The sequence below is a fragment of the Thunnus albacares genome, chromosome 8 (genome assembly GCF_914725855.1).
Source record: "Thunnus albacares chromosome 8, fThuAlb1.1, whole genome shotgun sequence".
Lineage (NCBI taxonomy): Eukaryota > Metazoa > Chordata > Actinopteri > Scombriformes > Scombridae > Thunnus > Thunnus albacares.
This window is the reverse complement of record NC_058113.1, coordinates 501,297-644,929: the sequence shown is the minus strand read 5'-3', so window position 1 is coordinate 644,929 and position 143,633 is coordinate 501,297. Positions and strand designations below refer to the sequence as shown.

At 36.7% G+C, this 143,633-nt stretch overlaps 2 protein-coding genes and 1 long non-coding RNA gene across 3 annotated transcripts in view; 2 read left to right on the top strand and 1 right to left on the bottom strand.

Moving 5' to 3' along the window:
* LOC122987793 overlaps positions 1-1,189 on the top strand; it is a 1,598-nt gene extending 409 nt beyond the window's left edge. The window contains exons 2-3 of the long non-coding RNA XR_006404607.1: positions 62-117; positions 386-1,189. This is a non-coding gene — a long non-coding RNA (uncharacterized LOC122987793). The remainder of the gene's footprint in view (positions 1-61; positions 118-385) is intronic.
* Positions 1,190-27,523: 26,334 nt separating this feature from the next.
* On the top strand, positions 27,524-53,988 carry LOC122987973 (sodium- and chloride-dependent transporter XTRP3-like). Its single transcript, XM_044360031.1, has 11 exons — positions 27,524-27,773; positions 41,788-41,928; positions 42,935-43,026; positions 43,147-43,374; positions 46,986-47,096; positions 48,120-48,361; positions 48,567-48,729; positions 50,693-50,894; positions 51,961-52,120; positions 52,290-52,455; positions 53,604-53,988. The coding sequence occupies exons 1-11, from the start codon at positions 27,650-27,652 to the stop codon at positions 53,769-53,771; spliced, it is 1,797 nt and encodes a 598-aa protein (XP_044215966.1). The 5' UTR covers positions 27,524-27,649; the 3' UTR covers positions 53,772-53,988.
* Positions 53,989-61,901: 7,913 nt separating this feature from the next.
* Positions 61,902-85,846, bottom strand: LOC122987184 (phosphatidylinositol-3-phosphatase SAC1-B). The gene is made up of 20 exons (XM_044358923.1): positions 85,614-85,846; positions 85,000-85,097; positions 83,449-83,523; positions 83,168-83,295; positions 78,112-78,261; positions 77,842-77,901; positions 74,030-74,063; positions 73,371-73,472; positions 72,643-72,728; positions 72,165-72,251; positions 72,008-72,076; positions 71,326-71,405; positions 71,143-71,241; positions 70,920-71,058; positions 67,986-68,055; positions 67,759-67,831; positions 66,944-67,037; positions 65,318-65,410; positions 65,176-65,233; positions 61,902-64,993 (listed from the first exon to the last, which is right to left on the bottom strand). Exons 1-20 carry the CDS (start codon positions 85,640-85,642, stop codon positions 64,857-64,859), a joined length of 1,761 nt encoding a protein of 586 aa, XP_044214858.1. The 5' UTR covers positions 85,643-85,846; the 3' UTR covers positions 61,902-64,856.
* Positions 85,847-143,633: the final 57,787 nt, after the last annotated feature.

The following is a 143,633-nucleotide window of genomic DNA, read 5'->3' as shown; positions in this document are numbered from 1 at the left end:
TTATCTTTTGAGTATTGTGATTTCATTTTAAAGAAGTGCAATAAATTATTCTTTTAATCAGGTGACGGTGAAAGGATGCCATGGCCTGTCACTATACGATGCCTATATGCTGAGAAAGTAAGAGAACATGTTCCACATTGTTTTGGTCTTAAACTGGCCCCAGCTGTCCCCTTCTTTGGGGGTGAATGTCTGAAAGGCCACTATAGTGCAGAGAAGCTGTTCTGGTTTATTGAAACAGGACATAGTATTGACCTCCCTGAGAGTTGGGCCCTTTAAAATTCTGTGTCTGTTGACAAAACATGTCCCATCAGCCCCCCTCTGCCAGCCAGGCTGTTCTACACCATCCCTCTCTAGAAATGCTCTCCTCACAGATTTTTTTTTCCAGGCCTCTTATCCACCCAAGCAGAGCTGTGACGAAATCCCAAATAAACACAGCATCGGAGACAGGGGGATGTATCTAGGACGGAAAGCTGTCCTGTCTGTGGGGAACAAGGCAAAACAGATTCTTCTCTGCTGTGCAGCTGCAGATCGCATTCATAGCATCACATGGTCTCCAACAGTGCAGAGCAGAAGGCTAAACATTGAAGACAGTTTCCTGCCACACAGACCAGCAATACAGTGCAGTCAAATGTTCATTTAGAATTAGAAGTTTCCTATCTGTCATTTGATTATAATTATTTCAATAACTGCCATGAGAGGCAGCCAAACTCAGGTGAAGGGAGATCAGTGCTTCTTTTCCAGTCCCATCTAGACCACTGATATACTTGCTTTTAATTACACATTCATATGTACATAATGGCTATCCCTACTATCCTGCATATCTTTTCAGTGTTGACTATGCACATCCTCAAGAATGATCTCAACAAGTCTGCGAAATGCAATTAAGCACATGAACAGTGGGCAAATTATATCAGGATGAGAAATAAGTTCACCAGCAGACTGTAAATAACAAGATCAATGACATTACTGACTAGCACCCCACTCCTGACCATAAAACCCCTACAACGTGGACCCTCGTGGCAGCCCAGTTTATGCAGCAAGCATAAACTGGGCTATCCTTCTCCTGCCTGGTCCTTTCAGCAGCCTTCAATAAACATCCCTTTGTCTCCTTGATGTTTATTCACATCCTTAAAGTTAGGTGACTTTTGCCATCATGGCTACAATAATTAGGGGGGCAATAATTAGAAAAATGAAACAAGCAGTGGTCTCCTCTGGCAAAGTCCACTTTTGGGTTAATGCCTCCATCCACCCCTCCTCCTCTGAATGAGGAAAATTGTCGACATACAGTGCTGCTTGAAAGTTTGTGAACCCTTTAGAATTTTCTCTATTTCTGCATAATTATGACCTAAAACATGATCAGATATTTACACAAGTCCTAAAACTAGACAAAGTGAACCCAATTAAACAAATGAGACAAAAAAAATAATTTTTTTCATCTTTTTATTTATTGAGGAAAATTATCCAATCTGACACATTTATGGGAGGCAAAAGTACGTGAACCCTTGCTTTCAGTAACTGGTGTGACCCCCTTTTGCAGCAATAACCTCAACCAAACGTTTCCAGTAACTGTTTATCAGCTCTGCACATCAGCTTGGAGGAATTTTAGCCCATTCCTCCTTACAGAACAGTCTCAACTCAGAGATGTTGTGGGCTTCTTTGCATGAACTTCCTGCTTCAGGTCCTTCCACAGCATTTCTTTAGGATTAAGGTCAGGACTTTGACTCAGCCATTCCAAAACATTATCTTTCTTCTGCTTTAACCATTCTTTGGTAGAACGACTTGTCAGTTAGTGTTGTTGTCTTACCTCATGACCCACTTTCTGTTGAGCTTCAGTTCACAGACAGATACCTTGACATTTTCCTGTAGAATTTGCTGGTACGACTCAGAACTCATAGCTTCATCAATGATTGCAAGCTGTCCTGGTTCAGAGCAGCAAAGCAGCCCAAACCATGATACTACCACCACCTTGTTTCAAAGATAGGATAAGGTTCTTATGCTGGAATGCAGTGTTTGCTCATCGCCAAACAGAATGCTTCTCATTCAAGCCAAAAAGTTCAATTTTGGTTTCATCCATCCACAGAACATTGTTCCAATCACCTTCTGGCTTATCCATGTGGTCTTGAGCGAACCATAGACGGCAGCAATGTGCTGTTTGGAGAGAAGTGGCTTTTTTCCTTGCAACTCTGCCATGCACACCATTGATGTTCAATGTTCTCCTGATGGTGGACTCATTAACATTGACTGTGGCCACTGCAAGAGACACCTTTAGTTTCCTAGATGTTACCCTGGGGTCCGTTGTGGCCTCCTGGACTATTACACACCCTGCTCTTGGTTTGATTTTTGTTGTTCAACCACTCCTGGGGAGGGCAACAATGGTGTTGGATGTCTTCAATTTGTATATGATCTGCCTGACAGCCGACTGCTGGAGTCCAAACTCTGCAGAAATGGTCTTGTAACCCTTTCCAGCTTGGTGAGCATCAACAACTCTTCTTCTAAGGTCCTCAGAAATCTCCTTTGTTTGAGCCATGACACACTTCCACAAACCTGTGTTGTGAAGCTCAGAGTTTGACAGTGAAGACCCAGATTTCTCTTCTTTAAATAAGGCAGGGTCTCCCAGACTCACACTTGATTGTCATCCCATTGATTGAAACACCCAACTCTAATTTCCCCTTCAAATGATTGATAATCTTAGGGGTTCACATACTTTTGCCACGCACAAATATGTAAAATTGGATCATTTTCCACAATAAATAAATGAACAAGTGTAAAGTTTTTGTCTCATTTGTATTGATTTGATTTATTTATTTATTGACTGGGACAGATTGCAGTTTGAAACATTGAAGATGCACTGCACCAGAGTTAGCTTGAAGCTAGTTTGCATCTGTAGTCCCCAACAAAAAACAACAGCACAACAACAAACAGTACAAAGCAAAAAAAAATAAAATAAAAAAAAAAAAGAAACAGAACACACCATACAAAATACAAAACTACACACAGCACATCACATACACCCACAATGTCAATTAGAACTTGTCAAATTTAAATCAAGACCATAGTTGGAGGTTAGACTCAAGTTTATTTGTTTAACTGATGTCTCTTTATCTAGTTTAAGGACTTGAGTGGAAATCTGATCATGTTTTAGGTCATATTTATGCAGAAATAGAGCAAATTCTAAAGGGTTCACATACTTCCAAGCAGCACTGTATGTACATATACTAGCCGCTAGATGGCATCTGTCACTCAACATAACTATAGGCCGTTTTTGAGCAACTGGCATCACGACTTATTGTGTTGGTTTTTTTTGTGAGGACGGTCTCAGTGATTTAGGTGTGTCCTAATGCAGCAACTTATTTTCAGCATTGCTGTTGGAAAAATAGCACACAGTAAAACCACAATCACTTCTGATAGCAGAATGAAGAGACTTTATCAACAGCCTTTATTGTTGAGCCCCTATTGACCCACCACCAAACCAAACACAAGCCTGGTTATCCAGCCTTGTAAATACAGTAGGTGATCTAATTTACATACATTTTACATTCGTTTTCCTACATTTGTGATACTTAGTGGACACACAAAGTTAAGTGCCTACATCTTAAAATGTTTTTAAAAATCAAAAAAATAATTTAAACCTGCAATAAGCAATATTTTTGTATTTACAGTGAATCAAATGACTCTGTCTAATGTGAATGGTTGCTAATAGTGTTGAACCAACTGAGAACATCACCCAACTCTGCAGCTTTACACAGCTTTAAGCCCTGCAGCCCTGTTGGGATATTTGTGAAAGTTCCTGTTAAATCTCTGCTTTGAGTTCTGAAAGCTGCCACCCAGTCATAATTTGACAATGTTGAACTGTCAAGATATGTTTGTCTGAACTGGAATCAAACAGCGGGAGAAAAGTCTTCATTCTGCATGAAGAGTCTGTCAAGAGCGATTACTGAAACCCAGATAATTGAATTCTTTTAGGGCTTGCTCTGTATGTGTCTATTCAGTGGATAAAACTCTGCCTTCAACCTATTGAACCCTGATTTCCCCCTTAAATTTTGAATGATGGTGTTAAGTACAGGGTTTTCATCCACACTGTATGGCTATATTGTGTTTGGCCCATGGGGGGCCAATAGGCAAACATGGTCTCTCGTGTGGGCTGGACTCAACAACAGTTAAGTGGGACACAGCAAGAAACCACACATAGGCCATTACACAACCAGCTGCATCACCATCCGAGAGTCATGGTGACCTGTGTGGAAGAGAGTCACACAGTTTTCATTGGAACTATTTCTCCAGTAGAGAGAAGCTCTAATGAAAACAATTCATAGTGAGGTCCGTGGATTATCCAGAGCACCATAGACGTTGTTTCCAAAAAGGAATTTTGCTTTTGAGCTTTTCAAGAAAAAATAAATGGATAGATACCAGTGGTGCACTGGCCATTGGGCATACTGGGACAAATCCATCAGTTGGCCGGTGGACTGTCAGAAAATCTGTTTTACTGGCCCTGTCTGTGTCTTCACCAGCCCTTTCTGTATGCTGTGTGCTGCATGCTGCGTGGGTGTGCATCACTGGCCAATCACAGCCCCACCCCACCCACCCCCACCCTCCTTATGTTTATTTGTTGTGTGCTCCCCCTCCCCTGCTCCCCACACTGCTAGATTTTGACAATTTATTGTGGTGCTAATTTGTATTTTAAAGTTTGGAGACCTGCTTGTCATTTTAAAAAAGAATATTACTAATAAAATTTATATCTGTTTTTTTGAATCACGTATCAGTCCAGTGTTTGTCGAGCATGTGTGACCTTTCTTTTTTTGAGTCCCAAAGTGGTTAAGACTCAAGAATTTCCTTGAGGTGAAATTCCCTGAGGTGGCGTAGTTGACACTGTAAAAATAACTCTCCCTACTCTTGCCACATTCTTGCCCCTTCCCACCCCTGGGCAGATAAGTCCAGGGCTGAATTTCTTTCTCAGTACACACCCCTGATAGATACCAACAGAGGGAAATTAGAAGACTTGGGTTTTTTTTGTTTTTTTGTTTTTATGAATGACTCTTTGAAAAGGTAATTTCATCCAAAAAAAAAAAAATCTTCTGATGGTATCTCTCCTTGCAGATAGTTTTGGCTTTATTTGTCCAGGTTTTGAGATATCTGACTCTGAAATCTCTGCCTCCACAACAATACACTGGAGGTGAATATAATTTCCAGAAACATCAAATGATCATCATGCTGACACAGATATGATAGTAACTTGTGTGTACTCACGAATAAAGAACTCTTGTTGGATTCATCAGTATTTTCTTTCTACAAAATGTTTGTAGATAAGAATAACATTAATGAGCGGTAAGGACCACTGTCATGGCTTGTGGCAAGTTCTAGGCCATGAAATGCCAGCAAATGAAACACAAATGATGATGGGAGGAAGTCACTATCTAAAAGTGAAGTAGTTCAAGTATCTAAGAGTTTTATTCGCGAGTCAGAGTAAAATGGAACACAGGTGTCAACAGTAATGCATACAGTGTACCAGATTGTCAAGGTGAAGAGGGTGCTGTGCCTGAAGCTCTCAATTTACCATGGAATACCACTGGGAAGACAGTGTTCTCCATCACCATCATCAAAACATCAAATGAGGGAATATTTTCTGGTTCTACACACTTCAAATCTATGACAAGACGCACTGAAATTGTTCTGGAGGCTGGTGGTAGAATAACAGCTTACCTACACACTTTATCTACAGTAGAATGTGCAAGCATATCTCTTTGATGAAGAGAGGGGTTGGGAGGGGGTCATGGGAGGAAAGGGGGAGGATGAAGTCAGATTTATTGTTTTTGACAAATTACTAAATCAAAAGTGTATAAAACAGATGGTTGGGATAGGGTCAAGCCAGCAGGTGGAGGTGGATTCTTTTGTCAGTGTTGATAAAAGGGTCCAGTGTGTTTTCAGGCAGAGAGAAGGCTCCCAGACAGGAGCTCACACACATTATTCATATCCTGGTTTATGTTCAACCTGTTGTTTGTTATTTTTGAAGACGACTGCCAAGTCATCATCTTTGATTTGAAGAGGGTGTTGTCAAGAAAAATTAACTCATTAATTAATGGTTAACCAAAAGGAGCAAACCTTGACTTATGGATGTGTGGCTCTGTTCTACTCTACAGGCGCTGTGAGCAACAACCTAGATTAGTTTACACTCAATAGTAATAGTATCTATACTGTATACTTCTGATGTTTATTGAGTGGGTGACTATACTTTCTGAAAGAACAGACTCTTTTATGGGGGACATATAATGCACATTTCCAGGTCTATATTTATATTCTGATTTATTCTTTACTGGTTTATCTTTGCATTTATTTTATATTGGCCCTTTACGCTGCTCCTCAGTTCAGCCTCTGTCTGAAACAGGCTGTTTTAGCTCCTGTCTCTTTAAAGCCCCTCTCCCAGTAAGCCCGCTCTGTTCTGCTTGGCCAGCTCTCAGAGGCTGCCACCATGTTTTGGAACTTTGACTGTGTTAACATAGATATGCGACATATAACAGTATATTAATAACAGAAAACCACAGAAAGCATAATATGTCCCCTCTGAGTGTGTGTTTGGCCATACTTATGTTGGAAAATCTGCGCCCCCTGCTGTGCATTTAGCAGAGGTGTTTCTGGTTGACAACTATGGCTGCCCACAGTAATGATCCCTGTTTAGTGGGTAATTAATTTAAATCCTTAATTTATAATAATTCCACCTGCAGGTGGATCACAGACTTCCTGTCCGACAGGAAGCAGCATGTGAAGCTGGGGAAGCATGTCTCCCATGACTCCGTGACCATCAGCAAATCAAGGCTGCATCCTTTTTCAACATCTCTTCTCCCTGTACACCAATAGCTGCACCTTCAGTCATCAGTCTGTCAAGCTTCTGAAGATGGCACCATCCTCATTGGGCTCATTGAGATGAGACCGCCTACAGATGGGAGGTTGACTATCTGGTGACTTGGCGGAGACAAAACAGCTTGGAGCTCAGTGCTCTAAAGACAGTGGAGATAGTTGTGGATTTCAGAAGGAACACAGCCCCAGCCGCCCCCATCACCCTGTGTGACTTCTCAGTCGATACTGTGGAGTTCTTACACTTCCTGGGAACCATCATCACCCAGGACCTCAAGTGGGAGCTTAACATCAGCAACCTCACCAAGAAGGCTCAGCAGAGAATGTACTTCCTGCAGCAGCTGAAGAAGTTCAATCTGCCAAAGTAAAATGGTGCACTTCTACACCACCATCACTTAGTCCATCCTCATCTCCTCTATTGCTATCTGGTATGCTGCTGCAATTGCTAAGGATAAGGGCAGACAGCAGTGTATCATCCACTGTGCTGAGAAGGTGATCAGCTCCAAACTGCCATCCCTCCAGGACCTGCACACCTCCAGGACACTGAAGCAAGCAGGTAAGATCATGGCTGACCCCTCCCATCCTGGACATAAATCTTTTGAAACATTCCCCTCCAGCAAGAGGTTGAGCTCTGTCAAGACCAAAACCTCACACCACAAAAACAGTTTCTTCCTGTCTGCAGCTGGCCTCATCAACAAGGCCTGGGACCCCCACTGACATGGACTCTATCCCTCCCATGGATATTACACTTTATACTTTACACTTTATGTCCTTGGGCAAGATCATGAACCCAAAATTGGTCCCCAAAGGCTGTGCCACCAGTGTGTGAGTGTGTGTGTGAATGCGCATTAGAAACTCCTCCTTGCATGGCAGCCTCTGTCATCAGTGTATGAATGTGTGAATGTTGGCATGTATTGTAAAGTGCATTGAGTGGTCGGAAGACTAGAAAGGCGCTATATAAATGCGGTCCATTTACCATTTACAGTTGTTACTAATTTCTGATGTGCATAGACTAATAAATGGTAAATGGACTTTACTTGTATAGCGCCTTTCTAGTCTTCCAACCACTCAAAGCGCTTTTACACTCCGAATCACATTCACCCATATTCATACACTGAATGGGTACAGGTGCTACCATGCAAGGTCCCAACCTGCCTGTCAGAGGAAATCCAATCATTCGCACGCATTCACACACTGATGGCACAGCCATCAAGAGCAATTTGGGGTTAAGAATCTTGCCCAAGGACACATCAACATAGGGACTGGAGGAGCCGGGAATCAAACCACCAATCTTCCGATTGGTGGCCGACCTGCTCTACCTCCTGAGCCACAGTTGCCCCAAAATACTGGTAGAGTTAACATTTTGAGTTCCACAACAATCCTGTTTTAATGTGTTATGTATCTTATATACATGTGTTATGCAATTCATTGTTCTTCAAATAGGCTAGTTGTCTTTTTCTTAAAAAGACAAATATACAGCTTTAATTTGAAGGATTACATTGATTGTAACAAGCAAAACATTTACTGGGAACAAGCTGGCTCAACAGAGGCCTCCAATTATTTTAAATACAGCTTTATTTGAGTGTTGCTGTTTCTTTTTGTAAATGAAAATATTATATTATATACGTCTAAAAATGAAAAACAAAACAAAAAAAGTATTATCATGGACAATGTACATTTTACTGTAGCCTACTCACAACCTATTCATACCCCTGCTTTATTAGGCTACATTCTTTTCAATACAACTTTATTTACCTGTTACTCTGTCTTTTGGCAAACACATCCACAAAATCATCAAGATTTATGGCCCTAGCCCTTATTGACTCTACACTTAACAGCCCAAATTACTCAATTGCTGGTCACTCATTGTATTTCTCAAGACAGTCTTGACTAACTTTAGCACAGATAAATGGCACTCACATGCTGCAGTGCTCACAGGTAATGCAAGTTTAATTTTGCAAAGTTTAAACATCTCATGGAACATCTTCCTATATGGCTTAAGGAAGACTGTGAGCTCTTTTAAACAGGTTGGTGTTTCCAAGCCACTAGTTTGCTTCCTATCGAGAAATTGCTTAAGCTGAGAGATCTCATATTCTAGATCCTCAGTGCTGCAGTTGTATTGTGAGGCAAATGGAAAGACAACATTTTCTCACAAAATGTGGGACTGCAGGGATTCAAGGCTTTTATTCCTTCCAATCACCTCAGAGAGAAGCACATCAACAATTGGAATGAATGAACCCACTCGAAATGACTCCATATCTGTTTTGACCTGTCTTTGAACTATTAAAGTGAAAATGTAATACCCTTCAAGCCTAGAGCTTGGTGTGACCTGATGCCCTGGATGGCCTGGAGGTGCAACACTGATGTTTTCTTTCACATGAGCTATTATGAAAAATAAACATTATAAATTTAAATGAATAGTACCTAATGTAAAGTATCAGATAGAAGCATATTGTGCATACTTGGAGGCCTGATGACCAAAACTTTGCTCTGCGCACCATATGAGTAGTTAACATTATGGATATGATTTGGATTGTAACATAAAAAGATAAGCTAATATTAAATGGATCATGATCCTGTCATAATATTGTTGCACAAAGCACAGATACTCTGACTTACACTTTAAAAGGGGAACCGTGGTTTGAATAGAGGGGACACTGGGCTATTAAATAGGATTTTTTTTAAAAAATCAAATGTTTATTCATGTAACTCTATTGCTTCCATAAGTCCATATTAACAGTCTGATTATTTCAAAGGGCCATCAGACACTGAGCCATGCTCAAGTTGATCATTCAAAATCTTCAGTTCTAATTAAAAACATCATTAATAATATTCTAAACAGAAAATACATTATTTTAAAAAATGCAATAAATGTACTATTGCTACTACTAATAATGATAATGATAAGAGGAAGAAGAAGAATGTTATTATTATTGAGAAGGATATCATGGACATCATTGCCAATATGAGAGATTCGGCAGCTGGTCATGGTGAGATCTGGTCATGTTTGGTCATTAAAATTAGCTCCTCAATTATCAAGCCATTTGACCTATATATTTACCAAATCTCAAGGAACTGGAATAATACCTAAAGACCTTAAACTTACTGAAGTAGTTCCTGTGTTTAAATCTGGAGACTGAAGTTCATTTAACAGTTACCGCCCTATTTCTGTCCTTCCATGCTTTTCAAAGATTTTGAAAGTTGGTTTACAACAGAATGATGAAACATTCGCAGGAGTGGAACATCCAGTATGAACACCAATATGGATTTAGGAGAAATTATTCTACAGAAATGGCTGTGCTTCAACTGGTTGACAAAATTCATACTGCTTTGAATAACAATGAATATGCTTTAGGAATATTTCTTGACTTACCTAAAGCTTTTGACACTGTTAATCATGACATCTTACTCCAAAAACAGTTACACTATGGTTTTACTGGAATCACTTATAAATGGTTTTACAATTATATTCATAATTGACAACTGTTTGTTATCATGAATGGTCATCGGATAGTGCCATTTTAACATGTGGGGTCCCACAGGGATCGATTCTAGGACCATTCCTATTTCTTATTTATATTAATGACCTGGCTGCAGCATTGTCCTTGTTCGCAGTACTTTTTGCCAATGATGCTAATTTATTTCTCTCACATACTAATTTCTCCGTACTTATGGCCAAAGCAAATTCTGATTTAGGAAATATTTCCAAATGGTTCAAATTAAACAAATTATCTATCAATGTCAAAACATCCAATTTTATCATATTTACATCAAAAAATAAAAAATATTGTAAATCTAATTATTGTCTCTCCATTGGAAATAACTCAATTACCCAGGTCTCATCCACAAGTTTCCTTGGAAATGACTTTTGTATTTGCTTATAATGTGTAATGAGGTGAGATTACTACCATAAACCTCTAGGGGTTTTCTAAATCTCATCTGCACAATTTGTTTTTCTTTTGTTGTTGTGTTTATGGTACTTTGTTTTTACTGTGCAATAAAATTAAAAAAATAAATAAATAAATAAAAATTGAGTGAAGTTGTGATGGGAAAAAGTTGTGTAAACATAAGTTTAAACATGGGTTTACTGTGTTCTTATTGAATTGTTGCCTGTCATTTTGTCTGCATATGTTTGGTAATTGCAGTGTTTGGTTGATATTCTAGTGTCAGCCACTTGGTGGCGCTGTTCAGACAGCAGGTGGTTTTGTGGAGTTGAGAATACGTAGAGACAGAAAAACAGAGAGAGAGGAGAGAATTTGGGGATCAAAAGAAATGTAATGGCAGCATATTGCGTTCTGTGTTCGGACTTTGCTAAAAAGTTATGAGGAAAACTCAAAACATATTGAAATGTTTTATTCCCTCTCATACACCTGCATCACTTACATTATTATTGTTGTTGTTGTTGTTGTTGTTGTTGTTGTTGTTTTAAAGGTAATAAAAAATGTACAGTAAAGGTGTGTTTATTCACCCATAAATAGTTCACAATAATCAAATTCAGACAACAATAAGTAACTTTATAACTCAAGTTATAACTGCAAAACACACTTAAAATGGACAATGGCACATTTAAATTGAGAGATCAATGCTTAAAATTAAAATGCTTAAATTCCTAAACTCCAGTGAAAGCAACTTGCGCAAGTCCTATTTAGACAAATGAAATGCTCAGGCTGTGGCACAAAGCCTACTGAAATATACCACCAAATAAATCCCCCAAATAATTTCATTAAACAAACTTATTGTAAAAGCTACAAAAATGCAAAAAAAAAAAATTAAAAAAGGTTTTGAAAAAATATTGTTTTAAAAAAACAATAACGATTTGATTCCACTGGGCCAGAGCTGATCACAGCCACTCTAGACAACGCTTGTGATTTCACCAGACACGCCACAGCACATTTCAGAAGCATCCCAAAAGTGGCTCTCCTATCTATTTTTGATGTCAAGCTGCACAGAGCAGAGCAGGAACAGGGCAGGAAGTCACAGAAACAGCATAGAGCATCCGGTCAATTCAGAATAAAACACCCTCTGCAGACTACCAATCATACATCAACAATAAACACAATTAAGACAGACAAATAAAGAAACCATTTAACTGTGCAGCCTACTTACCCATAGTTGGGGCGGCTGTGGCTCAGGAGGTAGAGCAGGTCGTCCACTAATTGGAAGATCAGCGGTTCGATTCCTGGCTCGTCCAGTCCACATGTCGATGTGTCCTTGGGCAAGACACTTAACCCCGAATTGCTCCTGATGGCTGTGCCATCAGTGTATGGATGTGTATGAATGATTAGATTTCCACTGATGGGCAGGTTGGGACCTTGCATGGTAGCCCCTGTACCATTCAGCGTATGAATATGAGTGAATGTGATTTGTAGTGTAAAAGTGCTTTGAGTGGTCGGAAGACTAGAAAGGCGCTATACAAGTACAGTCCATTTACAAAAGTCAAGGAAAAATGACCAAATCAACTAAATCTGAGCAAGTCAACAAAATCAGGCAGTTCAGTTGCACTGCTACTGTAGTAACTACATTAGCTTAAAGGTATTTGTTCAGCTTTGCCTTTAGGCTACTGTAATTACTGTAGTAGCAGCACATCTGGATTTAAAAGGCAGCTAGCTTGTCTGCAGCCAAAACACTCCACTTCTGAGGTGCTCCTGGTGGGAAATTAAGCTGTCCGGAGGATAGAACAAAAGCGCGTCGCAGCCGGAACGCATCAGCATTGGAATGTGACGTAGCAGAAGGAGCTGGAAAGAGAGGGGTGGGGTTTTACCAAGTCACCACTGCACTCCCTGTTGACACCCTCTCTCAATGGAAAAACCAAACCAGAACAGAGCTAATAAGGTCAGTTAATGTGCTGGGGCGAACCCTGAAAGTGGAACTGCAGAGCAGTGTACACATACCTGTGCCCCCGACACCCCCACCTCTGTCCACGTTGGGATGACCACAGTCATCCTATCTGCCTCCACTGCGGCCAGCTTGGACATTTTTGTAGAGAGTGCCCTCAGTGCCAACCAAGTCAGCTTCTGTTAAACTGCCAAACCTGGCCACTGTAGGGGAAGTGGAAGGGGAACCAGCAACTGAAGTAACACAAAAGCCCTCCTTTGTTGTAAATTGTCCAGCTGTGGAAGTGATAGCTGGAGGAGTGACCATTCCCTGCCCATTAGATGCTAGATCGCAAGTGACTATTTTTAGAGAAGCTTTTCTAAAGAATCTTTTTAAAATTCACCATACTGAAGAAAGGCCAATATAAGCTGGCTAAAACTAAAAGCAGCCAATGCTCTGCATATCCCTCATGTTCGTTCTGTGATGTTGGATTTTGAAGTTGGGGGGATCAAGGTTCCCCAGGGGGAGTTCCTAATTGTGTCTGATGACTGCATGGGGGTCACACGAGGGGCTGCTGGGAATGAATGTCACTAGGCCTGTGTGGAAGAATGTTACTGGTGGTGGACATCCAGGTCTACAGGCTTTCAAGTCCATCATCTATAAGGACTCACATAAGGAATGGGAGAGAGCGTTTGCTTGCTGTCAGAGGGTCATGACCACAGGATCCTCAGAGGATCAACCCATCGCTGCCCAGCTGACCAAACAGCAGCCTGTGATAGTGTCCTCGCAGAGTGAGATGATGCTGTGGACACAGGTTCTTGGGGATTTGGGTAAAGCAAAATTTACTACTTTGGTGGAGTGAATGGACACAGAAACCGAGTGAAAGTAGCCCATATGGTGGTCGAGGTTACTGAAAATAGGGTAAGGGTGCAGTTGGGAATCCCCCATCACCAGTCATTAGCTAAGGTGTGTCAGAAATGACCTGAGCAAATCCATGCAAATGAACTTGTGTTGCAGGAGCTGTCAGATGGGGAGCTGGAGATGGTGGAGCTGGAAGTCCAGGTACTAGCAGAGGACAACACTGCAGGAGGCCATCCTCAGTGTGACAACCTCACTAAAACACAACAGGAGAGAGCAGCCCAGCTTCTGGCTAAATGAAGATGTGTCTTCTCCCAAGATGAAGATTTTGGTTGCACCACTGCTGTGTTACATCAGATACCCACAGGTAATGCCCAACCTTCTAGAGAAAGATATTGGCCTGTTCCACCTAGTCTTTACCAAGAGATGAGATCAAGACACATACAGAGTATGCTAGAAAAAGGGGTAATTAGGGAGAACAGCAGTCCATGGGCAGCCCCAGTTGTATTGGTTAGGAAGAAATGTGGGTTCTGGAGAGCGGAGTGGTATTCAACCTTAGACCTTGGCAAGTGGAGATGGACCCTGCAGACAAGAAAAAGGGGTGCATTTACCAGCCCCTTAAGGGCTCCATGAGTTCAAGAGGATGTCTGTTTGGACTCTGTAATGCCCCAGCAACCTTCCAGAGATTGATGAAGTGCTGCCTTGGATCTCAGGTAAATGGCTGATATCATCGTATATTCTGAAAGTTTTTACATGCATCTGATTCACCTGGAGAGTGTTTAAGAAACTTCGTGAACATGGACTGAAGCTTCATCCCAGCTCCCCTACATGCCCTCATCCATTGGCACTAAGCAGTTGAGCTGCAAGAACCAGCCAGCCAATTGACTGGGACTCAAGTTGCCAAGAAGCCTTGGAGAGACTAAAAAATGTTGGTGAGTGCCCCAGTCTTGGCCTATATTGACTTTAGATTACCATTCAGGCTTTACTGATGCCTGTTTTGAAAGTCTTGGTGCAGTTCTTCCTCAGGTGCAGGGTAGTGAGGAGTGTAATGACAAGAACTATGGCTCCCTTAAATTAGAACTTGCTTTGAAATGGGAACAGTAATGAGAACAGTAATGCTGACGCTATGTCACAGAGACCACTGGAAGAGCCCCTGTCTGGAGTGATGGTTGCCACAGAAGATGTAAAGGACCAAGAGGAGGCCTGAAGATTGGGCACACACAAACACGAGGATTCCACATTAAGATTTGCAATGATTATGGTACGACAGGGTAAACAAACATGATATACACAGGGGCATGGGACAAAACTGTTGAAGCTTTATGCTAGATGTTGGGCCCAGCTATGTGTAAAGAGGAATCTCCTCTTGAGAATATGGGAAAAAAGAGGTTAAATTAACTGTTTGAATAGATTGTGGTACCACCTGGATGGAGGAAGCTGGTCTGGAAGAAATATCAAGAGGCTGCTGGCTATCTAGCAGGAGCAAAAACTGTTTGCTGCAGCAAAGATTCTATTGGTCAGGACAGGCAATGATATCCATCAATAGTCTACCAACTGCTGTTATTTTCTGTCCCAACAGTCACGTTTCCTCTAGAACTAGTGGCAGTGGATTACTTGTCCCTGGGGAAGCATACAGACACACACTCCTATGTCTTGGTTGCTGTAGATTTATTCTCCAGGTTTGCATGGGCTGTCCCTACAAAAGACCAAATGGCTACATCAACCTCTAAAATGCTGTGGCAAAATGTGTCAAGTGGCAACTAAGCAGGTGAACCCAAGTGCGAACAATGACAGGCCAGAGACAGGATTGGAATGAAAGTGTTTATTTTCAGAATGGCAGGGCTAGTTAGCCAGGTGAGGCCCAGGGAATGGTTCACAGCAGAGCCAGGTGGAGATCCCAAGGTGAAGAATGGAGCTTGGTGGGTCCAGGTTAGGAGAATGAGGCAGACAAGATGAGGCAAGGTCCAGGAGACAGGGGCCAGAGGGTGGAGCAGATGGAACTGCAGGGAAGAGGGAATAAGATTCAGATTGTATATAAGCAACAAACAACTATCAAATAAGCTTAGGCACAAACAGCTGAGAGCACAGTACTGAGTCAGTACTGTGAGTGAGTGGATGTGGAAGACATGGAAGTAGATGTGTACGGAGTGTCAGGGGAGACAGTAGGCGCAGATGTAACACCATGTGATACAGCCTTTTGGTTGCACAGAGAGAGAACATTCTGATCATGGAGATGCGTTTGAATATGCTGTTGTTTCAGAATTGTGTCACCTGTTTGGAACCTGAGAGAGCCATACTACCCCTTATCATATCCAGGGTAATGGCTCAATGGAGATGTTTAACCATACCTTGTTGACCATTTTGAGACCCTTTGTTATGCACATTTGAGCTAATGAGACAGTGGCAAGGCACACCCAGATGGTCCTCATTAGAAACTTTTGTTGGAGGGCCCAAGGGAAGTTAGTGCCCAGGTGGGTCAGGAAACCATTTGTTGTAATTTCTACTTCTTTTTCTTGACAGCCCTGACAACCTGAGACCTTATCCATATTCCTCTGGACAATAAACACAAGAGGTAGAACCTCCACAGCCTTGCACAGAGGTGAGTGGGTATTCCACTGACACTCTCTATTAGGCCCCTAGGGATCCCAGTGCAGCCACAGCCAACAGTGGATCCATCAATTACAGGTCCTGGAGAGTCACCTCATTTGTTGTACCACCTGAACCTGGTGAGTCATCCCAGGAAGCTGTATCAGCCATTGCCTGTGCCCCAGCTCCTGATCAAAGTCTTAAAAATCAGTCCATTCCACAAATCAACTTGTGTGAACTTTGGGGTCAAGCCTGCCCGGTATTGTATTGAATAGAAAATGTTGTCTGGACAACAACTGATAAAGTTAGGGGGAGTGTCACAAAGTGCAATAGAGACTTTTATTATGTTTATTATATTTGATCTTTTTGGCTTGGTTTGCTTCTATTTTATCTGTTTTAGGTTGCTGTGTTCTTCTCTTTAGGCAGCACGTACATTCCTTCACTGAAGGGCACTGATTGATCCACACCTGTAGATAGTTTCAATCAGTGTGCTCCACCCAAAAGAGCGGATTGAGCAGTAAAGTAAGCAGGCAAAAGCTGACACAGTGGAGAGTGGACATAAGGGACTGAAGAGCTGACAAGGGGACTACAGCGGGGCAGTGGGCATGGAGTCCAAACCAGAGAGAGCAAAGGAGACAACGGCACCAGACAGCCAAGACATTGAGAAAGGTGCTAGCCCACAGGGCTACAAGGCAAATGCAGCTTCCACTTCACATGCCATATACTACACATGCCACACTGGGGTCCGTCTGACTGAGACAGTGTAGGAGGAGGCATCGACGCTATGGACAGATGCAGTGCCAATTGTGAGAGAAAGCCATATTAATAGAGTGACACATACTGAAAACAGTCAGTTTTAGATTTTTCTTTGCTCAATGCATTGTCGATTGCCACATTCAAATTGTGGCCAAAGCACTTGAGCCGTGGCCAGTATAGGTCTGATAACAGTGTCTGCAGTGATGTTGGCCTTGTTGTCTGTCGGATGCTTTTTTTTCTCCTCTATTCCCAAGGCTTGCAGTCCCTCTTGGAGCACTCCAGCAAGTACGTCAGCAGTGTGACTCTCCAGGGCAAAAGTGGTCCCAAGGCATTTGGAATTTGATGTGCGTCCTCAGAAACATAGTGAGCTGTTATGGGCATATAGGGAGACATATTAATGCTGGACCACATGTCTGTAGTCAGAGCAATGAAGTGGGTCTCTTTTAAGTCACTGGCAATATCCACTGTCAGCTTGTTGTAGAGATCAGGGATGGCGGTGTTTGAGAAGTATTTTCATGCTGGCAGCTTGTACTGCCTGTTCAACAAAAAAAAAATGTTTGTTTCAACACCTCAAAGTCTCTAGCACTCTGGTACTCAATTACCTATTTCCCGTGACTCAATATCTGGTTGGTTTGAACTGAGTTTTAATTGTTTTATCGTTTTAATGAGCTTTTGCTTATTTTAACCAGTTTTCATTTTGAAAACAAAGACCTAAACACTAATGACATAACAAGACGGCACTCTCTAAGTCAGTGTCAGACAGCCTGCTGACAGCTTGGCAATCACCACTCCAGCAGTAACACAGAGACTTGTCACTGGAGTTTGGACAGCAGGATTTACTATTATTCCAAGAAGCTGACTCAGGCTGAAACTTACCAGAACTGATACATCCGCAGCAGGCCAGTACTAGGCCCTCAATGGTAAGTTTCTCTTCCCGGATTGGAAATCCACCATTTCACTGCTGCAGGCCACTACGGAGCTCACATGAGTACGTTTTCTCACTGCTCCTCTGGTGTACTTACTGCAGTTGAAAGTTTCGCGTGGCTCTCTGTCTGTCCCTGTTGTTTGCTGGCTATGGTCTCTTTTACAGCTCAAACAGGGTGTGAAGCACACACATCCAAAAAACTTTCACAGATCAAAAATCACACTAAAGGCAAGAATCAAACAAAAAATCGGCACACTGTACTAGTAGCTCCCAGCAATTTTAATTGAGCAGCATTTCAATCTACCAGAGATCTTCATCAGGCATTGTCAAATCAGCATCATAAAGCAAGACAAGCAATATGTCAAATTTTTAAAAATGAGACAAATTTTTTTTTCGTTTATTTATTGAGGAAAATTAGCCAGTCACATATTTGTATGAGGCAAAAGTATGTGAACCCCTGCTTTTAAGTAATTGTTGTGACCCCCTTTTGCAGCGATAACCTCCTCCAAACATTTCCAGTAACTGCTTATCAGCCATGCATATCAGCTTGGAGGAATTTTAGCCCATTCCTCCTTACAGAACAGTCTCAACTCAGGGATGTTAGTGGGCTTCTTTGCATGAACTTCCTGCTTCAGGTCCTTCCACAGCATTTCTGTAGGATTAAGGTCAGGACTTTAACATGGCCATTCCAAAACATTAACTTTCTTTTGCTTTAACCATTCTTTCGTAGAGCAACTTGTGTGTTAAGGCTCGTTTTACTGCATTATCCACTTTCTGTTGAGCTTCAGTTCACAAATGGATACCTCAAAATTTTCCTGTAGAATTTGCTGGTACAATTCAGAACTCATAGCTCCATCAATGATTATAAGCCGTCCTGGTCCAGAGGCAGCAAAGCAGGCCCAAACCATGATAATGCCACCACCATGTTTCACTGATGGGATAAGGTTTTTATGCTGGAATGCAGTGTTTGCTCATCACCAAACATAACGGTTCTCATTCAAACCAAAAAGTTTGATTTTGGTCTCATCCATCCACAGAACATTTTTCCAATTTCCTTCTGGCTTATCCACATGGTCTTGAGCAAACCGTAGATGGCAGCAATGTTCTTTTTGGAGAGATGTGGCTTTTTTCCTTGCAACCCTGCCATGCACACCACTGATGTTCAATGTTCTCCTGATGGTGGACTCATGAACATTGACTGTAGCCACTGCAAAAGAGGCCTTTAGTTTATGTTACCCTTGGGTCCCCTGTGGCCTCCTCCCCCTTGTGGACTATTACACACCTTGCTCTTGGTGTGATCTTCGTTGTTCGACCACTCCTGGGGAGGGTAACAATGGTGTTGGATATCTTCCATTTCTACATGATCTGCCTACAGTCGACTGGTTGAGTCCAACCTCTTTAGAAATGGTTTTGTAACCCTTTCCAGCCTGGTGAGTATCAGCAATTCTTCTTCTAAGGTGCTCAGAAATCTCCTTTGTCCGAGCAATGACACACTTCCACAAACCTGTATTGTGAGAGTTCTTGTATCACTAGAACCATAAGGTCAAAAGAGCACTTGTTGGTGATTTCACACCACTTGTCACAGAATGTGGGATTAGTCAGACCAGCATTCAGGGACTTCTGAATCCGGAGGCCACAGGAGATCCTTTTTTGTCACAAATAGTCACTTAATGTGACTGCATGTAGAAAAGTCTTGTTTCACAGTTGTATAGGTTCTTCAAGATCTTCTTTGCATCTTCTTTGTCCATGAGGATGTAGTTGTATCCTCAGAGAGAGACTCTTTGAAGATAATTTTCTCATAGTCTCTCATAAATTCAAGTGTTGCTTTGCAATGGCATATTCAATACTAATAAGGGACTATGCAGTATTTATGAGAAGGAGGAGGGTGGTGCAAAACGGGGAGGCACGTCAAATTATTTTTTAAGCCCTGGGCAGGGACATATGTTTTTTATTTTGGCTTAGGGGAATGACATACAACTTTAAATGGCTGCATTTTGTATTTATTTTAAATGCGTTTTTCTTTTCAAAATAGTGTGGAAAAAAAGTGTCTTACTGCTGTACGGTGATGGGACTCAGAAAACATTTCCAAGGAAATAAACCATTTAAACCTGCCTATTCAGCTTATGTTGGAATGTGAGGGGTTAAATGAAAGACGCCCCTTTTGTCAGCCTATCAGAATTTTGCACCTCCACAGTTACCGGGAAGAAAATGCTGCTTTCAGTTCTGTTATTGGTGGTCCAGCTATAAATTTACAGAGGGCCAAGTAATTCAAATGACAGTTGAATTGACCAATCATAACCATATCTTCCCTTCAAATGGGTGGGCTTTGTTGTCACTATTTTATGACAAGTTCAGCCTGCTGTGTAAATGGGTCCACACCATTACCATACTGGTACATTTGTGGTGCACCGAGTAGGCAGAGTCTGCACACCATTGGACAGTTATTGTACTCGGCAGATACGCCAGATCTGCCACCAAATTTCAGTGGCGAGAGTGATGTTCATGTCACCACAACTACATGGCCCATACAAACACAAAAAATCAAGGGAGACTGATAAGACAGGGAACTGATTAATGTCATTTAGGCTTACATAAAATCATATTGTGAATGTTACTGTCCATGCTGGCAATTATTTGTCAGCTAGGAAAGCTACCATGGCTTTTGCCCTGTAGACCTACATTGTTGTTTGTTTTGTCAGCTGATATTTACGTGGTTGCTACCGCTGGATGACAGATTACACTCCATTTGAACACATAGTTTAAACAGTTTTCCTGGCCTTCACCATTATGTGTTGAGCAGTGCACCAGCACACTGAAATGGAGTGGACACAATCACAAACGGTAGAGTGGGTTGTGCACTAATCCGAAGATCGGCTGTATGATTCCCGGTTCCTCCAGTCCGCATGTCGAAGTGTCCTTGGCAAGATACTGAACCCCAAATTGCTCCTGATGGCTGTGCCATCTGTGTGTGAATGGTTAGTTCCCTCTGATGGACAGGTTGGGACCTTGCATGGTAGCACCTGTACCCATTCAGCGTATGAATGTGTGTGAATGGGTGAATGTGATTTGTAGTGTAAAAGCGCTTTGAGTGGTTGGAAGACTAGAAAGGCGCTATACAAGTAAAGTCCATTTACCATTTATTAGTCTATGCACATCAGATAATTAGTAACAACTGTAAATGGTAAATGGACCGCATTTATATAGCGCCTTTCTAGTCTTCCGACCACTCAATGCACTTTACAATATATGCCAACATTCACCCATTCACACGTACATTCATACACTGATGACAGAGGCTGCCATGCAAGGAGGAGTTTCTAATGCGCATTCATTCATTTAGTGTAAAGAAGCTTTGAGTGGTCAGAAGACTAGAAAGGTGCTATACAAGTACAGTTCATTTACCATTTAATAATGACAAACCAGGGGGAAAAAAACAGATAAACAAGCCGGGAGTAACCATGGCTATTGAGGATTATCCATGTCTTTTTCAAGATTAACTTTTATGAAAAATTGTTAATCGGCAAAGGAAGACCTACACCAGAGATAATTTGGTGCAGAAAACCAAGACTTTCTTCAACTCCAGGATTTTGTTTTCAAGTAACTTCCGGTAATGCGATCATCAAAGGGTACGTTTTTAAAGTCTAATAATGGCCGCCGTGCCAACTGATATTTTTCTGGCCGCTGCTATTTATTTATTTATTACGGTTAATTTGGGAAAACGGTCATTAATATGCACATGTTGCTAATGTTGGCTGTGTGCACACTGTGATGTATGTGTGTGTGTATAGGCTTATTAAATTTTGTTAGTTTTGTTTGGTAGGAGGGGTGGCTGTGATGCACCCATATTCTGGTGAAGTGCACACACAGCTTGTGTGATGATACGATTATTTGTAAGGAGGATTTGCATTTTGCTTAAAAAATTAGCTGTGCGTTTTGGTGATAACTCTCACTCCCTCCATTTGCTCATTCCATTGGTGTCCTATTTTTGTGTCAGAGCTGGAATTGTCATGGGTAACTTTTGCAGTGCTATAGGAGAGGCCACAGTAAGTTGGGCTGGTAGTCTGCTTTTTTTCTGACGAGGGAATAGGTGTCAGAGGGCCATGGTTTAAGAGTCATGGTTTGCTATTAAACATACCCTCATACCTTTTGTATGAATATAATAAAATATGGTTATTTATAGTGGAAGGAGGGGTCTGCATTTCCCCCCAGTCACTCACTTGTTTTCTGCTGGCCGCCCAAAAGCAGCAGCCCCAGAGCTCACTGCTAACCCATGCCCAGCAGCAACACTTCATTACCAGCCCATGGCCTGGAAGTAGCCGCCCCACGCCCCAGCAATAGCAGCAGCAGCCTGGCACCCAGCTTGCAGCCCTGTAGTGGCCAGCCTGTGGCACAGTAACAGCAGCTTCAAGGCCAGTTTGCGAGTTGTTTGCTGTTTATTCAATACCAAAGACAAACACCACGGTCAGCATAATGGTGTCAGCCACTGAGCTCATCCATATCAAATCTGAGTTGTAATAAATAAAAATTTTGATTGATGAACTCCCTCAACGTAAGGCTCAGCTGTGCTCCACATTAGCTGACATCCAAATAGACTTAACTGAGGAACCAGTGAGACCGGTATGATGGCCCTGGACCTTCTCACAGCCTTACAATATGGTCCTCAGTGGTAAAGGGAGAGAGAAGACTCTCCATCCCCCTTTTCGACCCTGAGACTGAACTCCCCCTGAGAAACACATTCACTCCTCTGGCTGAGCTTGATAGCTCATTTCCTCCACTTGCAGCTAGTAGTGCTAGTAACCAATTCATATCATCTATGAGGAAATGTCCTGCCTCCCCTCCTTCATCCAGTGGTACAGGCTCTCCACCTGACCCATGGCCTGAGGCCAAGCGTCCCCAGGTAGATCATCCTGCCCGTAAGCCCAGCATAACACCTCCACATAGCTCTCCTGCACCTCTGTCTTCCCAGCCTGCATCTGCCCTATTACCATCTACTGTAGAGGATGTGGGACCTGATACAGCTGCTAATGCTGTGACAGTTCTTGTAAATCATCCTAGCAACCTAGTCATCTATGGTGGGGGATGTCTCAACGGTCAGCCTGAGATCTTTTTGATCGGCAATTCTATCATCAGGTTTGTCAAACTTCCTGGTAGCATTACCTACTGTTTCTCTGGATTTAAAGTATATGTGCACGTTGGAGCTAATGATGTAATGTTTAGACAATTGACCAAACTTCAGTCTGACTTTGAGTCTCTGACAATAACTATAGAGAGCCTTGGGAAAACTGTATCCTGTCTGGCCCCATCCCATCCTTAGGAAAGGGTTCAGGGCATTTTAGACACTTTTTTAGCCTGCATTGCTGGTTACAGAACTTCTGTATTGCTACAGGATATTGTTTCATAAGTGACTTCGATTTGTCCTGGCCCAGGGAGGACCTGTACAAAAAGGATGGTATTCATCCAAATGGACTGAGGGTAAAACAACTGACTTTCAGGGTGTATTAATTCTATAACATCACTGGCCTGACAATTACCTACTTCTGAAAACAGTTTGTCAAATCGTCATTGCCCTGTCTTTGATCCCCTTATATAACTGAATCTGTGCCTGCTGACTTTCTGAGCCTTAATTCTGTTGTCATTCCCTGTAATTCTGATCCTTCTCTGACAGACTGAAGCCTACCCCAGTACCAGAAACTTGATCATGTGAATTTATTAGTCTCTCAAGCAGACTCTCTTTCAGAGACACGGCTTAAGAATGGCATTAGTATTTGTGAGGTAGCCTTAGATGATTATAATCTTTTTAGAATTGGAAGAAGTGGCGGGGTGGCCATTTATGTCAAATCTTGTTTTTCTGTGTCTATTCTACATGCTGTTACCATGCACAAATGTTTTGAATTCATTGCCCTAAACACAAATAGTATGTCTAATAATTCAATTGTTGTAATTCGGATTTATAGACCTCCTTCAGCTTATGCGAGGTCTATTGATTATCTGAGTTACTCTCTCAGTATACCAACTGAGAAATGATAGTTCTGGGAAATTTTAATATTGATTGGTTGAGTGTTGCTTCTTAACTTAAACATGGTTAAAGCAAGACTATGTTGTGCTGGTAGTTACAGGACACTGGCACATTCAACTCTGTTTATATCTAACTACTGATACTTCCAAAGAGAGGGAAACGCAGTTTGATTGGGAGTGGACTATGATACAAGAACAGGACAGAGAGGGACAGAAACATGTCCTCAGAAAGTGTGAAATATTCAGCCCCTTATTAATGATTCATAATCATTTATAACTGCAGGACTGATGACTTACCAATGACTGTGACTATTAAGTAATTATTAACTATTTACAACACCCAATATCTTACAACTAAATCTACTTTTGAGTGAAGCTAGAAGACAAAAAGGCAAAATAGCACATTGAATGTTTTCAGTTAGCTAAAGTAAAACATCTGTAATAGTACCGATCTAGTATTACCACAACAACAATTATAAATAGTTTTTTTTAACAGGGTGCAAAATGCTGAGACTGCATTCACAGTTCCTGTGCAAATGACCAAATGGACCATCATAACTGATTATGAATCATTTAATAAACGTGTTCTAAATTATCAGGCTTACAGTTACTTATTAATTTAATAAGCCAGTAATGAAAATAATTAGTCTGCATTTATAACTGGTCATAAACTGTTAATAAATATATCTTTATCTGAATGCCCTGCAGCCCTTTCTTTCTTCTTTGTGCAAGAGCAGCAAGAATTTCATTGTATGACATTCCAAGGTGAAAATAAAATTTGATAAGCTGAGTTCTCTTCAATATATGGTGGCTGTGTGTATCTGAAGTTGGCAGACTGTATGTTAGATAAGCATATGAATTTTATTGTAAATTATTATGTTCACACAAGATCCATAACTTGTTTGCACAACATAATAACTTGTTCAAACAAGATGAAAAGGTATCACCTTTCAGGACTTTATAGGCCTCTGTAGATAACTTTGTTGCATGTCAGTATGGTATGGAGATGCCACTGGAGTATGCCACCAGAAAAAAGTACTGATTATCACAGTGATGTGTGGTACAAACCTAAATTACGAACATATTGTCTCATACTCTGCAGTGTAGAGCATGTGATACAGAGTTTAACAAAAAGTCAAAGATTTCAGTTACGTTCGGGTACATCATTAGCTATCTGTTGCACATAGGCAATACTACATAAGTGAAATATTAATTTGATTTGATTTATTGAACAGGACAGTATGCAGTATTAAACATAAATGATGCACTGCACTGGAGTTAGCTCGAAGCTAATTTGCATCCGTAGTCCATTATAATCAAAACATAAGCAAAACAAACAAACCACAACAACAAAAAACCCCACAAAGAACACACCATACAAAATACAAAGCTACACACAACAGCACATCACATACACCCACAATGTCAATTAAAAATGAATAATGTAAACTAGTCTCAGTGGTCACACAGCTGATTCGTCCTTAGTTGATTTTTTTATTTGGCCTTGAATGCATTGATAGAACTGCAGTTCTTCATATCATCAGGTAGGGCATTCCACTGAGTGGTGGCTTTCACACAGAAAGCTGAATGCCCAAATGCAGTGTGACGAAATGGTATGGTACAATCTTGTATAGAGGATATTCTGGAGGATCTAATAGAACTTACTGAGTGAGTGTACACAAAGTCACATAGTGGAGGAGGGGCCAAACCATTTAAAATTTTATAAACTAGGCACAAATTGAGAATAATCTAAAATTGTCAAAGCTCAGTAAATTGTATTTCTCCAGTACCCTACAGTGATGGAAATGCACTGGCTTTTTGTCCAGAGTTTTTAGAGTTTGTTTGTATAAGGACTCAAGAGGTTTTATGGCTGTTTCTCCAGCCTGCCCCCAACATGTGATACAATAAGACATATGGGAAAGAATGCAGCAATACATTTACCAGAGGGCAACTGAAATGGATATATATTTTCATGAATATTGGACATTGCTTGTAGGAGATAACTATCACTTCCTGTGTCCACTATTTGGCGCTAGAGGACACCCACTAATTATATGTCATATTGCTGTATATCATGTGTAGTCCACACCATCTAAATTTTATGTGAATCGAATTATGTTTGTCACATAAGGCTGATTTCCTGTTGCCAGTAGGTGGAGCAGTGACTATGACTCAATATTGACACGTAGATGTGTTCAGGCCTGAACTCTCATCAAGCATGAGAAATGTGGGGCAGATTGCAGTGTTACAACAACTTCCTGTTCAATGCCCCAAACATGTTTTGGGCAAAATTAATGGCACATCACGCTGAGTGGGTTCCTTGAAAACTAAAAAGCTTCATAATTTAGCATTGCAAAGGTCTTTCGATATCACCTTGCAAATTTGAAGTTGCTAAAAGTCGCTAAAGTCGTCAAATTTTCTAGGAGGAGTTCCTTAAAGTACAACACCTTTAAATTACTTCACTTTCCAAAAAAAATGCAAAGTAGATTCAAAATGGCTGACTTCCTGTTGGACTTTGGGTATAGCTCCAAGAAGCTTTTTTTAAAGTCGATTTTTAAAGAGATGTTATATCTGCCTACCAAATTCCATACATCTATGTCAAATTTAAAGGTGGGGGCTTTGACTTTGAAATTTTCTAGGGGGCGCCCTTGAGCCATTTTACCACACTCAAACCCAAGACCCACATCATATATCAAGTTACGCCACTTCTGATGCATGTGCAAAGTTTCATGAGTTTTCGAGCACCCCTGGAATTTGAAAAATGCTAAAAGTAATTAGGGGACGCTATGGGGCCGAAATGCTATGCCCAAGCCCAATTGTGACACTAATTGATACTAATTGATTTAGCGCATCCTAAAGGTCTCAAACGTGTTTGTAAAATGAAAATTGACACAGGAAAGCCAAAATGGCTGGCTTCCTGTTGGGCAAAAAAAAAGAAAAAATATGTATTATGTCAAAAATGATGAGAGCTATGAACCCACCGAATTTCATGAATATCAAAGAAACTTTGTTTCTTTGTTTGAGTTTTCAAGCATCCCAAGCCCCTCAAAAATGCAATGGCGTGGGGGTATATTAGTAATAATAATAATAATAATAATAATAATAATAATAATAATAATAATAATAATAATAATCTTTACAAAAGCAGTAGGTTCCTTGCATTTTCAGTGCTTTTGTGTTCAGGCTCTAAAAAAGTCTGCTTCAGCATCAAAGCTGTAGAGAGGTGGGTTAGTTAATGAAAAAGTCTCTTTTTTTGTCAGCTCAGGCTCTGGTGCAGACAAGGGTAAACTGGGACTTTCCACAGAAGACGGAGTGCTGTTGCGCTGTGCAATTAAACATTCACCTGGATTATCTCGCCATGTCCCACCCACCTCAGGGTCACTGTGACTGGCAACACGCTCCGTCTTAAAGTGGAGTTATTTTTGCAAAGAGAAATAAATCCATAAGCATAAATGTAAAATGTGGTACTGAGACATTATCTCCATATCAAAGCTAAACACGTCTCTGCAAACATATTTACAATGAATACTAGGATATGTACTGTAGCCTTCTTGACAGTGATTTTTGAATAGCTTTTCATTTGAACAGATATATCAATAGGGACTACACGTCCCAAGAAGCTTTGACAGCGCTCTTAAGTAACAGACTCATGGGCGGTGTAGTTATTTGGAAATACAGAAAATAATCATTTTCCTGTTGGAAGACCCTCCTCCAGCGAGTGACCACGTTACAATCACGGTGAGCTTATAAAAGGCTGACAGGACGCACGGTAACACACTGCGCACTGACTCCACGACGTTATTGTTTTATTGACTCGTTGAGAAACAATCTGGAAACGTTCACGCAGACATGGAAAAAGATGCAAGGCCCAACTGGGACAACCCCATGCAGTTTATGCTGGCATGTGTATCATATGCAGTCGGACTGGGAAACGTGTGGCGGTTTCCATATCTCTGTCAAATGCACGGTGGAGGTAAGTCACTCTAGACCACTTACATAACGGTCGTTTTTAACCAGATCTGTGCCTTCAAATAGCGTGCTTGTGAGGCGCCAACAGATATAGCCTACACAAAGTCCATTTTAAATAGGGAGACTATTTCATCATGGTTGATTCTGTTAGACAGCTGGACCTGCATTACAAGCATTTTCCATTCACTTTTATATTCCACGCATTTAGGGTTATCTTATTATACGGGTGCATTGTATTGTATTGTGTCAGTGTAAATAATGTAGTATTATCCTCGGGTAGTTTCTGCTTTTACATGAAAAAATTCTTTTTCCAAAGCGCTATTTACATGATAAAATAGAATATATAGAATACTGTTTATTGACTTGTTTCCTATATCATACAGATCATACAGATGGGCTGTAAATTTCCAAACGAACCTTATCAGACTGAATGAGTTATTGTTAAACAGTCAGTTGACTCAAAGTTGAAACTGGCAATAAACTAATTGCAGGTCATAAACCAGAATGAATGAGTAGAGAGTTATACAGTCTGTAGCCTCTGTACAGGCTTTACACTTACTGCTCCTAAAACACCATGTAGTAGAGTGAAGTGATAAGAGACAATACACACTTGTAACACAATAACAAAATATCATTAAAGGCAACACAAACATGACAAGAGAAAAATTATGTACGAAAAATAAAACTGAAAAAGGAAAATGATAGTCTGTGATTAGAATTCTGGTTTTCTGGAGATTCAGCAGTAAATTTGGTCTGGAAAAGATTATCTGCTTGTACACCTCAAGGATGGCAGCTTTGTTTATTAATTAAAACACAATATTTTTAATACAATATTTGTATTGTAATATAGTCACCTGCTATATTGAACTATAATATTATACTATATTAAACTATAAAGTTTAATTATTTCTCCACAAGGAGGAATACATTAAACTAAACTTGTTGCACAATTGTTCACCACAAAGATGTTCATTGCTATTTACACAATGAGAGTTGATGATATTATTGTCCTATGTTCTAACCACTTCTTTGAAAATTTGATTTTGTTTCTTTAAAGCACTATTTGTTCCAAATTACACTCATAGTACAATACTGGTATTTTACTTTTTATCCAAAAAAAAGTACAAAAGGTGCCAAAGTAATATTTTGTTAGTTCTGCTCTCAGTACATGTGTACCAAGAAGGATAACACAAGTAAATACAGCTGATAAAGGGCAGATATGCTGTACCTGTTGATCACAAAAAAATAATATTTTATATAAATGACAATGAAGTTCTTTTATACTTTTTCCTCCCCATTCCTTCGTGGCAGAACCATAAAGATAAAAACAGTAAGATAAACGGGGGCTTTGGCAGAGATCTTGATGAAACAAATCATAAAATTGTACAAAGTAGATATAATGTGGGTCGATGGGAGAATTGTTATGTCTTTATTTTTCCTATGTACAGATCACTTAACAATGAGCACACATCTACTGTGATTACTGTCCTGCAGGGCTGGACTGGGACAAAAATTCAGGCCGGGAATCTCACACCTACCCAGGCCACCTCATAGACTAGGGTTACTCAATGGGCAGACTCTGGTCCGGATCCGGACCCAAACACAAATAATCCCGACCGAGACATAAACCTGCATGATTATTATTAACCTTCCACATATGTAGGCTACTTTTTAAATTAGCATACACAGTTAAGTTTCCACACTGCTAAATCTTCAAAGTGGATCATGAAAGTGCTCTTTTTTCATCTCCCAGTTACAACAGCAACATCACAACTACAAAATTAAAATGACTGACATCATCATATTAAGCTACATGCAGAATAATACTTGAGTCAGCAACACAGCAAGAGCAGGCATAAAAAAAATAAATTTTGATGTTATTTGAACAAAAAGTATGCATTTTCATATCATTTTACAATAATATTATTACTATATATTTTATTTTATATTATATTTTATATAGTTTTGTTTTGTTTTGTTTTTATGGTGCACTGTGTGCCTGACACCTATAGAGTAGGGATGGGTATAGTTAGAATTTTATCTTTATCTTTTATCTTTATCAATACTTTTAATGGTTCTTTTTAATCACTAAAGATTTTTTTAAATTATCATTTTTTAAAAATAATACATTCAGAACAGGATTACAAGTGATTTATATTTTAAATAAAACTAGATATTCTTTCTAGAGCAGCAACAGTAATGTTTACAACAATATCTCACTGGAAACAAATCTAACATGTCAGCAAACAAAAAATATTCCTGACATCAAAATACTGAGTGAACTTTAGAAAGGATGAAGAACACAGACATCAGTCAGTATCAGTCTTTCCTCCTGTCCTCTGTCTTCCTCCCTCTGCTGTTGATGTGATTCGCTGCTGCAGGTACCGCTGGTAGAGAGAGGAGAGGTGCCGTCTCTGCCAGTAGCTAAGTTTACAAGAATTTGACAAATTTTAATATAACACCACATTACAAACTAAACTTAACAGCTAGACTATATACAGACAGTTTTCGTTTTAGCTTGTTCATAACAATTAGCTATGAGCATGACCAGCTTACTTTGGTTGTATAAAACATACTGGCAGTGGGTGGGACACTGCGGGCAAAACAGTTGAAAATATCATGTTTCTATATATTTATGCTTGTTGAGCAGGTGGTTTGATTAATTACATATTGGCTTCTTACTTGTGATGGTTTTATTGTGCTTACAGTAATAAGCGTAACTGTCGTCAACTCAAGTAAAATGTGATCTTCACTTCACTGTGTTTGTGTGTGTGTGTGTGTGTGTGAGCCCCACCCTCGGTCAAACACAGAGAGCAGAGGAGAGGACAGAGAAGCTAGTGTAACCATAACTTACACCAGAACGTGGTAGAGAATTCTCAGCATAGTTTTTGTGCGTTCATTTGGCTTAGGTACTGGAAAAAAACACTTAGGTGCTGTGCCAAAGTGTTATAATACTAGGAAAAACCCTGCATCACTGTGTTCTGTGCACAGACTGGAAAGTTTGCAGTCGATGATGTTGTTGATGCAGGAGGATACGTGCGTTGGACCAATCATGTGTCACAATATGCATGGATCTTACCATCAGGTCAAAAGAGATGAAAGGGAGGGGGGACTGCATGCCTACAGATGTGAATGAATGTGGTTGTCTTGTGTTGTTTTTGCTATGATTTACCTTATTAATTTTGTGTTTTGACACTGGCCTGACACCCCAGGCCAATCAGCAGACGAATCAGGCAGGCCATCGAAAATTGTCCCGATGCTTCCAATGGTCAGCCCAGGCCTGCTGTCCTGGATGTGTAACTTTCAAGCAGGAAGGCAGTGACAACATGTGACAGCCTGCTCTCACAGTTGGATGGGGACAACTAAACAAACAAAAAGTCAAATCATTTTGTGCACAGAAACAGCAAGTGAAAAATACTGTAATATGACAAGCTATATTCAGCAATTGCTCACATGAGGCTTTGACAGTGGCTGGGGTTCATGGAAAATACTACAACAAAATAATGATCATTTTAAACTGTTGAGGTTTTCAAATTTTACTGACCAATGATAAAATATGTTCACAATACCATAGAGCTCCAAGGGAAATGTTTTTAATTATAAAGCGCATATTAACGATGTTCACCTCCAGTTATTGAAGGTAAAACACCTAAATTTGTTGCTGGGTAATAATTAGTCAGCAGCCCAAATAAAAAGAAAAAAATCAATGTTCAGCAGTAGTCTAATACTTTATTTTACGGGTCTGTAATTTGCTAGTCATTTCCGGTGACATTTCCTGTAAAAATCTATGTAACTTCTACATTTAAACCCAAGTAAATATTCAGCCATCATTCATTTACTATTGGAATTTTCCATATACTGTATATATGTATGCACTGTACTGAACTATGTGCTGCCTGTTGAAATGATCACATTTTTCATGTTGACCTGACCTGCTTTGTACTGACTAAAAGGCTAGCATTTAGTTGAATGAATGGAATTAATTAATTGGAGGTGTGTTCATTGAATATTGTCTCCATTTTCTCTATGCAAACTACCAAATTACAGAAAATGTCCAGGAAGTCTCTTGACAGTTATTTGGAAATTACAGACTGGTAAAAAAAAAGTGTCCCTATCACTGGATATCGAAAACTATTGTACTGACTATAGTATATGTAGTAAAGGTGGCACCGAATGTGTGGTCAGATCAGCTAGTTCCTGATTTAAATAATAATTTTTCAGATTTTAGACCACCTTAAATTTAGACAAAGTCCTTGTATATATTGTTTTCTACTGTTTAGCATTTCTTCTAAAACAAGTGATCAGTATTGATCAAATGTTACATTTTATCAATTTCAGTTATATCATTTCTTTTTCTTCTTCTTCCTCTAGTTTTCCGCATACTACACTTTTTAATGCCATTAGTATTATCTTTCAGTATTATGCAAAATGAGATTAAACATCCTGAGTGTAGATTAGGGTAAACACACATGCCAGTTCAGGAAGGGAATGGCATTCGCACAGGGTGTCGATCAGAAAGCAAAATAATCCACGCATTGGATAGGGTCAGTGTCTTTTATTTTCAATGAGGATTATGTTTCTGAAACATATAATAAACAATAACATAATACATTCAACTCTTTTTTTCCTTAATTCCATTAATATATAATAACCAATGTTAAATACTATTGCTCAGAAAATACTCGCATTTATACACAATATGACTGATAGCAAGTGCAAATAAACATATTTATTACAATTCTCAGAACAGAACAGAACATCTGATTAACTAAATACTGCATATTATGAACCATATAGGTCATCTCCACTCCACACAAACCAGATGAAACAGTCTTTTGCAGTCCTATGTTGCCACCTAGTTGTTAAAGGAAACACAACATTCTGCATGGTCCTCCATGTTAGAATTAAAACATAAAAAAGAAATCTCAGCATTTATGCTGGTCAATTGATTCCTAACCAGAAAGACTCAATATCCTGTCCCAACTTCCAGTAGGTCTGTGTACGCCTCAGCCAAATAGAACCCAGAACTCTTAACAAGCCATCAACTCAACCAGCCAAACTGTCCTCCAATGTAACAACTGTAATACACGTTGGGGGCCTTTTCTACACTCAGTGTGGCAATAGTTTACTTTGCTTTAGGTTTTATGGAGGTATCTTTGAATGCTGTATGAACATACAATGCAAAATGTATGAGACATGCTCTTTGTTAATCAAGTCATGTGATTAACAGTGTAGTATAGTATTTTCATTACATGTTTTACTTGCATGGGATTTAATGTCTATGTATAAGTACCACATGTTTGTACAGATGGGTGACAAATCAAAGGAAAAACCAACATAAAGTGTCTTAGTAAGGTGTTAGGTTACTTCATGCCACCAGGACAGCTTCAGTGCACCTTGGCATTGATTCTGCAAGTCTCTGGAACTCCTCTGGAGGGATGAAACACCATTCTTGCAAAAGATATTCCCTCATTTGGTGTTTTGATGATGGCGGTACAGAGCAATGTTGTAGTCTAGTCACTAAGTCTCGAGTCCAAGTCGAGTCCGAGCTGAGTCCCCATTACCTGAGTCCGAGTCCGAGTCATTAAGGTTGAGTCTGAGTCGAGTTCCAAGATGGGCTTTCTGTGCGCTGTGTGCGCGACTGCATGTTGTGTGTGTGTGGCTACAATGTCTGCGCCGCAGCTGCTGCTGTGTGTGTGACATGAACCAAAGTGTGGCTATGTGAAAATTTGACCAGCAAAAAATCGGATATATATTACTTCTTTATCAATTAACAAGTCTCGTCCTCGTCTTCAACTTCCGAGTCCGAATGCAGTCAATGCTCAAGTGTCATCAGTGCGCAAGTCTGAGTCATCAGTGTGCGAGCCCAAGTCAAGTCACGAGTCCTGGAAATCAGGACTTGGTCCGCTAGTGGAAACAGTCTTTTGCAGTCCTATGTTGCCATCTAGTTGCCAAAGGAAATGCAACATTCTGCATGGTCCTCCATGTTAGAATTAAAACATAAAAAAGAAATCTCAGCACTTATGCTGGTCAGTTGATTCATAACCACAAAGAACTCAATATCCAGTCCCAACTTCCAGTAGGTCTGTGCATGCCTCAGCCAAACAGAACCCAGAACTCTTAACAAGCCATCAACTAAGCCAGCCAAACTTAGTTCACACTTAATAGATCTTTAGTTAAGGAATGTTAATTCACAGTTACTTCATACATTAATTGATGCGACCAAATTACCTGGATTCCTCTTACTAAAAGTTTATTTGAGGACCATGCATATGCTAAGCCTCTCTGATAAAAAAAAAAAACATAGCTCCATATTTCTATGAGAATAGATCCAATGGTATTTTTCACACATTTATAACATAGTTATTGGGTTTTTTTTATTATTACTATTATTATATTTGTGTTGTTGTTGAAAGTAGTGGAGTGCAGCACGGTAGAGAAAGATGCACTAAAACCAAAATCATTTAGCAGGTAAATTGACAATTGACAAATTAGAGGAGAATGATCAGACATGTTTAAGTTCAACAGAAGTGCCTCAGACCTACCCAATAAATTGACAACTGAGTGTAAAAGACACGTGAAATGTTCCTCATTACTTAATCATTACACCATACATGAGGTCACCATTACTTACCTGACTTGTCTCCCCCCAAATAAAGTCATGTTGTGATTCTCATTTGTAAATGGTAACATTCACTAAAAGGAAGTTTTTGTTTTAAAATTTTCACATATTAATTCTTGATTCATCATTAAGTCTATTATTTCATCATTTGTTCACTAATTTGTATTCCTTTGAAAACTGAATATTCAACAAAAGAAATCAAATGTCAACCAAATAAAACACATTTTTTTCAAAATGATGCATTTTATTAACAAATAGCTAGTGGCCTGTTCTATTTATCAACATAAAGACAAAAAATCACTTACACTTTACTGTACTGTATGTACTGTAAGGTAAGGCCAGAAACAAAATGCCAGCAATCGCATATTGCTGGCATTATGCGATGAAAAAAAAAAAATTATGTACATTATATCAAAAAGAAAATCCTTCTTTTTTTGATCCTCATTGAGGCTTGTCTCGGGTTCCCCAACACAAAAAGAGTAGCAAAGCTTAGCAAAAGAAGCAAGACTGTTATGGACGGCTATGTCTCAGGAGGAAGAGCAAGTCATCCACTAATCGGAAGATTGGTGGTTTGATGGTCTGCATGTAGAAGTTCCTTGAAGTCCTTGGGCAAGATACTGAACCCCAAATGGCTCCTGATGGCTGTGCTATCAGTGTGTGAATGATTAGATTCCCTCTGATTGGCAGGTTGGGACCTTGCATGTTAGCCCCTACCATCAGCGTATGAATGTGTGTGAATGGGTAAATGTGACTTATAGCTCTTTGAGTGGTCGGAAGACTAGAAAGGCGCTATACAAGTACAGTCCATTTACCATTCTTGTTTAGTGTTTTTCTTATATCATATTCTTATATCTTATATAATTTTTCTCTGGGTTTACAGCAGCAAGTTCTGCAATAGGTGCTTGATTCACTATGGTGTTACAGTCGACATGCATGATCCAGTTAAATGGACTGTACTTTTATAGCTTCCGACCACTCAAAGCGCTTTTACACTACAAATCACATTCACCCATTCATACACTGATGGCACAGCCATCAGGAGCAATTGGGTTAAGTATCTTGCCCAAGGACACATCCGCATGTGGACTGGAGGAGCCAGGAATCGAACCACCGATCTTCCGATTAGTGGACGACCCACTCTACCTCCTGAGCCACAGCCGCCCCACAAGTTAGCCTCTGTCTTGCTTTTACCTGATCTAACAAGATTCACCACCTTCTGGTACTGAGTGATTTACTCGTTTTTCACTGTGAAAGACACACCTGTAAGGTCACTATGTGTACTTGTTGCCTTGTCCTCATGCTTCTGAATTATTAGGCACTAATAAATGTATAAATACATTTAAAAGGTTTTGTATAATTTTGTATGCACATGAACCTTTAGAACTGCCAAAATCACTAAAATAATTTAAACTTTTCTGCTTTAAAGGGGACTATTAGGTTTTTCCTTATTTTCAGTCATATATATAATGATACAATGTCGGATATTCATATTAAACGCAGCCAAAGTGTCAAATAATGAGGTAAAAGTATGTAGAAGTAATCTCTGTGAGCAAGAAGCACCAGCTTTAGACTGCTCTGAACGCTGAGTTTCCAACAATCCAACAAGCTGACATCAACTTGTGATGGATTTCCTTATATGGTCATCTGCTCCACACACAGTACGCAAGTTCACTGCTCTGTGCTAACATTATGGCATTTTTCCATTGTTTTCTGAGTAGTCACACAGAGCCATGACATGAGTGGAGCTGGCACGCTGTGAGTTTTTCCATTACAATGCACGGCAAAGTAAAGTAAGTAATTAACCTGTTGGAGGTGTGCTGGTCATCTCCAGCTCTTCATCAAACACCTCACTGTGGCTGTTTCTGCTTGTACTATACCCCCCCTTTCTAACTTTCTAACCGCTAAACAAATAGCTCCAAATATCTCCATATCTCCTTGTTCCAACTGGTGTTTAGCACCACTAACAAAGCTCTGTGAATTTAGTGAGGAGCATGTTTCATTTCCTGTAAATTCTTCACAGTAAAAGTCTCCCATTATTTAGTCATTTAAAAGCTTTTAATATGAAACAGGAACCCAGGAAATGTTATGTTATCATCAGCAGTAACTTAACATGACTCTGATACGACTGCCCCTCAGTAGGCTTCTGAAAAGCTGGCCAATTAGTATCATACCAGAGGCTTAAAATTATCGTATTTTGAGGAAAATTATTGTACACAAGTCATAATCAAAAGAACAAATAGGTGTAAATGTGTAATTTCAGAAAACATGTATTTATTTAGACAAATTACTTTTTGACACTACCTATAAATCTAGCCACATTGTTTTAATAAAAAATTTAAATTGCTGACATAGTTATGTGATGCGTGGAGGGGGGTAGTCTTTCAGGACTCATTCAAATAAAAATGTTCCAACATTGAAATCAAAAGCATAGCTCGTGCAAACTCTCTTCAAATAAGCAAGTCAGCCAATCATGCTTGTTGTGATGATGAACAAGCATGTTAGAAGAGATGCATAAACACAGATGTAGGATCCATATTTTACTATCCTGATGTGTTGGGAAATGAATTAAAATGAGATAGCCTAGACTGATTACAACTACTACGACTAAGTGTCACAAAATGATCAAATTATGGTACATTATGGGACTTTTGGCATCATTGATCGTACATTATACAGAGGGAAAAATAATCATACAAATATGATAATTATTTCACATCTGGCAACACTGTGGTCAATCAGAACAGATTGGGCTCATCAGGAGGGGGGCCTTAAAGAGACAGGAGCTAAGACTGCCTATTAAGAGACAGAGACTGAACTGAGGTGCTGCATAAAGATAAAAAAAGAGTTTTTTAAACTGCGAATGATGCAGCGATACTCTAGTAGACTCCCAGAATAAAAATACAGAACTGGAAGTGAGCAAAATAGGCCCCCTTTAAGTTTAATGATTACTTCTGATAAAAACAACAGAAATAAAAAGTAAAATAAAATCATTTGAAAATTAGGAGGTCAAAAGGTACATGTATGACACAAATGTTTTTTTTTCCTTCCCCTCTATTATGTAAATGAGAGGTCAGTCAGTAAAAGGCATGATACAATTTGGACTAGTCTAGCTCAAATTGTACCACTGTAGTTGAGGTCATTATACAATTATAATGGTCTCATGACATTATAATGGTCTCAATGGTCTTTTGACAGTCAATGTCAAAACCAACCACATATGACAGTTTAATGTCATATGTTAAAGCTATGATATGTAACTACTCTGCCTTAAAATGTCTAAAAACAACTAGACCTATGTTATATATTTTGTTGACCTATGTACTCAAATTATCCCAAATGTTTCTAACAATTTTCAAACCCAGAGAAATCTGTAATTTTAATCAAGGTAACAGTCTGTTTCATTTGGTTGCCTGTAAATGGCATCATACCCCCTCTACCAAAGAGTATTTGTGCACAAGATGCATGCATTGGCGTTGTGTCTGTTCACCACAATTGCGTCTACCAAAGAGAATACACCCATAAGATAATACATCAGCTTTGTGGCTGTTTGCCACAATGGCGTCTACCAAAGATCATACACCTACATACACGTCTAGGGAGAGACAGACATAGTGGAAACACATATTACTGATCATCTACATGTGAAAAAAATGCAATCTCAAGCACACATCAAGAATTGAAAATTGAAATGGGTTAGCTATTTCTGTCTCAACATTTAGAGCAGGGGTCACTCTTTGCAGAGGCTACACTAATATTAGCAATTAAGCTAACACTAACTGCAGATATGAACCACAGGTAAACACATACGTGGTTGTGTTGATCACTCTGGCACAAACAGCACGCCCAAGCTGAGTGTTCGATGGGGTTGAGGTCAGGACTGCTGGCAGGCCATTCCATCCTCTCCACTCCCAAATTCTGGAGGTAGTCTCTGATAAACCCCGCTCTGTGGGGGTGAGCGTTGTCATCTTGGAGGATAGAGTTCGGTCCCAGACTGTGGAGATATGGGATTGCCAATGGTTGCAGAATCTCTGCATTGAGATTGCCTCCAATGATGACATGCCTCATTTTTCCAGTGAGGGAGATGCCGCCCCACACCATCACACTGCCTCCACCAAAGGATGTTACTCTATCGGTGCAGCAATCAGCATAGTGTTCTCCGTGTCTTTGCCACACTTTGACCCTATGATCCAACTGCCATAGGCAGAATCTGGACTCATTGCTGAGCATAATGTTCCTCCACATGTTCAGGTTCCAGTGCACGTGTTGCCGAGACCAGCGCAAACGGGCCTGACGGTGAAGGGCAGTCATGGCAGGCCTCCTGGTAGCCCTATCATGACCAGAGATTGGCTGCGTGCAGTCTGTTCCAGATTGTCTGGGCAGAGAGCTGTCAGCAATATCGTCCTGCAAACCTTGACTGCAAACCTGTAGAAGACAGCCCATGGTACCTAAGTGCTGACAGGGCGAGGAAATGGTCTTCTTGGGGTGTCGTCTTCTTGGGATGCCCACTTCGCGGCCAATCTCTGACATTCCCCGATATATGGAACTTGGCCTTCACTTTGGAGATGGTACTAGGGCTCACTCCAAATAATGCCGCAACTTGGTTTTGCAGAACACCAGCTTGAAGTTGCCCTATCGCATGGGCCCTATCCAGATCAGTGGCATGCAATTCTTGGAGCAGACACCTACTGACCACTGTAGCAGGTGCTGCCAATCAGGCACCTGATTTGCAGCTCAATACAAGAGCCAATAGCAACAGCAAAATAAGCTGTTTGGCATTGACAGAGAAGATTTGGCAAATTTTTCATGGGTGCAACCCACATACTCAGCTCTGCTGCTCATCCCACAAATGCATGTTCCTTACAAATGTGGTACCATTTAAAAGGGAAATAAACAGGCTTTCCAACTGCATAAGATTTATTGCCAAGAAGCATTGTTACAACAAAGAAATAATCTACCAAACACAAATTTCCTTACTTTTTGTGCTAAGTTTAGTTCAACAATGAGATTATACTGGATGTCATACTAACACCAAAATATAACAGCCAAGAGTTAATTAAATATATACAGATTGTGACGACCCCTCCATTAGTAAATTGTAGTGTCTACCGATAGCCTGCATCTCAGGCGTCTAGGGAGCATCAGTAAATTGTAGTGTCTACCAATAGTCTGCATGAGAGGCATTTAGGGGACAGGCACTTTTCTCTCTAGGTATTGAGAAATTGGCCCGTTCCAAACAAGCATGTTTTGAATGGGCACTGCACTAGTCTCTCTATATAAAGCAAGGAATCTCTGTCTCTGTCTTTATGTATGTATGTATGTATGTTTGTGTGTTGTTTATGTTTTATGTTCATCCGATCTACTTCACACTTGGTGGGTGTATTGTTGGGGACACAAGGGAGTGCAATTTGGTGCAACTTGAACATATGACACATTTAATATTAATAAGCTTGGAATAAACAAGCGATCAGTGAGCCGCTTTGCTTTGCTTTGTCAGGATCACAACTGGACAACCCTGCCATGAGAGATCTGAGAGGAGGACATCTCTCTTTGTTTGATAATGTTAAATGTTAGTCTTTGTTGTGGGTTTACCAACTCATTTTAAAAAAGACGAGAAAAAGAGAGAGAGAGGGCGAGAAAGCTGAGAGGATGAGGGAGCGACAGAGAGACAGGCTGGTGAGGAGGGACAGCGGTGGAAAACTTTCTCAGAGAGAGAAATCCTGATAATGACAGAAATACGTTATTTTCTGATTGTTTCATGGCGGTTATGCTCTGAAGCACAAACAAACAAATATCAAACACTCAACATGGCAATATACTGTGGAGACAGACGCTCTTTTGCTGCAATTTGGACATGTGACACATTTAAAATTAATAAACTTTGAATAAACAAGCAAACAGCAAGCCACTCAGCTGTGTCTGTGTCTGTGTGTTGATAAACATTTGTTGTTAATAAATCATGCATCATTGCATCATTTTTAAAAAAAGTACTTTATTTGGATGACAGGCTTTTGCTGAATATTCAGTTTTCAAGGGGATACAAATTAGTGAACAGATAATGAAGTAATTTCTATGTGAAGAATTTAAAGAAGCAAAAACTTAGAACATTAGTGAATGTTCGTTAAGTAACCATTTAAAAATGAGAATCACAACATGACTTTACTTGTGGGGACATAAGTCAAGTAAGTAATGGTGACCTCATGTGAAGTAATGATTAAGTAATGATTAACACTTAATGTGTCTTTCTCACTGAGTTTATTGGGTGGGCCCACAGCACTTCTGTTGAGCTTAAACATGTCTGATCATTCCCCTCTAATTTGCCAATATACCTGCTAGATGATTTTGGTTTTAGCGCCTCTTTCTCTACCGTGCTACACTCCACAAACACAACACAAATACAATAAAAAAATATATATAAAAAAAACAAACCCAACTGTGGCTTTGGCTCAGAAGGTAGAGTGGGTCGTCCACTAAAGATCAGTGGTTCGATTACTGGCTCCTCCAATCTGCACGTCGAAGTGTCCTTTGGCAAGATACTGAACCCCAAATGGCCCCTGATGGCTTTGCCATCTGTGTATGAATGTGTTTAAATGGTTAGTTCCCTCTGATGGGCAGGTTGGGACCATGTATGGTAGCCCCTGTACTCATTCAGCGGAATGTGTGAATGGGTGAATGTGACAGGTAGTGTAAAAAGCTCTTTGAGTGGTTCGAAGACTAGAAAGGCGCTATACAAGTACAGTCCATTTACCATTTACCAACTCATGTTCCATCCACTATGTTGTAAATGTGTCAGAAATATGATTGGGTCTATTCTCATAGAAATATAAAGCTGAACAAATGTATGGTCCAGAAATAAACTTTTATATAAGAGAAATCCAGCTAATTTGGTCACATATCAATTAATGTATGAAGTGCATTAACATTCCTTAACTAATGATCTATTAAGTGTGAACTAATCACATAAAGTCGGTGACTTGATCATTTGTTAATGGTGAGCAACAGGTATTCATGAGACATCCTGCATTAATTCATGCATTAAATTATCATGAGTCAAGCATTAGTTAAGCATTACTTATAGTATATAATTTGTACCCTTATTATAAAGTGTTACCGGTTTAGCTAATGAATTGGTAACTCATTGTATAATACATGTGATTTACTGAGTCTTTTAGAGAACCTGTGGGAGCTGGATACAAAATGCATTCTTTGCTCCTAAATATTTTACCCCCCATATAGAGACTAGACAAATGCTGAGGCTAGCTTCTTGGTGTAGGGCAATACTCCAGACTGCATCTTTGAGCATCTTGAAAAGCATTCTATAAATAAAAGGTATTGTTATTATTGTTATACTTGAAACTCAGAGGTTTTGATTTATTTGTGTTTTTATTTCCACCTTCAGGGGGGTTCTTGATTCCATATTTTATCATGCTGTTTCTGGAGGGGGTGCCCTTATTCTACATGGAGCTTGCCATTGGTCAGAAGATGCGTCTGGGTAGCATCAGGGCCTGGACTGCCATCAGTCCTTATTTGGGTGGTGTGGGTAAGTGCTGACTCAATGAGTGTTCAACGATCACCCGTGGCAGTTACGAAATAAATTCAAGGGGTTGTACCTCCAAGGTTGGAAACCATTTGCTTACCTTGCCAGAGATGCCAGAGTTTTAAGGTTTGTCCAAAAGTGGTAGAAAGTAATGTAAAATATTTAACCAGATAGGAAAGAACATACACACAAGATTATATTTACTTTTTGAGACTTTAATCATTGCTGTTTTTATTGTTATTCACTGAATTTGCCCTCTAAAAACTCCAACATCAGTTCAAATCTTGTTTGAACTGGTCACCAAAAAACATGATGTTGAGTCTGCTGTAGCATACAGTCATATGTATTACACCATTTGTGGTTCAGAGTGAAAATTGTATTGACTTCAGTGATCAGCCCTTTCCTCTTTCACCACCAGCAGGTTAAAGTTTTCACGTACTCAGTGATGCATCTCAACATCTGTGGATTGGCACAAAATTTGTACAGACATTAATGGTTCCCAGGCGATGATTTCCAAAGACTTGGTTATATTGTTTTTTTTTATATTATTATTTGATAGAGTTGATGGACTCTACAAACAATTGGATAAATTGCCATGGCATTTGCAACAGATATAATGACTTTGATGATCCCTTGACTTTTCATCAAGGACCAGTACTTGTCCAGTACTAGTTTTATAACTAAATACCTGCGAATTAATTAAATTACCATCAGCCTCAGCTGCAATTAGTGTTTAGTGCCAATTAGTCAATGTTAGCATGCTAACATATTAAACTTTGCTAATGCTAATCAATTAAACATTGTTGCCTTCATCTGGAATCTTTCTCTTTTTACTTGAATTTTTTGGACTAACTCAAAAAAATGGGACTTGATTTCTAGGTCATAGAGCTTTGACTCACATATGACTTGGCAGCATTACAGATTAAAAGGTGAATGTAGGATATGTAAAATGGGAAACACATTTCGTAATGCTTTTTAATGTATTTTTTGTATAATCCTCTTGTTTTAGGTCTTGCTAGTGTTGTGACATCCCTCTATCTGTGTCTCTATTACAACATCATCAATGCATGGAGTTTCTGGTACCTCTTTCATTCATTTCAAGTGAGCTGCTTATTAACAAATTACTGGAATTTTTTCAAAAGCAGATACATATACACAAAATATTGGACCTCATTTGAACACTAAGATGACAAACCTATACTGTATTGTGTTCATTTTTAGTCAGTCCTTCCCTGGGCAGAGTGCCCGATCAATTCCAACCGGACAGCACCTATAGAGGAGTGTCAAAGGGCTACACCCACTCAGTACTTCTTCTACAGGGAAACACTGGACATCTCCTCTTCTATTGAAGAGAATGGAGGCATTCATACAGGCCAGGCATTGTGCCTCCTGCTTGCCTGGGTGATTACCTACCTGTTCATTGTCCGAGGAGTGAAGTCAACTGGTAAGGTAAGAGAGGGAAAAATTAAAGGGGGCAATATATAATTAAATATATAAATCAGAACAAACTTTTGATATGATAACAGATATATTTTATCAATATTTTCTGGAATGTAAATATCATGGATGCCGGGTTATGTTTTAAAATGGGGGAGCAAACTTGGAAAGATACATAATTGGCAGAGGGGTCTGGGGGTCCTCCCCCAGAAAAAATAATAAATACAATTTCCTGAATTTCTACTAGGGGTGTGCCCGAATCCAAATATTTTATTCAGCAAAGTACAAATAGTGGATTTTTTATGAACATTTATTTTGTACAAATATTTCAAAAATGATGTGTTTTCAGGAAGAAAAATAAAATATGTCAAATACCAGCGTGCAGGTCGGTTACATCGCTATCTCAGGCTCTCTTATCTGCTCCGCTGTTAGGTGTATCAGAAGGTCTCAACAAGGGGAGTCACATCCACCTGCTACATGACACACATTTCCTTTGGACATCACTCCCGGAGTTGGGGGTGTTCCCCAGAGATAAAGCTGAGCTACTGACACAAGCAAAGTGCTCTCATGGGACTACCCATAAGCTGTTGTTCCCCTTCTCCTGTGAGGGTGTAAAAAATAGGCAGTAAATGGAAAGTGTAAAGCAAGAATCGCCTTCGAAGTTCTTCTCTACACATTACACGCTGTGCTGTCTCTGTGTTATAAGTGTATAAATAAGTAGAGGTCTGTCTGCATGTTGGTAATGCATTCAGTTTAACTCAGTAGTCAGCGCAGTGATCTATGATCTTGGAGACTCAAGTTCGAGACCCGGAGACTTCATAAGCTAGTGTATTCATAAACACTTTTTTAAACACTTTAATATCCTAAAATTAAAAGAGTAATAAAAGCACCTATTACATTACACCTATTTCCACTTTTAATCAAATACAAATACATATATAAATAATTTTGCTGCCTCAACAAATATAGATACAAATACAAATACTGGACTCTGTGCACATCCCTAATTTCTACACCACCTAACCTCTTGGATTAAGTCAAGAAACAGCCTCCTGCACTAGTCTAGATTAGTTAGATTGAAGGTGCTAAAATGCATTAAGAACAGTATATAATTGGGTGGATCAGGACAGGAAGAATGGCTATTTCATATTTAAAATTATATTTATAAAAACATTATTTATCTTAAAATGTCTATTGCAAGAAAGTTTCAGAGCAACAGAGACACAGAGCTTCTCCGTAACCATAGTAATTTACTCTCACTCCTGCCTGCATTTACATGGTGCAAGAGGAGGGAGAGATGCTGTGTTGCCGACTGAGATTACTCTGAGCAGCATGCATGTGAATAAATTACAACATAAGAGATTTGTGTATATTTCTCACTTTCCCCCTGATGGTCTGAATATCTTGCTGCTGCATAGTGCTGCTGTTGCGCTGTGCTGCTCTGTCTTCTCTGCCCGTGCCCTGTCAATGACCTCTTTTCCTTCTCTCTGTCTTTGACAATTTGTTTTTTACTGTGTGAGAAAATGGATGTGTGCATGACGCCTTGTGAAGTGTCAATTGCATGAGTCTCATGGTCAGTGCATGAGAGTTAGCAGTCATGTTAAGAGCCACGTGTAGTGTTTAGTACTATGTAGTACTGAATTGTGGAGTTAGACCATTAATCTGTTTTTCATCATTTCTGTGTTCAGAGTTTTTTGGGCGTGTCTAAAATGAGGGGTGATTATCATGCCCCCCCCCCCCAAACACTATATAAGAACTAGAGCACCTTGGCATCGGCTGTTTGTCTAGTCTGTTGTTCATTAGTGGCAGCATGCAATACTTCCATTGCAAGCTTAACGTTAGCATCCTTATGTATGCTCCAGTCACAACAGTACATGTAAACTCTCTGGAAAGATAGAAAGGTCTACACTTAACTATGAGATATTCAAGGTTAGCAGAGCAGTGCCTCTCATTAACGGCATTGTCCGAGCACCAAGCTTTGTTAATATAAATGCACAGTTCCCCACACCCCTATGGTTTTACCGGAGTCATTAGCTGTTGTATCTGCCCTGAGGATGTAGCAGCCCAGTAGCTCAATGGCACTATCAGGCACGCTGGTGTTAAGCCATGTTTCCGTAAAAATCATGAGGTTGCAGCCCATAATCATAATGATAGATGCTGGTGTAGTGTTAGCTGTTACTTGTGAATGGGGCCATTTTCGGTCAACAGGAGTTCAAGGAGTTATTTCAAACCCAGCTGAAGCGTCCCTTGACGGGTAGAGTCGGTGTTAAAGCTCCAGTCCACCAAAAAGATATTATTCATCACCCGCTGCTCATGTGGCACTGCTGTTGGAGTTGTGCCTGTGTAGGCCCTCTGCCTCTCTGTCCAGTCTCACCCTTGCTGTCTCAGGCTGCGTTGCGGATGCTACTCCGGTGCCTTTGCCGTCACTACAGACATACTCCTGCGGCTGCTATATCTTGCCCTTCGCCATCACTTTTACAAAGAAGTGAGTAATGTTGTAACCAAATTTCACTGATAAAAACAACATTTTAACATAACTATCATTGGTGATGGATTGCTTGTTAACTACTCATTTAAGTCACATTTTTACTGAAATAAGTCCACATTTACCAACAAAACAGGTGCCAAATTAAACACTGGCTCCTAGCGTTACTTTATTTTTATCCATGTTGATTGTCTTAAACCCACAAACAAGGCCTATTTTAAATTGTATATTTTTAAGGGAGTTCAGCCTGAGTGTAGTTAAGTTCAGAGGCTTTGACTGTTCAGTTGGGGGCGCAGTTTCAGCATGTTCAGCGGACATGCTCCCAGCGTTTCAGAGCTCAGCTGCTAGCAAAGTTAGCTTAGTTAAGAGTTAGATTGATGTTCAATCGGTTCGGCATTTCGGCGACAGTACAATCCTACTTTTAGCTGATTTAAAGTTTGGCTGGAGTCAGTGGGAGTCAAGCAGGTTCATTCAGTACATGCTAGCCTATCTTTTCCTATGTTTATTTTCAGTCAGTGATCACAGTTAAGCTAAATGGCATGTTTCTAACCTTTGTAAATAGTCAGACTCCTGTGTGGATCGACAACCAAAGCATGCAGTGGCAATGATCAGTGACAGGGTGGTTCAAAAATGTGTGATTTGTTATTACTTATTTTTGTCAGTTGCTGAAAATAGTAAAATGATCATTGATATTGGCTGTTTAAATATAATTATCTGATTGCAGGGGCTTTTCTTTTCTTTTTTTTTTTCAAGTGGGGTATCAAAACCACAACTTTGCTCCCCTTAAATTAATAATGGGGGTGCATTTGCTCCACTTGCTTCATTGCTGAGGCACCTATGGTTAATATAACATATATATTTGTTAATCATATAAAAGGTCTTTGGTCATACAATCATGTACAAACTAATTGTTTACATATTTCATGAACCTGAACACCCTGAACATCCAACCAGCTAACTGAAAATGGACATTTAAAAAATTGTGTATCATGCAGGTGTTTTTCTTTTGTCCAGATTAGAGGGCGAATTGTGGGGATATGACTGGTTGATGAAGTTGTCCAACAAACCACTCCATCATCACGAATTCACTCTTATATTTGAACTTTGACCATAACATGCTGTTTTGCTCCATCTGTAGGTGGTGTATTTCACAGCCACATTTCCCTATGTGGTCCTCTTTATCTACCTGATCCGGGGTGTCACTCTTCATGGTGCCATCAATGGTGTCAAATACATGTTCACACCCAAGGTAAGGTTGAGTTGATTTGGCAATAGCCATATGGGTGCCTAGTATTACAGCCTAGGGTTTACCTTACAAACTCCTGACTCTCTGTATTGTGTATTAATAGTAGAAGTATAAGATACTTGCCGTATGTGGTTTATGCCATGGCAAGGACCACGACTGCAGCTGGCCTCATCAACAAGACACCTACTGACATGGACTTTATCCTGCCCATGGACACTACACATTACATTGACGTAAAAATAGCATTATCTGCACATCTGTGAACCCACTACATCTAGCATGGTGGATTATATTAATGCAATACCGTATTTGTTAGTATTTGCATATACTATTTATACTATAAACATTTTCCATTCTCTTCATTTCAAACTCTGCAGCTCTTTTCAGTTTTAAATTTATTTTACATATTCTTATTGTAAAGTTCTGTTTACTTCATTTATGAGTTTTTGACTTGTGGTACTTGTTTTTTTTCTTACTTTGTATAGGTATTTACCTTGTAGATTGTTATGCACCACAACACCAAGGCAAGTTCCTTGTATGCGCAAACTTACCTGGCAATAACCCTTATTCTGATTCTGATGCTTGATTCTGGCCATACATTATTTTTAGGCTTCTTGTGATGTCTGCACAGTGGAGTTTGTTGACATTTTCCAACATAAAGTTTCTATTTAAATAGTGTTCTGCTCCAAAGCACTAGTAAATTATTTTTCAAAACGTGGCAAGAGCCCATTTTACAAGTAGAATAATCCACTGAGTGTTTGCAGTTTCTGTCTTAAATAACATACAGGCTATGAACCCTAACAGCGCATGAATCACCTTATTATGCTTATGTATGTATGCCTTACTATGACATCCAGCAGGTGCTTTTCACCTGAAAAGCCTCTGCAGAATTGTTTTGGGCTTACATGTGCCGTGTGTGTGTGTGTGTGTGTGTGTGTGTGTGTGTGTGTGTGTGTGTGTGTGTGTGTGTGTGTGTGTGTGTGTGTACCTGTGCCCATATGTGCATGTGCCTTTTTCTGATTTTAGATGGAACAGCTTGCTGACCCAACTACATGGATCAATGCAGCCACTCAGATCTTTTTCTCTCTGGGTTTGGGTTTCGGGTCACTCATAGCTTTTGCCAGCTACAACCAGTACAACAACAACTTTGAGCGCCAGGCCATCGTTGTTTCCCTTATCAACAGCGGAACCTCCATCTTTGCCAGCATTGTCACCTTTGCCATCTATGGGTTCAAGGCCACCGTCAACTACGAGGACTGCCTAGAAAGGTGCGTGCGTTTTGTGCTCATGTGAATAAATGAGTGCACACTAAATGCAGAGTAGCAGGACACAGGGTTAAGGTTAGATACTGATGTGGTACTGAACTATACTCAGGAAGTAGTAAAGTAATTGCAAGTGTTTAATGTTATGGGTGAAAGTCAGGGTTAATATAGTGTACTCTTCATGTAACAGTCATTTTATTTCCTCTTCCAGGACGCGCTTGCTGCTGCTGAATGCCTTTAGTCTAGCAGAGGATAGCATCACTTTGGACAATGTCTTTGAGTGGATTGAGAAACTAAACACAACATACCCGCAGCAGTTTGCTGAACTCGCCAACAAACTGGAAAACTGTGACCTAGAGAGTGAATTGGACACTGTATGTATAAAACAATACAATAAACACACACACACACACACACACACACACACACACACACATATATATATATATATATATATATATATATATATATTGTCATAGAGTGAGTTTTCATTGATTTATGTAAGAAAAGCACTGGAAGAAGCAAGAAGTGTAAAGCACTGTGTTAAGGAAATTCATTGTTAGAAGGCAATACAACCTAACTAGGAATTAGGTGGTTTAAGGACAAACTTCTTTTGTTGTATTTTTTGTCTGAATAAGAATTCATTTGGCATGACATGAAACAGAACAGACATGTGGGATAATGTGCAACAAATATGTTGAGTGGACTCAATAACAGCTTGTGGTCAGTGCCTTAAACCCAAACACCACCAGGGCGCCCCTTCATTTGGTTTTAATGAAACTCGAGGTTAAAATAATAACACTGGCTCAGACAGAAGAATTAAGAGATGGTGAGTGCACATATTTATCCACAAATGGCCAACGCAAACAAGAGTGGTGGCTCCTTTATTATTAAGACTTTTTGTCCACCCAAGATTTTTTTAATTTATTTTTTATTGAGACAAATAATGTAACAAAATGGATGAAAGTTCTGGATCAGTCAAAAACATATAAAAAACATAATACAGTTTTAAAAAAATGGGAAACAAATTATATATACATACAACATACCATGCACATATGCATATACAATGGGCTAGAAACCACCCCCACCCTTCGTACACGCTACTCCCCATGTAAAATGGACCAAAGCCACACACACTATGAGTTATTGTGTGTAGACTGTCGGCAAAAAAGCAAATCCAACCCACCTTGACAAAAACCATAACAAAATGTAAAAAAATAATTAAAAATGCATGCAGGCAAATACCTCCTACATGCACACATATACAACATGCACAGGTATGTACTACTTACACATACATATATACATGCATAGATGACAGAGACATGTACAATATTTATTTATTATCCATAGAACATATACAAACAGTACAAACATGTATACCCACTCACTCAGCTTAGGTGAACAAGGCCAAAAATAATGAAGACATCAATGTATTAAGGTCTTGGCCAGGCCAGACCAGGACCCCTGGGCAAAGAACCAGCACTGTGGCATGGGGAACGTAGACGGGCACTAATAGTGAGGTCTTAGAACTGAATAAGGATACTGTGCAGCTTTGTTAATTATTATTTTTTGAAAATGCCAGTATTGGGTGTTTAGTATCTGTCCAGAATGCATTGAGTTGGTTGAGGTTGGTTACTCTAGCTGAAGCTGCTGCTGGGCCAACTACAAAAGTGGCACACTCACTCTTCTAGTTTCATTTAATGGGCTGCTCAAGCGACCCACATAGTGATTGGGGATTTCTCCCAGTGTGCCATTGGCCAGTCCGACTCTGAATTTAAGGAGGGCTTAGCCTTCTCTAGCCCGCATTACCCACCACCCTGCACCCCACTGTAAAGTGAAACTTGTGATAGTATCTCAGTCGATGTGGTGGTAGCCAAAGTATATAGAGCATACCTTTAAGTGTCTGAATCCCCATTTCTGTAGAGTTGTGAATAATAGTTTTCTGTTGAGAGCTACAATAAGTGGAATAATTTATGAGTATTGGTGAATGAAGAATGAATTAACACTCATTCTTGTTTGTCAGAGCCTTACCACTAACAATGGGCCTTATGCAAGAAACAGCTGTTACAGCTGTTAACACAGCCCTCTAGAAAAATTATATTAAACATTATGACATTAAATTACCACCAATTTAACTTATTTGTCCCTTGACAGTAGTCCCGGAATGTGGTTTGAGTGATGTGTGCTAACTCTTGCCATTTGTCACCTTTACTTTGTAGTAAAAGCCATCTGAATGCAGTAAACTCATGCAACAAATAGATCAGAGTCATAATCCCTTGTATGAATGAACTCTCTCTGTCTGTGTTTCTTCCTTTGTCTCATCTGTTTCAGGCAGTAGAGGGGACAGGTCTGGCCTTCATAGTGTACAGTGAAGCCATTAAGAACATGCCGTTGTCTCAGCTGTGGTCAGTGCTGTACTTCTTCATGCTTCTGCTGCTGGGAATGGGCAGCATGTTGGGCAATATCACTGCCATCATCACCCCGCTACGAGACTTCAAGGTCATATCCCGCATGAGCAATGAGATGTTCAACGGTAAGATCCAGGATGATGTTGATTGAACATTTTGCCATCATCATCCTTGTGGACATCAGCCTGTCCCAGAGGATTATATAGGCCTTTTAAACTATAGCCATATTGGTGCTATTCATACTGGTTCTGGTTACAAACAAAATCTGATTATGTGTCCTGTTTACACACTCCACATTAAAGATCAGCACCAAATCTAACTATCCTCAATTGGAAAACTATTGAATATGAGCTTTGCTGTAATATCAGTTTCATCAGAATATAATACTAGTAAAGTTATTGAATTTATATGAGCTTTGTCTTTCCTTAACTTGTAAAGATCACCTGGTCAAAGATGGGAAACTATGGAGGACTGACATGTCTCTCTAGAGGAATATTTATGACTTCACTCAACTGAGTTAGCTTGTACAAAAACAGAAAGTAATAGTAATAATAATAGAATATTTACTTTACAGATTTTATCTTGTGACCAGATTAAGTTTTCAACCCCCACTTTCAAATTGAAAGGAATTTCTGTCAGAATGATTCAATTTATTCTGAACGTGCCCTTATTTGGATCGTTAGCGGAATGCATTCAAAGTTGGTACTTGGGATTCCCTAGTGGGGAAAAATGTGCAATGACTCTACACCCGCCAGGGGTCCCTGCTAGAACTCACTAGCATTTACTTTTCGAAAAGTTGCTTACAGAATCCAAAAATCTATAAAGAGGTTCTGTGTTTATCAGGGGGAATTGCTTGCATTTGTGTCTGGATTTATGAGATGCTCCTTTTGGCAGAACAGGTGAATTTATCGGTTTTCTCCCATCACTGAGCCAAATTTGTGATATGTGATATTGGACTATATTAATAAAATTGATTTGACTTGACTTGTGCAGCCAGACACTAAACTGTTTACGTTCATGAGTTTTACTAGCATTTGATTAAGGTGAGAATTCCTTATGATATCGGTCAGACGGCAGGGTTTGTCTGCAGGTCACTGCCACATAGTACGTGTTGCTATGTAGTGAATGTTAAAGGTTACTAATTGAATGAATGAATGGGTATTGTGACTGAGTACTGTGTTTTGCTTGCAGGTTTAGTGTGTTTGTTCTGTTTGCTGCTTGGCCTGGGCTTCACCACCACATCAGGGAATTACTGGTTTACCATGTTCAACGACTATGGAGCCACTTTCTCCCTGCTCTTCATCGTACTAATTGAGGTCATAACTGTCAGTTACATCTATGGAATCAAAAGGTTTGTGTATTTATGTGTGGTGGTCACCACAATTGTTTACCTTCAGGTCAGCTTTTGTCTTGGCTCTACTAGTGGCTAGTGCCAAATGTGTAAAGTATAAAATAATCAGCACTCTTATGCAAACTATATAGAATGAGATTATTGTTGTGCTTTTATCTGTTCATTTTAGATTTGAAAAAGACATAGAAGACATGCTTGGTCATCGTCCCCACTGGTACTGGAAGATCATGTGGACAGGAGTTAGTCCCCTTCTCCTCATCGCCCTCTTCATCTTCTACATCATCAACTACATCCAGGGAGGGACACCCACCTACCAAGCATGGAACAAAGAGCTGGTGAGCCAGCTCAATCTCTTTCAATATCATATTACATCCAGTGTCACGCTCACATCACCTAAGCAAATGTCATGCCCAATAAGAGGATACCACAAAGCTACTCCTTATATATATATATATATATATGTAATGTGTATGTAACAATATAATCCCTGCCATCAGACTGTTTGTAATCAGCTGACAGGGATCAGACAAGACTCTTTCTTAATACTCAAACATGGTAACCAGCATCATAGAGAACTGAAAGGGTACAAAGAGCATTAGTTCAGTCTTATTGTTACACAACATTACCTCAAGGCTATATGATTAATAACCTTAGGTAATAGAAGACCATGTTTAACTTTAAAATGTACAGGACAATGGCTATGATTACTTTTGTGGCTTTTGACGTAGCTTTAAGCCAGCAGATTGACACTGATACAAAAGTCTACATCAACAATGAAAGCCTTCACTGACTGGTATGCATCAACAAAAACAAGCAGACAAACAAGCTATTTTATGGTTTACGTATGTGGACTTGATACTTAAATTTGTGAAGAAGCCAAGCAGCTTTGTGTTATAAGTATTGGTGTTTGGTATTGGTGAGGAACTGTACTGGCTTAGAGACTTTGGTGATGTGACAGATCTAGATGGGCTGCGTACATTGATTATATATTATTGCTGATTAATGAGTTAAAGTGCTTCATTGTATTTTCATTTTATTTTAGTTTAGAATTTATTTATTTTACTTTTATTTTCTCTTCTGCAAAATTCTTGCCATTCCATATGTTTCTTTGTTGTGTAACGAGTCCGACAGGTGTAAGTCATCACAAGAAATTTAAATTTGATTTGTGCAACCAGATTCAGTAAATCACCAGTGTGAGCTAACTAAGATCTAAGTTTGTGGGTCAAGTGAGGACTTGTCCAACCAATCCAGGAAACCTGAACAGGCTTTAAAACTTTTTTCTTTTTTTGACACTAACAAGTTGTTTATCTGGTGATATGTTCCCTCAGAGCCTAGAACAGTGTCTCAAAATGTTCAAAACACAATGTAGTCCTAAGACACATAAATGGCTTTATGTGGTTGCAGCCCAAAGTGACTGACTGATGGGAACCAAATTCAAGAAATGATTTTTTTCTGGAGGCAGTAACTGTACCTGTTTTTTCAGGGAAAGTCAGTGGTGACCGAGTATCCTGTTTTTGGTCAAGTCTTCATTGGGCTGCTGCTGGTGTCGTCAGTCAGCTGTGTTCCCCTCACAGCTCTGTCTGTGTACTGCAGGAAGAGGAAACATGGCCATCACAAGAGGCAGCGTACTGTCAGCACAGTATCTGCTTAGTGAGCAGGTTATGACAGAGCACACATTTACTGAGACTAACCTCTGACCATCACTTGCCTTCCTGGGCACACATCTCTGTCCTCCAGTTGAACACACAACACTCCTTCACTTCTCACTTATAACAAGGGACAATGGAAAATAGTTGTCTTTGTCCACACTTTCACACACACACACACACACACACACACACACACACACACACACACACACACACACACACACACACACACTCACACACACACACACACAAAACTTGAAGACAGGGATATCAAATCCACATAAAAATCAGGTCAAACCTTTTTGCTCCTTTTTTAATGTGGGTTTTTTCAGTGAAAACCATTAAAAAACAAAAAATCATGAGCCTTAACAATACTCTTACATGTATATGTATTGTATAATTTCTCTCAGTGTTTAAGTCACATCAATACTCTGTACATTGAAAGAGATTCCTCACATTCCACATAGAGTGAAAGTAATTCAGATCGCATTTTCCACAGTTCAACTGTGGAACATGTTATTAGTGTAGATATAGTTTGTTTAATTTCCAAACATTTACAGCAAATATGGTTGTCATAATATGTCGTATGACACTAGTTTACTAGACGGTCATAATATGATGAATGTATGTAGATACGTAGTTTACTCAATGAGTTATGAGAAGTAGTGTTTATGTCTGTAATTTTTTTCATATCTTATACACTGCAAAAATGCCTTAGTTGTTTCATGTTCAGCCTTAAATATTAATATGTATTAATATGTTCAGTGTGTGTGTGTGTGTGTGGGGGGGGGGGGGGGGGGGTAATTCAGGGTAAAGTCAAGTTTTTTTGTAGAAATACAAAATCCCACAATGGGATTATAGTCCAGAAATAGGATTATAGAAAGTCCAGCACTACTGGGACTAGTAGCACTTGTTATTGCAGTTTCCCCTGTGTTTAGGAATTTTCTAAAAATGAGTGTCAGTATTTTGAAACATGAGAAAAGGAGGCAGTTTAAATCAGTAGTAGGCTACTGACAAATTCTAGAAAAAGAAATTCTAAAATTCAAGTTTGCAAAAAAATATCAAACCACATTGGCAGATTTTTTGGGGGGGAGAAAATAAGATGTTGGACTTAATAATAGACTGATGAATTGAAGATGTAGGTTGTTAAATAGTCATCTAATAATTGCTTGTTTTGAGTTGTCTGGTCAGTGGATTTATATGTGTGCTCTTTGTAAGAAGGCTGTACAAATTCAGTTTTTCCTACATATAAAGTATTTTTGATAACTAGGTTTATATCTGTTTTAAAGGGCTGGCGCCTGCTATCATACTTCCTCTATAAGAGATGTATTTTAAACAGAGAGCACATAATGACACTTGTATGAACCAGCAGCAGATCTATTGTGCCAAATATAATTTTAATACTGATATCTGTGCTTGTATGCCCTCAAATATGTAATATAAAATGTGTACATACTGTAGATATGTGTGTCATCTGATGATCACTCAAGAAATATATGACTTTTGTTTCTTTGTGCCATTGGTGAAATGTTCTATTAGTAACCTCCGACTACCATAGACACTGCATGCCATTAACAAGATGCCATTAAATCTAGTTTGATATCAAATTAAAATCTAATGAAAAGTGTCATCATTTGTATCTAACCTATCATTAGCAGTAATCTAACTCTGTGTGTGTTTGTCGGTGGTCTATGCCACAGAGTAAAACTGTGAAATAATAAATGTGTATTTTCTAGCGAATAGATCCTGTCCCACTGTACCTTTTACCTATATACTCAGGTTTTCCTTGGTGAGCTACCTGTTAAATATACAAATAATCAAACAATTGCTTACAATTATCACTGCATATAATATTCCTATTATTTTCTCCCCTGTTTGAAGCTAACTTGTATGTGGGATATTTTAAACCTTGATGACTCTGCCTGACATCTGGTATTAGTACATGGCTGACACTTTCACCAAACCACACTGCTCCAGTATTAACGGCTTCATCCAACACATCAATAACATCAACCCACACATCAAGGGACTGGGAAAATGTCAAAGACCAGTTTGGTCATGGACCAGTTTTCAGTGGAAAGCCAGAGAAAGACCAAGGAAGATATTCACGTCCGACGCCCGAGACCAGAGACAGGAGCTCTGATCCCACCATAGTTCCATACTGATGAGAGAACTCCATTCCAGACTGATATGTAGTTGAAAGCTTTGTAAAACATTTGTTAGTGGACCTTGAGTTGAGATTATTTTGTCAAACTGCAGTAAACTAGGCTGATTCGACAGACATAGAAAGTACAGTCAGTATTTGTTTTGTGCTTTCATGCACATCTTACCATGATTTTTTATTTGAAATTGTCAGTCATGAATGAGTAATACCCACATTTTTGGTTTATGTGCTGTTTTTGGTCTACTAAAACCCTTTACTGATAGCTGCTGCAGCATCCCAATTCCCCCATAGGCTTTAATAAAATTCTATTCTTTTTATGACAACATTTGGATATAGTCCTTTATTGAATGGAGTGAAATTCCTTCATGTCTTGCAGGTTTGACCTGTGGCAGCTCACCCAGCAGGTCTCTCTCTTCCTGCTCACGGAGGCTAATCTGAACCGGCATTTTAAGCTTGTTGTTTCCTCATCATCTGATCCCCATCCCAGCAAATAATCCTGCAAAACATTATGGTATTGCCAATGGTAGAAAAAGTACTCAGATTCTTTACATGAGTACAAGAATTAACGCCACAGTGAACTAAAAGACATGCATTCAGTTTATATAAGTAAACAGGTATTAAGTATTATAAGCAAAGGAGTATTACCGGTCAAATATACCACATCATAAGTAAAAGTACCACTTGTGAGGAATGGTTCACAGTTATTGATGCATTAAGCCATTGAAGTATACTCTATACTACTATACTATAAATTGCTGGTCTTACTGCCTATAAAAGCCAAGTGGCTTGCGCAGGGGGGTTGGTGTGGAGGTGTACAAAAAGAAAGATTAGAAAATTATATCTGTCATTGGCTGGTTTAACTGTGCATCACATTTGAAGAGTTTCACAAAAGTAAATAATTAAAGGAAGCTGATATCTTCCAAAGTTGGCAGTGTTTTAGTACAAGATGAATATCAGGGGCCATAGCAACAGACATCCTGATTGGTTGCAGTTCAGTTCAGTCAGTTCAGTTCAGATCTTTATTGTCCCACAAGAGGAAATTCTTTTTGCAGCAGGGCAGCATAAAACACAAAATCATTCAAACATGAACACAATAAAAACACAAGATAATAGAAGACATTAAAAGTGCCAGTACTATACACACAATTCAGACAATAAGGATGTATGTTAAGGAAAACAGGAAAACAGCAACAAGGAGAATAAAGGTAAGGAAGATAAAGTGCATGAGCTGTAAAAGCACTTATTGCACATGGGATAAATGAAAAATTGAACCTGTTGCACCTACTTTTTGGAAACCTGTATCTCTGACCACAGGCTTACGTGATGACTCATTTCCACAAAGTAGGCAGACAACAACTGTGTCATCTGCAAATTTAAGAGTGCGCCTGTCCTTGTACTGACTTCTGCAGTCGTTGGTGTAGAGAATGAACATTTGGGGACAGGATACAACACTGTGGGGAGCCTGTAGAGGACAAATGCTGCCTAGAACACCATTTATTCTGATCTACTGAGGTCTGCAAGGAAGTCCATGCAGTGGGTCCAAAACTCCTGCACTCCCCCAAGACAGGAGAACCACAAGTCCAAACCTTGTGTCGCTCCACATGGAGGCAGATATGAGACATCCTCTGAAACTTGTCAGTTGGCTTCTTTCAATATGAAGGAGCTTCCTCCAGATGTCTGAGCTCCTAGGCTGAGTCCAACCACCCTGTTAAGAAAATTGGAACTGAAAGATTGCAGATATAAAAGGCTGAAACTAAAGATCCACAAGGTCCAAAGCTCATGGTAAATGGAGAGACAGCATCGTCTTTACCACCAAAGTTTGCACTAATCCAGCAGTCAATCACCTGCCTATCTCTGGTACCCTATTGAAATCATGAACACCTCTTAGGGCTGCTTCACACCTGGCTGCAAATAGCTCCAGTGCACACTGTAAATCACAATCTGGTGAAGCCAGCAGAACCACATCACCTGCAAAAAGCATAGATTGAAACCTACTCCCACTGAGATGAGAATACAAAGACAGCTCTCTGGTTATTAAAGGACTGAATGGATTGCAGTGGCTCAACCAACCCATACTCGCACAGTACCTCCCACAAGATACCCTGGGGGAGATGGTCATGCGATACCATTACCACTGTAAGTGGAGCACACCCTCCAGTCCCCTTTTTTTGAAATGAGAACCACCACTTATGTCAGCAAGTCCTTAACCATTGTTCCCTACCACCAATCAACACTGCAAAGGGGTTTCTAAGACAGCTAAACAATACCCAGAACTTTCAGCATCTGCATCAGGGCAAAACTTATCAACTCTGGCACCTTGTCACTGCAGAGCTTTTTGGCTATTGCTGCCAAAAAAGGAGACAAGGCTTCCACTGAGACCACCAACTCTGCCTCCTCCAAGAAAAGAATGCCAATCAAGTTCAGGAGTTCCACCCCACCATCCTTATGTTTAGTCTCGCAGGTGATGGGCCCACAAGATGGCTGCCCATGTCACTGTTTTAGGATGAGCCTGCCTGAGCCTCTAGTCCTGACTCCAGGAGGGGTTTGGCATTCTCTAATCCCAGCAAGGTAGTTTTGTGCCCCTCCAAAAAGGTTCTTAAAATGGCTTGTAGTCTGACCCTTCACCAGGGGCCAGTTTTCCTTGGGAGACCCAACCAGGAACTACTGACCAGAGCAACACAGCTCAGAGTCACTGAAGAGAGCAAACCTCTCAACCATAATAAGGTGGCAATTTTCAGAGAAGTATGGAATTAGAAAGATTTATTTCTTTATTTCATTTTTGATGGAGTAAGGGTTCAGATTCCATCTTCAACACGATCACTGGTCCTCAACCTTCAGCTGGGTCATTTAAACAGGCATCATATAATAGTCTAATGATAAACAGTTTTTATAGCAGACATTGCTACAAAGTACAAAAGATAAAAAATTTCAAGAGACTCAAAAAACATTAACAATAAATGTCATAAAAGGAATAAAAACAATATCATAAAATACCTGATACAGATACAGAGAAGTGAACAGACTCAGAAGCAATAAGTGTACAATAAAACCACAAACAGAGGAAACAATATTGTGCATCATATACTGTAAGATCAAGGCTGAGCAAAGTACTGCTGTCATTGCTGTTAATCTGATAACTAACATAATTGTTAACAGCTTATATCTGGTAGAACATAAAGTGATCCCGAAATGGACTCCAGGAAACTTGGCTCATTGTTTCAGGAAGCCGGAGCAGAAACTTTTCAGAATACAAGGACATGGAGAAAATGTGTGAAATAACATTATATAATGGGTTCATATTCCTGGTCAGCTTTACATACATACAGACATCATTCCAGCCGAGACTGAGACAGTTCAATTGTGTGGAAACAAGTTTTATGGTGTTCTGTCTGTGACCTTCCACTTTTTCTGCACATATTGGGAAAAATATATTATATCAGAGCCCTTTTTAAAGCATCATACAGCTGTATTTCTATATTTACTTCACATTACTATCAAACAACACACCAAATTCCAATCCTCATGAAAGTAGTGCCAGTTTCAGCACTGACTTTGATTTCCTGACATTGTACAGGTACTGGTACTTTCTTGGTCAGCTGTGGAAAGTATTTTGATGTAAGTAAGCAGCTGGGTGTGTAAATAGGTATTTGTTTGTCAACACATTCACTATAACAAGGTGATATGTCAGATGTTGCTTGTCAGCTTGTTCTTCTGCCCCCATGTGGCCAAAAATAACCCCAAACAATTAATGTTTATTAAGTATGAGTAAATGCTTACACTCTACCTCTGAGCTGACAATTTTCCACATCATGATGACAACAGAGGACAAAGAAAAACTAGGACATTACAGTAATCATCTGCTCAGTTTATTACTGCACTACTACAGCTGTCAAAGGAAGCATGCCATTGGCAGTCCGGACAGTTTTTTAGTGACAAAAACATCAGGCAACAAGATAAGCACTCATATAATTACATAATACCTTTTTACATTCAGTTCTCAGTTCTGTAGAGGTCATACTGCAGAGGTCATAATGACAATAAAGAGGAGCTTAAAGGAGCAGCTGTAAATGATTATATACAGTCAGACAAATGTTCCCTCATTAAGGCAGCAGTCTGGCCTAATGGATAAAAGACAAGCAAAAGCAAAGCTGTCTGGAGGGGCAGTGAGTAAAGAAAAATGCGAGGAAGGGTGAAAGCACATATACAGTATATGCAGACAGTCTCCTACAACAATCAAAGCAGGGTTCAGTGGTGCCTCAGTGGAAGCAAACTGATGCTTCCCTCCACACATAAAGTATAGTCAAAAGTCTAAATTCCTCCACACCAACATGATGTGATCTCAACAGAAACACTGTTGGTTTGCTTCAATTCTGATCCTTTTAGCTGTGTTCGGGGTTTTTTTTTTCACCCATGGCATATTCCATTATTGTGCTTTTTTTATATGAAACTGTTTGGCTGACACTTCCACTGTTTGTGCTCACACAAGTGGTCTCTTTGGTGCTCTCATATTTGAAAATTGACATATTAAAGTGCTGCTTGCCAGGTCTCTCTCTGTTATCTAGTATAATGTACATAATGTTAACCTTTAAATATAACATATTGCCAACAAGTATGAGTAAACAATATATATATTTTATATTTGTTACAAAACACTCAATGCATTGTGTTTTATTTTTGGATAAATGCACAGCTCCTCCTGAATTATCCATTTTAATAATGGTTGTACTGTCATTAAAGGATCAGTCTGGTGATTTTATATTTTTCTTGTTGTTAACAAATCCTCTGTAAAGACCCAAACCAACAATGAACTGATCTACTTACTACTACTTAAGTATTGTGAATCAAAGCCTGATATATCTTATTCCTCTGTGTCATAGAGCTCCATTGTTGTCCAGAAACTATTAAAAACACATCAATGAGTCACAGTGTCAGACTGGGTGACATGTTCCATCATTACCATGAACACATACACTGTAGTTCATTTATTTATTTATTTTACTTAATCCCACACACACCGTCCCGCTACCAGAAATACGTACTAGCACACCAAATGTGAATGCTGCTGTTGAAAACAGGCTTCAACAAATGCACTATTTCCTCCTGTTTGAGTTATTTGAGAATTTTTTATAAGTGAAACTACGTATTTGTGATCTGTTTTTAAAGACTCATGTCTTCAGAAGGAACCAATGGACTTGGGGCTCAGACACGGAAGTTAGGGAAGAGGCTATTATTGTTATTATTATTACTAGTCATATCTCTATTATTATTGTTGGTATTGTTATTATTGTTATTATTATGCTTGTCTGTGTCTCTCCCTCCTCTCCCCCTCCCTACTTCCTTCTTTCTCTCTCAACCCAAATGGTCAAGGCAGATGGCCGCCCACCTAGAGCCCGGTTCTGCGTAAGGTTTCTTCCCGTTAAAGGGGAGTTTTTCCTTGCAGCTGTCGCCAAGTGCTGCTCATGGGGGAGCTGTCGGGTCTCTGTAAATTAAAGAGTATGGTCTAAACCCACTCTATGTGAAAAATAACCTGAGAAAAATTTTGTTATGATTTGGCACTATATAAATAAAACTGAGTTGAATTGAATAGGAAAGTCAGTAAGTATTGAGAGACTAAGACATTGTTGATTTAGGGTTTTTTCATGATTTGTTGACAAAAACAAAATATAGAATGACACCAGACTGATCCTTCATATTCGATATTTAAGACAAACACCAAATGATCCTGTAGAATGAAGATTTCTAAGATTTACCCAGAGGGCCTGAAACCATAATCTTCATTCTTGACACTTAACTGATTTGACATTTTAAACCTTTTAAATGTGTATAGTAGCTTTTACTGGAATAGATCACATATGTAGTATAGTCATATATGAAGTGTACTGTTAATATAGAGAACTACTTCTCAAAGATGCACAGTGAAAATTAGGATCCTCACCTAATATATTATTTCAGAGTAGTTACACTCAGATAATATGGGGAAATTACCAAAAAACTTTTAATCAACATGTCAGACATACTCATAAACACATTCACATTAAAAGCTAAAACAAGCTGAATGTCTTTGCTCCCAAAATCTGATATTACTATTTTTCCAGAAATAGACCAATCAAAAGTGCTGAGGAAATTTCCTTTACGTAACTCATAAGAATATGAATATATAATTTACTCAATTACTATAGTTATATGGCACTGACATTGTTGAAAACCTGATTCATATTTCTCTACAGCAGAATACAGAGTCTCCAACATGCTAAATGTACTGTTTTTAGCATTATACCATAATCCACAATACATAGATATAACAACCATACAGTAAATACCAAAAAACTGTTTGGTTTCAGCCACTCCTTACAAAGCCAGACTCCATGTAACAATCTAAACACCTCTTAAACAACTGATGGAGATAGAAAATGAAGCTTGGCTCAGAAACTACATGGACCACTGCATGCTGTCACAACCAAATGGCTACTGAACCCTACAAGACCAGAATGACAGAGGACAACACTGCAGAGTTCCCACTCAAGAGTAAGGGGGAATATTATAGTCCAAATGCCCCAATCCAGGTGTTGCCTCCTATAGTAACCTTCAGAGGACTGAAGCCTTGTGGCCTGGACCTGCACCTCATGAGCTACGACTTAGGGCAGTTTTATGCTTCTCCATACAGGTGTTGCTGTCTTGTTGCTCTCGATCACAAAGTGAATGAAAGAATTTATGCATAAATACTATGGAAAAATAACAAATACACATTACCAACCATCTGTGTTGCAGTGGTGGTACAGCGATGAATGGGTACCTCCACACACTGAACTGCAAATCAGATTGTACACTGCAGGTATCACCATCCGGAGATCATTCTTCGGGATCATATTAATAAAGATACATAAATCTACTTTTTAAGAGACAAAAGTTAATGATGTGCTCCTCATCAACTCAAAAAGTTGAACATTCTTACCACCAGAATAACATCATTTAACAGGCAAAAATCTGAGGTATATCCACAAAACAAAAACCCATTAAATCAATCAGTCATTTAGATCAGATTTTCTGTTACTGACCAGTAACAACGTCCAGTGTAGCATCACATCTGTATTCAAGAGGGTTGACAGGACAAGGACAATGTGATAACCAACATTATTATGTAGGAAATACATTAATGTTAAAACTTTGTTAACAATATTGTTTAACGATATGTTCTGCTTATTCATGCCCACAAGTCATTCACAAATTAAGTAAACAGAGAAGACAAATTATTTTTCTGCACACAAATTTACTTTTTGTGGAAAATAAATAGGTGTAAACTCCAATTGGTGAGTTCCATGATACCTAGATTTACAGTAGCCTATGAGTTGTAATGATACACTTTAACACATGATGATTGACTGGCATGACATGTTTCCAGGTTATTGGTGAATAGACGAGGGACGTGTGGAGTAACTATCAGAAAATGTACTGTAGATTTACTAAAGTATCGAGTTGTGCCTCTTACTGTTTAATGAGCTGAGGTACAGGTGTGTGAGTGGACTGCCCATAAGGGTGCCTATTACAGTTGAGGGCTACAAAACTTCTGCTTTCAACAGTAAATAACATTTGTTATATAAAACATTTGCTTGAATTGTTAGATATGTCCAACACACATTTATGTTGCTGGAAGCTGGAAGTTGTGCCACTGTTTGCTGTGTTTAATACTTTGCTGTTGTACATTTTGTCTGGCAAATCATTGAATAGCGTGAGACAGGAGTGGCAGCAATTTTAAACAAAATCACTATTTTGTATTAGGTAATTTATAAATAACTGTTTGCTTAATCAAATCTTAAATTTCCAATGTACTCTGATTTTGCATTGAATATAGGTCATGTCAGTAGATAAAAAAACAAACATTTTATCACAGAAGAACATCCACTGTATTTTGTAAATTGTGAACGATTAATTGACTATTTATTGTAAATGTGGCTGACTATCATTTAAAGAAATTGCTTAAAATTTGCATCCCTAATCCAAATATTCTAAAAGCTGTACATGTATTGCTGAAAAGGCTACTAATAGGAACAAACAGTGGAGTTTATACCTGCCTTCACAGTATGATTTACATTCTGCAATGGCTTTTTCATTGATCCACTTCATATGATGGGTCTACCAGTGACTGATGACCACCTCATCGCAAATGCCTTCACATTACATGTTATTAATACAACTTGGTCACCTAATATATTTCCTATATATGACAAAATGAAGTGATAAAGACTGCTCAAATGCAGTTTTCCAGTTATACATTCCAGGATACTGAGGATTTCCAATGATACACTGTTGTTATTTTAATTCTGGCTAAATACGGCAGTACTTCTCTGAGCCTTATCGACCCATTCCTGGTCGTCAGAAGCAGATAGGTAGCGTCTGACTTAGGACAGAGCTACTGTACATAGATAACCAAATCTTGGCAACGGCAAACCAGAAGAAAAAGAAAAAAGGCAAATTAACAGTACATACTGTAATTCATTTACAGCTGTCCTGTGACATCACAGCAGCTGTTCTGAATCTGATCCCAATGCATCCCATTCAGGGAATGCAGTGGGACATGTGAAATCTTACATAGGTCCCACAGAATTCCTCTGAAATCAAGAACGATGACATCCAGTTAGAGCAAACTCCAGAGGTTCAGTGTACAGAAAAACCTATGGACAGACAGTCCTGTCCACATGAGTGTCGCTGCAGTGTGGACAGCAGCAGGCCTGTGCACTTCCAGTCTCTGTCTTTCCACCTTTCTTGTACACAAGGCCAACCCTGCTACCCACCCTCCACCACTCCACCCTCTCTGCTAGTAAAGGCTCCAGGCCTGTTGATACTGATGGTGGGGGTAAAGTGATGAAGAGGGAGATGATGAGGTGGTGAGCTCACCAGGGCCTAGCTGCTTTCCACACACACACATTCAGTCCAGCTTCTCCTTCTGGACCAGCTTGGGAGCATCTACGAAGTCCCGTCCATTAAAGAGGATGAGGCCACTCGTCACCACACTCGCTATTCCCCAGAACAGGACATATGCCAGAGTCTCCGTCCATGTGTCACCTGATGTGGAACAGAAAGTCATAATGAGTATTGAGGGAACTTTCCAAAAATAGTAATGAGTTCATACATTTTTTGAGTCTGATATGAATTAACCTTTAGGATAATTAACCCCTGATGCTGTTATGTTGTTATCTGTAAAAATGCCTGTTTATTAGAGTTTATTCATTTCCAGTTTAACTTACCAGCCATTAGCAGGCAGATGATACACATGGAGAACGCTACCACCATGATGATAGGCAACTAGAAAAAGAAAAGACAACTGATCACATTAAAGACATGGGACAAAGAAAAACATACTAATCTATCTTCTTGAGCCCTTCTTACCGTCAGAAACTTCCAGTCTTTTAGGTCATGCAGTGGAGTGGTCCAATCAGCTTCATCCACAGCATAGTTCCCCAGGAACAGATCGATGGAGTCCTGCATTTAAACCAACCATGTGGTTCAAACTCTTCCAACATTTACTTTCTGCATTGATGATATTAAATACTTCTGATACTCAAATCAGTTCTGATGACTGATGTTTGAGTTGGATGTATGAATGAGAAAGAGAAATGCAGAGGAGGAAAATAAAACTGAAACTTAAGAGCGTCTGTCTCCACAGTAAATCATCTGCTGAGTGTTTGACAGTTATTTATTTCTTCTTAAGGCAAGGCAAGTTCATTTGTATAGCACATTTCAGCAACAGGGCAATTCAAAATACTTAACATAAAACATTAAAGCATTGAGATAAAGTGCAAAATAAATACCATAAAAGGACATTTAAGTACAATTAAAAACAGTCATTAAAGAGCTAAGAGAATAGAAAACAAAAACAAGCTAAAATAGAATAAGACTAGTATAAAATATGAGAATAAAAGTTACAGTGCAGTGTAAGAAATTACTAATTATTTGATTTAATAAAAGGCAGCGGCAAACAGAAAAGTCTACAGCTTTGATTTAAAAGAACTGAAAGTTGCAGCTGATCTGGGATCTGGGAATTTATTCCAGAAACGTTTTGTATAAAACCTGAATGCTGCTTCTCCATGTTTAGCTTTGACTCTGGGGACAGAAAGACGATCTGTCCCAGACCACCTGAGAGGTCTGGAAGGTTCATAAAGCGGCAGAAGATGAGAAATGTATTTTGGCCCTAAACCACTCAGTGCTTTATAAACCAACAGTATTCTAAAATCAATTCTTTGACAGACAGGAAGCCAGTGTAAAGATCTGAGAACTGGAGTGAAATGATCCAGTTTCTTGGTCATAGTGGACTTGAGCAGCAGCGTTCTGAATCAGCTGCATCTGTCTGATCTTTAGAATGTAACCGCCATGAATCGCTCGCACTCTCCCTTGCTCTCTCACTCTTTTTGAAGTCTGGAAGTTAACAACAAAACCTAACTTTACTTTTAACATTAAACAATGAGAAAAGTCCTCCCCTTGACTAGAGCACCTCCTTGTTTTATGAATGAAGTGGTACACAAGTTGAAGCAGCCACAGTTTCTGTGTTTAACCAATCAGCGGTGGCCAGCCCTACAAACCACGTCCCCAAAGTTCCTGTACTTTTGGAACGTAAACCCCCCTGAAATGTTCAGTGAAGTCCTGCAGTGCATTGAAAAACTGTTGGTTGGTCAAAGTTGAACCATGAAGTAGCTCTATAGAGGTTGTTGCAGAAAACAACAAACAATTACAACAGAAAATCTGAGTACTGACTTCAAAGATACACTCCCTGATTTTATCATAGTGCCCTGTAGAGCCTCAAAATGGCAACTTAATATGGTGGACTAGTTTGGTTACCATGTGGACCATGTTGGGATGGTGAAGTCACCCCAACAGCAGCCCTGTCCTTTCAATCCAAGGTTTATTTAACCTTGCACTGGCTAACATGCCCCTAATACTTTATATATTCATTGTATTAATATAACTATAAAGCACTGATCACTAATCCACACAGGTACTTTGAAGGTTTGGACCCACCTGTCTAAAACCATCAGAGAAGTTGTTTTTGTAATATCGGATCACAGAGTTCCAGCCGTCCATCAGCAGCCCCCACTGAGTCCTCTTCCCTGTCCTGAAAGATCAACATGTAGTTGAACCACAAAAATAAATAAATAAATAAATAAATCACTAATGTCCCCACATGATGAATCAAATGAATTTTGTGATCCCTGAGCTTTCCTCTTATACACCATACAAAATAATCAAAATCTAATGGATTACATCAGAACATGCTCTTCAGAGAATAAATAACCCACTCCATTCTGGACACTTCATGAGTTTTCAATTTACACTACACTCAGGCCAAAATGTCAGCGTAACACTGTACAATCATAATCTTGACATATATCCTCAATATTGACTATTATTCCCTGTAAACCTGCTTATTTTACACTAACTTCACACTACAGCTTGCTCTGGTTGAAGCAAAAACTGGGTCTAAGAGGCTCGATACATTATGCCAATAGTGACTGGTCAGGGCACAATCAAATTGGAAAATGGCTCGAAAGATGGCAGTGTCAATTTCAAGCAGAAAAGTTGCAAATGAACTTGGACGGAACAAACCCCCATTTGATTTTGGTATTTCTTGTTTATATGTTTTTCCAGCTGGATCACCAAAAATCTCAGGATTCATTTCGTATGAACCATGATATCCACAGCACATCTTATAGGAATCTGGACATTATTTGTTAAGCTATATCAGCGTCTGGACAACATCTCCAACTCTTCTGTCATTAGCAGGTAGATAGTGTATGTTTAACTGTAGGATAGCTGTTTGCTGTGTAAAAACTGACCTGGTGAAGTCAGTCTTCAAGGCACCAGTACCAGCATACTGCTTGGCACAGGCATCTGCATTATCTGCCCAAGCTGCATGTGAATGAAACAAGGAGAGGGACAGAATATAAAAGAATTAGAACAAGAGGAAACAGATCATATTAGCATCCATGACCTGAAATGTGGCTGTGCCAGGAGTCCTTTCAAAGAAACTACTGAGGTTATTGTTGTGTGAGGGAGAGCCCACCGTTTTTGTACATCTTCTCAAAGTCTGCCTGCTCTTCAATCTGCTGGCTCATGTGGAGGACTCCCATTTTCTGCAGGCACACACACATTTGAGTTGAGAGGTAAGTCCAAAATGAACTATTCGACTCCTTTGTCAAAAGCTGAGAAATATTTTCTGGTGAGAGTCGTTTGGTACATTTTTCACATACTGTAAATTCATAATAGTATAGGTATAACAATTTTCCAAATCCACGGTTCAGTACAAACCAAGATTTTTGAGCCACGGTTTGGTTCACACCTGTGTTTTTTTGAGGTGGGGGGGGGGGGGGGGGGGGGGGGGGGGGGTAATGAGAAAAAACACTATGAAGGCAGATTAGTAAAACTAAATTACCGTATTTCCTCCAATACCGTCTCAGGCCTTTATTGGAAGCAGGCTTATATTAAAGAGAGGCCTATATTTCTAATTCCCTCTTTTTGATTAGTATATTTGCTCGGAATTTAGTACAAAGCCTCCTTGTTTTCTGATCTGCTTCCGTTTTCTCTGTTAATTTTTTGTTACTGTGTTACCAGTAATTATGGCAATCTTCACCAAAGATTGCCACCAAAAGAGACAGCTAACTTCCGGTTAGCCCTATGCTAACTTGAATGGGGATAAAATAATTTAATTATGCGGCTCTTATAGACTTTCCAAATTTTATTGGACCGAATGGATCAAATTCTAATAGTGAAACAAGTTATTTCGCAGGGGTTGTGTGAGCTTTGTTACATTAGTAACGTAATGAGAGTTTGACCACCGGGGGAGACTGCGACTCCTATGACGAAACCCTGTCTCTTGTCTCAGGATCGTGGACATTTGTGTCACCTTTTCGGTCTCAGTTTCAGAACCGTTACACTCATAATAAATAGTGACCCTCACAGAGAACCAGGACTTTATTTAAAACAGGTTTATATTTGAAACATGCCTTTATTCCAATTTTCACCTGACTTAAGAGTTCATCTCATCATAATTTAGTAAGAAGCCTCCATGTTTTCTGATCCAATCCATTAGCTGTTTACCTGTTATAAATGAACTCAGTATGATGTACATTTCCACAGCACTAATTTTATTAGTAGAACATCAGAGTCATGTCATACTTACCAGTCTGCTGCTGAGTATCTTTTTAACACAAATACTGTTTTCCTTCATTCAGTTACAAAGTGTGGTAAAGTGGACAAGGCTGCAGGAGTGGTTAGAGACATTTCTGTGTTTTATACTTCTTCCTCATGGTGAAAACATATCACCACTGGAATTGTAACTCAAGCTGAGCACAGCCACTGTTCTCTATGGAGAACAAATTACCAACAGTTCAACGACCATTGTTCATTTTTTTTTTTTTTATTATTGTGTCCACCTCCTGTGTGATTTGTTCATGAACTGCTGTTTTGAAGGCACGAGTTTGGAGATTTGACCATCACCATCTTGGATTTGACCATCGCCATGTTTGCTTTTTGGAGCCAGAAGTGGCTCAGTTAACACTGTGCATTTACAATCTGGTGACAGGACTCACAAAACATTTCTGAGGAAATAAACTATTCAAACCTGCCTATTAAGTTTGTGTTGGAATGTGACTGATTCATGAAAGAAGCCCCTTTTGTCAGGATTATCAGGATTTTGCATCTCCACAGTTGCTGGGGAGAAAATACTGCTTTCAGCTCTGTGATTGGTGGTCCAGTTATAATGTACATACATACAGAGGGCCCACTAATTCAAATGATAGTAAAGTTGACCAATCATAACCATAACTTCCCTCTAAACGGGCTTGTTGTCACTACTTTAGGACAAATTCAGCCCTCTGTGTGCTGTGACTCGGTCTGCACCATTACCACGCTGGTGCACCTGTGGTGCGCTGGGTAGGCAGAGTCTGTACACCATTGGAGAGTTATCGTAGCCAGCAGATACACCAGACCCACTGCCAAATTTCAGGGGCGAGAGCAGTGTTTACATCACCATGACTACATGGCCCATACAAACACAAGTCAAGGGAGATTGATGAGACAGAGAACTGATGAATGTCATTCAGGCTTACATAAAATCATATTGTGAGCATTACTGTCCATGCTGGCAATTATGTCAGTTAGGAAAGCTAACTTAGCCTTGCCCTGTAGGTCGACATTGCTGTTTGTTTTGTCAGCTGACAATTATGTAGTTGCTGCCACTGGCTGAGAGATTACACTCCATTTAAACAGTATTCCCAGCCTTCGCCATTAGATGAAAGGGTGCACTGGCGTACTGAAATGGAGTGGACACTTTTTCAAGATTAACTTTTAATGAAAAGTTGGAGTTAATCTGCAAAGGAAGACCTAGACCAGAGCTAATTTGGTGCAGAAAACCAAGGCTTTTTTCAATTCCAGGATTTTGTTTTCAAGTAACTTTCGTTAATGCGATCATCAAAGGGTAAGTTCTTAAAATCTAATAACAGCAACCATGCCAACTGATATTATTCTGGTGCTGCTGCCATTGTTGTGTGTGTTACGGTTTATTTGGGGAAATGGTCATTCAAGATTTAGTTTACTGTCATTTTCTTCACTGAAAACACACTGAAATAGCAGCAGCTACACCTATACTCTGTGAATCTGAGGTTACACCATGGTTACATTACATAATCAATGTTGTCGCAGTGGTAGCGACTTGTCAATCACAACATCTATTTTATTCTAAATGGGACCATAATTTATAAAATGAACATCATGATGTATTGAAGAAGACTTAATACTAGTGCTTGAGACCATGAACTCATTAGGAAAGTGTTTACTGAAATAATAAATCAAGTGAGAAGTAGGGTCATTTTCTCATAGACTTCGATACGATCTCACTTCTTTTTGTAGCCCCCTGCTGGTCATTAGAAAGAATGCCAGTTTAAGGCACTTCCGCATTGGCTTCACTTTTAAGACCGGGAGCTACCCGCTTGCATCCTACCCGTAGCTGTGACTGCAGCGAGCATCGGGCCAGCAAGCTCTGGATGACATTGGTACGGTCCAGACAGTCCATGCAGTTACTGCGAAATGTCCCCTCCTGGTTTGACAGCACCTTCCCATCTGCATCCACCAGGAAATACCTGCATCCACATACACAACATTACTTCTGATGTTGGGTATGAAGAGACATATTGGCACACACACAACGCAGAAAACACACTGACCCAAACTCATCCTGCATTTCAGCAACCATGTCCAATAAGATCTGCAGCCGGTGCCACCTCATCCGACTGCATTCCTTATGGAAGTCAAACGCTATGTACCTACAGAAAAGCAAGCCTTTAGGAACTGAAAGAGAAATGCCATATGTGAGGGGTAAAAGATGGTGGTGATGGTAGTAATCTTACTTGATCATGCCATTTCCCAAGCTGGTCACCATCTTGTCAAATGCTAGCTCCAGTGGCTTTTCTGAGCCATTTTGGTTGATCTGTGAAAAAAGGATGAAAAGAACTCAGGGCCAGAAAATTCCCTGCCTCTAAAAAGCAGGGGTAAACAGAGTGCAAATGGGATGTACAAGAGACACAAGGTTGTGGTGGGGAAAAGAAATGTGTATTACAGTTAATATAGGCTGCTCCGACCCTTTTGTCTTCTCCTTTTCATTTTCCATGAACACGCTTAATGCTCCCTAATTAATATTTATATGCTAAAGATTATATCATCATATTTTTTGGGTAATAGCCCCGGTTTATCGCTGGTGGAGTTGAACCACAACCAAAGTCTATATTTTGCAATGAAGACCACATATCATTTATTTTCTGATCTTATGATCTAATAGAAATCCCACTTCTGAATCGCATCTATGAGCTCTCATTCACTCAAATGAGGGAATCCCAGGGCACATTTGTATGGCACATTTGCACAATTTCATTTTCTAAGTAAATTTGGCTGTCAGTGTACTTATCTAAAAATACTGCAAACAATTATAAATGAGTATCCTACATTGTCATATTGGCACACTGCTTTCATAAAGTGAAAGTAATAAAGATAGAATCAATAGATGTGATAAATAATAAAGTTTTTCCATCTTACCAGGTTCAAAATGACTTGTCTTCCATAGAGAATAATCTGTGAGTCAAAGTGTCTCTGGAATCCATCCAACTAAAGAGATAAACAGAGAAAATAGGAAAACTGCATGAGAAAATGAAGATAAATAAACGTGTCTAATGTAAGTGTAAAGACAGCTTACATGGTTGACTGTTTTGCTGATCTGTGGCTTTGGCTTGTACTTGAGATTGGGCCTTTGGGACCAGTAGAAGGGGATGGAGCCTCTTGTCTGTGAAGAAAAGCAGTATAATGCATAAAAATAACTTAATCCAGCTTTCATACACTCATTTTTTGTACTCCATTACAACTGTCACAGTCATATAGCCAAGTCCATGTTGGAGTCTACATTCTAATGTAGATCTCATCACTGGGCCACAACAGGAATGTGGACTGTGAGGAAACTGTGCATGAAAGTGGTAGGTATACATAATGTAAAATTAATTTAAGAAGAATTTTATTTTGAGGGTTAATGCTGTATAGTATTTACAGTGTGTGGTGTTAAGATTGAGAATTTTGGACTTACTGTTCCTCCACTGAATTGAATGATGATTCATTTCTTCCTTATGGCCAGTAAGAACATCACACAAAATCTGTCCTGCAGCATTATTGCTTTTGCTCACCTGAACAAATGAAGCCTTGGCACTGTTGTACTGCACTATCTGTTCTGTTTCCACATAGTTAGCAGCATGCCCTTCTGAATCAATGCCTTTAGACAAAAAGACAAATAACTGTTTGAAAAGTTAGAAATGTGATGGCTTGAAAGTCCCAGTGACAGCTTTTCATTGACTTAATGTCCACTGGATGTGGCTGCATATCGTTCTGGTCTTGTGTTGAAAAACTTCACAGCAGCTGCTGGAGACAATCTGCTGTCATTCCAGCCAGTGTGCCAGTGCCATTGAATACATCGGTGGAACATCCTAATCGCAGATCATGTAATGCTCTTCTCTCTACTAGACTATCTTTACACATTGAGTCAATTTTTGCACGTCATGAAATTCACACATGAATGCATATAAATGCCTACATTTACTGTCAACTGCCATGAAACTAATATGTATCTATGCATTTCATTTGTCACTGATTTTCTCTTTCTATACGTATAACATAACTAGTTTTTCTGTCATAAATGAGCTGCAAATGTGTTCTCAATTTGTTTGTAGAACACAAAAAATATTGGCAAATCATCACTGAACAATATTGGAAATGTGTCTGTTGAAAAACAGACTGAAGACACTTCAGAAATATGTCCAGTGGACGTGTGAGCTGTGATGGACACGTGAGCAATCGGAATGTGATGCAGTCGCAACCAGTGGACATGAGGGGTCAGCTGAGTGGACAGCAGTGTTACCTCGGACATGGTAGCGGACACCAGCTCTGAAACAGCTCCTCCTGGAGATAATACTCCAATCAAACACCTTTCCATTGATGCAGCTTGACTTCATGATAATGACTAGTCAACAAATGTGTTAAGAAACCAGAACTGGCATGGAAGTTGAGAGTCAGCACTACACACAGTAACAAATAAGAATATATACAAAAAGTCCTATGCACTGTAATGTGCTTTAAAGATAAACAAAATATTATTCTACTATACATTTACTGATATGCTTTAACTGCTGCCAAACATACCTGAGGCCAGCTGATTCAAAGTCTTTGTTCTGTTGGATCAGTGTCATAAAATCTTTATAATACTATAGTTCCTTTGTACACTGTGCTGTAGACTTGTTTTTCCTCATCTAGGGAATTAACAGTCATCCTGGTAAAGCACAAGACAACATTCCTCTGTCAACACATTTAATAATATAAAGCACATGGGACAATTTTAAAAGTCATAAATCTAAATATAAAGCCATAAAGGTTTCAATAAACCAGACACACCTTATTCAATTATTTAATGCTTCAGACAGATAACATGTTGAGATGGGCCCAACATTAAAGGTCTTACACTAAACACTTTCTGAGAGGAGGAATAAACAGTGGCAGTCAGACAACAATAGGAAAGGATACAGCCATGGACAACAGGATACACAAACTTGTGTAACTGTAAGATGAAAGCAGTGTTAGATTATGAAATGCTTTACTGATGCAGGTTTAGCATTCTGTGTACAATTCTTCTGAAAGAAAACTTTAGGTTACCTAGGAAAATGGGATGTCTCACAGTCAGATAGCCTGTCAAAAGTTTGGACACACTTTCTCATTCAAGAGTTTGACTGGTATTGTACATGCCACCATATTGGTCCTGGGCAGTAGCCCCTCTGAATGCATGCAAGTATATTGTGGGAAGAGGTTTATCCACTGCTACACCTTTTGTGTAATACAGAATACTTTGTCTATCATAAATGATGTTTTCACACCAAAATACCTCTGTTTAATGCAATGTAATAGTAAGGTAATATGGCCTATATGTGTATATATCTATGAGTTACACTCAAGCGGGTAACACCCAGTCTGAAAGGTGAAGCCAATGTGGAAGTGCCTTAAACCTGCATTCTTTGTAAAGGCCAGCAGGGGGACTCCACTAGCTACAAAAAGAAGTAAGATTGTATGGAAGTCTATGAGAAAATGACCCTACTTCTCACTTGATTTATTACCTCATGAAACACTTTCCTGATGAGTTTATGGTCTCAATCACTAGTATCAAGTATTCTTCAATGCATCATGATGTTCATTTTGTAAATTATGGCCCAATTTAGAGTGAAACAGACAATAAAGTAGCATATGCTTTAGGGCGTGGCTACGTTGTGATTGACAAGTTGCTACCACAGCAACAACGTTGATTATGTAACATAACTGTGGCATAACCCCAGACTTACAAAGTATAGGCGTAGCTATTGATATTTCACAGTGTGTTTTCAGTTTACGAAAGTTAATTGTAACATTTTGGTCGCCTAAAAAAGTATTGTTCAGCATTTGGTTGTGATAAATGACCCTCTAAGGAGTCAGATGTTCAGTTTTTCCGGTTAGGACATTTTGTTTTAATGGTTTTAACCTGTTTTTTGCTGGCATTTGTCCACTCCATTTTGCTGGAAATTAACATTAGCATTATCACTGTTAAGCATAGATTGTAAATGCACTGTGCTAACCAATCTAGCAGCTAGCACTATGGTCAACTCCACCCTCTCGTCCAAATATGGTCACTTCAGGAATATCAAACATGGAGATGGTCCAATCCAATTTGGCAATAGTCAAATCGCTAAACTCAAGGCTTCAAAACAGCAGTTCACAAACCCATGGGTGACATTACGGTGACTATGTCCATATTTTTTTTTACAGTCTACGGTTACATCCCTGAAAAAAGGCTGTTCTGATGAGACATCTAAATCATGATACTCACAGCACCATAGGGCTGTGCGATATGACGATATATATTATGTGACGAGAGAAAAATCGTCTATCAAAAATCTATCGTTTAATTTATTGCTCTATCGTTTATATCGTTGTGACGCAAATCCCACTCTTTACAGTAATTTTTTTGTCATTTGCAGTCTGTCCATCTTTTGCACAGATTACATTAATAAATTACTCTTCTTGGCTTGTTACTCACGCAGCTTTTATTGCACTTACAGTAACATAACGAGTTAAGTTGTTGTCAACTCTCTGCCGCTGTCTGTCTCTAGAGACTGTCTTTATTTGTGTTATTTACCAAATTTATGTACGCTCTTTTAATTTCAGCTTAGTGTATGAGAGTCTCTGCTACAGCCGCAGTGTTGAGCGGAGGTGTGTTGGGGTGTGGGCGTGTTTTTGCTTTAGAGCGTAACCACTGTGAAAAAAATCTGAAAAATAACATTTTATTGATCTGATTCACCGGCTTTCTCACTACCAGCACTCCCTAGCTCACTTGACCACAGCTGCTCTCTCACTCTTTTTCTCTCGTCTTTTTTATAATGAGTCGGGAAGCCAACAAAAAAAGTCTAACTTAACTTTTAATGTTATCAAACGAAGAGAAATGTCCTCCCCTCCTCCTAGTAACGTCTTTGTCCTCCCTCATGGCAGAGTTTACAGCTCTGATCAGTCCGATCTCCATCACACCTCTGAATCCCGAACACTTGCATGCTATGTAAAACACACGGAAGCGGCTTTATGCCAGCAAGGGGACCCAGAGGGGATGGACCAACTATTTATTCAGTGAATTAAAATGTGCTATATCGGTATAGATATCATTATCTGGATATGAAATAACCTATATCGGGATATGAGATTTTGGTCATATTGCCCCGCCCTACAGCACCAGGGTTATACAAGCAACCTAAAGCTCTTGTTCACAGAATTCTTTTAAGTGTACTACTGTGAGATAGGGGGAATCCCATATTGGTGGACAAGCTTATCTTCAAGAGTGACAGCTAGCCCCCTCCACCAATTACTGCAGATACCACCCTTGGGAAAGTCTGAGAAGGGCCTTAAGTAGTGGCACCATCAGCTGAAAGGAGTTTTTTTGCCTAGGCACTTAAATATATTGTATACTTAATAATCATCGCAATAATCCAAATAATCCAAAAAAACAGAATGGAATTTAAAATTATTATACTCACCTACAAAACCTCAATGGTCAGGCAACATCATATCTTAATAAACTCATAGTACCCTATTACCTCACTAGAACACTGCGCTCCCAGAATGCAGGCTTACTTGTGGTTCCAAGAGTCTCCAAAAGTAGAATGGGAGGCAGAGCCTCCGGATATCAGGCTCCTCTCCTGTGGAACCATCTTTCAGTCTGGGAGGCAGACACCTTTAAGAGTAGGCTTAAAACTTTTCATAAAGCTTAGCTAGGGCCATCACAAGCTGCCATAGACCAGCCCCTAGTTATGCTGCTATAGGCCTACACTGCCAAGGGACTTCCAATGATCCACTGAGCTCCTCTCTCTCCCTTTTCTTCTCCATCTGCACACATTCATGTACCATTGATGCATATTACTAACTTGACATCTTGCACAGAGTTTTGTGCTTTCTCGTCTCACAGGTGACCTTCGGTTGTGGACCGCCTGCTGCCTGGGGCTGCAGACTACCTACTGTCCCCTTGGTCCAGCTTGCCCACTGCTACTACTATTATTATTAGTCATATTTCTATTATTATTGTTGTTTTTGTTATTATTGTTGTCTGTGTATCTCTCTCCCACTTTCTCTTTCAACTCAACGGGGCAAGGCAGATGGCTGCCCACCTTGAGTGCGGTTCTGTTTGAGGTTTCTTCATGTTAAAGGGGAGTGTTTCCTTGCCACTGTCACCAAGTGCAATTTAAGAGTACAGTCTAGAACTGCTCTATGTGAAAAGTGCCCTGAGATAACTTCTGTTGTGAATTAGTGCTATATAAAAAAATCTGACCTGACTTGACAATAGTATCATACTTGTGCATGTGTGACATGGAACTGACAAAGCTAAAAGGTTCAGTAATCATTCTATCTAACTGTATTAAGGACTGGGGATGCTTGAAACAAATAATTTATACCATGTGTCGTCCAAACACGTCTAGATGCAAAAGTGTGCTGTCACAGATAGAAGCAGTGAACTGCTCAAATGAGGAAAATGTCACACAATTAAGTCTCTCCTCGAAAGACATTCCTGCTCAAGAGGAAGCTTGAGAGAGAACCAACCATCAAACCCTGCCCACTTTCACTCCTCCACAAACTCAGCCAATTACTGCGGAAAGTGAGCATGATTGTCTGATTGTCTGTATTTGGAAAACATAAAAATGGCCACAGCTCCTCCAATTCAAGTCAAGTATCCTTCCTATGGAGAAGGCAGCTGAACCCGAAGACAGCTCCACATATCCAATAGTTAGAAGTCAAAACAAATGCTATGAAAGAGAAGAGAAGTTTTGTCTTACCTCTGGCTGTGCAATGAATTCCCTCAACAGGTGGCCGTTCCAGACAAAACGCTGATCTGCCTAGAACACGGACAGTTACCATGTTAATGCATAGCCAAATACATGGGCTAGGTCACAAAATACTTAAAATAAAGTGTTTCTAGATATAAGAAATACAATGGTACATTTGGAATTATTAGTTGAGATAGGAGATGTTTCTACTTGTATGTACATTAAAATTGAAGTAACTATTCAATTGTTTATGTGTTATGTATGAGGTGCTCCCCTTACCCTCTCTAGAAGGCTCATCTCCTGAAATTCTGGGCTGGTGTTGGCCAGGCGCTGCAGAGTGTGGGTCAGGTCATAGTCTGTTGCAAAGTAGAAGCCATCTGTATGAAGCACATTTTTGATCATGGACAGGAAAGTCTTGTTGTCCTGCATCTGAAACAAGAGACAAAGATGAGAGATAAAGAAAACAGACAGCAGATGCACATATGACACAGGTCCACTCAAAGTGTATTGGACCTGCGTTGGACCCATTTATGAGACAGCTGTCACCCTGCTTCACATTGTTAGCTGAGACTGCAGTCTGCTGTGTAGTTCACACGGATTCTCTGCTTTTTCACCAGGAGTCGGTGGATGATCAGAGAAAGGTCAAGAAGAACATTTACATCTGATGACAGAGACCATCTTTGAACAGAGAGAGGTTACCATCTCCCCCCCATATGCAGCCACCTGTATCATGTGACTTTCATATTTAGATCATTTGATGACACCTGAGCGAGTTTTATTCCCTGATAAAGACTGTGAGATGCAGTTGAAAGTTCCCGAAAAGCTAGCAAGTGAACATCTGAGTGGAGATTATTTTGTCCCCAGGTCAAGAAGTCTGTTTACAAACAATACAAATTTTGATTGTCTGTGAGCATTTGAGTCACAGTGATAACCAGGCAGTCAGCCAGAAGCAAATATATTGCAAATTTTAACCGTATTTTCAGAAAATGTGAATTCATGCACATTTCCATCCACTACTGTTATGCGAATATCAGGAGTTGGTTCATAGAGATGAGCAGCAGTTGGTGCGCTAATTCTCCAGTCAGGTGCCATAATACCACTGCAGAAGAGGGTGCAACAAAATACACAAGTGCCAGTCAAACCTCAAACGGTGAATGATAAAATAGAAAACATGATGGAAATATGGCTATCTTTATAATCTTTAATTCAAACTGTCAACATATACAGTATCAAAAGGAAACACAATCACACTCATACCATAGGCTCATACAGAGGAGACATCAGTCATGTGAGTAAAATGTTCGCTACATTAAAACTTACTTGATGAAGGTGTTTCCATCTACCATTTATTGCATTAACACTTTTCTGAAAAAGGCAAAAACCACCACAAGAGAGCGTAAAAACTTTGAGAATTTTTTTGAGGTTTTTTTGAATTTTGCCATTTCTATCAATCTTTTCTAATGCGTACTTCAAAATGTGTAGGAATATGTGCACTCAAAGAGTTTTTATGATTTTAAGGGGAGTTATTATTGTACCGAACTCTAACATGAAATTATTCATCCAGCAACATAACTCATATAAAAGTAGACATAATTGGGAAATAGTCCTCCTTGTTGGCCACACAAGGGAGGTCAGTTAGAATTATGATTGCTATTAATCATAATTATGATTTTGTGAGGGTATAGGTCTTTTAAGTTTAAGTGACTGAGCAAACACAAGGAAACACCAACAAGTTCCCTTTAGTTACATACACATTTATTACTAATACTACAGCAACAAGTACTAAACACTACAACATTTTACAAACAAGACACCTAAGTGAAAGGGATGGCTAGTGAATGAATGAAATGAATGATGCAGAGTTATCTATTGTGTAGTTTATATGAGAGACCTGATCAGATGGAGTCAAATCAACAGTACAAGAGCTAAGTTCTGAGTTGCCAGTTGAAGTTACAAATTATGAGAGCACTAGGGCTTACGCAAGTTGATTAAGGTTTTGCAGATAACTTGCTTGCTCCTGGCTTTTTGCGGAAAATGGAGTTTGATGTGCTGGGGTGAGAAGCTGGACTCTGGATCTTGTAATGATGAGTAAGCCGGCCAGTCCAGATTTAAAAGTTCCCATTGGAAGAGAGCTCCTGGTTTAGGCTCTCCTAGTCTTGATCCTTAACTCATGACTCTAGCTTCTGAGGTTTCACTTCCTTTTGTTCTGAATCACATCTTCAGACTAGCAAAATGCAAGCTTTCCACCAGCATGGCAAAAAGCAAGAAGAAACCAGCAAGAAATACCAGCCTGAAGTCTCAGATAAGAGACTGTTTTTAAAGTTTCGGTCTGCCTGCCCCGAAGGTGCATCCTGACCCATCCCAGGGAATCAGTCCCCTCCTGTCCACGGACAGGCGGGTACAATTCCTGAATGCGGTTATTCTTTTAAATCAAAGTATTTACAATTTAGCAATTGCATGATTCCTAATTTTCTAATTTTGCATTTTTGACAGTAGCTTTAGTATTCTGGGAGTGAAACAAGCAGAATGGTACTAAACAAGATGTTAGTGTTATCAAGGATGATGGAATTATGTTAGTGGTAAATTTCTTGGCTTAAACGCAGTGGAATAAAAGTCTAACTGAAGCACATGATAACACATATATGATATACACACATATCAACATATAATATTAATTGTGTTCTGGTAAGTGTCTGTATGTCACTGGGACATGTTGCGCAGCAAGTTCTCCCTGTTGTTGATGGTGTTGACTTGCAAGCTGTCTGGTGTTCTTCACAGTGGGATTAAAGTTGGTGCCAGTTCATCTCTGTGTTACTGGCTCTTGGAGGTGAGTTATGATAGCCAATGGTGAGGGTCTTTTATCCTCACCATTGGCTAAGGTGGTTTGGGTCAGTGGTCTGGTTTAGTGACCATGGGGACCAGGGGTTCCTTATCTGATCCTTTCTGTTTGCAGAATGTTGTTTAGATGGTCTGGTCAGTGAGGAGTTTGGAACTCTCACTTTTGTGTTATTGGCAAGAATTCCTGGGGAGTTGAAGAAAGAGCTGGGGCCTGTTTCAGAAAGCAAGTTAAGCAAACTCTGAGTCTAACCCTGAACTCTGAGTTGATGAACCCAAGATGAGAAACTCAGAGTTTTCAGTTTCAGAACAGCTGATCAGAGTCAGTTCAATCAACTCTGAGTATGTTCAAAGAAAAAAGCCATCATCAATGGAGCTCAGATACTACGAGTCACTATGGCAACAGGTAAATAAAAGGCAGAGTCTCCATTTTAATCCAGTGGCGAGAGATATTAATGCATGTGTGTGCGGACGCTGCACATTTACCTTTTTAAAAAAAGAGCCTGAGTCAGAGCGGGAAAAGTGTCAATAAGTTAACAGAATAAGGTTTTATTCAGTGTTGTCCATTAATTCATCATTTACCGACCTTACATTTCCTTAATGATGATAAAGTGGAATCTGACTGACTGTGTATCAGGGTGCAGCTACATTACATTTTCAATATATTTGTTCAACTTTAATCCGACGGACAAAACACAGGAGGCAGAACTGAAGATGAAAATATAGTCAAAGATTTAAAACATATATAGATCAAAGACATAGAGACATGACTGTAAGCTCACAGTCTGATCCAGTAATAATGTGTTTGGTGATTTGCACTTGAAAAGGTGTCGAGGTTAAAATACAGAATATTCTAAATTTTTAGACATCCATTTGTATCTCGGCTCAGCAGCATTCAGTGACTTTATTTCAGCTACTTCAACAAATGTAGTAAATTCAAACATTGTCACTGAAATGCTGTTAAAACATGTTAAGATTATGCTCCCTATTTAACAATCTCACTTTCAAACTACATTCTGCAGCTTCATCAAAATCCTGCTCACTAAGCATATTAACATATAATCTCCAATATTATAGGAATTATGTTCCATCAGTGTGATATTCATTGATCCTATGTGTCTAAAACTTCATACTGATTGTTTAAATTTAAACTGAGATAACACATTATGTGCGATAAACATTTCAGTGCAAGAGCTGCTCTAACAAACTGAAACCTGTGTTGTGTGAATTCAGGCTGTGTAACATTTGAATGTAAGAGAAAAAAAAAATGCTGTTAAAAAAAGAAGAAACAGCGATAACTTTAGATAGTCCTGAGTAACAAACTAATATCCAACCAGGATTTAGATTCTGACAGATAGTAAACCTCTGCTAATTAATGCACTTTCATATGGATCGAATGAATGAGGAAATGAAACAGCACCTTGGGCTCTGTAAGAGGGAGGAGACAGAGAGAAACTTAAGGTTTGTTGAAGAAAACCTGCCAGCGAGCAGGTTAGCTTCAGAGTCAGTTACTGCAGTAACTGACCCCAAGTTTAAGTTAGCTCTCTTTCTGGAACTGAAAACCCAGTTCCCTCATCCCTCATCTCAGGGTGAACAAACTCAGAGTTTTCACTAAACCCACTTTCTGAAACAGGCCCCAGGTCTGTTGTTTGAGGCTTGTACTGTCTGCCTTCAAAACATGCAGGGACCATACAGCATAAAAATACATTGATGGAAATGTGGCTAGTGTGTATCAGGCAGAAACACTGCAACAAACAGGTATTGTGAATTTGTAAATTAAACATTCTCATTATATTCTGGATTATTACACAATGAAGGTTAGTCATTTCTGCTAAATCACTACTGAATCATGATGATATGCTCATATGGCATAATCATTTTAGAAAATGTTTTGTGTGACGAGTTCTGTCTGATATAATACATAACAGTAAATCACATTTGACATTTATTTGATTATCTTATGTGTGATTTTGCATATATTTGCCATACTGTAAAATACGTATATCAGTACTGGCAAACATTTATTATATTGTTGATATTGCTTTCAACTGTAGTGCTCAACCCTACTATATTTTCACCTTGAAACATTTAATGTGACCCAACTTCAATAAAACAGCCTTATTGAGTTCATGGATGAAGAGCTGCTCCTGGTGTCTAATATAGTTGGACTGTCTGAGCATGTGAAAACTCAGCTGAGCATTCTTCATTGTGTAGTCTTCATTTGTAGCAATTTAATTTATAGGTTTGGAACCATGTAATTTATAGCCAAAACTAAAGAGTTTTGGCTATAAAGAGTGAGATAGCGGAGCAGAGTTTTTAGCTTTGGGTACACGTGAATACAACACCTGTAGAAAAGGTGTTCAGAAGCAGAGCTTTTGGATGATGGACAGACAAACGTTGCATTTTGAGGCCCCACTGAAAGCCAGGAGATTATCAGGTAGAGACTTTCCCTGCCACAAGTACAATCAGGAGCCATAGCAGTAAAAGACAGAAGGTCTACCTGGTTGTCTGTCAGGTGTAGTATTGTCTTCTTATAGGAGATTATGTCAAAGTCCAGAGCCTTCCACACAGCGTGGCCCAGCAGATCCCCCACCTTCTTCTTCTTTGTGATGACAACCAGGTACACACCTAATATACAGGTGATTGGAAATGACAATGCACAGCAGAGCACTAGTATAGCTATACATAGCTAGAATCCCTCAGTTCTCTAATAGCTGATGGTTCCCATACTTCCCAGGTCTTGCTGAAACATAAACTTCCTGCATTACATACTGAACCTACCTGCCACCAAACGTATGGTCCCCATGAGTCCACAAATCGGCCTGGTCTCAGCAGATGCAGGGATGTCCCTCCTCACTGAGGACCATAGAGGGAACATAACACTGGTTAGTGACAGTGTGCTCTAAAGACAAACGGCTGTAGAAACATCTGAACTACAGCTGGAGCTAATGGCACTATTTTTGTTATTGATGAATCTCTAAATTATTTTATTAATTAATTGTCTATTTGCACTCCTGATAAACTTTGATAAAGAGTTGTCAGAGACTAAAGTGATGCCTTAAAACTTTTTTAATATGAGCTAAAAATCAGATGAAACAGAGAAAAGCAAGCAAAGTCCTCACATAACTGAATAACTAGATCTAGTACATGTCTGGCATTTTTACTCACTAAAGGACAAACACAATTAATCAGAATTGTGACAATCCCAGCATGTGTCAGCATGCATGAGGAGGCTTTATACCTATAAAACAATATTACGCAGAACTCTCTCCCAGTCCGAGAGTTTAAGAGCAAAAGCAGTGTTTCCCCTAGGTTGACTGCTTTGGCCTGGATGCGGTGCCAGGGGGGTGGGGCGGAACACATTTCTCCATTCTCTATTTCTCTGTTTAGTGTCGTCAGGTTAGGCTAATCCATTGTTGCTAGCTTCAGGGTTAACCCCCTTCACTTTTCCGGCAGTTGGGGAAAAAACAGACATGACTTTTCTTGGTCTTGAGAAGCTGCAGTATTTATTAACTGACACATTGTATCCTGTACTGTACATTTACTGCCAGATTGACACCTTACTGCTAACCGCTTCCTCTGCTCCGCTTCTTTGATGTTGTACAGTGTCCTGTATAGTATCTGAGCAGACGAGTACGGCAGGAAACTTTGGACAAGAGTCAGCCTCTCTTCACTTCCTGCGTGAACTATATACTGATGTTCAGCTGCAGTTTTTGAACCAATGGCAGCACCTGAGAGTTCTGATTCACCTTCAAATTGTGACTGCATCAGTCTTTCAGTCTGTCAGGACTCTAACATGCCTGTGCCCAGTGGCCCATTGTCTCATAATCTGCCTGTGTACATCTGCGATTGGAGTGGGAAAACTGCAATGCTGGATGAACAACTGAGCAACTCAAACCTAACATCAAAATCCAGTTTGATGACCTTCATTGTTTCTGCTGATCAGTGTTGTTACTTTGTAACATGTTATTCCCCAAACTGCTGATGTTGTGCTTTTGTGACATGTTGCATATTCCTCACTGAGCTTGTGTTTAATCAAACTACAGCACAGCATGAGACACACTGCACCAAGGGGGGAAGAACAGGCATAATAGAGGCCCAACAGTTCATTTTTGCCCCAGGCCCCCAAACAGGCCAATCCAGCCATGTTACTGTACCTTTATCTATACATTTTAGGTTGTCTGGAGGAACATACGTACCTTTACAGTTTCTTTACATGCAGCTGAGCTGACCACTGTTACACTACTTTGAGCATGGAGCAGTGTCTTTATATCTGATCAGCATGTTCTTACTACACATGTACTGGAGCTCAGTCACCTAACCTGTGCTTACCTGTGAGAGTCATCTCAGTTGACACCCTGTCAATAGCCAGGACATCCACAGAGCCATCATCACAAGCCTCTATGTAAAATTTTTCTGGTGTGGTGCGCCTGGTCAGACAAAGACAAGAGCTGTTTCAAAAGCAGGTTGACAGAAACCAAAGCCGTTTTTGTAATCACATCAATCAAACAAAATAATGTGATCATGAGCCAGAGACAGCTGGAAGGAGGTAACACAGAACTGACAGGAAATACATATTAACGTTAGCTATTTCAGCTAATGTGACACTGCTGAAGCAGCTGGTCACTGTTTAGCACTGCAAATGCATCGAAACTGAGTTGTTGTGCAGACTTCCATTCATTAAGTCTCCTGAAACCTAGCTTCACTCAGAAGAACAGGATCCCGTTAAATAAAGTAATGTGAACCATGCCATGCTATCATAAACTGTGTGGAAGCAAACGTAGCGTTAGCTGCAGGACAGTAACACGATGCAGCGTTGACATGTTTAGCTGATGTACCGTTCAGACTGTTCATATGAAATCCTTACAAACACTCCTCGCTATTTCATTCTGTAGCAACACAAATCAAAGCGATGTGATGTTACTATATTGTTTCACAAGACTTACAAGTTGAAACTATCATAGGTGCTCGCCATCTTTCCTCCTGTATGACCTCCGTGACGTGTCAGAGTCAACGTCAGGCAACGTCAAACACCGGCTTCTTCTGGCTTCAGACAAGAGCCTCCTCCTCATGGATGTATTATAAGAACTGGATACCGGACCAAAAATGGCGCCCGTTCAGTCCAATAAGAACTGCTTGCCTGCTTGTCATACGCCAAAAAATGTTTCTAGCTTCCGGGTTTGCTTCCGCGTTGTGCGGCCCACTGAATGTGCGCGGTAGTGTTTCCCCCGGTCGGCCCATAGACTTTACATTGTGATGACGTAACGGATTTTAAATCACTTTTCTACGCTTGAGGAAAGTTTTACAAATATAAAACCTCCATGAATCAATAGTTCATAATAGAAAGAGTCACAACTGACGTTGTTTGCAGTTCGAGGTGTCCTGTTAACAGTTTTACAGACGTCTGTTTTACAATGTCCTCTGTCTTAATACTACAGAGGACTCTTATGTTAATTTTAGTCCCTCCCAAATTGATAATCTTGTTGATAGTGCTGCAGGCTCATTTCGAATAACACTCAACTCCATCGCCCCCTTAAAAAGGAAAATAATAAAACATAAGAGGTTAACTCCATGGTATAACTCCCAAACCTGCAAATTAAAGCAAACATTGCGAAAATTCGAAAGGATTTGGTGTTCCACCAAAGTGGAAGAATCTCACTTAGTCTGGCAAGATAGTCTTAAAACATAAAGGAAGGCCCTCTGTAATGCCAGAGTCGCCTATTACTAAGCATTAATAGAAGAGAATAAAAACAGCCCTAGGTTTTCAGCACTTTGGCCAGGCTGACGAAGAGTCATAACTCTATTGATCCATGTATTCTTATAGCTCCCAGTAGTAATGACTTTATGAGCTTCTTTAATGATAAAATTCTAACTATTAGAGACAAAATTAACCACCACCTGCCCTCAACAGGCACCGTTTTCTCCCCAAACACAGGCACCTTAGAAACAGCTGTAAATCCTGACATATATTCGGACTGTTTTTCTCCACTCAACTTTTCTGAACTAACTTCAATGATTTGCTCAGCTAAACCATCAACCTGTCTCTTAGACCCCATCCCAACTAGGTTGCTTAAGGAAGCCTTACCCTTAGTTAGCACTTCTTTACTAGATATGATCAATCTGTCTTTAGTAACAGGGTATTTACCACAGTCCTTTAAAGTAGCTGTAATTAAACCTCTTCTTAAGAAGCCTACTCTTGATTCAAGCATTTTAGCCAATTATAGACCTATATCTAACCTTCCATTTCTCTCTAAGATCCTTGAGAAAGAAGTCTCTAATCAGTTATGTGACTTTCTACATAACAATAGTTTATTTGAGGATTTTCAGTCAGGATTTAGAGCGCATCATGGCACAGAGACAGCACTGGTGAAAGTCACAAATGACCTCCTTACTGCATCGGACAAAGGATTTGTCTCTATACTTGTCCTGTTAGATCTTAGTGCCGCATTCGACACAATTGACCATCGAATCCTTTTGCAGAGATTGGAACATTCAATTGGCATTAAAGGAACTGCATTAAGCTGGTTTAAGCCCTATTTATCAGACCGATTTCAGTTTGTACATGTTAATGATGAATCCTCCGTGAAGGCAAAAGTTAGACATGGAGTTCCACAAGGTTCTGTACTTGGAACAATTCTATTCACCTTGTATATGCTTCCTTTAGGTAATATTATTAGGAAACGCTCCATAAATTTTCATTGTTATGCAGATGATACCCAATTATATTTATCAATGAAGCCTGATGAAATCAATCAGTTAAACGAACTCCAAGCATGCCTTAAGGACATAAAGACCTGGATGACTTGTTACTTCTGGGCTGGATTATTGCAATTCCTTATTATCAGTGTGCTCTAACAAGTCTCTAAAGACTCTCCAGCTGGTCCAGAATGCAGCTGCATGTGTACTGACTAAAACTAGAAAAAGAGATCACATTTCTCCCATTTTAGCTTCGCTACATTGGCTTCCTCTAAAATCTAGAATAGAATTTAAAATCCTTCTCCTAACTTACAAAGCCCTTAATGGTCAGGCACCATCGTATCTTGAAGAGCTCATAGTACCGTATTATCCCACTAGAACACTGCGCTCCCAGAATGCAGGCTTACTGGTGGTTCCTACAGTCTAAAAGTAGAATGGGAGGTAGAGCCTTCAGCTATCAATCAATCAATCAATCAGGCTCCTCTCTTGTGGAACCATCTTCAAGATTCGGTCCGGGGTGCAGACACCCTCTCTATGTTTAAGAGTAGGCTTAAAACTTTCCTTTTTGATAAAGCTTATAGTTAGGGCCGACCAGGCTCACCTTGGATCAGCCCGTAGTTATGCTGCTATAGGCCCAGACTGCTAGGGGACCATTGCAGTCCTGTTGGCATCCTTCCCTGGCTACTGCTGTTGCTGCTGTTATTGTTTTTGTTATTGTTATGTTTGTTGTTATTCAGTAACTCCCCCCCTCCCCCCATCCCCTTCCCTCTTTCTTTCTCTCTCTCAACCTAACCAGTTAAAGCAGATGGCACCAAGAGCCAGGTTCTGCTTGAGGTTTCTACCCGTTAAAGGGGAGTTTTTCCGCTGTTGCCAAGTGCTTGCTCATGGGGGAATCGTTGGGTCTCTGTAAATTAAAGAGTATGGTCTTGACCTGCTCTATGTGAAAAGTGCCCTGAGATGACTTGTTGTGATTTGGTGCTATATAAATAAAAATTGATTGGTTGATTGATTGAAAATCTAGTTTCCTTTTTGTAATTTTTTTCCTAAGTCATGTACAGACTCACATAAAAAATTATTAAAGACAGAAGCAACAGTAAGATGATCTTCATTTAATTTTCCTTGTACTTTGAGTTTAAAATCTCCTAAAAAAATTGGTCCCTCCTTGTGAGATTATCAACGTTTTTCCAGATTAATTTACTGTTGCCTTTTGCCTCATTCAATATATTGAGATAAAAACGAGATTTAGCTTCTCTTAGCTCTTGGATAACTTTGTTCTTTAAACCTTTATAGATCAGCATGTCAGTGTCTCTTCTAGTTTTAATTGCCTTCCTTAGTGCAGCATCTCTAGATTTCATTAGTTTCCACAAATTTTCATTAAACAACATAAAATTGTTTTTATTTTTAGATTTTATCTTTATCCTCAAATTAAATCTTTCCCTCACAGAGTTGATTCTGTGAGTAAAAGTATCATAGCCGTAGTCCAGGTCATCAGAGGACAGACCATCATCCCAGTTCAAGCTGTTAATTTAACTGACAAATTCATCTCACTTAGCTCTGGGTATGCATTGAAGGATCATTGTCTTAGTTGCCGTGGTCCTAAATCTATTTTTAGTCAGTTTTCTCGCACATAGGGTTAGGTTATGATCTGATAAGCCACTGATTAAATTATAACTTTTAGTTATTCTTTCTTGTTTGTTAGTAAATATCAGGTCAATTTGTGTACTAGAGCATTTTGCAATCCTAGTTGGGCCTTTTACCAGTTGTTCTAGTTGGAATTTCTCTGTGATCATTTTTAGTTTTTTTCCTCTTCAATTTATCCTCCCAGTTCACATTAAAATCACCCATAAGTGATAATTCTTTGTTGAGTTTGCACTCTTTCAAGACTCCTGTGAGTTGATCATAGAAAGTGTCATCTGCAGAAAGGGGCCTATAGACACCTATGATGTTAAAAGACATTTGTTGGGATAACATTATTTTTATCCCAACATATTCTAAAGTGTTACCCGCATTGTAAACCACACGCTCACATTTGATGTTGTCTCTCACATTAAAAAGCACCCCTTCTCCTCTTCCATCAGGTCTGTCTCTTTTGAAACATTGGTATCTGGACACCGTGAACACACTCGCAGGAGTTATTTGTTTCAACCATGTTTCAGTCAGACAGAAAGTCCAGATTTGAGTCAGACAGAAGATGAGTTAGCTGATTGATCTTTTTAGTAATGCCTCTGATGTTAAAATGTCCACCAAACAGCCCCCTCAGTTTCAGCTTTGGGTCCCATAAGACTTTTGTATGATTGACAGTTTGGAAGGTTTTCAATAACCTCTGCCTCCTGCAGGGTTTCGACACACAGTGGTGTCAGCAGCAGGTTTTGTGAGAGAGACACTGGACCTATCAAGGTCTTCACAGCCCAGTAGTGAAAAGTTATTCATTGAGACATCATGCCTGGTGTTAACAAAGTTTAGTCTGTTAAGGGAGAAGCCCAGCTCAGAAAGTTGCTGCTCACTCATAACTGGCACCAGAGGAGTCCCAGACACACTCAGGAACAAATCAGCACCGAAGTTCTGCAGCGCTCTGAAATGGGGTGGCAGATGACCAGTCCACTGGATTGGTGATTCATTCTAGTACCTGGGCTCATCCATGCCGCAGGACAGAGGAATAGATTGCAAAATATCCCAGTAAGTTATGATGAACACTCACTGTAGGAGCGTCAACTGGCCATGAGCCAGCATTTGTCCCAAGCTCAATCATTCAGTATCCCAGCTGTTTTCCATCAACGTTGATTGCTCTGGCCAGATAGACATGTATAGGCAATACAGCAGTGAGTACCAACAGTAGTCCGAAAAGCACTCCATGAAACACAGCCCAGGTCTTTTTGCTGATTAAACACTGCTTTGAACTTAAAGCAGTTTTTGACAGTCCTATGCAGCAATCCCATCCAGGATCCCGGTGGCCCAAGGGTAGAAACTTCTCTTAAGCCCCTCAGCACTGGCCCGGTGCATCCAGAACCTCCTTATGACCTCAGCAGGGAGAAAAGGCCGCCATCCGGGCGGTTAGGATCCCCTGAAGATACATGTGGCCAAGACCGTTTCCTTCGATGTTGAAATGGATGTACAAGTGGTCTTGCTTGATGTTTAATCTGATGTCTACATTTGAAAACCTGGACTGGCCTCATAGCAGAGTTGGCAGGGGGGTGAGCCGACCACCTCCCCATCCCATCACTCTCCAATAAGTCCAATATCATTCACAAAAAGTTTACAGAAGAAGTTTAGCGAAGCTGAGAGAGAGGCAACTGGATAGGTTCGTGCCTTCTTACCATCCCGGGACATCCAGCTGACCAACAGGTTTAATGCCCTGGATAAACAGGAGTGTCCTCCACTTAAGGAATGCCCCCAGTCTCCCCTATCTGTGGACACCGCAGGATAATCAGCTGGTCCGGCACCCTGGAGGAAGCCTGCCTTCCCCCCGGCAGTCACTCCGGCTCCACGAAGGAACTCCAGGGTGTCGGTTAATTCACTAAATCCAAATCCACTGGATATTACCAGCAGAATCCCAGACATAAGATGGGACCATCCGTAGTTGGATTGTACTGTAGTCCATGTGGGAGTGAATGACATCATGAAACAGCAGTTGGAACTGCTAAAGCTGGACTTCATTCACCTGTTGAAAGTCCTGGAGTCTCAGGACTGCCACGCTTTTGTCTCTGAACCTATCCCCTCTCTCGGCCATGGAGTGGGTCACTTCAGTCGCCTACACACGGGGGCACGTACCTGATATTATAGCCCCCTCTTCTATTTCCCCACATTCCATAGGTTTATGCCTGAACTCTGCAGCTAGCTATCCTCTGAATGATCATGGTGTTTCTGATTCCCCTTCACTGGTGTCAACTATTCCAGTGCGTTATACAGCAAGGCTACCCAAAAAATGAACTGGCAGGCACAAAAGGGTCCCCATCTGACCTAATTTCTAGTAAGACTCAGTCAATTTAAGGTCTATCACCAATAAGTCTTTTATTGTCAATGATTTTATTTCTTCTAATGATTTAGATTTTATCTCTCTGGTTGAAACTTGGGCAGACATCGATGTCCCTCTCATTGAGGCATGTCCCCCCAGATATACATTTTGGAATAGTCCTAGATTAACTGGACGGGGGGGGGGGGGGCTGGCTCTACTCATCAACATGGTCATACTCCAGAGCATTAGAAGGGCATGTAGGCATGCTGAACGGAAATGGAAAGTTTCCAAATTAAGATGTGATTTTAATGCCATGAAAGAGCTTTTAAAAGGAAGCGTTTAAAAGAAAGAGTTTAATTACACTATAAAAGACGAAAGATCAAAATTCCTCTCTCATTGCCGCAAATCCTCACAACCCCAAGTTACTTTTCAGGACCATTAACTCCCTTATCCACCGCCCTCCCAATTCCATAGAAGTCTCTTCAATTGAAAGGTGTGAGAGTTTTTGTTCTTTTTTCAATAAAGTTTCCAACATTAGAGCCCAAATCATACCATCTCTGCTTATTTTACCACACTGTGAGGTGTATCAGTTTTTTAATTCTTTTTATCTGATATCCCAGTCAGATTTACTGAGGATGATCAATGGCATGAAATCTTCTACTTCTCCCTCTGATGTCTTACCCACTAGATTTTTATAAGCGGTTTCTGCCTTTTTATCCTCAGATATTTTAGCAATTTCTAACAAATTTCTAACAAATCTTTATCTTCAGGGATTGTACCTCCGATTTTTAAACCCCCTTCTGGAAGAATCAAATCTTGACACCACTAATCTGAATAATTTTAGACTCGTATCCAAATTACCTTTTCTTGCCAAAGTGCTGGAGAAAGTGGTTTACTCTCAGCTTATTTATTTTATGAATGACCGCTCTCTCTTTGAAAAGTTTCAGTCTAGTTTTCGCACCCATCATAGCACAGAAACTTTTAAACTTTTGAAAGTTTTCCAGGGTTTGCAGTGCACCCATGAGGCCAGAAATCTGGGTCTAATCTTTGATCCAGACTTGAATTTTGTAATTTTTGTAAATGCATTGTGTATTTTGTTTTATGTCTGTGAAGCACTTTGTAAACTTGTTTTTGAAAAATGCTATATAAATAAAGTTTATTATTATTATTATTATAATTGAGTCCAGGGTGCATAGAGAGGCTCCAGTATGCGTGGGTTACATTACCAGCAAGGATCCTTTAAGTTTTCCTCTTGTTTTCATAAAATAACTCTTCTGTTAGCTGCGTATTCTTCTTCTTCTTCTTCTTCCTCTGATGTTTTTGGCCGTTGGCAAACAGCTTGTTGGTGCATTACCGACACCTTCTGAATTGGACTGTGAATCGGAATGGGTACCATATTCTCCAGTCTTTTCCAAAAATGTATATATAGATCTTCACTGCAGCTGGTTTGGGACCCAACAGCTTTTTGGATTAACTACGTTACCTTTCTTTTCTTTTTTTACTTTAAAGGATTTCCTTTTTAAGAGTGCTTGTTTTCTTGTCTGTTTTTGCTTGGTGTAAAGTTGGCAGATGGATATATTGGACTTTCTGACATCCTACAGCTTGCTAACTGTACCAGTTAACATTAGACTGCAGAATACACCCTGCTGAAAGAAACAGCTTAGATCGACAAGGCTGGCCGACTAGCCTGTTTTGGTCAATCAGCCTGACCTGCCCTGGTCAACCAGCCTGACCAGCCTTGTCAACCTTGTCAATCTGCGGCTGCGGTCAAAAAGTACTACTACTTTTCCTTGACCTCGATGGGTGATTAATCTCAGCTAAATACCTGTGAACACAACAAATTAATCAGCAACCAAACATTGAAATGAAGAAATATGTTCACGCATTGAGGGCTTTATGTACTAAAACTTTTTTCAAAAGGTTGATAGGTGAATTGAGTGCTTAAATACAGCTAATAATGGACTTACATTTGTTAGGTGAACAGAAAGGTGACTCCAAGCAAATGATGATGTCAAACTCATGTTTCAGAACAGCGCTGCACTGAGGACCCCAAATGCTATTGATTTCCAAATGAATGGTGTTATTTTGGGCATTAAAAAATGTTTTTTGGCAGGTGTTCTTGTTGGCCTGGGAGCCTGCCAGGCCTGTACAATTATAGGGAAAACACTGTAAAGGATAAATGTTTTTCAACTGATGTCTTAACTTCCTTGTTTTACGTTCTTTCCAAGATGCTTTGAATTCAATTCAGTTCAATTTATTTATATAACGCCAAATCATAACAAGAGTCATCTCAGGGAACTTTTCACATAGAGCAGGTCTAGGTCCAACAATTCCCCCATGAGCAAGCACTTGGCGAAAGCGGCAAGGAAAAACATCCCTTTAACGGGAAGAAATCTCAAACAGAACCAGGCTCTAGGTGGGCAGCCATCTGCCGTGACCGGTTGGGTTCAGAGAGAAAGAGGGGGGGCAGAGAAGCAGAATAATACCAATAATAACAATGACAACAATTATAACAATAAAAATATGACTAGTAATAATAATACTTTTGTGCATGTCAGGATCTGGTGCAGTCAAAGGGCTTTTATTTCAGGCATGTGGATGTCTTCAAGCATGGGCTCTAACTGTACATTGCACAAAGGAGTTAAATATCACTTCCTATGTCCACTATGTGGCACTAGAGAACACCCACTAATTGTATGTCATGTGTAGACCGCACCATGTAAATTCCATGTAAATCGAATTCTTCTTCTTCTATTTCTTCCTCTTCTGTTTCTTCTTTCTTCTTCTTCTGTTTCTTGTTTCTTCTTCTTCTTCTTTTTCTTCTTCTATTTCTTCTCCTAATTCTTCTTCTAATTTTTCTTTTTTTCTTCTATTTCTTCTTCTATTTCTTCTTCTGTTTATTCTTCTGTGTTTTCTTTCTTCTTTTAATCCTTCTTCTTTTTCTTCTTCTATTTCTTCTTCTATTTCTTCTTCCGTTTCATCTTCTGTCTTCTAGTTCTTTTTCTTCTGTTTCTTCTTTCTGTTTCTTCTTCTTCTGTTTCTTCTTCTGTTCTTCTTCTATTTCTTCTTCTGTTTCTTCTTTCTATTTCTTCTTCTTCTGTTTCTTCTTCTGTTCTTCTTCTTCTATTTCTTCTTCTGTTTCTTCTTCTGTTTCTTCTTCTGTTTCTTCTATTTCTTCTTCTATTTCTTCTTCTATTTCTTCTATTTCTTTTTCTATTTTTTACGTCTCCTTTTGCTCTTCTTCCTCTTCTGTTTCTTCTTCTTCTTCTTCTTCTTCTATTTCTTCCTCTTCTGTTTCTTCTCCTTCTTCTAATTCTTCTGGTTCTTCTAATTATTCTTTTTCTTCTTCTATTTCTTATTCTATTTCTTGTGTTTCATCTTCTGTCTTCTTCTATTTCTTCTATTTCTTCTTCTGTTTCTTCCTCTTCTGTTTCTTGTTCTATCTTCTGTTTCTTCTTCTTCTGTTTCTTCTGTTTCATCTTCTATTTCTTCTTCTTGTTTCTTCTTCTTTTTCTTCTTCTATTTCTTCTTCTTATTATATTTCTTCTGTTTCTTCTTCTGTTTCTTCCTCTTCTGATTCTTCTACTTCTATTTCTTCTTCTCTTCTTCTTCTTCTGTTTCTTCTTCTTTTTCTTCTTCTATTTATTCTTCTTATTATATTTCTTCTGTTTCTTCTTCTGTTTCTTCCTCTTCTGATTCTTCTACTTCTATTTCTTCTTCTCTTCTTCTTCTGCTTCTTCCTCTTTTTCTTCTTCTATTCCTTCTTCTATTTCTTTTTCTATTTTTCTATTTCGTCATTTGTTCTTCTTCCTCTTCTTTCTTCTGTTTCATCTTCTATTTCTTCATCTTGTCTCTTCTTCTTTTTCTTTTTTAATTTCTTCTTCTTCTATTGCTTCTTTTTCTTCTTGTTTCTTCCTCTTCTGTTTTTTCTTCTACTTCTATTTCTTCTTCTTCTGTTTCTTCTTCTATTTCTTCTTCTTCTCTTTCTTCTCCTTCTGTGTCTTCTATATCTTCTTCTTCTATTTCTTCTTACTCTATTTCTTCTTCTTCTTCTACCTCCTTTTCTTTACCTCTTTCTTTTACCTCCTCTTCCTCTTCTTCTACCTCCTTCTTCTTCTTCTTTCTTCTTCTTCTGTTTCTTGTTTCTTCTCCTTTCTTCCTCTTCTGTTTCTTGTTTCTTCTTCTTCTGTTTCTTCTTCTTTTTCTTCTTCTTTCTTCTTCTAATTCTTCTTCTAATTCTTCTTTTTCTTCTTCTATTTCTTCTTCTATTTCTTCTTCTGTTTCTTCTGTGTTTTCTTTCTTCTTTTAATCCTTCTTCTTTCTTCTTCTCTTTCTTCCTCTTCTGTTCTGCTTCTTCTATTTCTTCCTCTTCTGTTTCCTCTCCTTTTTCTTCTTCTATTTCTTCTCCTATTTCTTCTTCTTCTAATTCTTTTTTTCTTATATTTCTTCTTATATTTCTTCTTCTTCTGTTTCTTCTTTTACTTCTTCTTTTGTTTCATCTTCTGTCTTCTTCCATTCCTTCTTCTATTTCTTCTTCTTCTGTTTCTTCTTCTGTTTCGTCTTCTATTCTTCTTCTATTTCTTTTTCTTCTTGCTTTTCTTTTTCTTCCTTTTCTGTTTCTTCTGTTTCTTCTTCTTCTGTTCTTCTGCTCTTCTTCTACTATTTCTTTTTTATTTCGTCTTCTGTTTCTTCTTCTCCTTGTTCTTCTATTTCTATTTCTATTCTACCTCCTCTTCTTCTTCTACTTCTACTTCCTCCTCCTTCTTCTTCTCCTCCTGCTCCTTCTTCTTCTTTTTCTTATTCTATTTCTTCTTCTAATTCTTCCTTTTCTTCTTCCATTTCTCTGTCTTCTTCTATTCTTCTTCTGTTTCTTCTTCTTCTGTTCTTCCGTTCTTCTTCTATTTTCTTCTATTTCTTCTTCTATTTTTTCTTCTTCTTTTTCTTCTTCTATTTCTTCATCTTCTTCTATTTCTTCTTCTTCTGTTTACTCTGTTTCCTCTTCTCTTCTTCCGTTCTTCTATTTCTTTTTCTTCTATTTGTTCTTCTATTTCTTCTTCTAATTCTTCTTTTTCTTCTTCTGTTTCTTCTTATTCTTCTATTCTTCTATTTCTTCTTCTTCTGTTTCTTCTTCTTCATTTATTCTTCTTCTATTTCTTCCCCTTCTGTTTCTTCTTCTTTTTCTTCTTCTATTCCATCTTCTTCTTTTTCTTCTGTTTCTTCCTCTTCTGTGTCTTCTCTCTTCTTCTATCTTCTTATTCTACTTTTGTAACAAGTATCATTTTATTAAAGACGACAGAATTGAAGAAATATCATGTTATAATTACTTTACTATGGGTAGAATTATATCAAATGTTACACACTGATGCAGTGTGGCTTTATGTACAACATTCCCAAATTTGGTTGCAATCCAATTTAGCATTGAAAGGTTCTGGCCAGTTAAGGGCATCATCCACACTTTCAAAAGCTAGGCAACCAATTACAAACGGTAAGCGATACCCAGAAATGAACTCATAAGTCTTTATATTTTTGTGAAAAGTGTTTTCAGACACTAAAAAGTCTAAAGTTATGACTTAATACTGTGGTATGTGAATGCTGGTGAATATAGTATCTTGTGGTGAAGGGCATGGTGCTACAATATACATTTTGAACTCAATATTATTTGCTATCGAGGTGAAGAAAATGTAGACCCCCCCCCCCCCCCCCCCCCCCCCCCCCCCACACACCCCCCACCCCCACCCTTCAGCTTCTTGACCACTTTTTAGCATTTTTCAAAATAATGCAGTGGGTGGGGTTAAGCTCAGTTCCCTCATTTGCATATCAGCAGTTCCGTCTTTTGATACATCAAGAATGTTGATGATGTCACACACATCTACATTCTGAATGTTCTTAACTTGAAGAACTCAAGCACATTCTCACTCATTTGGTATCTAATCGCTCAGCTGTCCAAACCCTCTGAACTGACGTATTCGTTCATTGCATTTGACAAACCTGTTTACTGATTGGTTACTTTACTGATTGATTGTTTTTTTTCTCTCTGTGGAAAACTGACATCTCTTAAAAATGGACGCCAACACTGTCTTTAAACGAGTCCAACAAATGAGACCATCCTCTTTCTCTGAAGAAGAGCGATGCCGCTACCAAGCAGAAGTAAGTCACTGTCAAATGTGAAGGTGCACTGTTCAATTTAATGTTACATTTGAGTATAATATGGTGTTTCTGTGAGCTGATTGTTCGCTGAATCTGTCTTGCAGAAAATAATGCTCAGGCAGTTCATGCTCCTGAAGCAGCAGGATCAAGTCCCTGATCATGTAACTCTCACACAGATGAAGACCTGGCTGCTGACAGGAAGGAACTTTGTGGGGGAGTGAGTCAAACTGACCATTTATTTGACTCATACACTGATAGAAAACTGACATATTATATTACAGCTTTTTTACAAACATGTAACAGTTGTAGAAAATAACAGTATTTTTTTATTAGGAGGAGCTGGACGAGGAGAAGCGGCTTTCACAGCTGCTGAACAGTAAGGTCACACTGGAGGGCCTTCAGATGTTTGTTACAGTCTTCCGACCAAAAGCAGAGAAGGCTGTGCAAACATATCTACCGTCACTGTTCAGCAAGCTGCTGAAATATTTTGGTGGATCTCGCATTCCTCCTGTCTCTTCAGGGGATGCAAAGCCAGGAGAGCTCTTAGAGCTCCAGCAGAGCACTGCACCAGTCATCAGGAGGTAATAAATACCACTCTGAAGTTCCTCCTGGAGGAACCAGAGTCTGCAGACCAAATTGAAGCAGCCAACATTGAGGTTGGGAGACTGTTTCTTCTTCTATCTTCTTCCTCTATTTCTTCCTCTTCTGTTTCTTCTTCTTTTTCTTCTTCTGTTTCTTCTATTTCTTCCACTTCTGTTTCTTCTATCGTCTATTTCTTCTTCTTCTGTTTGTTCTTCAGTCATCTTCTATTTCTTCATCTTGTTTCTTCTTCTTTTTCTTCTTCTATTTCTTCTTCTTCTCCTATTTCTTCTGTTTCTTCCTCTTCTGTTTCTTCTCCTACGTCTATTTCTTCTTCTTCTGTTTCTTCTTCTGTCTCTTCTTCTGTTTCTTCTCCTTCTGTGTCTTCTATTTCTTCTTTTTCTGTTTCTTCATCTATATCTTCTTCTATTTCTTCTTCTTCCTATATTTCTTCTTCTTCTACCTCATTTTCTTACTCTACCTCCTTCTTTTACCTCCTCTTCCTCTTCTTCTACCTCCTCCTCTTCTTCTTCTTCTTCTTCTTCTTCTTCTCCTGCTCCTTCTTCTTATTTCCTCTTCTGTTTCTTCTTTCTAATTCTTCTTCTAATTCTTTTTTCTTCTGTCTTCTTCAATTTCTTTTTCTATTTTTCTATTTCTTCTTTTGTTCTTCTTCCTCTTCTGTTTCTTCCTCTTCGTCTTCTATTTCTTCCTCTCTGTTTCTTCATCTTCTTCTATTTCTTCTTCTGATTCTTGTAATTATTCTTTTTCTTCTTCTATTTCTTCCTCTTCTGTTTCTTCTTCTATTTCTTCTTCTTCTGTTCTTCTTCTTCTTCTATTTCTTCTTCTATTTCTTCTTCTATTTCTTTTTCTATTTTTCTATTTTTTCTTTTGTTCTTCTTCCTCTTCTGTTCTTCTTCTTCTTCTTCTTCTTCTTCTACTTCTACCTCTTCTGTTTCTTCTTCTATTTCTTCTGATTCATCTAATTATTCTTTTTCTTCTTCTACTTCTACCTCTTCTGTTTCTTCTTCTATTTCTTCTGATTCATCTAATTATTCTTTTTCTTCTTCTATTTCTTCTGTTTCATCTTCTGTCTTCTTCTATTTCTTCTATTTCGTCTTCTGTTTCTTCCACCTGTTTCTTCTTCTATCTTCTATTTCTTCTTCTTCTGTTTCTTCTTCAGTTTCATCTTCTATTTCTTCATCTTGTTATTCTTTTTCTTCTTCTATTTCTTCTTCTTCTCCTATTTCTTCTGTTTTTTCCTCTTCTGTTTCTTCTTCTACATCTATTTCTTCTTCTGTTTCTTCTTCTGTCTCTTCTTCTTCTGTTTCTTCTCCTTCTGTCTTCTATTTCTTCTTCTATATCTTCTTCTATTTCTTCTTCTTCCTATATTTCTTCTACTACTTCTACCTCCTTTTCTTACTCTACCTCCTTCTTTTACCTCGTCCTCATCTTCTTCTACCTCTTCTTCTTCTTCTTCTTCTTCTTCTTCTTCTTCTTCTTCTTCTTCTTCTTCTTCTCCTGCTCCTTCTTCTTCTTTCCTCTTCTGTTTCTTCTTTCTAATTCTTCTTCTAATTTTTCTAATTTTTCTTCTATGTCTTCTTCAATTTCTTTTTCTATTTTTCTATTTCTTCTTTTGTTCTTCTTCCTCTTCTGTTTCTTCCTCTTCTTCTTCTATTTCTTCCTCTCTGTTTCATCTTCTTCTTCTATTTCTTCTTCTGATTCTTGTAATTATTCTTTTTCTTCTTCTATTTCTTGTTCTTCTATTTCTTCTGTTTCATCTTCTGTCTTCTTCTATTTCTTCTATTTCTTCTTCTGTTTCTTCCTCTTCTGTTTCTTCTTCTATCTTCTATTTCTTCTCTTCTTCTTGTTTCTTCCTCTTCTGTTTCTTCTTCTATTTCTTCTTCCTCTGTTCTTCTTCTTCTTCTTCTATTTCTTCGTCTTGTTTCTTCTTCTTCTTCTATTTCTTCTGTTTCATCTTCTGTCTTCTTCTGTTTCATGTTCTATTTCTTCATCTTGTTCCTTCTTCTTTTTCTTTTTCTATTTCTTCTATTTCTTCTGTTTCTTCTTTTTTCTTCCTCTTCTGTTTTTTCTTCTACGTCTATTCCTTCTTCTTCTTCTGCTTCTTCTTCTTCTGCTTCTTCTTCTTCTATTTCTTCCTCTTCTGTTTCTTCTCCTTCTTCTATTTCTTCTGGTTCTTCTAATTATTCTTTTTCTTCTTCTATTTCTTCTTCTATTTCTTCTGTTTCATCTTCTGTCTTCTTGTATTTCTTCTATTTCTTCTTCTGTTTCTTCTTATTGTTTCTTCTTCTTTTTCTTCTTCTATTTCTTCTTCTTCTTCTATTTCTTCTATTTCTTCTTCTGTTTCTTCCTCTTCTGATTCTTCTACTTCTATTTCTTCTTCTCTTCTTCTTCTTCTTCTTCTTCTTCTTCTGTTTTTTCTTCTTCTTTTTCTTCTTCTATTCCTTCTTCTATTTCTTTTTCTATATTTCTATTTCTTCTTCCTCTTCTTTCTTCTGTTTTATCTTCTATTTTTTCATCTTGTGTCTTCTTCTTTTTCTTCCTCTATTTCTTCTTCCGTTTCATCTCTCTTCTAGTTCTTTTTCTTCTCTTTCTTCTTTCTGTTTCTTCTTCTGTTTCTTCTTCTGTTCTTCTTCTATTTCTTCTTCTGTTTCTTCTTCTTTTTCTTCTTCTATTTCTTGTTCTATTTCTTCTATTTCTTCTGCTAATTCTTCTTTTTCTTCTTCGATTTCTTCTTCTTTCTTCCTCTTGTTCTTCTTCTTTTTCTTGTGTTTCATCTTCTGTCTTCTTCTATTTCTTCTTCTGTTTCTTCCTCTTCTGTTTCTTGTTATATTTTCTGTTTCTTCTTCTTCTGTTTCCTCTTCTTCTATTTCTTCCTCTTGTTTCTTCTTCTATTTCTTTTTCTATTTTTCTATTTCTTCTTTTGTTCTTCCTCTTCTGTTTCTTCTTCTTCTTCTTCTTCTTCTTCTTCTTCTTCTTCTTCTTCTTCTTCTTCTTCTTCTTCTTCTTCTATTTCTTCTTCTTCTTTTTCTTCTTCTATTTCTTCCTCTTCTTTTTCTTCATCTTCTATTTCTTCCTCTGATTCTTCTAATTATTCTTTTTCTTCTTCTTCTATTTCTTGTGTTTCATCTTCTGTCCTTCTATTTCTTCTTCTGTATTTTCCTCTTCGGGTTCTTCTTCTATCTTCTATTTCTTCTGTTTCTTCTTCGATTTCTTCCTCTTCTGTTTGTTCTTCTTCTTTTTCTTCTTCTATTTCTTCTTCTATTTCTTTTTCTATTTTTCTATTTCTTTTGTTCTTCTTCCTCTTCTGTTTCTTCTTCTTCTTCTTCTTCTATTTATTGCTCTTTTGTTTCTTCTTCTATTTCTTCTGATTCTTCTAATTATTATTTTCCTTCTTCTATTTCTTCTTTATTTCTTCTGTTTCATCTTTCTTCTTCTATTTCTTCTATTTCTTCTTCTGCTTTATCTTCATTTTCATCTTCTATTTCTTCATCTTGTTTCTTTTTCTTCTTCTATTTCTTCTTTGTCTTCTGTTTCTTCTGTTTCTTCTGTTTCTTCTTGTTTCTTCCTCTTCTGTTTCTTCTTCTACTTCTATTTCTTCTTCTTCTGTTTCTTCCTCTGTTTTTTCTTCTTCTGCTTCTTCTCCTTCTGTGTCTTCTATTTCTTCTTTTTCTATTTCTTCTTCTATATCTTCTTCTATTTCTTCCTCTTCCTCTATTTATTCTTCTTCTACCTCCTTTTCTTACTCTACCCCCTTCTTTTACCTCTTCTTCCTCTTCTTCTACCTCCTCCTCTTCTTCTTCTTCTTCTTCTCCTCCTCCTGCACCTTCTTTGTCTTATTTCTTCTTCTGTTTCTTGTGTCTTCTTCTTCTGTTCTTCTTCTTCTTCTATTTCTTTTTCTTTCTTCTTCTGTCTGTTTCTTCTGTTCTTCTTCTAGTTCCTCCTCTTCTGTTTCTTCTTCTTTTTATTCTTCTAATTCTTCTTCTAATTCTTCTTCTTTTTTCTTCTTCTATTTCTTCTTCTAATTCTTCTAATTCTTCTATTTCTTGTGTTTCATCTTCTGTCTTCTTCTATTTCTTCTATTTCTTCTTCTGTTTCTTCCTCTTCTGTTTCTTCTTCTATCTTCTGTTTCTTCTTCTTCTGTTTCTTTGGTTTCATCTTCAATTTCTTCTTCTTTTTCTTCTTCTATTTCTTCTTCTATTTCTTCTGTTTCTTCTGTTCTTCTATTTCTTCCTCTTCTGTTTCTTCTTCTTTTACTTCTTCTTTTTCTACTTCTATTTCTTTTTCTATTTTTCTATTTCTTCTTTTGTTCTTCTTCCTCTTCTTTCTTCTTTTATTCTTCTTCCTCTTCTCTTTCTGTTTCTTCTTCTTCATCATCTTCTACTTCTTCTTCTTCTTCTTCTATTTCTTCCTCTTATGTTTCTTCTATTTCTTCTGATTCTTCTAATTATTATTCTTCTATTTCTTCTTCTTCTATTTCTTCTGTTTCATCTTCTGTCTTCTTCTGTTTCTTCTTTCTTCTTCTATTTCTTCCTCTTCTGTTTCTTCTTCTGTTTCATCTTCTATTTCTTCCTCTTCTGTTTCTTCTCCTTCTTCTATTTCTTCTTCTGGTTCTTCTAATTATTCTTTTTCTTCTTCTATTTCTTCTTCTATTTCTCGTGTTTCATCTTCTGTCTTCTTCTATTTCTTCTATTTCTTCTTCTGTTTCTTCTGTTTCATCTTCAAATTCTTCTTCTAATTCTTCTTCTTCTTCTTCTTCTTCTTCTTCTTCTATTTCTTCCTCTTCTGTTTCTTCTTCTTCTGGTTCTTCTAATTATTCTTTTTCTTCTTCTATTTCTTCTTCTATTTCTTCTGTGTATTCTTCTATTTCCTCCTCTTCTGTTTGTTCTTCTTCTATTTCTTCTTCTATTTCTTTTTCTATTTTTCTATTTCTGTTGTTCTTCTTCCTCTTCTGTTTCTTCCTCTTCGTCTTCTATTTCTTCCTCTCTGTTTCTTCATCTTCTTCTATTTCTTCTTCTGATTCTTGTAATTATTCTTTTTCTTCTTCTATTTCTTCCTCTTCTGTTTCTTCTTCTATTTCTTCTTCTTCTGTTCTTCTTCTTCTTCTATTTCTTCTTCTATTTCTTCTTCTATTTCTTTTTCTATTTTTCTATTTTTTCTTTTGTTCTTCTTCCTCTTCTGTTCTTCTTCTTCTTCTTCTTCTTCTTCTACTTCTACCTCTTCTGTTTCTTCTTCTATTTCTTCTGATTCATCTAATTATTCTTTTTCTTCTTCTACTTCTACCTCTTCTGTTTCTTCTTCTATTTCTTCTGATTCATCTAATTATTCTTTTTCTTCTTCTATTTCTTCTGTTTCATCTTCTGTCTTCTTCTATTTCTTCTATTTCGTCTTCTGTTTCTTCCACCTGTTTCTTCTTCTATCTTCTATTTCTTCTTCTTCTGTTTCTTCTTCAGTTTCATCTTCTATTTCTTCATCTTGTTATTCTTTTTCTTCTTCTATTTCTTCTTCTTCTCCCATTTCTTCTGTTTTTTCCTCTTCTGTTTCTTCTTCTACATCTATTTCTTCTTCTGTTTCTTCTTCTGTCTCTTCTTCTTCTGTTTCTTCTCCTTCTGTCTTCTATTTCTTCTTCTATATCTTCTTCTATTTCTTCTTCTTCCTATATTTCTTCTACTACTTCTACCTCCTTTTCTTACTCTACCTCCTTCTTTTACCTCGTCCTCATCTTCTTCTACCTCTTCTTCTTCTTCTTCTTCTTCTTCTTCTTCTTCTTCTTCTTCTTCTTCTTCTTCTTCTCCTGCTCCTTCTTCTTCTTTCCTCTTCTGTTTCTTCTTTCTAATTCTTCTTCTAATTTTTCTAATTTTTCTTCTATGTCTTCTTCAATTTCTTTTTCTATTTTTCTATTTCTTCTTTTGTTCTTCTTCCTCTTCTGTTTCTTCCTCTTCTTCTTCTATTTCTTCCTCTCTGTTTCATCTTCTTCTTCTATTTCTTCTTCTGATTCTTGTAATTATTCTTTTTCTTCTTCTATTTCTTGTTCTTCTATTTCTTCTGTTTCATCTTCTGTCTTCTTCTATTTCTTCTATTTCTTCTTCTGTTTCTTCCTCTTCTGTTTCTTCTTCTATCTTCTATTTCTTCTCTTCTTCTTGTTTCTTCCTCTTCTGTTTCTTCTTCTATTTCTTCTTCCTCTGTTCTTCTTCTTCTTCTTCTATTTCTTCGTCTTGTTTCTTCTTCTTCTTCTATTTCTTCTGTTTCATCTTCTGTCTTCTTCTGTTTCATGTTCTATTTCTTCATCTTGTTCCTTCTTCTTTTTCTTTTTCTATTTCTTCTATTTCTTCTGTTTCTTCTTTTTTCTTCCTCTTCTGTTTTTTCTTCTACGTCTATTCCTTCTTCTTCTTCTGCTTCTTCTTCTTCTGCTTCTTCTTCTTCTATTTCTTCCTCTTCTGTTTCTTCTCCTTCTTCTATTTCTTCTGGTTCTTCTAATTATTCTTTTTCTTCTTCTATTTCTTCTTCTATTTCTTCTGTTTCATCTTCTGTCTTCTTGTATTTCTTCTATTTCTTCTTCTGTTTCTTCTTATTGTTTCTTCTTCTTTTTCTTCTTCTATTTCTTCTTCTTCTTCTATTTCTTCTATTTCTTCTTCTGTTTCTTCCTCTTCTGATTCTTCTACTTCTATTTCTTCTTCTCTTCTTCTTCTTCTTCTTCTTCTTCTTCTGTTTTTTCTTCTTCTTTTTCTTCTTCTATTCCTTCTTCTATTTCTTTTTCTATATTTCTATTTCTTCTTCCTCTTCTTTCTTCTGTTTTATCTTCTATTTTTTCATCTTGTGTCTTCTTCTTTTTCTTCCTCTATTTCTTCTTCCGTTTCATCTCTCTTCTAGTTCTTTTTCTTCTCTTTCTTCTTTCTGTTTCTTCTTCTGTTTCTTCTTCTGTTCTTCTTCTATTTCTTCTTCTGTTTCTTCTTCTTTTTCTTCTTCTATTTCTTGTTCTATTTCTTCTATTTCTTCTGCTAATTCTTCTTTTTCTTCTTCGATTTCTTCTTCTTTCTTCCTCTTGTTCTTCTTCTTTTTCTTGTGTTTCATCTTCTGTCTTCTTCTATTTCTTCTTCTGTTTCTTCCTCTTCTGTTTCTTGTTATATTTTCTGTTTCTTCTTCTTCTGTTTCTTCTTCTTCTATTTCTTCCTCTTGTTTCTTCTTCTATTTCTTTTTCTATTTTTCTATTTCTTCTTTTGTTCTTCCTCTTCTGTTTCTTCTTCTTCTTCTTCTTCTTCTTCTTCTTCTTCTTCTTCTTCTTCTTCTTCTTCTATTTCTTCTTCTTCTTTTTCTTCTTCTATTTCTTCCTCTTCTTTTTCTTCATCTTCTATTTCTTCCTCTGATTCTTCTAATTATTCTTTTTCTTCTTCTTCTATTTCTTGTGTTTCATCTTCTGTCCTTCTATTTCTTCTTCTGTATTTTCCTCTTCGGGTTCTTCTTCTATCTTCTATTTCTTCTGTTTCTTCTTCGATTTCTTCCTCTTCTGTTTGTTCTTCTTCTTTTTCTTCTTCTATTTCTTCTTCTATTTCTTTTTCTATTTTTCTATTTCTTTTGTTCTTCTTCCTCTTCTGTTTCTTCTTCTTCTTCTTCTTCTATTTATTGCTCTTTTGTTTCTTCTTCTATTTCTTCTGATTCTTCTAATTATTATTTTCCTTCTTCTATTTCTTCTTTATTTCTTCTGTTTCATCTTTCTTCTTCTATTTCTTCTATTTCTTCTTCTGCTTTATCTTCATTTTCATCTTCTATTTCTTCATCTTGTTTCTTTTTCTTCTTCTATTTCTTCTTTGTCTTCTGTTTCTTCTGTTTCTTCTGTTTCTTCTTGTTTCTTCCTCTTCTGTTTCTTCTTCTACTTCTATTTCTTCTTCTTCTGTTTCTTCCTCTGTTTTTTCTTCTTCTGCTTCTTCTCCTTCTGTGTCTTCTATTTCTTCTTTTTCTATTTCTTCTTCTATATCTTCTTCTATTTCTTCTTCTTCCTCTATTTATTCTTCTTCTACCTCCTTTTCTTACTCTACCCCCTTCTTTTACCTCTTCTTCCTCTTCTTCTACCTCCTCCTCTTCTTCTTCTTCTTCTTCTCCTCCTCCTGCACCTTCTTTGTCTTATTTCTTCTTCTGTTTCTTGTGTCTTCTTCTTCTGTTCTTCTTCTTCTTCTATTTCTTTTTCTTTCTTCTTCTGTCTGTTTCTTCTGTTCTTCTTCTAGTTCCTCCTCTTCTGTTTCTTCTTCTTTTTATTCTTCTAATTCTTCTTCTAATTCTTCTTCTTTTTTCTTCTTCTATTTCTTCTTCTAATTCTTCTAATTCTTCTATTTCTTGTGTTTCATCTTCTGTCTTCTTCTATTTCTTCTATTTCTTCTTCTGTTTCTTCCTCTTCTGTTTCTTCTTCTATCTTCTGTTTCTTCTTCTTCTGTTTCTTTGGTTTCATCTTCAATTTCTTCTTCTTTTTCTTCTTCTATTTCTTCTTCTATTTCTTCTGTTTCTTCTGTTCTTCTTCCTCTTCTCTTTCTGTTTCTTCTTCTTCATCATCTTCTACTTCTTCTTCTTCTTCTTCTATTTCTTCCTCTTATGTTTCTTCTATTTCTTCTGATTCTTCTAATTATTATTCTTCTATTTCTTCTTCTTCTATTTCTTCTGTTTCATCTTCTGTCTTCTTCTGTTTCTTCTTTCTTCTTCTATTTCTTCCTCTTCTGTTTCTTCTTCTGTTTCATCTTCTATTTCTTCCTCTTCTGTTTCTTCTCCTTCTTCTATTTCTTCTTCTGGTTCTTCTAATTATTCTTTTTCTTCTTCTATTTCTTCTTCTATTTCTCGTGTTTCATCTTCTGTCTTCTTCTATTTCTTCTATTTCTTCTTCTGTTTCTTCTGTTTCATCTTCAAATTCTTCTTCTAATTCTTCTTCTTCTTCTTCTTCTTCTTCTTCTTCTATTTCTTCCTCTTCTGTTTCTTCTTCTTCTGGTTCTTCTAATTATTCTTTTTCTTCTTCTATTTCTTCTTCTATTTCTTCTGTGTATTCTTCTATTTCCTCCTCTTCTGTTTGTTCTTCTTCTATTTCTTCTTCTATTTCTTTTTCTATTTTTCTATTTCTGTTGTTCTTCTTCCTCTTCTGTTTCTTTTTCTTCTTCTTCTTCTTCTTCTTCTTCTTCTTCTTCTTCTTCTTCTTCTTCTTCTTCTTCTTCTTCTTCTATTTCTTCCTCTTCTGTTTCTTCTTCTTCTGGTTCTTCTAATTATTCTTTTTCTTCTTCTATTTCTTCTTCTATTTCTCGTGTTTCATCTTCTGTCTTCTTCTATTTCTTCTATTTCTTCTTCTGTTTCTTCTGTTTCATCTTCAAATTCTTCTTCTAATTCTTCTTCTTCTTCTTCTTCTTCTTCTTCTTCTATTTCTTCCTCTTCTGTTTCTTCTTCTTCTGGTTCTTCTAATTATTCTTTTTCTTCTTCTATTTCTTCTTCTATTTCTTCTGTGTATTCTTCTATTTCCTCCTCTTCTGTTTGTTCTTCTTCTATTTCTTCTTCTATTTCTTTTTCTATTTTTCTATTTCTGTTGTTCTTCTTCCTCTTCTGTTTCTTTTTCTTCTTCTTCTTCTTCTTCTTCTTCTTCTTCTTCTTCTTCTTCTTCTTCTTCTTCTATTTCTTCCTCTTCTGTTTCTTCTTCTTCTGGTTCTTCTAATTATTCTTTTTCTTCTTCTATTTCTTCTTCTATTTCTCGTGTTTCATCTTCTGTCTTCTTCTATTTCTTCTATTTCTTCTTCTGTTTCTTCTGTTTCATCTTCAAATTCTTCTTCTAATTCTTCTTCTTCTTCTTCTTCTTCTTCTTCTTCTTCTTCTATTTCTTCCTCTTCTGTTTCTTCTTCTTCTGGTTCTTCTAATTATTCTTTTTCTTCTTCTATTTCTTCTTCTATTTCTTCTGTGTATTCTTCTATTTCCTCCTCTTCTGTTTGTTCTTCTTCTATTTCTTCTTCTATTTCTTTTTCTATTTTTCTATTTCTGTTGTTCTTCTTCCTCTTCTGTTTCTTTTTCTTCTTCTTCTTCTTCTTCTTCTTCTTCTTCTTCTTCTTCTTCTATTTCTTCCTCTTCTGTTTCTTCTTCTTCTGGTTCTTCTAATTATTCTTTTTCTTCTTCTATTTCTTCTTCTATTTCTTCTTCTATTTCTTCTGTTTATTCTATTTCCTCCTCTTCTGTTTGTTCTATTTCTTCTTCTATTTCTTTTTCTATTTTTCTATTTCTGTTGTTCTTCTTCCTCTTCTGTTTCTTCTTCTTCTTCTTCTTCTTCATCTTCTTCTTCTTCTTCTTCTTCTTCTTCTTATTCTTCTATTTCTTCCTCTTCTGTTTCTTCTTCTTCTAGTTCTTCTAATTATTCTTTTTCTTCTTCTATTTCTTCTTCTTCTATTTCTTCTGTTTCTTCTACTATTTCTTCCTCTTCTGTTTCTTCTTCTACTATTTCTTCTTCTATTTCTTTTTCTATTTCTCTATTTCTTTTGTTCTTCTTACTCTTCTGTTTCTTCTTCTTCTTCTTCTTCTTCTTCTTCTTCTTCTTCTTCTATTTATTGCTCTTTTGTTTCTTATTCTATTTTTTCTGATTCTTCTAATTATTGTTTTTCTTCTTCTATTTCTTCTTTATTTCTTCTGTTTCATCTCTCTTCTTCTATTTCTTCTATTTCTTCTTCTCTTTCTTTCTCTTCTGTTTCTTCTTCAATCTTCTATTTCTTCTTCTGTTTTATCTTCAGTTTCATCTTCTATTTCTTCATATTGTTTCTTTTTCTTCTTCTATTTCTTCTTCTTCTATTTCTTCCTCTTCTGTTTCTTCTTCTTTTTCTTCTTCTAATTCTTCTTCTAATTCTTCTTCTTTTTCTTCTTCTATTTCTTCTTCTTTTTCTTCTGTTTCTTCTGTTCTTCTATTTCTTCCTCTTCTGTTTCTTCTTCTTTTTATTCTTCTATTTCTTCTTCTAATTCTTCTTCTAATTCTTCTTCTTTTTCTTCTTCTATTTCTTCTTCTAATTCAATTTCTTCTGTTCCTTCTTCTGTTTCTTCCTCTTCTGATTCTTCTGCTTCTATTTCTTTTCTTCTCTTCTTCTTCTTCTTTTACTTCTTCTTTTTCTTCTTCTATTTCTTTTTCTATTTTTCTATTTCTTCTTTTGTTCTTCTTCCTCTTCTTTCTTCTTTTATTCTTCTTCCTCTTCTCTTTCTTCTTCTTCTTCTTCATCATCTTCTACTTCTTCTTCTTCTTCTATTTCTTCCTCTTATGTTTCTTCTATTTCTTCTGATTCTTCTAATTATTATTCTTCTATTTCTTCTTCTTCTATTTCTTCTGTTTCATCTTCTGTCTTCTTCTGTTTCTTCTTTCTTCTTCTGCTTCTTCCTCTTCTGTTTCTTCTTCTATTTCATCTTCTGTTTCTTCCTCTTCTGTTTCTTCTCCTTCTTCTATTTCTTCTTCTAGTTCTTCTAATTATTCTTTTTCTTCTTCGATTTCTTCTTCTATTTCTCGTGTTTCATCTTCTGTCTTCTTCTATTTCTTCTATTTCTTCTTCTGTTTCTTCCTCTTCTTTTTCTTGTTCTATCTTCTCTTTCTTCTTCTTCTGTTTCTTCTGTTTCATCTTCAAATTCTTCTTCTAATTCTTCTTCTATTTCTTCTTCTATTTCTTTTTCTATTTCTCTATGTCTTCTGTTGTTCTTCTTCCTCTTCTGTTTCTTTTTCTTCTTCTTCTTCTTCTTCTTCTTCTTCTTCTTCTTCTTCTTCTTCTATTTCTTCCTCTTCTGTTTCTTCTTCTTCTCATTCTTCTAATTATTCTTTTTCTTCTTCTATTTCTTCTTCTTCTATTTCTTCTGTTTCTTCTACTATTTCTTCCTCTTCTGTTTCTTCTTCTACTATTTCTTCTTCTATTTCTTTTTCTATTTCTCTTTCTTTTGTTCTTCTTACTCTTCTGTTTCTTCTTCTTCTTCTTCTTCTTCTTCTTCTATTTATTGCTCTTTTGTTTCTTGTTCTATTTTTTCTGATTCTTCTAATTATTGTTTTTCTTCTTCTATTTCTTCTTTATTTCTTCTGTTTCATCTCTCTTCTTCTATTTCTTCTATTTCTTCTTCTATTTCTTCCTCTTCTGTTTCTTCTTCAATCTTCTATTTCTTCTTCTGTTTTATCTTCAGTTTCATCTTCTATTTCTTCTGTTTCATCTGTTCTTCTTCTATTTCTTCCTCTTCTGTTTCTTCTTCTTTTTCTTCTTCTAATTCTTCTTCTAATTCTTCTTCTTTTTCTTCTTCTATTTCTTCTTCTATTTCTTCTGTTTCTTCTGTTCTTCTATTTCTTCCTCTTCTGTTTCTTCTCCTTTTTATTCTTCTATTTCTTCTTCTAATTCTTCTTCTAATTCTTCTTCTTTATCTTCTTCTATTTCTTCTTCTAATTCTTCTTCTAATTCTTCTTCTTTTTCTTCTTCCATTTCTTCTTCTATTTCTTCTTCTAATTCTTCTTTTTCTTCTTCTATTTCTTCTTCTTTCTTACTCTTGTTCTTCTTCTTTTCTTGTGTTTCATCTTCTATCTTCTTCTATTTCTTCTTCTATTTCTTTTTCTATTTTCCATTTCTGTTGTTCTTCTTCCTCTTCTGTTTCTTCTTCTTCTTCTTCTTCTTCATCTTCTTCTTCTTCTTCTTCTTCTATTTCTTCCTCTTCTGTTTCTTCTTCTTCTGGTTCTTCTAATTATTCTTTTTCTTCTTCTATTTCTTCTTCTTCTATTTCTTCTGTTTCTTCTACTATTTCTTCCTCTTCTATTTCTTCTTCTACTATTTCTTCTTCTATTTCCTTTTCTATTTCTCTATTTCTTTTGTTCTTCTTACTCTTCTGTTTCTTCTTCTTCTTCTTCTATTTATTGCTCTTTTGTTTCTTATTCTATTTTTTCTGATTCTTCTAATTATTGTTTTTCTTCTTCTATTTCTTCTTTATTTCTTCTATTTCTTCTTCTCTTTCTTCCTCTTCTATTTCTTCTTCAATCTTCTATTTCTTCTTCTGTTTTATCTTCAGTTTCATCTTCTATTTCTTCATATTGTTTCTTTTTCTTCTTCTATTTCTTCTTCTTCTATTTCTTCCTCTTCTGTTTCTTCTTCTTTTTCTTCTTCTAATTCTTCTTCTAATTCTTCTTCTTTTTCTTCTTCTATTTCTTCTTCTATTTCTTCTGTTTCTTCTGTTCTTCTATTTCTTCCTCTTCTGTTTCTTCTTCTTTTTATTCTTCTATTTCTTCTTCTAATTCTTCTTCTAATTCTTCTTCTTTTTCTTCTTCTATTTCTTCTTCTAATTCTTCTAATTCTTCTTCTAATTCTTCTTCTTTTTCTTCTTCTATTTCTTCTTCTAATTCTTCTAAATCTTCTTCTTTTTCTTCTTCCATTTCTTCTTCTATTTCTTCTTCTAATTCTTCTTTTTCTTCTTCTATTTCTTCTTCTTTCTTCCTCTTGTTCTTCTTCTTTTCCTTGTGTTTCATGTTCTGTCTTCTTCTATTTCTTCTTCTGTTTCTTCCTCTTCTGTTTCTTGTTATATCTTCTATTTCTTCTTCTGTTTCTTCTGTTTCATCTTCTATTTCTTCTTCTTGTTTCTTCTTCTTTTTCTTCTTCTTGTTTCTTCTTCTTTTTCTTCTTCTTATTATATTTCTTCTGTTTCTTCTGTTTCTTCCTCTTCTGATTCTTCTATTTCTTCTTCTCTTCTTCTTCTTCTTCTGTTTCTTCCTCTTTTTCTTCTTCTATTTCTTCTTCTTCTTATATTTCTTCTATTTCTTCTTCTGTTTCTTCCTCTTCTTTTTCTTGTTCTATCTTCTGTCTCTTCTTCTGTTTCTTCTGTTTCATCTTCTATTTCTTCTTATTGTTTCTTCTTCTTTTTCTTCTTCTATTTCTTCTTCTTCTTCTTCTATTTCTTCTGTTTCTTCTTCTGTTTCTTCCTCTTCTGTTTCTTGTTCTATCTTCTGTCTCTTCTTCTGTTTCTTCTATTTCATCTTCTATTTCTTCTTATTGTTTCTTCTTCTTTTTCGTCTTCTATTTCTTCTTCTTCTATTTCTTCTGTTTCTTCTTCTTTTTCTTCCTCTTCTGATTCTTCTACTTCTATTTCTTCTTCTCTTCTTCTTCTTCTTCTGTTTCTTCTCCTTTTTCTTCTTCTATTCCTTCTTCTATTTCTTTTTCTATTTTTCTATTTCTTCTTTTTTCTTCTTCCTCTTCTTTCTTCTTCTTCTTCTTCTTCTTCTTCTCCTATTTCTTTCTCTTATGTTTCTTCTTCTATTTCTTCTGATTCTTCTAATTATTATTCTTCTATTCCTTCCTCTTCTATTTCTTCTGTTTCATCTTCTGTCTTCTTCTGTTTCTTCTTCTTCTTTCTTCTCCTTCTGTGTCTTCTATTTCTTCTTTTTCTGTTTCTTCTTCTATATCTTCTTCTTCTATTTCTTCTTCCTCTATTTCTTCTTCTTCTTCTACCTCCTTTTCTTTACCTCCTTCTTTTACCTCTTCTTCCTCTTCTTCTACCTCCTCCTCTTCTTCTTCTTCTTCTTCCTCTCCTCCTCCTGCACCTTCTTTGTCTTATTTCTTCTTCTGTTTCTTGTGTCTTCTTCTTCTGTTCTTCTTCTTCTATTTCTTTTTCTTTCTTCTGTCTGTTTCTTCTGTTCTTCTAGTTCTTCCTCTTCTGTTTCTTCTTCTTTTTATTCTTCTATTTCTTCTTCTAATTCTTCTTCTAATTCTTCTTTTTTCTTCTTCTATTTCTTCTTCTAATTCTTCTTTTTCTTCTTCTTTCTTCTTCTTCTGTTTCTTCTGTTTCTTCTTCTTCTTTCTTCTCCTTCTGTGTCTTCTATTTCTTCTTTTTCTGTTTCTTCTTCTATATCTTCTTCTATTTCTTCTTCCTCTATTTCTTCTTCTTCTACCTCCTTTTCTTTACCTCCTTCTTTTACCTCTTCTTCCTCTTCTTCTACCTCCTCCTCTTCTTCTTCTTCTTCTTCCTCTCCTCCTCCTGCACCTTCTTTGTCTTATTTCTTCTTCTGTTTCTTCTTCTATTTCTTCTGTTTATTCTTCTATTTCCTCCTCTTCTGTTTGTTCTTCTTCTATTTCTTCTTCTATTTCTTTTTCTATTTTTCTATTTCTGTTGTTCTTCTTCCTCTTCTGTTTCTTTTTCTTCTTCTTCTTCTTCTTCTATTTCTTCCTCTTCTGTTTCTTCTTCTTCTGGTTCTTCTAATTATTCTTTTTTTCTTCTATTTCTTCTTCTATTTCTTCTGTTTATTCTTCTATTTCCTCCTCTTCTGTTTGTTCTTCTTCTATTTCTTCTTCTATTTCTTTTTCTATTTTTCTATTTCTGTTGTTCTTCTTCCTCTTCTGTTTCTTCTTCTTCTTCTTCTTCTTCTTCTTCTTCTTCTTCATCTTCTTCTTCTTCTTCTTCTTCTTCTTATTCTTCTATTTCTTCCTCTTCTGTTTCTTCTTCTTCTAGTTCTTCTAATTATTCTTTTTCTTCTTCTATTTCTTCTTCTTCTATTTCTTCTTTTTCTTCTACTATTTCTTCCTCTTCTGTTTCTTCTTCTACTATTTCTTCTTCTATTTCTTTTTCTATTTCTCTATTTCTTTTGTTCTTCTTACTCTTCTGTTTCTTCATCTTTTTCTTCTTCTATTTCTTCTTCTTATTATATTTCTTCTATTTCTTCTTCTGTTTCTTCCTCTTCTGTTTCTTGTTCTATCTTCTGTCTCTTCTTCTGTTTCTTCTGTTTCATCTTCTATTTCTTCTTATTGTTTCTTCTTCTTTTTCTTCTTCTATTTCTTCTTCTTCTTCTATTTCTTCTGTTTCTTCTTCTTTTTCTTCCTCTTCTGATTCTTCTACTTCTATTTCTTCTTCTCTTCTTCTTCTTCTTCTGTTTCTTCTTCTTTTTCTTCTTCTATTCCTTCTTCTATTTCTTTTTCTATTTTTCTATTTCTTCTTTTTTCTTCTTCCTCTTCTTTCTTCTTCTTCTTCTTCTTCTTCTTCTCCTATTTCTTTCTCTTATGTTTCTTCTTCTATTTCTTCTGATTCTTCTAATTATTATTCTTCTATTTCTTCCTCTTCTATTTCTTCTGTTTCATCTTCTGTCTACTTTTGTTTCTTCTTCTGTTTCTTCTTCTTCTATTTCTTCTTCTTATTATATTTCTTCTATTTCTTCTTCTGTTTCTTCCTCTTCTGTTTCTTGTTCTATCTTCTGTCTCTTCTTCTGTTTCTTCTGTTTCATCTTCTATTTCTTCTTATTGTTTCTTCTTCTTTTTCTTCTTCTATTTCTTCTTCTTCTTCTATTTCTTCTGTTTCTTCTTCTTTTTCTTCCTCTTCTGATTCTTCTACTTCTATTTCTTCTTCTCTTCTTCTTCTTCTTCTGTTTCTTCTCCTTTTTCTTCTTCTATTCCTTCTTCTATTTCTTTTTCTATATTTCTATTTCTTCTTTTTTCTTCTTCCTCTTCTTTCTTCTTCTTCTTCTTCTTCTTCTTCTCCTATTTCTTTCTCTTATGTTTCTTCTTCTATTTCTTCTGATTCTTCTAATTATTATTCTTCTATTTCTTCCTCTTCTATTTCTACTCTTTCATCTTCTGTCTTCTTCTGTTTCTTCTTCTGTTTCTTCTTCTTCTGTTTCTTCTGTTTCTTCTTCTTCTTTCTTCTCCTTCTGTCTTCTATTTCTTCTTTTTCTGTTTCTTCTTCTATATCTTCTTCTTCTATTTCTTCTTCCTCTATTTCTTCTTCTTCTTCTACCTCCTTTTCTTTACCTCCTTCTTTTACCTCTTCTTCCTCTTCTTCTACCTCCTCCTCTTCTTCTTCTTCCTCCTCCTCCTGCACCTTCTTTGTCTTATTTCTTCTTCTGTTTCTTGTGTCTTCTTCTTCTGTTCTTCTTCTTCTTCTATTTCTTTTTCTTTCTTCTTCTGTCTGTTTCTTCTGTTCTTCTAGTTCTTCCTCTTCTGTTTCTTCTTCTTTTTATTCTTCTATTTCTTCTTCTAATTCTTCTTCTAATTCTTCTTCTTTTGTCTTCTTCTATTTCTTCCTCTAATTCTTCTTTTTCTTCTTCTTTCTTCTTCTTTTTCTTCTTCTATTACTTCTATTTCTTGTGTTTCATCTTCTGTCTTCTTCTATTTCTTCTATTTCTTCTTCTGTTTCTTCCTCTTCTGTTTTCTTCTTCTATTTTCTGTTACGTCTTCTTCTGTTTCTTCTGTTTCATCTTCTATTTCTTCTTCTTCTTTCTTCTTCTTTTTCTTCTTCTATTTCTTCTTCTTCTTCTTCTATTTCTTCTGTTTCTTCTTCTGTTTCTTCCTCTTCTGATTCTTCTACTTCTATTTCTTCTTCTCTTCTTCTTCTTCTTCTTCTGTTTTTTCTTCTTCTTTTTCTTCTTCTATTCCTTCTTCTATTTCTTTTTCTATATTTCTATTTCTTCATCCTCTTCTTTCTTCTGTTTCATCTTCTATTTCTTCATCTTGTTTCTTCTTCTCTTTCTTCTCTTTCTTCCGTTTCATCTTCTCTCCTCTAGTTCTTTTTCTTCTCTTTCTTCTTTCTGTTTCTTCCTCTTCTGTTTCTTCTTCTGTTCTTCTTCTTCTATTTCTTCTTCTGTTTCTTCTTCTTTTTCTTCTATTTCTTCTTCTAATTCTTCTGATTCCTCTTCTTTTTCTTCTTTTATTCCTTCTTCTATTATTCTTCTGTTTCATCTTCTGTCTTCTTCTGTTTCTTCTTCTGTTTCTTCTTCTTCTGTTTCTTCTGTTTCTTCTTCTTCTTTCTTCTCCTTCTGTGTCTTCTATTTCTTCTTTTTCTGTTTCTTCTTCTATATCTTCTTCTTCTATTTCTTCTTCCTCTATTTCTTCTTCTTCTTCTACCTCCTTTTCTTTACCTCCTTCTTTTACCTCTTCTTCCTCTTCTTCTACCTCCTCCTCTTCTTCTTCTTCTTCTTCCTCTCCTCCTCCTGCACCTTCTTTGTCTTATTTCTTCTTCTGTTTCTTGTGTCTTCTTCTTCTGTTCTTCTTCTTCTTCTATTTCTTTTTCTTTCTTCTTCTGTCTGTTTCTTCTGTTCTTCTAGTTCTTCCTCTTCTGTTTCTTCTTCTTTTTATTCTTCTATTTCTTCTTCTAATTCTTCTTCTAATTCTTCTTCTTTTTTCTTCTTCTATTTCTTCTTCTAATTCTTCTTTTTCTTCTTCTTTCTTCTTCTTTTTCTTCTTCTATTACTTCTATTTCTTGTGTTTCATCTTCTGTCTTCTTCTATTTCTTCTATTTCTTCTTCTGTTTCTTCCTCTTCTGTTTTCTTCTTCTATTTTCTGTTACGTCTTCTTCTGTTTCTTCTGTTTCATCTTCTATTTCTTCTTCTTCTTTCTTCTTCTTTTTCTTCTTCTATTTCTTCTTCTTCTTCTTCTATTTCTTCTTCTTTCTTCCTCTTGTTCTTCTTCTTTTCTTGTGTTTCATCTTCTGTCTTCTTCTATTTCTTCTTCTGTTTCTTCCTCTTCTGTTTCTTGTTATATCTTCTATTTCTTCTTCTATTTCTTCTGTTTCATCTTCTATTTCTTCTTCTTGTTTCTTCTTCTATTTCTTCTTCTTATTATATTTCTTCTGTTTCTTCTTCTGTTTCTTCCTCTTCTGATTCTTCTATTTCTTCTTCTCTTCTTCTTCTTCTTCTGTTTCTTCCTCTTCTGATTCTTCTATTTCTTCTTCTTATTATATTTCTTCTATTTCTTCTTCTGTTTCTTCCTCTTCTGTTTCTTGTTCTATCTTCTGTCTCTTCTTCTGTTTCTTCTGTTTCATCTTCTATTTCTTCTTATTGTTTCTTCTTCTTTTTCTTCTTCTATTTCTTCTTCTTCTTCTATTTCTTCTGTTTCTTCTTCTTTTTCTTCCTCTTCTGATTCTTCTACTTCTATTTCTTCTTCTCTTCTTCTTCTTCTTCTGTTTCTTCTCCTTTTTCTTCTTCTATTCCTTCTTCTATTTCTTTTTCTATTTTTCTATTTCTTCTTTTTTCTTCTTCCTCTTCTTTCTTCTTCTTCTTCTTCTTCTTCTTCTCCTATTTCTTTCTCTTTCTTCTGTTTCTTCTTCTTTTTCTTCTGATTCTTCTAATTATTATTCTTCTATTTCTTCCTCTTCTATTTCTTCTGTTTCATCTTCTGTCTACTTTTGTTTCTTCTTCTGTTTCTTCTTCTTCTATTTCTTCTTCTTATTATATTTCTTCTATTTCTTCTTCTGTTTCTTCCTCTTCTGTTTCTTGTTCTATCTTCTGTCTCTTCTTCTGTTTCTTCTGTTTCATCTTCTATTTCTTCTTATTGTTTCTTCTTCTTTTTCTTCTTCTATTTCTTCTTCTTCTTCTATTTCTTCTGTTTCTTCTTCTTTTTCTTCCTCTTCTGATTCTTCTACTTCTATTTCTTCTTCTCTTCTTCTTCTTCTTCTGTTTCTTCTCCTTTTTCTTCTTCTATTCCTTCTTCTATTTCTTTTTCTATATTTCTATTTCTTCTTTTTTCTTCTTCCTCTTCTTTCTTCTTCTTCTTCTTCTTCTTCTTCTCCTATTTCTTTCTCTTATGTTTCTTCTTCTATTTCTTCTGATTCTTCTAATTATTATTCTTCTATTTCTTCCTCTTCTATTTCTACTCTTTCATCTTCTGTCTTCTTCTGTTTCTTCTTCTGTTTCTTCTTCTTCTGTTTCTTCTGTTTCTTCTTCTTCTTTCTTCTCCTTCTGTCTTCTATTTCTTCTTTTTCTGTTTCTTCTTCTATATCTTCTTCTTCTATTTCTTCTTCCTCTATTTCTTCTTCTTCTTCTACCTCCTTTTCTTTACCTCCTTCTTTTACCTCTTCTTCCTCTTCTTCTACCTCCTCCTCTTCTTCTTCTTCCTCCTCCTCCTGCACCTTCTTTGTCTTATTTCTTCTTCTGTTTCTTGTGTCTTCTTCTTCTGTTCTTCTTCTTCTTCTATTTCTTTTTCTTTCTTCTTCTGTCTGTTTCTTCTGTTCTTCTAGTTCTTCCTCTTCTGTTTCTTCTTCTTTTTATTCTTCTATTTCTTCTTCTAATTCTTCTTCTAATTCTTCTTCTTTTGTCTTCTTCTATTTCTTCCTCTAATTCTTCTTTTTCTTCTTCTTTCTTCTTCTTTTTCTTCTTCTATTACTTCTATTTCTTGTGTTTCATCTTCTGTCTTCTTCTATTTCTTCTATTTCTTCTTCTGTTTCTTCCTCTTCTGTTTTCTTCTTCTATTTTCTGTTACGTCTTCTTCTGTTTCTTCTGTTTCATCTTCTATTTCTTCTTCTTCTTTCTTCTTCTTTTTCTTCTTCTATTTCTTCTTCTTCTTCTTCTATTTCTTCTGTTTCTTCTTCTGTTTCTTCCTCTTCTGATTCTTCTACTTCTATTTCTTCTTCTCTTCTTCTTCTTCTTCTTCTGTTTTTTCTTCTTCTTTTTCTTCTTCTATTCCTTCTTCTATTTCTTTTTCTATATTTCTATTTCTTCATCCTCTTCTTTCTTCTGTTTCATCTTCTATTTCTTCATCTTGTTTCTTCTTCTCTTTCTTCTCTTTCTTCCGTTTCATCTTCTCTCCTCTAGTTCTTTTTCTTCTCTTTCTTCTTTCTGTTTCTTCCTCTTCTGTTTCTTCTTCTGTTCTTCTTCTTCTATTTCTTCTTCTGTTTCTTCTTCTTTTTCTTCTATTTCTTCTTCTAATTCTTCTGATTCCTCTTCTTTTTCTTCTTTTATTCCTTCTTCTATTATTCTTCTGTTTCATCTTCTGTCTTCTTCTGTTTCTTCTTCTGTTTCTTCTTCTTCTGTTTCTTCTGTTTCTTCTTCTTCTTTCTTCTCCTTCTGTGTCTTCTATTTCTTCTTTTTCTGTTTCTTCTTCTATATCTTCTTCTTCTATTTCTTCTTCCTCTATTTCTTCTTCTTCTTCTACCTCCTTTTCTTTACCTCCTTCTTTTACCTCTTCTTCCTCTTCTTCTACCTCCTCCTCTTCTTCTTCTTCTTCTTCCTCTCCTCCTCCTGCACCTTCTTTGTCTTATTTCTTCTTCTGTTTCTTGTGTCTTCTTCTTCTGTTCTTCTTCTTCTTCTATTTCTTTTTCTTTCTTCTTCTGTCTGTTTCTTCTGTTCTTCTAGTTCTTCCTCTTCTGTTTCTTCTTCTTTTTATTCTTCTATTTCTTCTTCTAATTCTTCTTCTAATTCTTCTTCTTTTTTCTTCTTCTATTTCTTCTTCTAATTCTTCTTTTTCTTCTTCTTTCTTCTTCTTTTTCTTCTTCTATTACTTCTATTTCTTGTGTTTCATCTTCTGTCTTCTTCTATTTCTTCTATTTCTTCTTCTGTTTCTTCCTCTTCTGTTTTCTTCTTCTATTTTCTGTTACGTCTTCTTCTGTTTCTTCTGTTTCATCTTCTATTTCTTCTTCTTCTTTCTTCTTCTTTTTCTTCTTCTATTTCTTCTTCTTCTTCTATTTCTTCTTCTTTCTTCCTCTTGTTCTTCTTCTTTTCTTGTGTTTCATCTTCTGTCTTCTTCTATTTCTTCTTCTGTTTCTTCCTCTTCTGTTTCTTGTTATATCTTCTGTCTCTTCTTCTGTTTCTTCTGTTTCATCTTCTATTTCTTCTTCTTGTTTCTTCTTCTTTTTCTTCTTCTTATTATATTTCTTCTATTTCTTCTTCTGTTTCTTCCTCTTCTGATTCTTCTATTTCTTCTTCTCTTCTTCTTCTTCTTCTGTTTCTTCCTCTTCTGATTCTTCTATTTCTTCTTCTTATTATATTTCTTCTATTTCTTCTTCTGTTTCTTCCTCTTCTGTTTCTTGTTCTATCTTCTGTCTCTTCTTCTGTTTCTTCTGTTTCATCTTCTATTTCTTCTTATTGTTTCTTCTTCTTTTTCTTCTTCTATTTCTTCTTCTTCTTCTATTTCTTCTGTTTCTTCTTCTTTTTCTTCCTCTTCTGATTCTTCTTCTTCTATTTCTTCTTCTCTTCTTCTTCTTCTTCTGTTTCTTCTCCTTTTTCTTCTTCTATTCCTTCTTCTATTTCTTTTTCTATTTTTCTATTTCTTCTTTTTTCTTCTTCCTCTTCTTTCTTCTTCTTCTTCTTCTTCTTCTTCTCCTATTTCTTTCTCTTATGTTTCTTCTTCTATTTCTTCTGATTCTTCTAATTATTATTCTTCTATTTCTTCCTCTTCTATTTCTTCTGTTTCATCTTCTGTCTACTTTTGTTTCTTCTTCTGTTTCTTCTTCTTCTATTTCTTCTTCTTATTATATTTCTTCTATTTCTTCTTCTGTTTCTTCCTCTTCTGTTTCTTGTTCTATCTTCTGTCTCTTCTTCTGTTTCTTCTGTTTCATCTTCTATTTCTTCTTCTTCTTTCTTCTTCTTTTTCTTCTTCTATTTCTTCTTCTTCTTCTATTTCTTCTTCTTTCTTCCTCTTGTTCTTCTTCTTTTCTTGTGTTTCATCTTCTGTCTTCTTCTATTTCTTCTTCTGTTTCTTCCTCTTCTGTTTCTTGTTATATCTTCTATTTCTTCTTCTGTTTCTTCTGTTTCATCTTCTATTTCTTCTTCTTGTTTCTTCTTCTTTTTCTTCTTCTTATTATATTTCTTCTGTTTCTTCTTCTGTTTCTTCCTCTTCTGATTCTTCTATTTCTTCTTCTCTTCTTCTTCTTCTTCTGTTTCTTCTTCTTCTTCTATTTCTTCTTCTTATTATATTTCTTCTATTTCTTCTTCTGTTTCTTCCTCTTCTGTTTCTTGTTCTATCTTCTGTCTCTTCTTCTGTTTCTTCTGTTTCATCTTCTATTTCTTCTTATTGTTTCTTCTTCTTTTTCTTCTTCTATTTCTTCTTCTTCTTCTATTTATTCTGTTTCTTCTTCTTTTTCTTCCTCTTCTGATTCTTCTACTTCTATTTCTTCTTCTCTTCTTCTTCTTCTTCTGTTTCTTCTCCTTTTTCTTCTTCTATTCCTTCTTCTATTTCTTTTTCTATTTTTCTATTTCTTCTTTTTTCTTCTTCCTCTTCTTTCTTCTTCTTCTTCTTCTTCTTCTTCTCCTATTTCTTTCTCTTATGTTTCTTCTTCTATTTCTTCTGATTCTTCTAATTATTATTCTTCTATTTCTTCCTCTTCTATTTCTTCTGTTTCATCTTCTGTCTACTTTTGTTTCTTCTTCTGTTTCTTCTTCTTCTATTTCTTCTTCTTATTATATTTCTTCTATTTCTTCTTCTGTTTCTTCCTCTTCTGTTTCTTGTTCTATCTTCTGTCTCTTCTTCTGTTTCTTCTGTTTCATCTTCTATTTCTTCTTATTGTTTCTTCTTCTTTTTCTTCTTCTATTTCTTCTTCTTCTTCTATTTCTTCTGTTTCTTCTTCTTTTTCTTCCTCTTCTGATTCTTCTACTTCTATTTCTTCTTCTCTTCTTCTTCTTCTTCTGTTTCTTCTCCTTTTTCTTCTTCTATTCCTTCTTCTATTTCTTTTTCTATATTTCTATTTCTTCTTTTTTCTTCTTCCTCTTCTTTCTTCTTCTTCTTCTGTCTGTTTCTTCTGTTCTTCTAGTTCTTCCTCTTCTGTTTCTTCTTCTTTTTATTCTTCTATTTCTTCTTCTAATTCTTCTTCTAATTCTTCTTCTTTTGTCTTCTTCTATTTCTTCCTCTAATTCTTCTTTTTCTTCTTCTTTCTTCTTCTTTTTCTTCTTCTATTACTTCTATTTCTTGTGTTTCATCTTCTGTCTTCTTCTATTTCTTCTATTTCTTCTTCTGTTTCTTCCTCTTCTGTTTTCTTCTTCTATTTTCTGTTACGTCTTCTTCTGTTTCTTCTGTTTCATCTTCTATTTCTTCTTCTTCTTTCTTCTTCTTTTTCTTCTTCTATTTCTTCTTCTTCTTCTTCTATTTCTTCTGTTTCTTCTTCTGTTTCTTCCTCTTCTGATTCTTCTACTTCTATTTCTTCTTCTCTTCTTCTTCTTCTTCTTCTTCTGTTTTTTCTTCTTCTTTTTCTTCTTCTATTCCTTCTTCTATTTCTTTTTCTATATTTCTATTTCTTCATCCTCTTCTTTCTTCTGTTTCATCTTCTATTTCTTCATCTTGTTTCTTCTTCTCTTTCTTCTCTTTCTTCCGTTTCATCTTCTCTCCTCTAGTTCTTTTTCTTCTCTTTCTTCTTTCTGTTTCTTCCTCTTCTGTTTCTTCTTCTGTTCTTCTTCTTCTATTTCTTCTTCTGTTTCTTCTTCTTTTTCTTCTATTTCTTCTTCTAATTCTTCTGATTCCTCTTCTTTTTCTTCTTTTATTCCTTCTTCTATTATTCTTCTGTTTCATCTTCTGTCTTCTTCTGTTTCTTCTTCTGTTTCTTCTTCTTCTGTTTCTTCTGTTTCTTCTTCTTCTTTCTTCTCCTTCTGTGTCTTCTATTTCTTCTTTTTCTGTTTCTTCTTCTATATCTTCTTCTTCTATTTCTTCTTCCTCTATTTCTTCTTCTTCTTCTACCTCCTTTTCTTTACCTCCTTCTTTTACCTCTTCTTCCTCTTCTTCTACCTCCTCCTCTTCTTCTTCTTCTTCTTCCTCTCCTCCTCCTGCACCTTCTTTGTCTTATTTCTTCTTCTGTTTCTTGTGTCTTCTTCTTCTGTTCTTCTTCTTCTTCTATTTCTTTTTCTTTCTTCTTCTGTCTGTTTCTTCTGTTCTTCTAGTTCTTCCTCTTCTGTTTCTTCTTCTTTTTATTCTTCTATTTCTTCTTCTAATTCTTCTTCTAATTCTTCTTCTTTTTTCTTCTTCTATTTCTTCTTCTAATTCTTCTTTTTCTTCTTCTTTCTTCTTCTTTTTCTTCTTCTATTACTTCTATTTCTTGTGTTTCATCTTCTGTCTTCTTCTATTTCTTCTATTTCTTCTTCTGTTTCTTCCTCTTCTGTTTTCTTCTTCTATTTTCTGTTACGTCTTCTTCTGTTTCTTCTGTTTCATCTTCTATTTCTTCTTCTTCTTTCTTCTTCTTTTTCTTCTTCTATTTCTTCTTCTTCTTCTTCTATTTCTTCTTCTTTCTTCCTCTTGTTCTTCTTCTTTTCTTGTGTTTCATCTTCTGTCTTCTTCTATTTCTTCTTCTGTTTCTTCCTCTTCTGTTTCTTGTTATATCTTCTATTTCTTCTTCTGTTTCTTCTGTTTCATCTTCTATTTCTTCTTCTTGTTTCTTCTTCTTTTTCTTCTTCTTATTATATTTCTTCTGTTTCTTCTTCTGTTTCTTCCTCTTCTGATTCTTCTATTTCTTCTTCTCTTCTTCTTCTTCTTCTGTTTCTTCCTCTTCTGATTCTTCTATTTCTTCTTCTTATTATATTTCTTCTATTTCTTCTTCTGTTTCTTCCTCTTCTGTTTCTTGTTCTATCTTCTGTCTCTTCTTCTGTTTCTTCTGTTTCATCTTCTATTTCTTCTTATTGTTTCTTCTTCTTTTTCTTCTTCTATTTCTTCTTCTTCTTCTATTTCTTCTGTTTCCTCTTCTTTTTCTTCCTCTTCTGATTCTTCTACTTCTATTTCTTCTTCTCTTCTTCTTCTTCTTCTGTTTCTTCTCCTTTTTCTTCTTCTATTCCTTCTTCTATTTCTTTTTCTATTTTTCTATTTCTTCTTTTTTCTTCTTCCTCTTCTTTCTTCTTCTTCTTCTTCTTCTCCTATTTCTTTCTCTTATGTTTCTTCTTCTATTTCTTCTGATTCTTCTAATTATTATTCTTCTATTTCTTCCTCTTCTATTTCTTCTGTTTCATCTTCTGTCTACTTTTGTTTCTTCTTCTGTTTCTTCTTCTTCTATTTCTTCTTCTTATTATATTTCTTCTATTTCTTCTTCTGTTTCTTCCTCTTCTGTTTCTTGTTCTATCTTCTGTCTCTTCTTCTGTTTCTTCTGTTTCATCTTCTATTTCTTCTTATTGTTTCTTCTTCTTTTTCTTCTTCTATTTCTTCTTCTTCTTCTATTTCTTCTGTTTCCTCTTCTTTTTCTTCCTCTTCTGATTCTTCTACTTCTATTTCTTCTTCTCTTCTTCTTCTTCTTCTGTTTCTTCTCCTTTTTCTTCTTCTATTCCTTCTTCTATTTCTTTTTCTATTTTTCTATTTCTTCTTTTTTCTTCTTCCTCTTCTTTCTTCTTCTTCTTCTTCTTCTTCTCCTATTTCTTTCTCTTATGTTTCTTCTTCTATTTCTTCTGATTCTTCTAATTATTATTCTTCTATTTCTTCCTCTTCTATTTCTACTCTTTCATCTTCTGTCTTCTTCTGTTTCTTCTTCTGTTTCTTCTTCTTCTGTTTCTTCTGTTTCTTCTTCTTCTTTCCTCTCCTTCTGTCTTCTATTTCTTCTTTTTCTGTTTCTTCTTCTATATCTTCTTCTTCTATTTCTTCTTCCTCTATTTCTTCTTCTTCTTCTACCTCCTTTTCTTTACCTCCTTCTTTTACCTCTTCTTCCTCTTCTTCTACCTCCTCCTCTTCTTCTTCTTCCTCCTCCTCCTGCACCTTCTTTGTCTTATTTCTTCTTCTGTTTCTTGTGTCTTCTTCTTCTGTTCTTCTTCTTCTTCTATTTCTTTTTCTTTCTTCTTCTGTCTGTTTCTTCTGTTCTTCTAGTTCTTCCTCTTCTGTTTCTTCTTCTTTTTATTCTTCTATTTCTTCTTCTAATTCTTCTTCTAATTCTTCTTCTTTTGTCTTCTTCTATTTCTTCCTCTAATTCTTCTTTTTCTTCTTCTTTCTTCTTCTTTTTCTTCTTCTATTACTTCTATTTCTTGTGTTTCATCTTCTGTCTTCTTATATTTCTTCTATTTCTTCTTCTGTTTCTTCCTCTTCTGTTTTCTTCTTCTATTTTCTGTTACGTCTTCTTCTGTTTCTTCTGTTTCATCTTCTATTTCTTCTTCTTCTTTCTTCTTCTTTTTCTTCTTCTATTTCTTCTTCTTCTTCTTCTATTTCTTCTGTTTCTTCTTCTGTTTCTTCCTCTTCTGATTCTTCTACTTCTATTTCTTCTTCTCTTCTTCTTCTTCTTCTTCTTCTGTTTTTTCTTCTTCTTTTTCTTCTTCTATTCCTTCTTCTATTTCTTTTTCTATATTTCTATTTCTTCATCCTCTTCTTTCTTCTGTTTCATCTTCTATTTCTTCATCTTGTTTCTTCTTCTCTTTCTTCTTCTCTTTCTTCCGTTTCATCTTCTCTCCTCTAGTTCTTTTTCTTCTCTTTCTTCTTTCTGTTGCTTCCTCTTCTGTTTCTTCTTCTGTTCTTCTTCTTCTATTTCTTCTTCTGTTTCTTCTTCTTTTTCTTCTATTTCTTCTTCTAATTCTTCTGATTCCTCTTCTTTTTCTTCTTTTATTCCTTCTTCTATTATTCTTCATTTTAATCTTCTGTCTTCTTCTATTTCTTCTTCTGTTTCTTCTTCTTCTGTTTCTTCTGTTTCTTCTTCTTCTTTCTTCTCCTTCTGTGTCTTCTATTTCTTCTTTTTCTGTTTCTTCTTCTATATCTTCTTCTTCTATTTCTTCTTCCTCTATTTCTTCTTCTTCTTCTACCTCCTTTTCTTTACCTCCTTCTTTTACCTCTTCTTCCTCTTCTTCTACCTCCTCCTCTTCTTCTTCTTCTTCTTCCTCTCCTCCTCCTGCACCTTCTTTGTCTTATTTCTTCTTCTGTTTCTTGTGTCTTCTTCTTCTGTTCTTCTTCTTCTTCTATTTCTTTTTCTTTCTTCTTCTGTCTGTTTCTTCTGTTCTTCTAGTTCTTCCTCTTCTGTTTCTTCTTCTTTTTATTCTTCTATTTCTTCTTCTAATTCTTCTTCTAATTCTTCTTCTTTTTTCTTCTTCTATTTCTTCTTCTAATTCTTCTTTTTCTTCTTCTTTCTTCTTCTTTTTCTTCTTCTATTACTTCTATTTCTTGTGTTTCATCTTCTGTCTTCTTCTATTTCTTCTATTTCTTCTTCTGTTTCTTCCTCTTCTGTTTTCTTCTTCTATTTTCTGTTACGTCTTCTTCTGTTTCTTCTGTTTCATCTTCTATTTCTTCTTCTTCTTTCTTCTTCTTTTTCTTCTTCTATTTCTTCTTCTTCTTCTTCTATTTCTTCTTCTTTCTTCCTCTTGTTCTTCTTCTTTTCTTGTGTTTCATCTTCTGTCTTCTTCTATTTCTTCTTCTGTTTCTTCCTCTTCTGTTTCTTGTTATATCTTCTATTTCTTCTTCTGTTTCTTCTGTTTCATCTTCTATTTCTTCTTCTTGTTTCTTCTTCTTTTTCTTCTTCTTATTATATTTCTTCTTTTTCTTCTTCTGTTTCTTCCTCTTCTGATTCTTCTATTTCTTCTTCTCTTCTTCTTCTTCTTCTGTTTCTTCCTCTTCTGATTCTTCTATTTCTTCTTCTTATTATATTTCTTCTATTTCTTCTTCTGTTTCTTCCTCTTCTGTTTCTTGTTCTATCTTCTGTCTCTTCTTCTGTTTCTTCTGTTTCATCTTCTATTTCTTCTTATTGTTTCTTCTTCTTTTTCTTCTTCTATTTCTTCTTCTTCTTCTATTTCTTCTGTTTCTTCTTCTTTTTCTTCCTCTTCTGATTCTTCTACTTCTATTTCTTCTTCTCTTCTTCTTCTTCTTCTGTTTCTTCTACTTTTTCTTCTTCTATTCCTTCTTCTATTTCTTTTTCTATTTTTCTATTTCTTCTTTTTTCTTCTTCCTCTTCTTTCTTCTTCTTCTTCTTCTTCTTCTTCTTCTCCTATTTCTTTCTCTTATGTTTCTTCTTCTATTTCTTCTGATTCTTCTAATTATTATTCTTCTATTTCTTCCTCTTCTATTTCTTCTGTTTCATCTTCTGTCTACTTTTGTTTCTTCTTCTGTTTCTTCTTCTTCTATTTCTTCTTATTATTATATTTCTTCTATTTCTTCTTCTGTTTCTTCCTCTTCTGTTTCTTGTTCTATCTTCTGTCTCTTCTTCTGTTTCTTCTGTTTCATCTTCTATTTCTTCTTATTGTTTCTTCTTCTTTTTCTTCTTCTATTTCTTCTTCTTCTTCTATTTATTCTGTTTCTTCTTCTTTTTCTTCCTCTTCTGTTTCTTCTTCTGTTTCTTCTCCTGTGTCTTCTTTTATTTCTTCTTCTGTTTCTTCTTCTATTCTTCTTCTTCTCTTCCTTCTTCTTCTATTTCTTCTTCTGCTTCTTCTTCTGTTTCTTCTATTTCTTTTACTGATTCTTCTTCTAATTCTTCTTTTTCTTATATTTCTTCTTCTTCTTCTGTTTCTTCTGCTTTTGTTCTTCTTCTATTTCTTCCTCTTCTGCTTCTTCTGTTTCTTCTTCTAGCCTCTTCTATTTCTTCTTCAGTTTCTTCTTCTGTTTCCTCTGTTTCTTCTTCTAATTCTTCTAATTCTTCTTTTTCTGTTTCTTCTGTTACTTCCTCTTCCGTTCTTCTTCTGTTCTTCTTCTGTTCTTCTTCTTCTATTTCTTCCTCTTCTGTTTCTTCTTCTGTTTCTTCTATTTAATCTTCTAATTCTTCCAATTCTTCTTTTTCTTCTTCTTTTTCTTCTTCTATTTCTTCTTCTTCTATTTCATCTTCTGTTTCTCCTTCTGTTCTTCTTCTATTTATTCCTCTTGTTTCTTCTTCTGTTTCTTCTCCTGTGTCTCCTTCTATTTCTTCTTCTGTTTCGTCCTCTATTTTTTCTTCTGTTTCTTCTTCTTCCTTTTTCTTCTGTTCTTCTTCTTCTATTTTTTCCTCTTCTGTTTCTTCTTCTTTTTCTTCTTCTTCTATTTCTTCTTCTAATTCTTCTTCTTCTTCTTCTATTTCTTCTTCTGTTTCATGTTCTGTCTTCTACTTCTTCATTTCTTCTTCTATTTATTCCTCTTCTGTTTCTTCTTCTTTTTCTCCTTCTTCTATTTCCTCTTCTATTTCTTCTATTTCTTCTTCTCCTTCTGTTTCTTCTGTTTCTTCCTCTTCTGTTTCTACTTCTATTTCTTCTTCTGTTTCATCTTCTATTTCTTCTTCTTTTGTTCTTCCCTTCTTCTTCAATTTCTTTTTATATTTCATTTTCTCTTTCATCTTCTTCTTTTTCGTCTTCTCCTATTTCTTCTTCTATTTCTTCTTCCATTTCTTCTTCTTCTATTTCTTCTTCTACTTCCATTTCTTCTTCTTCTACCTCCTCTTCTTATTCTGCCTCCTCTTCTTCTTTTACCTCTTCTCCTTCTTCTTCTACTTCCTCCTCCTTCTTCTTCTCCTCCTGCTCCTTCTTCTTCTTTTTCTTCTTGTATTTCTTCTTCTAATTCTTCCTTTTCTTCTTCCATTTCTCTGTCTTCTTCTATTCTTCTTCTGTTTCTTCTGGTACTTCTTCTGTTTCTTCTTCTTTTGTTCTTCTTCTATTTCTTCCTCTTCTTCTATTTCTTCCTCTTCTGTTTCTTCTGTTTCTTCTTCTTCTTCTTTTGTTCTTCTTCTTTTTCTTTTTCTATTTCTTCTTCTGTTCTTCTGTTCTTCGATTTATTCCTCTTCTGTGTCTTCTTCTTTCTTCTATTTATCTTCTAATTCTTCTAATTCTTTTTCTTCTTCTATTTCTTCTTCTTCTATTTCTTCTTCTTCTTTCATTTCTCCTCTATTCTTCTTCTGTTTCTTCTTCTGTTTCTTCTTTTTCATCTTCTGTCTTCTATTTCTTCTTCTTCATTTCTTGTTCTATTTCTTCCTCTTCTGTTTCTTCTGTTTCTTCTTCTTCTTCTTTTGTTCTTCTTCTTTTTCTTTTTCTATTTCTTCTTCTGTTCTTCTGTTCTTCTATTTCTTCCTCTTCTGTGTCTTCTTCTTTCCTCTATTTATCTTCTAATTCTTCTAATTCTTTTTCTTCTTCTATTTCTTCTTCTTCTATTTCTTCTTCTTCTTTCATTTCTCTTCTATTCTTCTTCTGTTTCTTCTTCTGTTTCTTCTTTTTCATCTTCTGTCTTCTATTTCTTCTTCTTCATTTCTTGTTCTATTTCTTCCTCTTCTGTTTCTTCTTCTTTTTCTTCTTCTATTTCTTCTTCTAGTTCTTTTTCTACCTCTTCTTCTGTTTCTTCTTCTATTTCTTCTTCCATTTCTTCTTCCTTTTTTCTTCTTCTACTTCTATTTCTTCTTCTTCTTCTACCTCCTCTTCTTAATCTACCTCAGCTTCTTTTACCTCTTCTCCTTCTTCTTCTTCTTCCTCCTCCTTCTTCTTCTCCTCCTGCTCCTTCTTCTTCTTTTTCTTCTTCTTCTAATCTCTGTCTTCTTCTATTCTTCTGTTTCTTCTTCTGTTTATTCTTTTTCTCTTCTGTTCTTCTGTTCATCTTCTTCTATTTCTTTTTATATTTCCTTTTGTTTCTTCTTCTTCTTTTTCTTCTTCTCCTATTTCTTCTATTTCTTCTTCTATTTCTTCTTCTTCTGTTTCTACTTCTGTTTCTTCCTCTTCTGTTTCTTTTTCTAGCCTCTTCTATTTCCTCTTCTTCTATTTCTTCTTCTGTTTCATCTTGTCTTCTATTTCTTCTTCTGTTTCTTCTTCTGTTTCATCTTCTGTCTTCTATTTCTTCTTCTTCTGTTTCTTCTATTTCTTCCTCTGTTTCATCTTCTGTCTTCTATTTCTTCTTCTCTTTCTTCTTCTGTTTCTTCTTCTGGCTTCTATTTCTTCTTCTTCTGTTTCTTCTTCTGTTTCTTCTTCTTCTGTTTCTTCTTCAGTTTCCTAATTCTTCTAATTCTTATTTTTCTTCCTCTTATTCTTCTATTTCTTCTTCTTATTCTGTTTCTTCTGTTTCTTCCTCCTCTGTTTCTTCTTCTATCTTCTTCTGTTTCTTCTTCTGTTTCTTCCTCCTCTGTTTCTATTTTCTTCTGTTTCTTCCTCTGTTTCTTCTTCTCTTTCTTCTTCTTCTGTTCTGCTTCTTCTATTTCTTCCTCTTCTGTTTCCTCTTCTTTTTCTTCTTCTATTTCTTCTCCTATTTCTTCTTCTTCTAATTCTTTTTCTTCTCATATTTCTTCTTATATTTCTTCTTCTTCTGTTTCTTCTTTTATTTCTTCTTTTGTTTCATCTTCTGTCTTCTTCTATTCCTTCTTCTATTTATTCTTCTTCTGTTTCTTCTGTTTCCTCTTCTATTCTTCTTCTGTTTCTTTTTCTTCATGCTTTTCTATTTCTTCCTTTTCTGTTTCTTCTGTTTCTTCTTCTTCTGTTCTTCTGTTCTTCTTCTACTATTTCTTTTTTATTTCGTCTTCTGTTTCTTCTTCTCCTTTTTCTTCTATTTCTATTTCTATTCTACCTCCTCCTCTTCTTCTTCTTCTTCTTCCTCTCCTCCTCCTGCACCTTCTTTGTCTTATTTCTTCTTCTGTTTCTTGTGTCTTCTTCTTCTGTTCTTCTTCTTCTTCTATTTCTTTTTCTTTCTTCTTCTGTCTGTTTCTTCTGTTCTTCTAGTTCTTCCTCTTCTGTTTCTTCTTCTTTTTATTCTTCTATTTCTTCTTCTAATTCTTCTTCTAATTCTTCTTCTTTTTTCTTCTTCTATTTCTTCTTCTAATTCTTCTTTTTCTTCTTCTTTCTTCTTCTTTTTCTTCTTCTATTACTTCTATTTCTTGTGTTTCATCTTCTGTCTTCTTCTATTTCTTCTATTTCTTCTTCTGTTTCTTCCTCTTCTGTTTTCTTCTTCTATTTTCTGTTACGTCTTCTTCTGTTTCTTCTGTTTCATCTTCTATTTCTTCTTCTTCTTTCTTCTTCTTTTTCTTCTTCTATTTCTTCTTCTTCTTCTTCTATTTCTTCTTCTTTCTTCCTCTTGTTCTTCTTTTCTTGTGTTTCATCTTCTGTCTTCTTCTATTTCTTCTTCTGTTTCTTCCTCTTCTGTTTCTTGTTATATCTTCTATTTCTTCTTCTGTTTCTTCTGTTTCATCTTCTATTTCTTCTTCTTGTTTCTTCTTCTTTTTCTTCTTCTTATTATATTTCTTCTTTTTCTTCTTCTGTTTCTTCCTCTTCTGATTCTTCTATTTCTTCTTCTCTTCTTCTTCTTCTTCTGTTTCTTCCTCTTCTGATTCTTCTATTTCTTCTTCTGTTTCTTCCTCTTCTGTTTCTTGTTCTATCTTCTGTCTCTTCTTCTGTTTCTTCTGTTTCATCTTCTATTTCTTCTTATTGTTTCTTCTTCTTTTTCTTCTTCTATTTCTTCTTCTTCTTCTATTTCTTCTGTTTCTTCTTCTTTTTCTTCCTCTTCTGATTCTTCTACTTCTATTTCTTCTTCTCTTCTTCTTCTTCTTCTGTTTCTTCTCCTTTTTCTTCTTCTATTCCTTCTTCTATTTCTTTTTCTATTTTTCTATTTCTTCTTTTTTCTTCTTCCTCTTCTTTCTTCTTCTTCTTCTTCTTCTTCTTCTTCTCCTATTTCTTTCTCTTATGTTTCTTCTTCTATTTCTTCTGATTCTTCTAATTATTATTCTTCTATTTCTTCCTCTTCTATTTCTTCTGTTTCATCTTCTGTCTACTTTTGTTTCTTCTTCTTTTTCTTCTTCTTCTATTTCTTCTTCTTATTATATTTCTTCTATTTCTTCTTCTGTTTCTTCCTCTTCTGTTTCTTGTTCTATCTTCTGTCTCTTCTTCTGTTTCTTCTGTTTCATCTTCTATTTCTTCTTATTGTTTCTTCTTCTTTTTCTTCTTCTATTTCTTCTTCTTCTTCTATTTATTCTGTTTCTTCTTCTTTTTCTTCCTCTTCTGTTTCTTCTTCTGTTTCTTCTCCTGTGTCTTCTTTTATTTCTTCTTCTGTTTCTTCTTCTATTCTTCTTCTTCTCTTCCTTCTTCTTCTATTTCTTCTTCTGCTTCTTCTTCTGTTTCTTCTATTTCTTTTACTGATTCTTCTTCTAATTCTTCTTTTTCTTATATTTCTTCTTCTTCTTCTGTTTCTTCTGCTTTTGTTCTTCTTCTATTTCTTCCTCTTCTGCTTCTTCTGTTTCTTCTTCTAGCCTCTTCTATTTCTTCTTCAGTTTCTTCTTCTGTTTCCTCTGTTTCTTCTTCTAATTCTTCTAATTCTTCTTTTTCTGTTTCTTCTGTTACTTCCTCTTCCGTTCTTCTTCTGTTCTTCTTCTGTTCTTCTTCTTCTATTTCTTCCTCTTCTGTTTCTTCTTCTGTTTCTTCTATTTAATCTTCTAATTCTTCCAATTCTTCTTTTTCTTCTTCTTTTTCTTCTTCTATTTCTTCTTCTTCTATTTCATCTTCTGTTTCTCCTTCTGTTCTTCTTCTATTTATTCCTCTTGTTTCTTCTTCTGTTTCTTCTCCTGTGTCTCCTTCTATTTCTTCTTCTGTTTCGTCCTCTATTTTTTCTTCTGTTTCTTCTTCTTCCTTTTTCTTCTGTTCTTCTTCTTCTATTTTTTCCTCTTCTGTTTCTTCTTCTTTTTCTTCTTCTTCTATTTCTTCTTCTAATTCTTCTTTTTCTTCTTCTATTTCTTCTTCTGTTTCATGTTCTGTCTTCTACTTCTTCATTTCTTCTTCTATTTATTCCTCTTCTGTTTCTTCTTCTTTTTCTCCTTCTTCTATTTCCTCTTCTATTTCTTCTATTTCTTCTTCTCCTTCTGTTTCTTCTGTTTCTTCCTCTTCTGTTTCTACTTCTATTTCTTCTTCTGTTTCATCTTCTATTTCTTCTTCTTTTGTTCTTCCCTTCTTCTTCAATTTCTTTTTATATTTCATTTTCTCTTTCATCTTCTTCTTTTTCTTCTTCTCCTATTTCTTCTTCTATTTCTTCTTCCATTTCTTCTTCTTCTATTTCTTCTTCTACTTCCATTTCTTCTTCTTCTACCTCCTCTTCTTATTCTGCCTCCTCTTCTTCTTTTACCTCTTCTCCTTCTTCTTCTACTTCCTCCTCCTTCTTCTTCTCCTCCTGCTCCTTCTTTTTCTTTTTCTTCTTGTATTTCTTCTTCTAATTCTTCCTTTTCTTCTTCCATTTCTCTGTCTTCTTCTATTCTTCTTCTGTTTCTTCTGGTACTTCTTCTGTTTCTTCTTCTTTTGTTCTTCTTCTATTTCTTCCTCTTATTCTATTTCTTCCTCTTCTGTTTCTTCTGTTTCTTCTTCTTCTTCTTTTGTTCTTCTTCTTTTTCTTTTTCTATTTCTTCTTCTGTTCTTCTGTTCTTCTATTTATTCCTCTTCTGTGTCTTCTTCTTTCTTCTATTTATCTTCTAATTCTTCTAATTCTTTTTCTTCTTCTATTTCTTCTTCTTCTATTTCTTCTTCTTCTTTCATTTCTCCTCTATTCTTCTTCTGTTTCTTCTTCTGTTTCTTCTTTTTCATCGTCTGTCTTCTATTTCTTCTTCTTCATTTCTTGTTCTATTTCTTCCTCTTCTGTTTCTTCTGTTTCTTCTTCTTCTTCTTTTGTTCTTCTTCTTTTTCTTTTTCTATTTCTTCTTCTGTTCTTCTGTTCTTCTATTTCTTCCTCTTCTGTGTCTTCTTCTTTCCTCTATTTATCTTCTAATTCTTCTAATTCTTTTTCTTCTTCTATTTCTTCTTCTTCTATTTCTTCTTCTTCTTTCATTTCTCTTCTATTCTTCTTCTGTTTCTTCTTCTGTTTCTTCTTTTTCATCTTCTGTCTTCTATTTCTTCTTCTTCATTTCTTGTTCTATTTCTTCCTCTTCTGTTTCTTCTTCTTTTTCTTCTTCTATTTCTTCTTCTAATTCTTTTTCTACCTCTTCTTCTGTTTCTTCTTCTATTTCTTCTTCCATTTCTTCTTCCTTTTTTCTTCTTCTACTTCTATTTCTTCTTCTTCTTCTACCTCCTCTTCTTAATCTACCTCAGCTTCTTTTACCTCTTCTCCTTCTTCTTCTTCTTCCTCCTCCTTCTTCTTCTCCTCCTGCTCCTTCTTCTTCTTTTTCTTCTTCTTCTAATCTCTGTCTTCTTCTATTCTTCTGTTTCTTCTTCTGTTTCTTCTTTTTCTCTTCTGTTCTTCTGTTCATCTTCTTCTATTTCTTTTTATATTTCCTTTTGTTTCTTCTTCTTCTTTTTCTTCTTCTCCTATTTCTTCTATTTCTTCTTCTATTTCTTCTTCTTCTGTTTCTACTTCTGTTTCTTCCTCTTCTGTTTCTTTTTCTAGCCTCTTCTATTTCCTCTTCTTCTATTTCTTCTTCTGTTTCATCTTGTCTTCTATTTCTTCTTCTGTTTCTTCTTCTGTTTCATCTTCTGTCTTCTATTTCTTCTTCTTCTGTTTCTTCTATTTCTTCCTCTGTTTCATCTTCTGTCTTCTATTTCTTCTTCTCTTTCTTCTTCTGTTTCTTCTTCTGGCTTCTATTTCTTCTTCTTCTGTTTCTTCTTCTGTTTCTTCTTCTTCTGTTTCTTCTTTAGTTTCCTAATTCTTCTAATTCTTATTTTTCTTCCTCTTATTCTTCTATTTCTTCTTCTTATTCTGTTTCTTCTGTTTCTTCCTCCTCTGTTTCTTCTTCTATCTTCTTCTGTTTCTTCTTCTGTTTCTTCCTCCTCTGTTTCTATTTTCTTCTGTTTCTTCCTCTGTTTCTTCTTCTCTTTCTTCTTCTTCTGTTCTGCTTCTTCTATTTCTTCCTCTTCTGTTTCCTCTTCTTTTTCTTCTTCTATTTCTTCTCCTATTTCTTCTTCTTCTAATTCTTTTTCTTCTCATATTTCTTCTTATATTTCTTCTTCTTCTGTTTCTTCTTTTATTTCTTCTTTTGTTTCATCTTCTGTCTTCTTCTATTCCTTCTTCTATTTATTCTTATTCTGTTTCTTCTGTTTCCTCTTCTATTCTTCTTCTGTTTCTTTTTCTTCATGCTTTTCTATTTCTTCCTTTTCTGTTTCTTCTGTTTCTTCTTCTTCTGTTCTTCTGTTCTTCTTCTACTATTTCTTTTTTATTTCGTCTTCTGTTTCTTCTTCTCCTTTTTCTTCTATTTCTATTTCTATTCTACCTCCTCTTCTTCTTTTCTTCTTCCATTTCTCTGTCTTCTTCTATTCTTCCTCTGTTTCTTCTGTGTCTTCTTCTGTTCTTCTGTTCTTCTTCTATTTTCTTCTTCTCTTTCTTCTTCTCTTTCTTCTTCTTCTTCTTCTGTTCTGCTTCTTCTATTTCTTCTTCTGTTTCATCTTCTGTTTCTTCTTCTGTTTCTTCTTCTGTTTCATTTTCTGTCTTCTTCTATTCCTTCTTCTATTTCTTCTTCTTCTGTTTCTTCTTCTGTTTCTTCCTCTTCTGTTTCTTCTTCTATCCTTCTATTTCTTCGTTTTCTGTTTCTTCTTCTGTTCTTCTCTTTCTATTTCTTCCTTTTCTTTCTTCTGTTTCATCTTCTATTTCTTCATCTTGTCTCTTCTTCTTTTTCTTTTTCTATTTCTTCTTCTTCTATTTCTTCTTTTTCTTCTTGTTTCTTCCTCTTCTGTTTTTTCTTCTACTTCTATTTCTTCTTCTTCTGTTTCTTCTTCTTCTGTTTCTTCTTCTGTTTCTTCTTCTCTTTCTTCTCTTTCTGTGTCTTCTATATCTTCTTCTTCTATTTCTTCTTTCTCTATTTCTTCTTCTTCTTCTACCTCCTTTTCTTTACCTCCTTCTTTTACCTCTTCTTCCTCTTCTTTTACCTCCTCTTCTTCTTCTTCTTCTTCTTCTCCTCCTTCTCCTTCTTCTTCTTCTTCCTTCTTCTTCTGTTTCTTCTTTCTTCTTCTTCTGTTTCTTGTTTTTTCTTCTTGTTTCTTCTTCTTTTTCTTCTTCTTTCTTCTTCTAATTCTTCTTCTAATTCTTCTTTTTCTTCTTCTATTTCTTCTTCTATTTCTTCTTCTGTTTCTTCTGTGTTTTCTTTCTTCTTTTAATCCTTCTTCTTTTTCTTCTTCTATTTCTTCTTCCGTTTCATCTTCTGTCTTCTAGTTCTTTTTCTTCTGTTTCTTCTTTCTGTTTCTTCTTATTCTGTTTCTTCTTCTGTTCTTCTTCTTCTATTTCTTCTTCTGTTTCTTCTATTTCTTCTTCTTCTGTTTCTTCTTCTGTTCTTCTTCTTCTATTTCTCCTTCTATTTCTTCTTATTATTATATTTTTTCTGTTTCTTCGTCTGTTTCTTCCTCTTCTGATTCCTCTACTTCTATTTCTTCGTCTCTTCTTCTTCTTCTTCTGTTTCTTCTTCTTTTTCTTCTTCTATTTCTTCTATTATTATATTTCTTCTGTTTCTCCTTCTGTTTCTTCCTCTTCTGAATCTTCTACTTCTACTTCTACTTCTACTTCTTCTATTTCTTTTTCTATTTTTCTATTTCTTCTTTTGTTCTTTTTCCTCTTCTTTCTTCTGTTTCATCTTCTATTTATTCATCTTGTCTCTTCTTCTTTTTCTTTTTCTATTTCTTCTTCTTCTTCTTCTATTTCTTTTTTTCTTGTTTCTTCCTCTCCTGTTTTTTCTTCTACTTCTATTTCTTCTTCTTCTGTTTCTTCTTCTTCTGTTTCTTCTTCTGTTTCTTCTTCTCTTTCTTCTCCTTCTGTGTCTTCTATATCTTCTTCTTCTATTTCTTCTTCCTCTATTTCTTCTTCTTCTTCTACCTCCTTTTCTTTACCTCCTTCTTTTACCTCTTCTTCCTCTTCTTCTACCTCCTCTTCTTCTTCTTCTTCTTCTTCTCCTCCTGCTCCTTCTTCTTCTTCTATTTCTTCCTCTTCTGTTTCTTCTTCTTTTTCTTCTAATTCTTCTTCTAATTCTTCTTTTTCTTCTTCTTTTTCTTCTTCTGTTTATTCTTCTGTTTCTTCTTTCTACTTCTGTTCTTCCGTTCTTCTTTTTCTATTTCTTTTTATATTTCCTTTTGTTTCTACTTCTTCTTTTTCTTCTTCTCCTATTTCTTCTAATTCTTCTTCTAATTCTTCTTTTTCTTCTTCCATTTCTTCTTCTATTTCTTCTTCTGTTCTTCTTTTCTTCTACTATTTTTTTTTTTATTTCGTCTCCTGTTTCTTCTTCGTTTTCTTCTGTTTCTTCTTCTAATTCTTTTTCTTCTTCTATTTCTCCGTCTTCTTCTATGTCTTCTTCTTCTGTTTCTTCTATTTTTTCTTCTTTTGTTCTTCCCTTCTTCTTCTAATTCTTCTTTTTCTTCTTCTCTTTCTTCTTCTTCTCTCTCTTCTTCTTCTGTTTCTTCTTCTGTTTCTTGTCTCTTCTTCTTTCTTCCTCTTCTGTTTCTTGTCTCTTCTTCGTTCTTCTTCTTCTGTGTCTACTTCTTTCTTCCTCTTCTGTTTCTTCTTCTTTTTCTCCTTCTTCTATTTCTTCTTCTACTTCTGTTTCTTCCTCTTCTGTTTCTACTTCTATTTCTTCTTCTGTTTCATCTTCTGTTTCTTCTTCTGTTTCTTCTATTTCTTCCTCTTCTGTTTCTTCTTCAATCTTCTTCTATTTTTTCTTCTTCAGTTTCTTCTTCTGTATCTTCTGTTTCTTCTTCTGTTTCTTCTGTTACTTCCTCTTCTAATTCTTCTACCTCCTCCTCTTCTTCTTTTCCTCCTGCTCTTTCATCTTCTTTCTTCTTCTTCTTTTCGTCTTTTTCCTCTTCTTCTGTTCTTCTTCTTCTCCTATTTCTTCCTCTTCTGTTTCTTCTTCTGTTAATTCTCCTTCTGTGTCTTCTACTATTTCTTCTTCTGTTTCTTCTTCTACCTCCTCTTCTTATTCTACCTCCTCTTCTTCTATTTCTTCTTCTTCTTCTAACTCCTCCTCTTCTTCTTTTCCTCCTGCTCCTTTATCTTTTTCTTTCTTCTTCCTCTTCTTCTTTTTCCACTTTTTCTGTTCTTCTTCTTCTATTTCTTCTATTTCTTCTTCTGTTTCATCTTCTGTCTTCTATTTCTTCTTCTGTTTCTTCTTCTATTTCTTCCTCTTCTGTTTCTTCTTCTTTTTCTTCTTTCTTCTTCTAATTCTTCTTCTTCTGTTTCTTCTGTTACTTCCTCTTCTGTTTCTTCTTCTATCTTCTTCTATCTTCTTCTTCTTCTGTTTCTTCTTCTGTTTCTTCTTCTTCTGTTCTTCTTCTTCTATTTCTTCCTCTTCTTTTTCTTCTGTTTCTTCTCCTGTTCTTCTATTTCTTTTTCTAGTTCTTCTTCTGTTTCTTCTTTTTCTTCTTCTATCTTCTGTTTCTTCCTCTTCTTCTTCTTCTTCTTCTCCTTCTCCTACTCCTTCTTCTCCTTCCGTTTCTTCTTTTTCTGTTCTTCTTCTTTTTCTTTTTCTATTTCTTCTTCTAATCCTTCTTTTAATCCTCTTCTTCTTCATCTACTTCTTCTTCTTCTTCTTCTATTTCTTCTTCTATTTCTTCTTCTTCTGTTTCTTCTTCTATTTATTCCTCTTCTGTTTCTTCTTCTGTTTCTTCTCCTGTGTCTTCTTTTATTTCTTCTTCTGTTTCTTCTTCTATTCTTCTTCTTCTCTTCCTTCTTCTTCTATTTCTTCTTCTGCTTCTTCTTCTGTTTCTTCTATTTCTTTTACTGATTCTTCTTCTAATTCTTCTTTTTCTTATATTTCTTCTTCTTCTTCTGTTTCTTCTGCTTTTGTTCTTCTTCTATTTCTTCCTCTTCTGCTTCTTCTGTTTCTTCTTCTAGCCTCTTCTATTTCTTCTTCAGTTTCTTCTTCTGTTTCCTCTGTTTCTTCTTCTAATTCTTCTAATTCTTCTTTTTCTGTTTCTTCTGTTACTTCCTCTTCCGTTCTTCTTCTGTTCTTCTTCTGTTCTTCTTCTTCTATTTCTTCCTCTTCTGTTTCTTCTTCTGTTTCTTCTATTTAATCTTCTAATTCTTCCAATTCTTCTTTTTCTTCTTCTTTTTCTTCTTCTATTTCTTCTTCTTCTATTTCATCTTCTGTTTCTCCTTCTGTTCTTCTTCTATTTATTCCTCTTGTTTCTTCTTCTGTTTCTTCTCCTGTGTCTCCTTCTATTTCTTCTTCTGTTTCGTCCTCTATTTTTTCTTCTGTTTCTTCTTCTTCCTTTTTCTTCTGTTCTTCTTCTTCTATTTTTTCCTCTTCTGTTTCTTCTTCTTTTTCTTCTTCTTCTATTTCTTCTTCTAATTCTTCTTTTTCTTCTTCTATTTCTTCTTCTGTTTCATGTTCTGTCTTCTACTTCTTCATTTCTTCTTCTATTTATTCCTCTTCTGTTTCTTCTTCTTTTTCTCCTTCTTCTATTTCCTCTTCTATTTCTTCTATTTCTTCTTCTCCTTCTGTTTCTTCTGTTTCTTCCTCTTCTGTTTCTACTTCTATTTCTTCTTCTGTTTCATCTTCTATTTCTTCTTCTTTTGTTCTTCCCTTCTTCTTCAATTTCTTTTTATATTTCATTTTCTCTTTCATCTTCTTCTTTTTCTTCTTCTCCTATTTCTTCTTCTATTTCTTCTTCCATTTCTTCTTCTTCTATTTCTTCTTCTACTTCCATTTCTTCTTCTTCTACCTCCTCTTCTTATTCTACCTCCCCTTCTTCTTTTACCTCTTCTCCTTCTTCTTCTACTTCCTCCTCCTTCTTCTTCTCCTCCTGCTCCTTCTTTTTCTTTTTCTTCTTGTATTTCTTCTTCTAATTCTTCCTTTTCTTCTTCCATTTCTCTGTCGTCTTCTATTCTTCTTCTGTTTCTTCTGGTACTTCTTCTGTTTCTTCTTCTTTTGTTCTTCTTCTATTTCTTCCTCTTCTTCTATTTCTTCCTCTTCTGTTTCTTCTGTTTCTTCTTCTTCTTCTTTTGTTCTTCTTCTTTTTCTTTTTCTATTTCTTCTTCTGTTCTTCTGTTCTTCTATTTCTTCCTCTTCTGTGTCTTCTTCTTTCTTCTATTTATCTTCTAATTCTTCTAATTCTTTTTCTTCTTCTATTTCTTCTTCTTCTTTCATTTCTCTTCTATTCTTCTTCTGTTTCTTCTTCTGTTTCTTCTTTTTCATCTTCTGTCTTCTATTTCTTCTTCTTCATTTCTTGTTCTATTTCTTCCTCTTCTGTTTCTTCTTCTTTTTCTTCTTCTATTTCTTCTTCTAATTCTTTTTCTACCTCTTCTTCTGTTTCTTCTTCTATTTCTTCTTCCATTTCTTCTTCCTTTTTTCTTCTTCTACTTCTATTTCTTCTTCTTCTTCTACCTCCTCTTCTTAATCTACCTCAGCTTCCTTTACCTCTTCTCCTTCTTCTTCTTCTTCCTCCTCCTTCTTCTTCTCCTCCTGCTCCTTCTTCTTCTTTTTCTTCTTCTTCTAATCTCTGTCTTCTTCTATTCTTCTGTTTCTTCTTCTGTTTCTTCTTTTTCTCTTCTGTTCTTCTGTTCATCTTCTATTTCTTTTTATATTTCCTTTTGTTTCTTCTTCTTCTTTTTCTTCTTCTCCTATTTCTTCTATTTCTTCTTCTATTTCTTCTTCTTCTGTTTCTACTTCTGTTTCTTCCTCTTCTGTTTCTTTTTCTAGCCTCTTCTATTTCCTCTTCTTCTATTTCTTCTTCTGTTTCATCTTGTCTTCTATTTCTTCTTCTGTTTCTTCTTCTGTTTCATCTTCTGTCTTCTATTTCTTATTCTTCTGTTTCTTCTATTTCTTCCTCTGTTTCATCTTCTGTCTTCTATTTCTTCTTCTCTTTCTTCTTCTGTTTCTTCTTCTGGCTTCTATTTCTTCTTCTTCTGTTTCTTCTTCTGTTTCTTCTTCTTCTGTTTCTTCTTCAGTTTCCTAATTCTTCTAATTCTTATTTTTCTTCCTCTTATTCTTCTATTTCTTCTTCTTATTCTGTTTCTTCTGTTTCTTCCTCCTCTGTTTCTTCTTCTATCTTCTTCTGTTTCTTCTTCTGTTTCTTCCTCCTCTGTTTCTATTTTCTTCTGTTTCTTCCTCTGTTTCTTCTTCTCTTTCTTCTTCTTCTGTTCTGCTTCTTCTATTTCTTCCTCTTCTGTTTCCTCTTCTTTTTCTTCTTCTATTTCTTCTCCTATTTCTTCTTCTTCTAATTCTTTTTCTTCTCATATTTCTTCTTATATTTCTTCTTCTTCTGTTTCTTCTTTTATTTCTTCTTTTGTTTCATCTTCTGTCTTCTTCTATTCCTTCTTCTATTTATTCTTCTTCTGTTTCTTCTGTTTCCTCTTCTATTCTTCTTCTGTTTCTTTTTCTTCATGCTTTTCTATTTCTTCCTTTTCTGTTTCTTCTGTTTCTTCTTCTTCTGTTCTTCTGTTCTTCTTCTATTTCTTTTTTATTTCGTCTTCTGTTTCTTCTTCTCCTTTTTCTTCTATTTCTATTTCTATTCTACCTCCTCTTCTTCTTTTCTTCTTCCATTTCTCTGTCTTCTTCTATTCTTCCTCTGTTTCTTCTGTGTCTTCTTCTGTTCTTCTGTTCTTCTTCTATTTTCTTCTTCTATTTCTTCTTCTCTTTCTTCTTCTCTTTCTTCTTCTTCTTCTTCTGTTCTGCTTCTTCTATTTCTTCTTCTTCTGTTTCTTCTTCTGTTTCTTCTTCTGTTTCATTTTCTGTCTTCTTCTATTCCTTCTTCTATTTCTTCTTCTTCTGTTTCTTCTTCTGTTTCTTCCTCTTCTGTTTCTTCTTCTATCCTTCTATTTCTTCGTTTTCTGTTTCTTCTTCTGTTCTTCTCTTTCTATTTCTTCCTTTTCTTTCTTCTGTTTCATCTTCTATTTCTTCATCTTGTCTCTTCTTCTTTTTCTTTTTCTATTTCTTCTTCTTCTATTTCTTCTTTTTCTTCTTGTTTCTTCCTCTTCTGTTTTTTCTTCTACTTCTATTTCTTCTGCTTCTGTTTCTTCTTCTTCTGTTTCTTCTTCTGTTTCTTCTCTTTCTGTGTCTTCTATATCTTCTTCTTCTATTTCTTCTTTCTCTATTTCTTCTTCTTCTTCTACCTCCTTTTCTTTACCTCCTTCTTTTACCTCTTCTTCCTCTTCTTTTACCTCCTCTTCTTCTTCTTCTTCTTCTTCTCCTCCTTCTCCTTCTTCTTCTTCTTCCTTCTTCTTCTGTTTCTTCTTTCTTCTTCTTCTGTTTCTTGTTTTTTCTTCTTGTTTCTTCTTCTTTTTCTTCTTCTTTCTTCTTCTAATTCTTCTTCTAATTCTTCTTTTTCTTCTTCTATTTCTTCTTCTATTTCTTCTTCTGTTTCTTCTGTGTTTTCTTTCTTCTTTTAATCCTTCTTCTTTTTCTTCTTCTATTTCTTCTTCCGTTTCATCTTCTGTCTTCTAGTTCTTTTTCTTCTGTTTCTTCTTTCTGTTTCTTCTTATTCTGTTTCTTCTTCTGTTCTTCTTCTTCTATTTCTTCTTCTGTTTCTTCTATTTCTTCTTCTTCTGTTTCTTCTTCTGTTCTTCTTCTTCTATTTCTCCTTCTATTTCTTCTTATTATTATATTTTTTCTTTTTCTTCGTCTGTTTCTTCCTCTTCTGATTCCTCTACTTCTATTTCTTCGTCTCTTCTTCTTCTTCTTCTGTTTCTTCTTCTTTTTCTTCTTCTATTTCTTCTATTATTATATTTCTTCTGTTTCTCCTTCTGTTTCTTCCTCTTCTGAATCTTCTACTTCTACTTCTACTTCTTCTATTTCTTTTTCTATTTTTCTATTTCTTCTTTTGTTCTTTTTCCTCTTCTTTCTTCTGTTTCATCTTCTATTTATTCATCTTGTCTCTTCTTCTTTTTCTTTTTCTATTTCTTCTTCTTCTTCTTCTATTTCTTTTTTTCTTGTTTCTTCCTCTCCTGTTTTTTCTTCTACTTCTATTTCTTCTTCTTCTGTTTCTTCTTCTTCTGTTTCTTCTTCTGTTTCTTCTTCTCTTTCTTCTCCTTCTGTGTCTTCTATATCTTCTTCTTCTATTTCTTCTTCCTCTATTTCTTCTTCTTCTTCTACCTCCTTTTCTTTACCTCCTTCTTTTACCTCTTCTTCCTCTTCTTCTACCTCCTCTTCTTCTTCTTCTTCTTCTTCTCCTCCTGCTCCTTCTTCTTCTTCTATTTCTTCCTCTTCTGTTTCTTCTTCTTTTTCTTCTAATTCTTCTTCTAATTCTTCTTTTTCTTCTTCTTTTTCTTCTTCTGTTTATTCTTCTGTTTCTTCTTTCTACTTCTGTTCTTCCGTTCTTCTTTTTCTATTTCTTTTTATATTTCCTTTTGTTTCTACTTCTTCTTTTTCTTCTTCTCCTATTTCTTCTAATTCTTCTTCTAATTCTTCTTTTTCTTCTTCCATTTCTTCTTCTATTTCTTCTTCTGTTCTTCTTTTCTTCTACTATTTTTTTTTATTTCGTCTCCTGTTTCTTCTTCGTTTTCTTCTGTTTCTTCTTCTAATTCTTTTTCTTCTTCTATTTCTCCGTCTTCTTCTATGTCTTCTTCTTCTGTTTCTTCTATTTTTTCTTCTTTTGTTCTTCCCTTCTTCTTCTAATTCTTCTTTTTCTTCTTCTCTTTCTTCTTCTTCTCTCTCTTCTTCTTCTGTTTCTTCTTCTGTTTCTTGTCTCTTCTTCTTTCTTCCTCTTCTGTTTCTTGTCTCTTCTTCGTTCTTCTTCTTCTGTGTCTACTTCTTTCTTCCTCTTCTGTTTCTTCTTCTTTTTCTCCTTCTTCTATTTCTTCTTCTACTTCTGTTTCTTCCTCTTCTGTTTCTACTTCTATTTCTTCTTCTGTTTCATCTTCTGTTTCTTCTTCTGTTTCTTCTATTTCTTCCTCTTCTGTTTCTTCTTCAATCTTCTTCTATTTTTTCTTCTTCAGTTTCTTCTTCTGTATCTTCTGTTTCTTCTTCTGTTTCTTCTGTTACTTCCTCTTCTAATTCTTCTACCTCCTCCTCTTCTTCTTTTCCTCCTGCTCCTTCATCTTCTTTCTTCTTCTTCTTTTCTTCTTTTTCCTCTTCTTCTGTTCTTCTTCTTCTCCTATTTCTTCCTCTTCTGTTTCTTCTTCTGTTAATTCTCCTTCTGTGTCTTCTACTATTTCTTCTTCTGTTTCTTCTTCTACCTCCTCTTCTTATTCTACCTCCTCTTCTTCTA

Bases quoted from the DNA above. Each gene is read 5' to 3' on its own strand.
- LOC122987973 (XM_044360031.1), top strand. From the start codon at position 27,650: ATGGAAAAAGATGCAAGGCCCAACTGGGACAACCCCATGCAGTTTATG. The intron at 48,730-50,692 runs GTATGTATAAAA...CATCTGTTTCAG, and splicing joins TAGAGAGTGAATTGGACACT to GCAGTAGAGGGGACAGGTCT. The intron at 52,456-53,603 runs GTGAGCCAGCTC...CTGTTTTTTCAG, and splicing joins AAGCATGGAACAAAGAGCTG to GGAAAGTCAGTGGTGACCGA.
- LOC122987184 (XM_044358923.1), bottom strand. From the start codon at position 85,642: ATGGCGAGCACCTATGATAGTTTCAACTT. The intron at 72,252-72,642 runs GTGAGCAAAAGC...TTTTCTTCACAG, and splicing joins CCAAGGCTTCATTTGTTCAG to ACAAGAGGCTCCATCCCCTT. The intron at 68,056-70,919 runs GTAGGATGCAAG...GTGTGCCTGCAG, and splicing joins CGCTGCAGTCACAGCTACGG to AAAATGGGAGTCCTCCACAT.